The 144,179-nt window shown below is 44.3% G+C and overlaps 1 protein-coding gene across 2 annotated transcripts; it reads right to left on the bottom strand.

The window, feature by feature from the left end:
• Positions 1-28,305: 28,305 nt before the first annotated feature.
• Positions 28,306-130,554, bottom strand: LOC144680745 (adhesion G protein-coupled receptor F4-like). Of its 2 annotated transcripts, XM_078542079.1 has the most exons (14): positions 130,442-130,554; positions 124,276-124,342; positions 117,414-117,575; positions 102,104-102,547; positions 97,025-97,131; positions 94,209-94,267; positions 77,034-77,149; positions 52,623-52,795; positions 43,740-43,907; positions 37,269-38,654; positions 35,210-35,251; positions 35,064-35,120; positions 33,235-33,301; positions 28,306-30,184 (listed from the first exon to the last, which is right to left on the bottom strand). In XM_078542079.1, exons 1-14 carry the CDS (start codon positions 130,547-130,549, stop codon positions 30,111-30,113), a joined length of 3,030 nt encoding a protein of 1,009 aa, XP_078398205.1. In that variant the 5' UTR covers positions 130,550-130,554; the 3' UTR covers positions 28,306-30,110. The 2 variants fall into 2 exon arrangements, with proteins under 2 accessions (XP_078398205.1, XP_078398206.1); XM_078542080.1 differs by lacking the exon at positions 117,414-117,575.
• Positions 130,555-144,179: the final 13,625 nt, after the last annotated feature.

The raw sequence follows: 144,179 nt of genomic DNA, 5'->3' as shown, positions 1-144,179 counted from the left end.
TTCACGTGACACCACGACTTCATGGAGAACGTGGCATATGTTATGTACCAGAGCTTGGGACAAAAGCAGAATGCACGACATTGCCTCTCACTCATTTGTAAATAGGAGACTCTTGGACGATAAACCCTAGGTCTGGTGAGTCACCCCCATTGCCTGGGTCTCCTCCTAACCCTCCTGTTCATGCTCTGGCTCCACTTGACCATGTTCCTCCTGCTGGAGCTGCGCGCAGAGTTACCTCTCCCTTCTTTGCCTCCTCCATTGCATTAGGACCCTGACAAAGGCAGCATTGAGCCCTGGATCCATATCTGCTTTTGCCTTCTCTCTGAAAGGAAACATTGAAAACAGTACTGATTCAAGGGGCAAGGAAGTGAAGCTCAGAAGATGACACGTTTGGAGACTGTAAGGGTCCATAGTTTTTCCTGCCCTACTGGCATGGTGGCTGATGCTGCCTTGATCCTGAGACACTAGCTCACACATCGAGATGACCAAGATGACATCGCAGATAGGTAACATCTTGAGCCCTGCGTGGGATGCTAAAGTTTCAGCAAGATGAGTGACCCAACCTAGCTCTGTGCTCCAATCTCTGATGTGGCATATTAATGACCAATCAGTTGCTCATTGTCAATGAATGGGTGCCCTTTGGTCCATTAGGAGTGTCACATGTGGTGAATATGTGCCAGGCCTTCATTGATGGAATGTCATATATGATACAGCTGTGCCTCCTTCACTATTGCTTGCATTCACAAATTCTAAACTCCTATGTGTTACTCTTGAAATGTAGTGACTGTGAAGTGAAGCCACTGAGTTCCCACTGACACCCTGACTGTCCCCTGATCTCCCCCTCGACTGTCCCCCCCCACCCACCTCACTAACCCCTGGCACAACTATTCCACTGACCAGCCCCCAGCCCCCAGCCACCTGACTGCCTGTGATATGACCTGGCTATCCCCAACCACGTAACTCCCCCCAACCGGACACGACTACCCCTCAGACCACCTGACTAGCACTCCGATCCTGCCCGACATCCCCCCACAACCCGACTCGACTACCTCCCAACCTGACCACCCCACTACCCTGCCGGCCCAGCATGACAGCCCCAGGCCTATCCACCCCCCAATAAGCTGATTACCCCCACCGACCTGACCTGACCTGACTACCACCCAACCACCTGACAAGCCTCCGAACCCGATCACACCCCCAACCATCTGACTACCCCTCACCATGACTACTTACTCACCCGCCTACCCACCAAAGCGCCCCGACCACTCACCCACCTACCCACCCCAACCACTCACCCACCTACCCATCCAGTCACTCACCCATTCACTCACCCATTTAGTAACTTACAAAGACTGGACCTTTAAACTTACCACACTAGCACTATAAAGGTCCTGTCTTCCCCCAACTCTAATCTGCCCAGACAGGGTTCCTCAAGGGACACTGCACTGCACATTCCCTTGACAGCTGGGGTTGGAAAATTCCGGAAGAAATGTGCAGCAGTGTCGGGTTGGGAGAATCTTCAAATGTAGCGGCAATCCGCTTATCATTGCCGCTGCTCAGAAGATTCGGGCGTATAATTCTGAAACTGCTAAAACTGAATGAGATGAATTGTTTCTTTGACTCCAGTTCATTTCTTAACTGCACATCATTGTGTTCCAGGCAATAATGAGGTAAAGTTTCTCATTTTAATAAAAGAACTTACCAGAAGATGTTAATAGGTGGCAATTAAAAAATGACTACAGGCAAATATTTCAATAATGAAAAACACACCGGAGGTTGGTCAGCACCTGAACAAAAAAGTCAGGTGAATATTTTGGGTATGGATCCAAATTCACAAGAATTGGTTCTCACTCATGCAAAAATTAAGAGGCTTTGTTTGCAATTTTTATAAATGATCTACTGGAGTATAAATTATATAATGGATGGAGACTCGTAACATCTTATCGTCACCCAGCAGCTCATGCCATGCAATTTAGGTAGGGTCGATGAGGTGGCATAAATTCCCACTCGGGGCATTTCATGACTCATGAGTGACATCCTGAGGACTCTAGCGTCTTTTCCTTTTAAGTCATGTTTATTGGGACAGAAATTGGCATTTCAAGGCTCAATGGATGATGCCAGGGAGTAAATTTAAAGGACCAAAGAAGAAACTTAATTTTGCTTCATTGACATTTTTACTGGCCTGTTTTCCTTTGATCGCTGTGCCTTGTTTCCCCCTCTTCAGCTTTAGTTTGATTTTGCAGCACCAATGGAGTATTTAATGTGTTTCCAAATGGGAATCCTCCATCCTGAGGTGCCTGAAAGAAGAGAAACACCCTGAAAGAATGGCAGACATGTTGCAAGAGAGGTGCTCCGTGCCCACCTACTGTTATTCATACTCTGGGCTGCTTTTTACAGGGAATGGTTGACGGTTCGCACCACCCACCAGAAGGAAAGTTGGCTAGAAGCCGACTCACTCCATGCAAGCTATAATACGCTGCGGGTGGGCTAGACTGTCTCACAGTGGCACATCTGCCCCTCACTGGGGATGGAGCCCTGCCCTCAGGAGCTGACGGCCAATCCAATTGGCTGACATCTCCACAGTCCCAACAGTGCTAAGAGCTCAGTAATGGGCGCTGCCAGGACTGCAACCAGCCCCAAGAAGAAGGCCCAATGGATCCCAGAGTGACAGAAATCCGGGGTATTGGGCGGAGAGGGTTTGGCCAGCTTAGGAAGGGGGCCAGAGGGAGTGGTGGGGGTGGGGTGTAGGTTTTGGAGAGCAGGCAGGTCAGGTTAAAGGGGGGATAGTACCTTAGGGTGGCTGCTGCTGATGTGCAAAGGGCACCAGCAAAGGTAGTACTTCTACCTTCCTTCTCTCCCTTTGAAGTAGCAGGCTGCCCACTCCCGCCCGCCTGCCTTTGCCAACTGTATTATGGCACGGGCACCGTATTATCCGGATCAATTGGCTTGTTAGCAAGCTCAATTGGCCCTTAATTATTTACTTACATATGATGGGCAGACTGCCAATTTTGGCACCCGCCCACCTACTGTGTTATGGGGGTGAGCTTGGGGATGGGTAGGAAGGGCTAGATGATGCCCTATTTTATGCTCCGCCTCCCCTCACCATCACCGAAAACATGCCTGGCAGGGGTGCGCAAAATCCAGCCCTTTGTAACTGAGCCATGGGTAGCTTTGTTATATGTTCAGTACAGTCAAAGACCACAAGATAGATTGTGGCCACTTGTCTAGTTGCACAGATAAATATGAGCCATGACTAACCATTGTGCTAGATAGCTCCTCAGATGTGGCCTTAGACTTTCATGTTCTACAACTATAAACAAGTTGCAAAGCCAAATTCCTGACAACATTTTTATGTATGTTTCTAGGTATGTTCCTCAGGTGCGGCCTTAGACTTTCATGTTCTATGACTATAAACAAGTTGCAAAGCCAAATTCCTGACAACATTTTTATGTATGTTCCTAGGTATGTTCCTCAGATGTGGCCTTAGACTTTCATGTTCTACGACTATAAACAAGTTGCAAAGCCAAATTCCTGACAACATTTTTGTGTATGTTCCTAGGTATGTTTTAACACATGAGCATATGAAGTATGTAGCTCTTTCCAGAGTGAGAAGTTTTGATTCTGTTAAAGGCTTTGGTGAAAGAATAACTGCAAATCCTGTATTTAAAAAAAAACAGATACAATGATGATTGTAATTTGACTGCAAATGTCTTGCAAGTCCCTACTAGTTTTCAAATAATTGCTTTTCCCTCCAAGGTAAGTATTGAATTAAGGTACCTGCAGCTTATTGTCATTACCCCGAGCATCACAGAATCAGTCATTTCTTTACTGATGCACATTTCCTAATGATCCTTAAGCATGTTTCATCAATTTTGAACTTGAGCAATGTAGGAAAGGGTGCCTTCTGTTTGAACAGTGGTTATATGTTAATACACTACCTCATTTTTTTTGAACAAATACTGGATAGGATCCAAAAAAATACCAAGTATAGGGGTATTCTTACAGAAATGGTTTCACAATACTAGTTTCAATGGTGCTTCAGAACATTTAATGAATGTTTATCAGGAACAGATAGAAAATCTTGTCCATACGGAGGAATGTTTGTTCTCACAATTCTGTGAAGAATTGCCCTTCATTGAAATAAAATGGCATGAAACACTTGTTATTTAAAAGAGTATAAGCCCTTCATTGATACAATTGTACAAAGTCTGGATCATTTTTCTGAAGTGTGAATTGGCTCTGATGATATCAAATACTGCAACTGTTGTAAATATCTAATAGAACTTTAATGACAAAGAAAGAATACAACATATTTCTGACAGATATTTCAGATCTGTATTTGTCAGTTGGATGGTTCAAAGTCATTTGCCCTGAGAAAAAGGATACAGTGGATAATGAACTTGAGGAAAGGGGGGAAAATGGAGAAGCTAATATCTGGAACCAAAGGCATGGTCAAAGAGGAAGGTTTGGAGGTTGCTAAAATCAGGTGATAAGAAGGAGGTAGAGAGTTGCAGAGGGCAGGAGCGGTTAAATGAGTGTATTGTTAGTCAACAAATACATAGTTGCAACTGACCGACTGTAGCTCTTCAAGTTACAAGGAGACCCGGAAAAAGAGCCTTATGAACTTGTGCGTTGCAGACCAGCTCTCTTGGTAAAACACTGCAGTTGACCGGCCCATGTGGAGGCAAACACTGACATTTGGTTGAGTGTGTTTTGAGGACCACCTGTGCCAAACTCACAATGTCCAACGTGGCCAGAGCAAAGCCAGAGGTAACATAGCCGAATAAACTACCCCAATTACCAAACTGACAGATCTGTGGACGTCCATGCCAGTCTCGCATCGACCCTTCAGCCATGAGACAGCTCACAGAAGACAATGAAGTCCTTGCAGCTTGGACATGATGGAATAAAAAGGAGTCTATCACCGTTCAAGGGGAAGTAAAATAATCAGCTTTACTTCTGTTTCACTCCATTTGGCAAGCACAGTGCCTGTTTACTTCTTACTTCATTATATTTTATGGAGATTTGTCTCTATACTGTTGGAGGAAATAATGTTTTTTTTAATTCATTCAAAGGATGAGGGCTTTGCTGGCTGGGCCAGCATTTATTGTCCATTCCTAGTTGCCCTTGAGAAGGTAGTGGTGAGCTGCCTTCTTGAACCGCTGCAGTCCGTGTGGTGTAGGTACATCCACAGTGCTGTTAGGAATGGAGTCCCAGGATTTTGACCCAACGACAGTGAAGGAACAGCGATATATTTCCAAGTCAGGATGGTGAGTGGCCTGGAGGAGAACTTTCAAGTGGTGGTGTTCCCATGTATCTGATGCCCTTGTTCTTCTAGATGGTAGTGGTTGTGGGTTTGGAAGGTGCTATCTAAGGATCCTTGGCAAATTCCTGCAAAGCATCTTATAGATAGTATACACTGCTGCTACCGTGTGTCTGCGGTAGATGGAGTGAATGTTTGTGGATGTGGTGCCAATCAAGTGGGTGCTTTGTCCTCAATGGTGTTGAGCTTCTTGAGTGTTGTTGGAGCTGCACTCATCCAGGCAAGTGGTGAGAATTCCCATCATACTACTGACTTGTGCCTTGTAGATGGTGGACAGGCTTTGGGGAGTCAGGAGGTGAGTTACTCGTTGCAGGATTCCTAACCTCTGACCTGCTGTTGTAGCCACAGTTTTTATATGGCTAGTCCTGTTCAGTTTTTGGTCAATGGTAAACCCCAGGATGTTGATAGTGGGGGATTCAGTGAATCTAATGTCATTGACTGTCAAGGGACGGCAGTCTCCAACTCTTGTTGGAGATGGTCATTGCCTGGCACTTGTGTGGCATGAATGTTACTTGCCACTGGTCAGCCCAAGCCTGGATATTGTCCAGGTCAGCCCAAGCCTGGATATTGTCCAGGTCTTGCTGCATTTGGACATTGTCTGCTTCAGTATCTGTTGCAAATTGCTGAACATTGTGCAATCATCAGTGAATATCTCCACTCCTGACCTTACGATGGAAGGAAGGTCATTAATGAAGCAGCTGAAGATGGTTAGGCCTGGGAAACTGCCTTGGGGAACTCCTGCAGTGATGTCCTGGAGCTGAGATGACTGACCTCCAACAACCACAACCTCCTTCCTTTGTGCTAAGTGTGACTTCAACCATTGGAGAGTTTTCCCCCTGATTCCCATTGACTCCAGTTTTGCTGGGGCTCCTTGATGCCACACTCGGTCAAATGTGGCATTGATGTCAAGGGCAGTCACTCTCACCTCACTCCTGGAGTTCAGCTTTTTTGTCCAAGTTTGAATCAAGGTTTCAATGAGGTTAGGAGCTGAACGGTCCTGGCAGAACCCAAACTGACCATCAGTGAGCGGTTATTTCTAAGCAAGTGCCGCTTGATAGCACTGTTGATGACCCCTTCCATCACTTTACTGATAATCGAGAGTAGGCTGATGGGGCGGTAATTGGCCAGGTTGGATTTGTCCTTTTTGTGTATAGGACATACCTGGGCAATTTTCCATATAGCCAGGTAGATGCCAGTGTTGTAGCTGTACTGGAACAGCCTGGCTAGGGACAAGGCTTGATATCATGTGGAATGAATTGAATTGGCTTAAGATTGGCATTTGAGATGCTGGTGACATCTGGAGAAGGCTGAGCTGGATCATCCACTTGGGGTATTTCTGGCTGAAGATTGTAAGCAAGTCTTTCAGCTTTATCCTTTGCACTGATGTGCTGGGCTCCTCCATCATTAAGGATGGGTTATTTGTGGAACCTCCTCAATGGTGATGGACAATTGTTTAATTGTCCATCACCATTCACGACTGCATGTGGCACATATGCAGAGCATAGATCTGATCCATTGGTCGTGGAATCACTTAATTCTGTCTATCATTTGCTGCTTATGCTGTTTGGCACGCAAGTAGTCCTGTGTTGTATCTTCACCAGGTTGACACCTCATTTTTAGGTATGCCTGGTTCTGCTCCTGGCATGCCCTCCTGCACTTTTCATTGAGCCAGGGTTGATCCCCTGGCTTGATGGTAATGGCAAAGTGAGGGATATGCCAGGCCATGAAGTTACAGTTTGTGGTTGCGTACAATTCTGCTGCTGCTGATGGCCCACAGTGCCTCATGGTTGCCCAGCCTTGAGTTGCTAGACCTGTTCAAAATCTATTTAGCATGGTAGTAGTGCCACACGACATGATGGAGGGTATCCTCGATGTGAAAACAGGACTAAATCTCCACAAGGTCTGTGTGGTGGCCACTCCTACCGATACTGTCATGGACAGATGCATCTGCGGCAGACAGGCTGGTGAGGATGAGGTTAAGTATGTTTTTCCCTCTTGTCAGAAGTGGCTACTGAACCGCTCTTGGTGATGGACATTGAAGTCCCCCACCCAGAGTACATTACACGCCCTTGCCACACTCAGTGCTTCCTCCAAGTGGTGTTCAACATGGAGGGCGGTACGTGATAATCAGCAGGAAGTTTCCTTGCCCGTGTTTGACCTGATGCCATGAGACTTCGTGGGGCCCGGAGTCGATGTTGAGGACTCCCAGGGCAACTCCCTCCTGACTGTATACCACTGTGCCACCACCACTGCTGGGCCTGTCCTGCTGGTTGGACAGCACATACCCAGGGATGGTGATGTCTGGGACATTCGGCGGGATTTTCTGCATTTGCCCGCTGCTGCGATCTTTCAGTCCAGCCGCAAATCTTCTGGCTGGGGCACTGCCTCACCACGGCAGGTCCCGCCTGCAATGGGGCCAGAAAATCCCGGCCATTGCCTGTAAGGTGTGATTTCATGAGTATGATTCTGTCAGGCTGTTGCTTGACTAGTTTGTGAGACATCTCTCCCAATTTTGGCGCAGCCCCGAGATGTTAGTAAGGAGGACTTTGCAGGGTTGACAGGGCTGGGTGTGCCATTGTCGATTCCATTGCCTAGGTCAATGCCGGCTGGTCCTTTGTGACTTTTTAGCAGTTTGTTACAGCTGAGTGGCTTGCTAGGCCATTTCAGAGTCAACCACATTGTTGTGGGTCTGGAGTCACATGTAGGCTTTGTCCCCTAAAGGGAATTAGTGAACCAGATGGGTTTTTTTTACCACAATCGACAATGGTCATCATTAGACTTTTAATTTCAGATTTTAATTGAATTCAAATTTCACCATCTGCTGTGGTGGGATTCGAACCTGGAGCATTACCCTGGGTCTCTGGGTTACTGGCGACAATACCATTATATCACCACCGCCTCTCCCCACTAGCATTTAAAGAATCAATAAGTCTTCCAATTAAAGTTGTTACTCATTGAGTCATTTTGTGAGAGAGGTGAGCAGCAAGATAATGGGAGTGAAGTGGATGTTTGGGGAATGAGAGACATTGAACATCTGAGAAGAAGGAGGGGCATAGAAACAGAGAAACATGTGGTAGAATCTCAAAACACCCTACAGGCAGAGGACAGAGGAGAGAAGGGCTGTAACTGGTCCTGTTAAGTAGATATGCATTCCAAACCTGTGGAAAATGTATTATTTGCGGCACCTAACAAAAATTATAAAATAGTTTTAATAAGGGTTGTAAGCTGTGACAAAATTTCCAAGATTATAAAATAAGGGGTGAAAATTTGAAGGGAGTGCAGGAGCAGAAAGATTTGGGTGTATATGTGCATAGATCATTGAATGTGGCAGGACAGGTGGAGAGAGCAGTTAAAAAAGCATATAGTATCCTGGGCTTTATTAATAGGGGCAAAGAGTACAAAAGCAGGGAGGTTATGCTGAATTTATATAAGACACTTGTTAGACCTCAGCTGGAATATTGTGTACAGTTCTGGGCACCATATTATAGGAAGGATGTGAACACATTGGAGAGAGTGCAGAAGAGGCTTACAAGAACAATTCCAGGGATGAGAAACTTCAGCTATGAGGATAGATTGGAATGGTTGGGACAGTTCTCCTTGGAGAGAAGAAGACTGAGAGGAGATTTGATAGAGATGTTCAAAATCATGAGGGGGCTTGACAGTGTAGGTAAGGAGAAGCTACTCCCACTCATAAAAGGATCAGGGATGAGAGGGCACAGACTTAAAGTGATTTGCAAAAGAAACAAGTGTGACTTGAGAATAAACTTTTTCACACAACGAGTGGTTTGGGTCTGGAATGCACTGCCTGGAAATGTGGCGAAGGCAGGTTCAACTGAGGCATTCAAGAGGACATTAGATAATTATTTGAATAGAAACAATGTACAAGGTTACAGGGAAAAGGCAGGGCACTGGCACTAGGTCATAATGCTCATTTGGAGAGCTGGTGCAGACATGATGGACCGAATGGCCTCCTTCTGTGCCATTAAGGTTCTGTGATTCTGTGAAGATAATTCTAATCTTATCACAGATTTCCATGGTATATTTTTAGCACTTCGATTTTTCTAGTTCACATATTTATGTGTGGTATTAAAGAAAATGACAATGATTAAAATTTATTTTAATGTAATAAAACACAAAATTACTTAAAATGTGTATCTGGCCATGTATGTTTAATATTGCATGGGCTCTTACTATGTTGAAGAAATTGATACTAGATGTGTTAGTAATTCCAGTCTGCATGTGCATGGTTTCTGCTTCTAGCAACTCATCCAAATGCTTATCAATGCTGCATTATGCAAAGTTGCTCATGTAGTGCTTCTTTCCATCCTGTTGGTGGTGCTGTGTGTACAGTGTAAATGCTACTGAAAGGACTGCATCTCTGCAGAAACCACTCAAGATCTAAATTTTCTGGAATCATCTGCACAGACGTGCTGCAACATGCTTTTGAAAAAGATGTTGGATTGTTTCTGAAGCTTTCTCAAAAAGCGAAAGGAGTTCTCCTCTAGTCCCAGACGTTGTGATTTTTTTTGTCACAATTAGTCATATCCTTCTCCATCTTTACTCCTTTTAAATATTTTATGTGAGTGCATGATAACAGCTGATAACTTTAACTTGAGTGAGGGCGGGGTGAGCTGGGGGTTGGCATCTCATTTCACAGAACAATTGGCTGCAAGGAATTATGATTAACTCCAACCATCTATTGTTCATTTCAATTTTCCCACTTGATTTTTGTGAATAACTTTGTTTAAATATTGCTCATGATCTCATCTAGGGCCTTCTCACCATTTCAGTTACTACAGAGATGCAAAGGTTGCAGTCACAATAATTAATCAGAGATCCACAGTTAGGGAAGACTACTAACAACAACAAGGATGTAGTCAAGCTGCTGCTGAAGCTGCAGAAAGGTCTAACTGGCCTGGCCAAGGGTGTATGGGAGAATCACAAACAGGGTATAGAGGGTGTTTAGAATATGGAACGGTCCATCACTAACACTTGTTAATGCAGGGTCCATAAATTCTCTTAAAAGTTAACTACTTTTTTGATTGAACAAAAGGCATATTATGAATATGAGAAATGATCATAAGAGCAGGATTAGATTGGGTTGTTCGTGTGGTGAATAATGCTTGGTGCAGATGTGTGGGGCCACGTTGCCTCTTTCTGTGTTATAACATTATTGTATATTAATTCAGTTTACTCAAGCTCAGTAAGCTCATCATATTGAATTAAACAATGCATGATCCTTTCATGAGAGGTGTCAGCACCATTTATAGTACAAGTAAAAATATATAATTTTTTAAAAAAAAAGAGTCTGTAGAAAAGTATAAAAGAATGCAGTCCCGTGTTGTAATACCAATACAGACCTTTTGATCACAGGCCTGATTCTCAGTCTGTGCTGAGTTAGCTGATTTCAGCAGGGTAGCAATTGGGATGTTATAGCTGGTCTCAGAATCCTTGGGTAAGAGGGAGGGGACAGGAACGAACGTAAGCTTGGTTTTCATGTTAACCTCTGATCCTTATTGGAAAGTTTGTGCCAAGTGGATATGAGATGAGAATCAGGCTCTACGGGATTGCACTCTGTGCTTGAACAGTCTAAACATTGGCCAATAATCGAGCGCAGCAACATGGACAAAGTGTAAAACTTGTGCATGGTGAACTGGGTTCCAGCTGTAGTCAGTGCTTTATAGAAATGGATCATTTGTGTGAAAGAAGTTTGCTCTGGAATAAACATGATAACTAGGGCTGGAATCCTATGAACTTTCAGAAGTTTTATGCCTCAGGTTAGAGAAGGCAAGACTGGAGATAGGAACTCTTTGCTGCTCTGTAATCACCATTTCTTTGTCTCTTCCCTTTCCTCCATAAAGATTTAATTTCCTTTTATGTACAATTTCACAAACATCAGGCTCTGGTGCATCACCCGACTATCAATTTTCATTTAAGTTTAGGGTGGAACAAACCCAGGGTGTCCAAACAAAACAGCAGGTTGTCGATAAAGAGAAATTTAACATGAAAGAGCACAAAAAGTGAATCAGATGAAGACAACCAATTGCCACAAACAAAAAAGGCCTGTCCAAGGCAACCCAGCCCACCAGTCCTCCAAATGTGACAAGAACAAGACCTGGAAGAAGAGTCAAGCCTCCAGACCATCCGAATTTATGAAGTCAGAGACTTGGGGAGGCGGAAGAAGGGGTAGCACGTTAAAAAAGATTGTATTGTAAATATGTTCAGTAAAGAATTGGGGGGGAGGCATAGTAATGGTCTGTAGACATGAAGTAGTCTGCGCTCTGGTGCGCTTTAAATATGGTGCCAGGAGTGAGGAAGCGCTGAAGTCACAGTGTGGTGGGCAGATCCGAGCCCGCCCCCCAGTGATCCGGTGTGTTTCCCGTGAATGCATAATTAATGAGGTAGGACACACCGGGAAGGGGATGATACGGTGCAAAAACCCGCCATTATGGCCGGCAGGTAAAACATATTTTTTCACACCCGCTACCGCACTTAATGCCTGTGGTGTGTATTGCAAAGCCCCTCCTGACTGGTCAAGGCAGTGAAAGTGCATTTTAAGAAGCCCAATGATGTACTCAATGATGACTGGTGGCTGTGTGAGCTTGATTGTAGCACCCCTCTGCCTCACTCTGGGGGTTTTACACTGGAGGAATCACCAATGTATGCAGAGGTTAGCCCTTGAACCGAGGATCCATCTGTCAACCTGGCCTGGGGCTTCAGAAAGTCCTGGGAGCTGGGAGTTGTGTAAGATGTATGTATCATGACAGCTCCCTGGGAAACAAGCACAGGCCTGCATTATTCTTCTCCTGTGGTCACACACCAGTTGTACATTCAAGGAGTGAAATCCTTTACAATTGACAAATGCGGCAGGCTATTCCCAGGGGGATTTATGATCACATGAGTACATATAGCGAGACCACAACCAGGTCAACCATGAGCTTATGGAATGGTGTAGCAGGTTTGATGGGCCAAATGGCCTACTCCTGCCCCGATGTTCCTAGGTTCCTATGTAAGTCTGCCCTCTTTACATGTGCAATTACTGCAATAACTGTGGGTCTCATTCATACGATTTCCCTGCAGCCTCGGGAGCAGAAGGAGAGGATGCGAAGGAGAGCTCTTGCTGTCCAACAGCGTAGGCCTCAAAGCCAACAGCAGGCAACACCAGAGGGGGAGGCTACTCCAGGTGCAGACATCCAGTGACCACGGGGTTGGAGGATGAAGGGGGTGGGGTTTGAGGGCTGGGGGGGGTTTGGTTTACCTCGGGAGGAGGGGTTGTGGGTTTGTAGGTCGAGTGTGGGTCATGGGGTAGAGGTTGAGGGTGGGGGTTGGGTGGGAGGTCAGGGGTGTGGGGAGGTTCAGAGGTCCTGTGGGGTGGGTGGGGTCAGGTGTCAGGAGTATTCAGTCTGGCCTGCGGGGATTTGGGGGGGGTCAGAGGATCAGAAGTTGAGGTGGGTCAAGGGGTAAGGTTGGAGGTGGGTGGGGGGGGGCTGGGTAAGGCCTGCAGGGAGTGGTCAGATTGGGTAAGGGAGGACTCAGGTTGGGTCAGGAGTGTGTCAGAGGGGTTGGGTCGGGTCAAGTTGGTGGAGGATTGGGTTGGGGGTTGGGGACTGAGAGTCAGGCCCACGGGGAAGGAGGAGTCTGGTGTGGGTGGAGCGAATCCTATGGGGATTCTGGGGGATGGGGTATACCATGGGAGCTGGTTAGTCAGGGGGTGGGGAGTGCCCTGGGAGAGTCAGAGTGTGTGGGGAGTCTCGTGGCATGGGGGGGGTGGTCAGTCTGGGCCTTTACAATAGTTGCCCAGAAGTTAGAAGAGGTTTTAATTCTTCTAACTTTTTCTGAGTTATTGGTGTAACCCTGTCAGAACCATCCGAAGTTTGCAATTTAAATTCCATTTTTGGATGGTTCCAGTGCAGGGCAATTGCCCAGAGGAAGTTTGTGTTTCTGGACAATTGCCATGCAAACCTTTACCTGTGAAGTTCCGAAAGGGATTCCCCAGCGCATCTTTGGGGTACCCCCTAATCCGACACTGGGAAGCTCACAAATTACGGCCCCCTGTCTCATTGCACATTACCAGGTCTAGGATAGCCTGCTCTCTGGCTGGCTCTAAAATTTACTGTTCTAAGAAATTGCCCTTAAAACTCTCTATGAACTCATTTTCCAGGCTATTTTTGCCAATCTGATTTTTCCAATCTACATCTAGGTTAAGGGCACCCTTGAGTATTGTGGTATATTTCCTCCACACCCATTTCTTTCTTCCTGTACGCTCTTGTGCTACAATGTAGCTACTTTTAGGGGGCCTATAAACTACCCTCGCAAGTGACCTTTTACTTTTACTATTTCTTATCTCTACCCAAACTGATTCTACATCTTGCTCTGTCAAGCTAAGGTCTTCTCTCAGTACTGAACTAATGCCATCCTTAATTAACAGAGCCCGCTACCTTTTCTTAACTTCCCGTTGTTCCGATATGTCAAATACCCTTCAACATTCAGATCCCAACTTTGTTCACCTTTCAAACATGTCTCTGTAATGCTTATTAGGCCATACATATTTATCTCTATCTGTGCCAACAATTCATCCCTTTTGTTACAAATGCTACCTGCATTCAGATACAGGGCCTTAAACACTTCTTTAAACTATTTTTGGCTATGTTCTGTCCCTTCCTGTTGCACTCATTATCCAAATTACTGCACTGCTCTATTACCTTGTTGTTTCCCTTTACTTTAATATATCTCCTCTCACATGATCCCTTCCCCCCGCTATTTAGTTTAAAGCTCTCTCTACCACCCTAGTTACACAATTCGCTAAAACTCTGGTCCCAGCATGGTTCAGATGAAGACCGATCCAATGGTACAGCTCCCACTTTCCCCAGTACTAGTGCCAGTGCCCCATGTATTGAAACCCATTTCTCTCATACCAATCTTTGAGCCATACATTCATTTGTCTAATCTTATTTACCCTACGGCAATTTGCTGGTGGTTTAGGTAGTAATCCAGAAATATTTAACCTTGAGGTTCTGCTCTTTAAATTAGCCCCGAGCTGCTCATACTCCCTATGCAGAACTTCTTTCCTAGTCCTACCTTTGTCATTGGTGCCTACATGGGCCAGGACCATTGAACCCTCCTGCTCCCACAACAAGTTCCTCTCCAGCCCTGAGCAGATGTCCTTAGCCCTGGCACTAGTTAGGCAACACAGCCACCTGGACTCACGCTCTCGACTGCAGAAAACAGTATCTATCCCCCTGACTATACTGTCTCCTATCACTACCACATTCCTCTTCGCTACCCCCACCTGAATGGCATCCTTCATCATGGTGCCATAGTCAGTCCGTTCATCCACCTTGCAGTCCTTCTCCTCATCCACAAAGGCAGCATGCGCCACATACCTGTTGGACAAAGTAAGGGGCTGAGGCTCCTCCATCACTATATGCTGGTTCCCCTTACCTGCCTGACTCGCAGTCACACCCTCCTGTCCCTGACCACTGACCAACCCTAAGTTTCTGCCTAACATAAGGGGTGTGACTGCTTCCTGGAACAAAATGTCCAGGTAACTCTCCACCTCCCTGAGGCCCTGCAAAATCCAAAACTCAGACTCCAGCTCAACAGTTTGGAGCCGAATTTGCCTAAACTGCAGATACTTTCTGCAAATATGGTTGTCTGGGATTGCAGTGCAATCTACAGGTTCCCACATGCAGTATGCTTGTCTATGGTTCAAACTAATTGTTAGGGGGTCCCTTTAATCAGCCAGTTGAACTCAACATTAACTCCACGCACCCAAAACTATCCCACCCTTTAGACCCATCATCCATTTTTCAATTTCCTGCTTGACCTACCCACCCCCAGCCCCTTATAGGACACTAGACCCTTTCCTCCACTACACCTCCCTGCACCAGAACACCACCCTCTGTCCACCCTCCCTTCCCTCCACTGCACCTCAACACCAAATTTTCAACATCCACCACCTTGCGCCACAGAGTACAACATGGTCAACTACTCACCTTGGTCACAACTGCACAAAGCCGACTGGTGCATGCCATCTTTAAATGATTGTGAACCGAGATTCTCGTGTGCTACTGAATTTATCCCAAGGGTAGGGCTTTACTGAAAACTGTTTCAGGTTAATGTGTATTTATGACATGCAAATATATTACAAGTCCAAACCCGCCACAGGCTGGCGTGATTTTCAACCTGGCACAAATGTGTCACTGGCTTTTTAGCTGCATCTCAAGCCACCGTCAGGAAATTAAAATTTTGCACCCTGCCTAATTAAGTCACATTTCCCACTCTGGTGGGCTCCATAAAATTCCCCCAAAGCATGGTGCCAGAATTGAACACAATACTCCAGTTGAGGCCAAACCATTATATTGTAAATGTTCACATAATCTCCTTGCTTTTGTGCTCAATGCCTCTTTTATAAAACCAAGGATCATGTATGCCGTTTTCTCAAGCAGCCCTGCAACCTTCAATGATTTGTGAACATATACCCCCAGGGCCCTCTGCTTCTGGACCCCTTTAGAATTGTATCCTTTATTTGATACTGCCTCTCCTCATTCTTCCTCCCAAAATGTATCACTTCACACTTCTCTGCATTAAATTACATTTGACACGTGTCCACCGTTTAGACAAGCTTGCCGATGTGCAGTGCCATAAATAACAATTTTCTGTTGCTTCATTGTGATGAGAGCATTGCTGGCAAGGGCAGCATTTATTGCCCACTCGTAATTGCCCTGGAGAAGGCAGCTAACCGCCAGCTTTACATGTTTATGCAGGTGCCCTCTGAAATATGCTACTCTACTGATGCAGGTCAGTACAAATGTTTGAATTGTGTGCAATGAGTAAAAATGAAACAAAGTTATATTTATTCCAATCTAGGATAGTAGGCAGAACATCAACTTACTGAAAAGTTTGAAGAAGGACAAATCGAATGTGCAGTTTAGGAACTTGAATCCTTCATGACAGAGGTATGAAGTTTAAGCATGGGGCCTGCTCCTCTAGCAAAAGCAATGGTCCTCTTGTGAAATGATTAAACCTGAATGTTGTCACTAGTCTTCATTAATGAAGTCTGTTCAATTAAAGTATAAAATAAAGCATATTGAAATTTTGAATACCTATATACTCCCGCACAGGTAATTATTTACCAAAATCTTCCATCAATTATTCCTTTCAAAACTAGAAAGTAACGCTTCTTAATTTTGCATTGTTGTAGAAGCTGTGAGCAGGAAAGTTTCTCTTCAAATTTAGTAAATCATAAAGCTCAAACAAATTAAAGAACCACAGAATCATAGCGATTATAGCACAGAAGTCCAATTAGCTTGGTGCTGGTGCTTACCCTCTGACTGGAGTTATCTAAGCATCATATCAATTTATATTCTTCCATTTCAGGTGGTTATACAATTATATTCAACCTCCGCCTCAATAGCCACCTGTAGTAAACCATTCTATGGGTGGAATTTTCCAAGCCCGCTGGCGGTGGGCGTGAAAAATATGGCAGGACTCACTTCACGACGGCACGAAGGCAGGTCGCAATCTTCCGCTCAGCCCACCAACAGCGTTTTCTGCCATCGGTCAGCGGGGAGCTAATTGTAATACATTAACATATAATTAAAAGGCCATCCCGCCAGGCTCTTGGAACCCCGCCATATTGTCCGTCCACGTCGTCGGGAAAGCACGCCAATGTGTTTCACAACAGCACGCAGGAGACGTGCACTTTGTGGCCTTTACTTTGGGGGAACTGAGGTGAGTGAGTAGCAGCATTCTCCACAGTTCACCCATTGTTTACAGGCCTCAGGGAGGACAGGAGTGGGGGCGGGGGAAACTGATGCCTGGCCCCGCAAGCTGCTGCTGAAGGGTGGGGGGGGGGGGGGGGGGGGGGCGGGTGTGTGGTGTCTGGGGCAAGTGCTGGCCAGCCTCGGAGGTGACTGCTGAGGGCAGGGGGTGAGAGTCAAGTGCTGCCCTGGCGCTACATCCAACGCACAGGTGGGGGGGGTGCAGGGTAGGCGAGGGAAGTGGCCACGCATTAGGGACATCTGTATAAACTGACCATTCCTCTGCAACTGAGACAGATCAGACACAGCCACAGTGATATGATTGGGGTCAGGCTCCTAGCCTGCCCACCCATGGAAGTACCATAGAGATACCAAAAGGCCACACAGTGCTTCATACCTCACCGCCACCCATTACTCAGAATAAGAGATTGTAGTGGAAGAATTTTGGTTCAAGCTGGTTTATTTTCAAGACAACTTCTCAGTGCTACTGATTTCCAAGTAGCTTCCACATAAAGTGTTACAGCTGTATCTTTTTATTTTATTTAGATGGGATAATCAATGCCCATCACCTGTTTAACTAGCAATTGTCTTTAACAAGGTGATTGCCACATTGACAGATTCCCCTTTTCTTTTTAAATTAAAACTAAAAAAAACTTATAGAACATTTTTTTTAAACAAACAGAAGGAAATAACGTCACATACTTTCAAATCTATAATTCCTGTATTTCTTTTACCAAATATATATGTAAACAATTATAAAACAGAACTTTTTTTTTCATTGCACCATTATAACATAAGACACCCTTCTTCCAATACATTTAATAATTTCTTAGAGCAGGCACTTCTTTTTGTAAAACAGTCTGATAGTTGGTGACTTGTGTTGACCCATTTTATCTTAGAGATCTCTCTTCTCTCTAACATTTCTTTATGCTGGCGAGGTCTATTCTTAGCCTTTCTCAGTGACACTTTTTGTGCAATGAACGTTGTCCCAAAGAGACCGGTTATCAACATAACATTCTGTGGGCAAACTTTTCTCATGTTGCCCCTTATATAATATTTCTGTCAATGTATTGGATAAGTAAACCCCCATATCCGATGCCTCTGCCAAGGCCACCATTTCATCAGCTAAGGTGCTTTTCACTACCCTTTTTATTTTCTTGGTCTCCCAAGCCAGTAGGGAACACTTATCACTCTATCCCACCAAGAATATGATAAACCCTGTTGTGCTAGAGTATTCATCTGGAAGATTGGCAAGTGAAGCATCACTAAAAATGACCAACCTCATATATTCTGGATCACTCAAGGCTGGAAATTTGAGCACACATCTCTCAGAATTTAATTTTTTAAAGTGTTTTATTTGCTCTCAGCATTTGCTCAACTGTAGCATGTTTCATCATGGTACTCAATTCCAACACATCATAACTAGCGTCAGGCATAGTCTGAGTGCACAAACAGTTCAACTGCCCAATCAAACTTCTCAACTGTTCTATTTCTTCCTTGGTAGCAGGATCCTCTTTGTGAGGATCTACCATGAGTTATTGGGATATGATTAACATTTTCTAGATAAGGTTGTTGATTCAATGTCACTCGTAACTTGCTCTGCTTAATGTCTAAACCTATGTATTTAAAGGCTCCTGAAGCCTGACTTCTGACCTGGAACTCCTACTTTATCTTCTCCATTATCCATTGCTCAAATTCTACAGACCCTCCCCACAGGAAATCATCAACATGCATGATAAAGATTCCAGTTAGTTTCTCCTTATAGTAGCAGTAGAACATCGCGGGGTCTGCCTTTAACTGAATGCAACCTGTTTTCAACAGGACAGACCTCATGGAAAAATATCAAACTCTTGACGCAACATTCAATCCATAAACATACTTGTTCAATTTCCACAGCTTTCCTTCTATATCCCTGGCTTCTTTGGGCAATTTCAAAAGAGGTTCCCTTTGAAACTTCTCCCCCTGTAAAAACACAGCCTTTATTTCAATCGATTTGCACTCCCAGGAATAAGATGCCAAAATAGCTAAAAAACATCTTCAAACTCACTTTCCCTGCAGTAGGTGAGTCCACTCTGACATCCTGATCCCCTAGTCTCTCTTCAAAGCCTCGGGCTACTAATCTCGCTTTGGCCTTATATGTGCCATCTGGGAGTACGTTTTCTCTACAGATCCATCTGTGAGATAAAGCTGGGTGTCCTCTGTCAGGTATTTCAGAATATACCCCAAATTCCTTCCAACTTTCTAACTCTTTCCATTTGGCTTCCTTTATCAGCTTATTTTCCAAATTATTAGCAGCTATTAGAATCTCTCAATCATAAGGACTTCTACTCCTATTGAGATTTCTAACTTGCTTTCTAGTCCTCCTTGTTAAGCACAGCCTCACTCACATTCCTCTCCTTTTCTGGACTGTTACTATATGATCTTTCTCCCATGTGAACAGAACCCCGTTCACAAGTCCGTGATCTCTTTCTAGGGTCACAACCACTTTCTGGTCCCCTGTCAGAACTCATACTGCACTTTCTGGGTTTCTACATCTTTACCTCCATTTGCCAATCGATAGGTCTTGTCTCCTGTCCTTCATCCTGTACATTTAGTTAATGTTTGTATTTACCAGTGGCCTTTCCTGCTCTCCCTGTGATATCCCTCCACACGCTGGTCCTTTCAGGCATGTATGTTAACTTTGTTCCTATTTTGGGTAGTTCCCCTTTTGGATGAATAGCGTTATCCTGTACCTCAGTGTTACTTTATTCATAGTCAGCCAGCCCTGTATCTGCCGTCGCCTGCTCCTCATAACTACCCAATGTGTGTGTATGTGCATGGTGCCTCCTCACATTCTATATCCTGTTCAGAACCTGTAAAGATATAGTCAGTACTGATTAGCCGTGAAGAATGTACCCTAACAGTTTGATTGTTGCGTTGCACAATTATTACTTTCCCATCACTCCCTATTACCTTGCCATGTCCCTTCCACTCTTTCTGGCCTTCCCTTTTATAATATACCATGGCTCCTTGTCTAAACTGTATTCCTGATGGTCTTATGCGGTGCCAAAGGGCTCACTGAATTTTCTCCGAAACCTCAGCTTTAATGAACGCTTTTCTGCCTGCATGCAAAGCGTTCAGATGAGCAGAAAAGGTGGAGCTAATGCTAGTCCCTTCTAGAGCAGGGGGAGCATCTAATAACACCTATGGCAACTTCGGATTTCTTCCATACACTAACTGGTAGGGGCAGTACCCTCCAACCATTTGCAGAGAGTTCTTTACGTGAGCCACCCATGCTAGCGCCATTTGCAATTTACAATCTGGTTGATCAGCCAATATTTTGTGTAACATGTCATCTATTACCGCATGGTTTCTTTTGCAAAGACCATTACTAAACGGGCTATCAGCTGTAGTGTGCATAACTATGATGTTTAAATTTTCGCACATATCTCGAAATTCATCATTGGCGAATTCCCCACCATTATCTGTGAGGAACTTCGTTTGTGTTCCTAATCCTGTTCCTACCCATTTCTCCATGATCTTATCAACAATGGTCCTTTTGTCTTTACTACGTATCACAGTGGATAGGTTAAGTCTGGTTGCCATATCTATGAAGTGTAGTAAACATATACCCCTATCATTGTCCCAAACTTTCAAGTCCATTGCCACTGCATCGTTAAACTCCCTGGCTAGTGGCAAGCTCACAACAGGATGCAGTGGTGTTTTGCGATATTTAAGGCAAATTTCACACTGAGCAGTGATTTGTTCAATAAGGTCATCAAATCCTTTATTGACCACTCCCGCATCTTAAAGTAGAGTCTTCAGTTTCTGTGGCACCAGATGTGCAAACTATCCATGTAATTTCTAAATGATCGTCTTTTTGCCCACCAAATACTTATTCTCAGGAGTTAACAAAGCTTCATGGACTTTTTGATGAGAAATCTCTGCCTTCCTTAATGGGAAGCAGTAATGGCCTGACTGGGTAAAATGTAGATCCACATTTTTTTCCAAACATGACTGCTCTATCGTTCTTCATATCTAGCATCATCTGAGCCTTCTTCATCGCAGATCGACTCAACAATAGTGGTATTTCGCTAACGCCACATCAGTACTGATAAACAGATTGATCCCTGCTATCTTACATGGGAGGACCACCTGTTTGGAGGATGTTAATGTATCGTCATCTCTGAACCTGAAGCAGGTAGAGCTTTCATACTCCTCGACTTTCTGCTGGTCTCCCTCATCGAGAGACTCCAGATAGCACTCAAGCCAGTCCATGCCACACACCGTAGAAGTGCATCCACTGTCCAGAACTGCACAGTTGAAGGAATCTACCATCAAGATACTTATCACCGGTTTCAAACTCTCAGTGATTAATACAATTCCATCGTGGCAGTCACCATCATCGTTTTCAGTTTCAGATGAATCCATCTCGTGGGTCACTTCAAAAATGCCATTCCTTCACTGTGGGCAGTACATTGCATAATGATACTGGGAATCACACTGAAAGCGCTGATTAACCATTCCTCGTACATTTTTTGGGTTTAAACGCCTACGGTTACCTTCCCAAACACACTTTTTGTCCCAATTCTCAAATTAGCTAGGGTTATGACAGTTTTCAGACCTCTTGTCATTAACCCCATCTTTGTATTGGAATCTTCGTCTAATATTTGGTCGACCTGGAAATTCAGCCATCATTGAATCCTCTATCCTTTGTTTTACAGCATAGTTGTTCACATTTGCTAAGAAAGTGGCAAGGAACGACTGTTTCCCCAGAAATTTTTTAGGGCAGCAGCCATTTGATCTAAGAGAGATTCTTTCCCCCAGAACTGAACCCCTGTTAGTACTAAAAGACTATCAATGTGAGAAATGCGAGCACAGTCCAGTAATTTAAATGCCAATACTGATTCGGGATTTTAAATTCAAATCTCCTGTACCGTTTATCAAAATCCATGATATATTCTTCCATGGACTGATCATCTGATTTCCTAAACCTATCAAAGATCGCCCAAACTTCATACGCTTCCAATAACTTACCCTTTTTGTAAAACGTATCCAAAAATTGTAACAGAAGGTTTCGTCCTTCTTCATCATCCAAATCATCCACTTTCTTACTTCTTATCTTACTTTTGGCTGGTAATGATAACGCCAAAGCCATACCTTGCTTCTTCTGGGGTATGGATGTAACCTGGGTCCACATTTCAACTTCAGCCTTCCATTGATGATAAGGTTCAGAGTCAGAAAAAATTGGTGGATAGTCAAAGCTTGCGATTTAGCACCATCCTTCCACCATTCCGTAACTTAAATTGTCAGCAACAGTACACTTCTTTCCCCTCAGAGGATTGAGACAGAAATCTTCATATTCAGCACTCAATCAACAAAGCTTTAAGTTCATCCTCTGCCACCATGTTACTCACAATAAGAGGTTGTGGTGGAAGAATTAATCCAGGCTGGTCTTTTGGTTCAAGCTGGTTTATTTTCAAGACAACTCCTCAGTGCTTGATTTCCAAGTAGCTTCCGCACAAAGTGTTCCAGCTGTATCTTTTTATTCTGTTTAGATGGGATAATCAATGCCCATCACCTGTTTAGCTGGGAATTGTCTTTTACAAGGTGGTTGCCACATTAACATCTCTGCTGCCCCAAACTCCCCTGGCACAGACTTCAAGTCCGTCACTACTTTATTGGACCATGGAGCAGTTGGACTGCACACGTTGTACAATCTCCTCGCCAACACTGGCCATGTAACAGTCACTGCTGGAGGTGCTCACAGCCCCTTGCAATCTCAGTATCCCGGTTTGGACCAGTGTCCCCCATGTCACAGGTTGACAGGGCAGCCATGCAGTGCACTCATTTCTGGCCATCCGAGGGGTGACCAGCACTCTCCGGGAAGCATTAAGGGGCGGTCACACAGGGCCAGGAAAGGTGCTAAGTACAGCCATGATAACCACGTCTCTCTCTCTCTTCCATGCTACAAGGGGACCACATCAGGATCATGGATCCTGGTGACCTAGCTGTATGCCTGATGGGTTACAGAGACCATAGAAGATGGAGGAGAGAGTGACTGAGACTCCTGGCTGCACAAAGACAGGAGCAGCAACCTCATGAAGAAGCGGCAGCAGGGGCTCCCGCACACGCTGCCCAGGAGCAACAGCGAGTTGTGGCTGGTCGGTGCTGAGAAACACCCAGGGTCTATAGACGCCACCTGCCATTCCTGCAGGTGACTGACAACCAGTGTCGCCGACGACTGCACATGTCTAAGGACCTGGTGGCTCACATCTGCTACTTACTGCAGGACTTGGCGCCAAGGGGACATGGAGGGCATCCACTGCCAGTGGCTGTGAAAGTGACCGAGGCGCTCAATTTCTATGCCAGTGGCTCCTTTCAGGGCTCCACAGGTGACCTCTGTGGGATTTCACAATCTGCCACCCACAAATGCATCCATGAGGTCACAGATGCCATCTTCTCCATGGCACACAACTTTGTGCATTTCACTCAGGACCAGGCAGCCAGGATGCAAGAGCGATTGGATTCGCCCTGATCTCGGGATTCCCACAGGTGCAGGGTGCGATTGACTGTACTCATGTGGCGCTCAGGTCTCCATCGCTACACTCGATGGACTTCATCAATCACAAGAGCTTCCACTCACTGAATATGCAGCTGGTATGTGACCACCAGAAACGCATCCTGCAGATGTGTGCACGGATTCCAGGGAATGTGCACGACGCCTATATCCTGAGTTACTCACTGATCCCTGCTGTCTTCTAGAGCCCAAAGAGGCTGCAGGGTTGGCTCCTCGGGGTCAAGGGCTACCTGCAGAGGCCATGGCTGAGGACACCTGTGTGGCAGCCTCAGACTGCAGCAGAGCGACACTATAATGAGGCTTATGCAGCAACTCGAAACTTGGTGGAGCAGACCATCAGGATGCTGAAGATGCGGTTCCGGTGCCTGGACCGGTCTGGGGGAGCCCTGCAATACAGTCCACAGAGAGTGTCATGCATCATCGTCATCTGTTGCGCCCTTTACAACCCGGCGCTGCAATGGGGTGAGGAGCTGACTGAGGAGGAGATGGAGGAGCAGCATGTCTCCTCCAATGAGGAGGACGCTGACGGGGTTGAGGGTGAGGGAGTCCTTGGTGGTGACGATAACGGAGATGAGGCTCTCGCACTGGCTAGACAATGCAGGTGCACTCGGAAGGCCCTCATAGCTGCCAGATTTATGGAGGATGATGACAACATGCAATGAGGTGTCGCCATAGATCCTCACATTGCAGTTGTGAATGTTTGACTCCAGTCTGGCTTATTGCAGCGCTAATACCCTCTGTGAGAATGCACCTGTCATGGAGATGCAGTGGAGGCCCTAATAGTCACTTGATTGCAGGAGGATGATGGCAACATGCAGTGAGGACACTCCATAGATCTTCACATCACCTCTGAGAATGTCTGACTCCTGTCTGGCCGAGGGCAGCTCGCTTGCGCTCCATGATCAGGGCCATCTCAGAGACTCAGCTATGAAACTTTAGGCGCATCTGATGCTGTGTCCGCCTTCAGCACCTCAGCCCTTCAGGAGCTGGTGCACAGCATTATTGATCACAGATGCTGGTGTGATGGGGGCCAGCCCCACCTTAAAGGTGCTGAGAGCACACAGAGAGAATGAGAGAACTCTGTGACACCTGCCCACTACATCCTGGCAGCAATGACCAGCACCGTCGAGGTGCAAGCATCAGTAATGTTTCCAGGGAGTGTGAGGCTGGACCATCACTGTGGTCTGAAGGCTGCAAAGAGCACAGGGAAGAGGCACTGGACTGAGAGACCTGCCTTTTATCTTGTGCAGAGAGGTTTCACATCTGAGTGAAAAGAGCACTGCTCATCAGAACAAGGAGCCAAAGGCAGGGAGGCATTTTTGGGGGTTTATTGACAATCGTGAACATTATGTACAAGTAATTAACACCCATGCTCAGGCTGTGCAACTCATTATCTTTCACTTTTCTAACCCTGCTGCTGTGTCTTTGTGCTCTCCAAACATCCACAGCGGAGGTGGATGCAGCCTGCTGACTGTGACATCCTGTCTGTGATGACTTTGGCGGGCGTCCTCTGCAGGGCTGAGATTGGTGGGCTCCCGCCTGCTTTCAGGGCCCTGCTGTGTGGCAGTGACACCCTCCTCGACCTGTGAAGCTGTATTTGCGGAAGTCACAGGAAGGGGGGAGTCAGATTGGCCGGTCACTCCCAGAGTCACCTGGGTGGTTGGCCCCGGAGTGTGCACCTGCTGATCCTCCTCCCTATGGGAGCCTGAGGGCCCCTGGCTGACTCTGTGAGCGGAAGGGGTAGCTGGAGTGAGATCAAGCTGCCCAGCACCCCTCTTATGTACACACTGTTGGAGGCCAACTATGGCATCAGCGATGGAGTTAAGCCCGCACAGCAGTGCAGGAGTGACATCCTGGACCAAGGTCTCCATGGCGACCGCCATCCTGCCAGCGTTGACCTTGGTGCATTGCAATGCCAGCGCTATCACCTCAGGGTGAAGGCGGATGGACTCCTTTATCATGTCCTGCAATCTGAGGAGTGCAGCAGACATCCCTTCCTGATGGTCCCGAGCTTGCCTTTGCAGCTCCAGCAACTGTGACATGACCGAGTCCAGAAGCTCCTCATCTGACTTGGACTCAGCAACGTTCTGGCCTCCAGCAGTCCTCCGAGTGTCGGGGACCTGGGAAGTCCCTGCCGCTGCCTACTGTGGATCAGACAGTGTGATGTGCTCACCAGATTATGATCCCGAGGCTACTCTAAAGCTAGGTCCCACTGAGGTGTGTGTCTCTGCGCTGGTGGAGAGTGTGGGTGAGCGCTGTGATGGGACTTCAATGAGGGAGCCTCCAAATTCTTCTTGAGAGGTTTCTTCGGAGCTTGATTGGAGGCCCTGGGTCATGGACTCTGTCGGCTGTTTGGCAGATGTGCCTGTGAATGCAAGGGGAGATAATTAGTGCATGGCAGTGGCCTGTGAAAGAGGACACATCACTCATAGCATGGTTGTCTGATGGATGTTGCACTGCCGGATCCTCACTTGGTAGAGCAGCGCCGACCTCATCATCAACACAGGACTGGTCCCGGTCATCACCGGCCAGCTGGATGGCTCGGGTTTCCAACTCTGTCAGAACTTTGATTTCCGGCGTCCTTCCACCTGCCTGCGACCTTTCCCTCCTGTTGCGTGCCTGTTTGTTTTGCATGGATGGAGATGGGGAGAGTGTATCAGGACGCCTGCTCGCCTTCTGGACTGAATATTGAGTTCAACAATTTTAGATCATGAACTCTCTCCTCCATCCCCACCCCCTTTCCGATCCCCCTTTTTCCAATAATTTATATATATTTTTCTTTTCCCACCTATTTCCATTATTTTTAAATGTATTTCTATCTAATGTTTTATCTCTACCTTTTAGCCTATTTTGATCCCTTCCCCCCAGCTCATCCCCACTAGGGCTATCTGTACCTTGCCCGTCCTGCTTTCTACCCTTAATGTCACCTATTAGCACATTCCTTAGATAATATCACCACCTTCAACACCTCTTTGTTCTTTTGTCTATGACATCTTTTAGCAATCTCCACCTATCACTGGCCCTCTATCCAGCTCTACCTGTCCCACCCCCCCCCCTTAAACCAGTTTATATTTCACCTCTTTTCTATTTTTCCTTAGTTCTGTTGAAGAGTCATACGGACTCGAAACGTTACCTGTATTCGTCTCCGCAGATGCTGTCAGACCTGCTGAGTTTTTCCAGGTATTTTTGTTTTTGTTTTGCTGACATTGCTGCCCATCTTGTGGCCAGAGCGGGGGTAGAGCACATCCCAGTGGGCCTCCAAGGCATCCAGCAGTTGCTCAAGGGACCCATCGCTGAAACGGGGGGCTGCAGTCTTTTTCCCTTTGCAGGCCATGTCTCCCAGGCAGCGGTGGTGAGCTGATGGCGATGAGCGTTTGCTGGCGGCTACCTTTTAAAGATGGCGGCCGGCGTGATGTAACGAGTGGGCGAATGAGAGCCCGCCCACCATGGAAACGGTGCATCTCGTAGGAGTGAATATAGAATGAGGCATGCTCGGGAAGGTACAGCATGAAAATCTGCCATTTTCATCAGCGGTTAGGGCTCCATTTTACCCACCCGCTACCGCACTTAGTGCAATTCTGGAAAATTTCAGACTGAGTTTTAACAACTTTCTTCTAACTTCTCTCTGTGACCTTCTGGTGATAATCCCAAATCTATGCCTATAGGCAGGATTTTCAGGTCGCCGGATGGGTGCAGTGGGCGGGCCTGGGAGCGGCCAGGAAACAGTCCGCTGCCCACGATCGACCCCCTACTGCCACTGTGGCTGGCGCACTGAACGGCTGCCTCAAGGAACTTCAGAATTTTAAAAGCAAAAATAAAGATTAGGGAATTCTGAAAAAAAATCCCCACATAGGACTCCCTCACGTGAATATACACATAATAAAAATTATGTTAAAACATTTTTATTCTTTTAAAATTAATATTGGAAATCCCATCCGCCCGTGGATGAGGTTTCCTCAAAAATGCAAAGGCCGCCTGGCCGATTTGCCCGCCTGCCAACTGCAAGGTTGGACGGGCAGCGAAAAATCACTCTTCTTTTAATGGCCTTAATAGGCCTCTTAATTGTCGGCGGGTGCACTTCCAACTTTCGCGCGTGTCCGCCAACTGAAATATCACGCGAGCGCGCAATGACGTCGGGACGCTCCGCCAGCATCATCAGGTTCTATTTCATGGCCCATCGGGTCAGGCATGCGCCCGCACAATCAGCGCAAAGTTCTACTCTATGTTACCAATTCAGCCATCAGCGGGAACAATCTTTTACTGTTTATCTTCTCCAAATAATTTTTTTAATTTTGAAAACTTTGATTGGATTCTACCTTAATCTCCTCTATGCCACTGAGGTTTAAAAAAAAAGAAACAAAGCACGCTTATTCCTTGTGTCATTCCAGTGAATCTTCACGATACCCTTTCCTTGGCTTCAATAACCGCTCTATAATAGATGCTCAGAACTGTAATAACCAGTGAACTAACTGAAGTCTTGCACAATTTCAGTGTCAATATTTTACTCATATATTCAAGCACATTTCTTCTTCTCTTCTACATAATCACTACCTTTGAAATTCCCTCTCATCTGTTTTCCAAACTGTCCTCAGGCTCACAGCAACAGATTAGAGAGTTGCCATTCCATCCCTGCTCCTATCCAATTTAATGAAGGACAAATTGAAATTTATTACTTTATTGCTGTAATTTAAAACATCACCATCAGAATACAATAATTATAGAAATAAGAGGAAAAAATACAGAAACATGTATAAATCTGCATACTCCATAACCGTGTAACTTAAATCACACATATAAAAAATTGTGAACATTACATTGAATCATTATTTATTGCAGTAAATGCAGTTTTTGTTTATTCATTTGTGTCGCTCCTTTAATCAACAAACTGTGTTCACACATGTCACAACAGGTTGTATTTTGCAATCACAAATTTCATAAAAATATACAGAGCAAAAATTTCATGTCATGTTAAAACGAAACCATGAATAGGAACAACGCACATTCACAGTTTCCCTTTAACTTAACTTCTAAATACCAATTATACACAAACAACTTACATTCTACTCATTGTAATATGTTCCCAGTCTGAAAGCCAAAATCACTTCTCAAAGATATATCATTTTCCCAATGTTTAAAATATTATTTGATATAAATTTAAAATATTCAAGTAACAAACAATATAACAAAATATTCAAGTAACAACATTTTAACATTAATCCAACAGGTGATTTTTTTACAGCAAAAAGCATCACATTAATCCCATTAATAACTTCTTACATTGTAACAATTGTAATTGTAATATTTAACATAATCATTTGTAACATTTAGTTCACTGTAAACAAAATTTAAATTCCTTTCTAAAGTGTTTTCTTTCATAAAATATTTCACTCAACATTCCCCAATGATTTAGAGCTCACCAAGCATTTTCTACTGAACCACAGATCCTGTAACATTCATTCCATTGAGGATGAGTGAGACAATTTTTCTCCTTTCCTATTTTCTCTCTTTGCTGGTGGAAGGTGTTTATCTATGGGTCCAAGTATGCAAGGACTGCCCCACAACTATGCAATCATGGGGAGGAGGTGTGGCGTGTGTGGGTTTGGAGGTGGGTAGGGGGGGAGCGGATGGTGGTGGGGATTGGGATACCTAAGCATTACTCCACAGCCTGACAAGCATCTTTTGCTGCAGAGGTCAGTAAATGATGATCAAAAGTGGGAACTCTGGTAATTTTTCCCCTTCCATGCCCAGAGATACTAAGGTTACTCCTATTAATAATCCGTCTGAGAAGGACTCTGCTCCATGCCAACATGAGTTATTGAAGGAAGGCAGCCCAGCACATTAGTTTCTTGAGGAAAATTTCTGCAAAATTCTCCATACTTTCACTAGAAAATCAATTTCAGCATCCTAGTCCAATCTTACATTGCTGTCAACATTTCAAGCCCACAAATTTGAGAGACTCTGAGCAGGCTGAAAACAAGATTTGGGGGAATACACCTGGGGGTGTGGGGGAAGAGGGAAAGAATACGATATGTTCACCCTCAAAGATTAAACATGACAGAAAACACACATCTAACATTAACCACAACGTCATCTGCAAAACCAGATTATCTGGTTTACTTATACAAGTGAAGAATCTATGATGATGAATAGTTCCACTAATATTACCACAATTTTATAATGAATAATATGACACTGCAGGCAATTGTCAGCTTACACCAAAATGTTCTTACGTGTGTCTTTTTATTGATATGAATTATTGCCACAGTGCACAATACAAAATGTTGCTAACCCCATCAAATAACATATGCTAATGAGATGCCCAAAGCCACAAACTTTTATACATTCTTAACAAAAGTAATTATTTCTTCTTGAATAGCTTCTAAAATTTCTCATGGCATAAATTGATCATTTTTATTATTTCTTCTGCATCTGAAGAGGGTCAGTTGAATTTATTGAGCGCCATCAGTTAGTTCAGACTAGAATAGTTTAGAGATGGATTGTTATCGCTTGAATGTAATTGATGAGTTAAATTGTAGCTTTCTGTAAGATTGGAGCAGGAAAAAGATCAGCAAGAGTTGGAATCACATAGCAACACTGTACATTTACATTCCTGTTCAGCTCTTTTTAATCACCACATAGGTTAGACATCTACAACAATAATTTATACTTGTGCGATGCCTTTAGAGGTAATAAAAGCATTTTCTACTGTTTGATAATTGGATACTAGCAGTGATGGATGAAAGGCCAGGTAAGATGGTTGAAGAAGTGGTCATAAAAGTAGATTATGAGGGTGAGAAGGCACTGTGGAGAGTGGCAAAAATGTAGAGCTAAGAAAGCTGAAAGCTTAGATAAGAACCTAATGGAGTGAAAAGGGGGATATGATGGAAGAGCAGAGAGTACATCCTGAAATATAGGACTGGAGAGACTATAGCAGAGGTACAAAGGGTTGAAGCGGTGCAGGGCAAACATTTTGAGTTCAATGTATTGAGGACACTATTGAAGTTGATAAGGGCAAGGATGGTAAAGGATCAGGATTCTTGGTGCAGGGTATGTGGCAGAGTTTTGAATGAGTTTCAGTTTACATAGGGTGAAATTTAGATGGTTGACATGAGATCACTGCAGTAATCAGGCTTGAAAATGAGCAAATCTTGAATAAAGATTTCAGCAGTGATGGGAGAGAGATAAAGTGGAGACAGCAAACACCACCAAGGTCAAACAGACAGTCTTAGTGGTGGAGAGCGTATTGGGTTGGAAATGCAATTCTGGGTCAAACAGAACATTAAAGATGTGCACAGTCTGGCTCAGATTGATGCCAAGAAGGTGGACAAAATGGAGTGCAGACTTTGTTGTAGTTGAACAGTGAGGTCTTGCTGAAAATCTTCCTGATATTTATCCCCAACTTGATATTGAACAAGGAGTAGGACAACCTGGGAAAGTGGCAGCCTGGGAAAGTGGCAACGTAGAGCCTTGAGCTCTGGCACTACAGCATGTAATACCAACAAACACTTTATCAACTCAACAATATGTTTCTTCTCTCCGAATACTTGAGGATGACATTTGTGAGGCTTTACTTCCAGCTTGGTGTTTTGCTAGGTGGCAATGTGAGTTGGAAATGGGGCTAGTCAACACCACATTCTGTGCTTCTGTACAGTTAGATCCTCACTGGGAACTTCACCTTAAAATTGACCCACTCCTTTCAAGTGAAGCAGTGCTTCACTTACACTTCCCTCAATTTAGTCTACTGCATTTGCTGCTCCTAATGCGGTCTCCTCTACATTGGAGAGACCAAACGCAGACTGGGTGACCACTTTGCAGAACACCTTTGGTCTGTCCGCAAGCATGACTGAGACCTTCCTGTCGCTTGTCATTTCAACACACCAGCCTGCTCTCATGCCCACATATCCGTCCTTGGCCTGCTGTAATGTTCCAGGGAAGCTCAATGCAAACTGGAGGAACAGCACCTTATTTTCCGACTAGGCACTTTACAGGCTGCCGGACTGAATATTGAATTCAACAACTTCAGATCATGAACTCTCTCCTCCATCCTCACCCCTTTTTGAACCCCTTTTTTCAAATATTTATTTTTAAATTTTTATATTTTTTTCCCCCACCTTTTACTATTATTATTTTTTTTTAAAAATCCATTCATTGTTTTATCCCCACCTTTTAGCCTATTTTGATCTTTTCTCCCACACCATCCCATCCCCCCACCCTGCCCCCGCTAGGGCCATCTGTCATTTGCTCATCCTGCTTTCTACTCTTAATGTCACCATTAGCACCTCCTTTAACCAGTATCATCACCGTCAACACCCCTTCAACCTTTTTTCTATGACATCTTTTGCAATCTCTCCTTTGCCTCCACCTATCACTAGCCTTCTATCCAGCTTCACCTGTCCCACCCCCCTTAGACAGTATATATTTCACCATATTTCTACGTCTCTTTAGGTCTGATGAAGAGTCATACGGACTCAAAATGTTAACTCTGTCTTTCTCTCCACAGATGCTGTCAGACCTGCTGAGTTTTCCCAGCAATTTTTGTTTTTGTTTCAGATTTCCAGCATCCGCAGTATTTTGCTTTTTCCTTTACTTAGCAAACCTTGGCTTTTTCAGCCGCCACCAACTGTTGTGCTTTCATCAAAAGAATTTCATTATACATTTACTATACTCCTAAATTTTTAATTAAAAAAGAACATTCTATTATTCCCCACATCCAGTGCACATCATACCGTTTGGTACTTTTTAGTACACTGTCAATGTGTTTTTAAATGCATTGGATCCATCAACATTTTTTAATGCATTTAATAACTATACAAAGTACATTGTCTGTAGATTGCTTTATCCCAGTTTGACCCAGCAAAGACCAGGCGGGTGGGCAATTAGCAATGAACAGATTATTTACCCACTCGGATTTCCATCGTTTCTGATTTTGAAAGTAAATAAAATGCTTGCTTAAAGCAGGCAGAAGCCTAATAAATTTATGCAATTTGATGTTCTGTCATGTCAATAGGATCTGACAGTGGTTTGAACCAGATTTTGATTGACAATTGAAGCAGGGAAGTAGAATCTGCTCTCCGCTCGGCAGAAACAGCATTTAAGATAGAAAGGCCCTGACAGGCAAGTCTAAAAACTTTCCTTTTTGATGGTCAGTAGTAGCAGGTGTGTTGCAGACTCATGACCATAACTCCCAAATGCTTCTCAATTGCAAGAGCCTCCAGGAGACAGCCCTGAGGGCCAATCATGCCATCTACTTGGCGTCAGCAGGCAACCCTTGAGCTGCATGATTTTAAGCTGCTTCCTGCTGACTTCCACCCAGAAAATAAATGAATGTTTAAACCAGGCTCCACCATTAAAATTTTCCAGGCTTTATTCTGGTGCAGGTGGGCAGGAAATTAACTTGCAAGTGCAGTTTGCCCCTGGAAATCCACAAGCATTTAAAATCCAGGCCCAATTTGATCACTTATTGAATAGAACACAAATCTTTTCACTTCAATAATAGCCATTAAATTACAGCTATTCATAAAAAAATTTTTTGGAGTAACTTTTATCATGGGACTGGGTCTATTATTGTTCAGTTTCATGGTTATACTCACTCTTTTTAGAATGAAAACGATGGTTCGACTTTGAGGAAGGGTTTGTAGTAGAAGTGCTCTGTACATACTGAAAAAAATAAATGAATCATGAATGTTAACGTATGAAGCAGCCTTAGTTTATTCACTTTTGACTTTTTTCCTGCTCTCCCCATCTCCCTGTTCTCTGCACAGAGTGATTTGATAAGGCTCAGTGCTCACTGGGAGCACACCTCAGGAAATTACCAGCACATAGCCCAGAATTTCATGAAATTTGCTCTCTATAAACACTGCTGCTTGCTGGGAATTCAAGATTGTAGTGATTATTTTTTAAATGCATACAATTCCTAAGGTGAGCCATCAGCAGACAACTTGCTTCGTGTCATTTTATGTCCAGTCACCTGGAGTTTGAGAATGGCAGGGATGATTCAATTGCCCTTGAATTTTCCTCACCCCGAGGTTGGGGCATAGTCAGGGCTGTAGCCGGGGGTTTGGTCTGGTCCAGAGAGCGGTCAGGTCGGGAGGATAGTTAGTTGGGGAGGGTAGTTAGGTGGTTTGGGGGTAGTCCGAGGGTCCAGAGAGTAGTTAGAACAGCATAGGTGGGTTAAGTTGGGTTGGGAGGTAGTTGGGGGTAGTTTGGGGCGTGGTAGTCGGCTGGTTGGGGGGTCAGTAGGGGGTTGGGGGGGGGTGTGATTGGGGCCCTGTTGTATAGTTGCCCAGGAGTTAAACTAGGTATTGCTCTGTCTAACATTTCCTGGGTAACTATTTGGGCATGTACCGTAGAATTGTCGCAAGTCTCCGACATGAACAGGCATGCATTGGAATAGTCATGTCTAGATGTACCAAAGGCATGAATGAGGGTTTCAGCAAAAGATGAAATAGGCTGTCTTAGCAATGGAGTGAATATAAGGAAGCTCATCTCAGGGGTTGCGAATAATTTGTTTCAGCCTCAGATAGCTGCCAGGGAGAGAAATGGAGTCAGTAGCTAGGGAATGGAATTTGTAGTGGGGTGCAATAGGTTTAATCTTCCCAGTAGTTAATTTGAGGAAAGTTTTGCACATCCAGGACTGGATGTTGGACATGAAGCCTGACAAGTTAGACAGTGTAGATGGATAAGAGGGGTGGTATTGAGGTACTGTTAGCATAAATCTGGAAAATGACACAGTTTTTGGGTGATGGCGCTACGGTCAGTAATATCTCCAACTTGGTGTGGTTAAGTCTGTATCTGGTAAATCATTGTGCATCCCAGCTTTTCTTCACACCCCTCTGCGGCCTAACTGCTCCTTAACTCTGGAACCTTTTCCCATCTTGTGTACCTTCCGCCATCCTTCAGTTTCCTGGTCTCCCTTTGTTTATCTCCTCTCCCTTTTCCCTTTCATTTGTGGAACAGCTTCTTGTTGGCTGAACCCGATCATCATGAATTCCATTCTCAGATTCTCAGATTGAAGGGTCATTCGGACTCGAAACGTTAACTGTTCTCCTCTCCGCAGATGCTGCCAGACCTGCTGAGTTTTTCCAGGTATTTTTGTTTTTGTCTCAGGTTCCTCCATCTCTTTACCCCTCCAGCTTCCTTTAAAAACCTAAACAAACCCGATTCTTTAGACCTAGCATTTAACCACCATTACTCTTGTTAAATCTCTGAACTACACCAAGGGACGTTGTGTTAAATTATATCTAAGTATATAGTGCAAGTTGTTATTGTCCTTCCATTCCCATTGTTTTGTTCACTCTCACAATAGCCAATCAATTCCACCTTACATTAGTGCTGAGAAAAAGCCTCTACCTAAAGCATTAATATATCTTTTCTGTTTTAGATGCTAATTATCTGCCATGCTTATTTTTCATAACCTCACCTTTGTTCGGGAAGAAAATCCTGACAACGAAAATGTTTTCATCAGGGCTTCTCGTACCTAAGTTAATAGCAAAAGAAAGCATTTTATTAGGTGAAGTAAAAATAAACAATGCTGGAAAACTGGTGGAAATGGCGTCTGTAGCTCACCTTATTATCCATGAATGTTCCAAAGACCAAAATAAAGAATCCCTAAAAAGATGCAAGATATTCTTAAGCAGTTGACCTTTAACTAATTGCAAACACTTTTTTTTAGCATTGCATTAACTATTACAAAATTACCATTTGTTAATAGTTTAATCAGTTTAAAATAGACTTCAAAAGCAGAGGTTTCCTTTAACCAGTGATATTCAATACTTTTATCAGAGCTTAAATCGCTAGCTGGTCCCAAGAACTATTTTCCTCCCCCTTCCACAAGGCTAAACAAGTTGACTGCTGGTTTTACGTCCAGGTACCCTACCCAATCAAACCCAGTTCCCTGTCGAAACCTGTAATTTTCTACTGTAGAGGATGGTCAGGATGATTAAAATTCCCATCCTTGTTTTCAGATCTCTTCCTCGCCTCGTCACATCCTATCTCTGCCCGATAATCTTTTGAAATCTCCCTGTACCTTCAATTATGTCCTTTGTGCATTCCTAATTATAATCACCACTGGCAGCCTGGCCTCTTCAGTTGTCTAATTGGCCCTAAGATTTGGATTTATCTCCCTCAACATCTCCTAGCATAACATCCTTGCTTTTGCACTTCAGTTTCTCGGTTTCGGTGAGGTGGGTGGGAAGAGGAGACTGTCAGCGACTGGGAAATATGGGAAAGGTGGAGAGTTTAATACTCAGTTTCCTGCAATGGCAGCTGGCCAAATTGAAAGGCTGGCTGCCATGTGGGAAAGCTTGCTGTACAAGGCTGCAACTGGAGAGGACATTGGAGATCTACAGGTCCTGGAGGGAGAAATCAATGTGGAAATCGTGGTGAGGGGTTGTGAAGGTCACAGTTCAGTCTGGAGATCACAGGGGAAAGATTGAAGGGACAGTGTCTGGAACTTGTGTGTAGAGGTTCTGGATATGGCAACAGGAAAGCTTGGGGTGGGGTAGTTTTGGAGATTGTGGGGTGGAGATCTGGAGATCACACAAAGGAGGGTCCAGAGATCGCCAGGGGAGAGCTCTACAGATATCGTGAGGAGGTGGGAGTTCCAGAGATCACATGGGGTGGAGGCGTAGGGGGGATGGAGATTGTATGGAGGGGATTCCAGAGATCATGAGGGGAAAGATCACATGGAGTGGGGTCTGGAGATCTCAGGAAGAAGGCGGTCCAGAGATCACAGGGCTGGTGGATTCTGGAAATCATGGGCAGTGAGGATCACAAAGAAAAGGCTCCCAGCGAGGGGGTCCAGCGAAAGGAGGAGGAGAGCATCTGGAGATAGTCAGGTGGATGGGACTGGAGATAGTGAGGAGGACGGGTTCTGGAAATTACAGGACAGAGGGGTTCATAGGAAGCACCCCCGCTTCACTTTGCCCACAATGTGCTGAAAAAGCAATTAACCAATGCTTCCTTATTTCCCTTTGGCTGCCAGCATTCCTGAGCCCAGAAATCCCAAAAGCCACTTAAAATTTGAGATAGCAGTCTCATTATCATATTGTAATCACTGGCCCATCCCTCGAGAGCTGGTTCTTGCCTGGCCCCTCCAAACCCACCCAGTTAAATCTTTATGCAGTTTGAAAGTTTAACTCAGTGAGCAAACGCTTTCTCTGTGACCTAACTCTGACTAAATTATATGCCCCAAAAGTTCAAGATTTTGTCACACAAAAAAAATCTTGTGATCCATGTAAGATTAGAATAACTTCTTTTGCCTACATTGCAATGATTGCATTTCAAAAATTGACTTTGAAGCACTTTGGGATGTTCTGACAATGTGATAGATGCTACACAAACAAATCTCAAATGAAATAGTGATACTCCAGCTCATCTACTTATCATGGAGAATCACTGCGAAGAAAACTGCTATGCTTCTCCTATTGAGCTGATCTTAAGCTGGACTTTACCTAGTTCCAGATTAATTTAAATATGTACATGTTAAGGATTGATCCATGTATTGAACCTATAGAACATGTTTAACTGGTTTAGATAACAATTGCTTTCTATGAATTTGGCTGCATAAATATGAGTTAACTAAACAGTTAGAAATCAAAAATAATAAAACATAGATAATAAATACCTGTAAAGCATTGAGGATTGTAAATATATAATGGAAAGCCTTTGGGGAACCCTTTTGAAAGGTTGGTATTCCAAATGCCCAGGTGAGACCGAGGATTGGGGTTAGCACAGCAATGCTTCTCACAACTTGTTTGAATGTTTCTCTCTCGTGATTATTGCCTTTGGATCTGGCTCCAATTGTCGGTCGTAACAGTTTAAATATGACTACAATCAGGATAATGAGGTTGATTGCGACTATAGCCAGTACAGGTATAACAAATGCAAGTAGAGGGTACTCTTTCTCCCAGCCAAGCCAACAGGCATCTTCTCTTGTGTAACTGTCCCTTGGATAGGTAACTCCGATTGTGATGACAGAAATTATCAATGGAGGCAGGTAACCAATACCAAATGATATTCCCATCATAACTGACTTACTGAGATCATGGAAAAGGTAAACCAAACGATAGACAAGTAGTAGGCCCAGGGTTAACATCCAAAAAAATAAGGCAAGATAGAAAAAATGAATGAAGAAAGTAGCAGCTGTGCAAGCCCCTGTTTCTGGTTTTACAGCTGAAGCCACAATGAACCATATATCAGCTACCAACAGATTTACTGCAATGTTCAAAATTCCAACATGGCGAATATATGAGGTTTTATTTTTGGTCACATGCTTCCACACTATGGACTCTATAATAATAGCGATAAATAAGCTTCCCATTGATATGGCAACTCCAATTATGGTTATATAACCCAAAGCTGGGTCATCTATGAAATCAGGGGACATTAGAATAGAAAAGGATGTCAAGTGCTCACACATACATGTGATATTTTCTCCATTAATTTCAGGCTTACAGCCAGCATTATTCCATGCACCGGTGCCATTAAAATCCCAAAACACGCACGTGGCCGTGTTGAGATTAAGCGTGCGATTTCTTGGTGAGAATGTCATGTTGATGTTAACAGGTTTATTAATGTTTTTTAATGTTGTTGTCACAACAAGACCATTAATCAAAAAGTTTCCACCAAAGGTTGTGGTATTGGGTAAAATATCAATCCATGTTGGATATGCAATAGTGATAACTGTGGCATTTGGTGTATCTTCAAATTCTTCAGTGGGAATGAATACACTGGCACTTAAACTGGAATATTCCTCGATGGGGAAATTAGCAAAGCTAACATTAATAGAGGAGTTGTTCTGATGAACAATCCTAACAGCTTGAAGCTCAAGATTCTCCTTTTTGATGGTTAAACTGTTATTCTGCAAATTGAGGCGACTATTAAAATTTTCCACTGACTGTAATAATTGAGAACTAGAGCTAGGTTTATTTTCAGTTGTTGTGTTTGTGAGAATTCTCCATGTATCTATTGATGCAGACGAGATAACTGTATTTATAGTTTCCAAGAAATTCTGAAAAGCACAAAAAAAACTTTATTAATCAAACATTCAATTTCAAATTTAAAAAAAAATCAATGCTTTTGGCAGCAAAAAATGGCCAAAGATACAGGCTTGAACTTATGAGCATACAAAAATGGTATGCAGCGAAAGAGGAGTTGGTGTTCATGAGTGTTGTCCCACACTCATAAACCCTGGAGAAACATTACCAACTCCACCTTCCCTGCGTAGCCATATAAACCTCCTGAAAAGTCAGAAGAAAACAGACACAATAAAGTAAAATCAAATTTGGAAAGCTCTCTTCAAGCTCCTCAGGTGATCAAAACCAGCCCAGCTGGTCACATTGACTATATGTAGGTTAACTGTAAATCCACTGATTTTTTTATACAATACAGTTTCTGCCCTGGTCAAGAAACAGTGCAGCTCCCTTTTGAAGGCTTGTAGAGAGTTAGCACACACTTCACAAGCCAGCAATTCATTCCAGATGCTCAGTACTCCCTGGGGAAAGAATCACCTAATGTCTAGACTATTCTTACTGCTGTGTAGTTTAAATGCATGTCTCCATGTCCTCCCCAATCTGTCAAACTATGAAAGTCTATCAAAAGGCACACAATCTAACTCTTTTATTGTTTTATATACTTTTACATAAGAAATAAGAGCTGGAGTAGACCATTTGTCCTCTGAGCCTGCTGCTCCATGGCTGGTCTTCTATCTCAACTCCATCTTCTTGCACTATCCCCACATTTTCGAATTTCCTTAATGCACAAAAATCCATCAAACTCTGTCTTAAATATATTCAATGACTAAACAACCACATCCCTCTGGGTTGGAGAATTCCAAAGATTCACAACCCTCTGAGTGAAGACATTTCTCCTCACCTCAGTCCAAAATGATTATCCCTTATTCTGAGACTGTGACCCTCATGTTCTAGATTCTCCAGTCAGGGAAACATTTCTCAGCATCTATTCTATCTTAAGAATTTTATATGTTTCAATTAAATCACCTGTTATTCTTCCAAACTCCAGGGAATATAGGCCCAATCTATTGAATCTCTCCTCATAGGATAATCCCCTCATCCCAGGGACCAGTCTACTGAACTTTTGTTGCACTCCCTCTAGGTTAAATAAGTACTTCCATGATAAGGAGGCCAAATCTGTGTGCAGTGCTTCAGCATGGCCTCACCAATGCCCTGTATAATTCTCATGTTTCCTTTAAGTCTGGGCAGTTCTAAAGTAAAGAGACCCAGATCTTTAAGATAACTTGAGTAATTAAGGTTTATTAAGCTAGTGATCATTCTTAAAAGCCATTATATTACCAACAATGTGGGGGGACTAAAACTACGTGGAATATTCCCCAAGGGATCTAATCAATATCTTGTATAATGGTAGATAGATGTAATTTGCTATTTACTGAATTGTTGTATTAATACAACCCAGTACTCTTTTTGTTTTGGCTATGGCTTCTATGCTTTGATCTTGAACTTTGCTTTGTGCACCTAAATCCTTTTCAACAGCTTTCAACACCTTCCAGTCTTGTTCCTTGTAAATACCAGATAATGCATCACACTACATTTAACCTGTTCAATGCCATTGTCATTGTTTGACCCATTGTTCCAGTGCATTCAGAGCTTTTTGCAGAAGACTGCACTCTATGCTCTTGATACCAACACGGCAATGAGCTGCATCCAGGTTGATCCACAACCGTTGACTACAGAATTTGAGCCAATTTGTAACCCAGTGCATCAAATTCCCAGGTTTATCCCAGTCTTATGTTATGTACTGCCATCTCACCAACGGTAATGACTTGCATGCACATGTTAAAATCTCTTCCTGCACTGAAACCTTGTGATACAAGGAATGCTGGAATATAAACTGCTTTTTCTTGGGGTGTTCAGGTTTGACTAATGCTATTAAACTTGTCAGCGCTCTGACTGTGGAAACATAGTTCCAGGCTGGCTTCCAGTAGAATGCTGACAACTGGAGTAAACTTGTTTGAGATGGCCATTCCTCAGACTAGCTGGCTGGCATTTGGCCTTCATCCTGAGAGCACCATGCCAGAGGATTGTACAAGCTGGCATCAGCCTGCCTATGTACAAGTGCTGGACATACAGTTAACAGTGGCTCCCTCTTAGGAGCAAGTTACCCATGAAAGGAGAATCACTAAATTTAGAAAGTGAATAGTTCATTGATTCTCAGGGTGCACAAGAAAGTGGTTGGTGTGTGTTGTATGGATGTTGTATGTACCTGCATGCCATTGTAATGTAAAGGTGCTTGGCAGAGCAAGAGTTAACGTGGGACTGGAGAATAGCACTGACCATGGTATGATGTATGGAGTCACATGGTAATAGACTTGTAGAGCAGTCTAGAAGCAGTCTACATGGAGACAGCAGCACTGGGCATGATATTAACTAGGATCTATACATAATTCAAGATTAACAAAAAATGGTTCAAGTTTAAACATACAAGTCTTACGATCTCATCATTGAGACATCAAACGGACCCATAAATAATATGGTGATCAGTGTGTTTCCCTGCCTCTTCTTTCCAGGTCATTATACTTCTTATGGCAATGGGTTGCAGTCTTGGCTTGAGTGGTTTGGCACAGAGTGCCAGCCAGAGCCATCTCCTTCCATATGGCATGAGACACTTTTTTGCAGCTTGTTCCCATGGAAACCCCAAAATCTCTCCTTCCTTTATTGAACTTCACTTGGGGAGGGTGTGGAGGTTGGGTTCACTGAAATTAGGTACTCCGTCACCCCAACACTCTTCTCCCTTCTGGCTGTCTCTGTCAGATCCTTCAGTGGGAGATATTCTTGAGGAGTGGCACAAAATTTCACATGAGCCATCCTGACAGTCAACTCGGTGAGCCCCGTCCTTTATCATTTTCCTTTTACTGCAGCGTTCAGGCAGAGTTGACCTTTTAAAGGCTGCCCTCTCATTCCCAAGCAACCCCTGTTTGACATGGGACTTACAGTCCAGAACTGCTACAGAATCACAGGATTGTTAGGGTGCAAAAGGAGGCCATTTGGCCTATCGTGTCTGTACTGGTTCTCTGAATGAGTAACTCATCTAGTGCCATTTCCCACCTCCCCATAACCCTGCACATTCTTCCTTTTCAGATAACACTTACGGATATTTAAGTGAGCTGAAGGTTATCAGTTTGTGCAAGTCCTGGATCAGTGGGACAAAACTCACATAAACAGCCCAGTGGAATTTTGGGCCCACTACCCCTTGAAATATAATTATAATTCAGTGACCTTTGTGCATTATCACGGTGAAATGAGAATTAAGATCTGAGAATTAAGAACAAAACAGAAAACTATTTCTATGAGATGGGAAGGTGAGCAGAGGTAGAAAGAAAACAGTTGTATCTACCAATCTTGCTATTTATTATTTTTTCAGGTAGTTGCAGAAAAATGGGACAGTTTGATGGAAAATCTGAAATGTCAGACAATCACACGCCCCATTGAGGCTGTGTTGCTCATTCCTCCCCATTTCCTCTTGTCTGCAAGAACAACAATTCAAACTGGTGTATGGGGGTAAATTCATCACTTTTCTGCTCCTAGTGGGAGCTTTATTTAAAAGCCGCATTTGTTGGAGAATTGGAATTTGAGTATTGTAGCTGTATGCCTGCACTATGGTCCCCTTAAGCCTGACTTCCTATTGATTGTGTGGGATCAGTGAAATTACACTATAATTTTATGGGGCACAGCAACCCTCAGGAACCTTTACCAGTTATGGTTCTTTATATTCTAGCTGGAAATGGAGCTTCAATGAGCTATTTGTTAATTTGATTCCTCACAACTGAACCCTAATGATCAATTGTGGTTCAAATCATTTAGGATAGAAAGGTGTTGAGAGCTGAGACAACTATCCCAACCAAACATAAAGACTGCAGTAGTGGAAGTAAACTAATCACCTTGACACTAGCTAATGACCTAATGCCGGCATGAGTTAATTAGTGCCAGCAAATTCCACATCCTATCAACGCTCTGTACAAAGTAGTTTCTCCCGAATTTCTTATCAAATTTATTGGTGACCCTCTTAAATTTATTGCCCTGATTTTAGTCTCCCCAACAAGTGGAAACATCTTCTCTATACTTATACTATCAAACCCTTTCATAATCTTAAAGACCGTAATGAGGTTATTCCTCAGCCTCCTCTTTTCTAATAAAAAACCCCAGTTAGTTCCAACTTTCCTGAAGCATTCGCGACACCCAGACTTCACTCCCCACCCTTCACAGGCATCTAATTGCTTGACTTGTGTCCAGAGCCAAAGTCTTTTCCCTGGTTCTATACAGTACAGCAGAATGAAACACAACCAGTGAATCAGTCATGAGGTGTTTTTGGAAAATTGTTTCTGACTTGTATCTGATTCAATGTTGTTGAGATTGAAGCGTTTCCTATTGAACTGGGTCCTATGTACTAGGATGAACCAAGTTTGGACATTCAGAAACCAAGACTTCTTTTCAGCAATTTAGGCAATTTACAAACCTAATAGTTAATCTTCAGTAAACCATCTGCAGAAAAATATTGATGAGAAGCAAGAGTCCGTAGGAAGAGATCATGGGTGTTGGCAGGGCAAATAAATCCAATTTTAGCTGACGTCCCACACACACCTCCACTGTACTATTGTGCTTTTACAGTTTCTCTTATTTGTGTATCAATTGTAAAAGACAATCCTCCCAGTCTAGCTATTGTAAAAGACAATATATGCAACAGCCATCCAAACCTCAAAAGAGTACTCCAATGGGTCCATTGTGAAGCCTATTCAATTTTCTATACAAGTGTTCTATGTAAGTGATATAGTGGAAGCCCTATGAGAGATGTTCATCTCAATTCATTGTCACATCCTGCTGTGGGAAAATAGGTGCTATAAACTAGGCTAAGGCCTAGCAAACTCATTTCCTTATACCCAACAATCTGAGGATTTAAACCAGATTATGAAGGTGAAGGACTAACTCCATTACCTAGCGTGTTGTTATACAAAAAATAGTGATCCTGTAAGCAACACAATCGATATTCCCTTGCTAAAAGAGACACAGTGCAGAAAAGTGTTATATTAGGCTTAAGACTGTTTTTGCCAGATGTTGGTTCTTACCTGCATGTCTGTATCATTAACAGTGGTATTTACATTTGAAATTTGTGTCAGAATATCAACCACAGCTTGGACATTGCCCGGGGCAGTTGTGGTAGCCTCATCTGTGACATTGGATAATTGTTGAAGAAGGTTGGAAAAAGTATTTTCCAAATTGGTGGTATTTACCGCCTGAAGAATTAAATTGGAAATGATTACAGCAACATATGAAATTCATGGACTAGAAAAGGTAAAACAGGTAAATCATGCATATTCCATGCAGTCATACTGTAACTGACCATCACGATTGCAGTGCACCCTCCATTCTCACCCCATCAATAGTCACAGGGCGGAATTTTCCGTGCCCGTTGGCAGTGGGCATGTTTGCCGGCGTGAGCAGGCAATATGCTGAGAAGGCCAAAAATCAGTTTCACAACTTCGTGAAACCAGTTTGCAATCGTCCTCTCTGCTCATTAATGGTGGGCTGCGTTTCCTGCCGTCAGATGTTGGGAACTACTTTGTAATACATCTACATATCATTATAAGCCCAGCTCGCTGGAATCATCTCCCCACTTTGGCTCTTCCAGGCATCCACTGACGTGTTTCACAACCATACATAAGTGACGTTCACCTGGTGATCTGCACTTCGCTCTGGGCTTCAAGGTTTGTTTGCCGACCTTGCTTCGGTCAGCACTCGCAGTCAGCAGTGCCAGGCTTCATAGACAGCACCACATCACTTTTAGGGGGGCTCACGGACAGGTCTCTACCTACTAGACCAGCCATAAGGTGGGGGTGGCTTTTCAATGGTTGCAGGGCTAGGGTTTGTTTGGGGAAGGGGGAGAAGTGGCCTCAGGCAAGGGAAGAGGCTGCAGGGCGAGAGCTGTACTGGGGAAGGGGGGTATCCCAGGGTTTGTATGGGGGCACATGTCGATCTGTGCAAGTGGTCTCAAGATGGTGAGGACTGAGGAGACAGTCTCCAGAGGAGATCAGGCCAGATGGAGATGTGAAGGTGTGTGTGAGAGAGTGAGTGGTGATGTCCCTTGAACTGGCAGTGAGTGGGATGCCAAGGAATGTGTGATGAGCTTGAGTGTGTGTGTGTGTGTGTGTGTTTATAGTGATGAAATGGTTGCCATACCCTGGTGGCACGGATGAGATCATTCATCCTCTATCTGCACTGGGTGGCCAACCTCTTCTGTGCAGCAATGGCACTGATCACCACTGCCATAGCGTGCCATGCCAGAATGGTAATGTTGCTGCCCCTCCTGCAGCCAGGGGAGGGGTAGAGGACATAATGATGGGCCTCCACGGTGTCCAAAAGATGCTCAAGGGATGGGTTGTGGGGGGGGACCTGCAGTCTTCTTGCCTTTCTGGGCCATGTCTTATTTGCAGCAGTCCTGGGCTGGAAGTACTCAGAGGTGTGCGTGCAGCTGCACTTTGAATGTGGTGCCCTGCGCGATGAAGCATTGAGGCGGGCGAATCGAAGCCCACCCACCACTGAAACAGCGTTTTTCCCAGGAATACATGATTAATGAGGCAGGATTGGGATGATACAATGTGAAAAGCCACCACTGTGGCCGGCGGATAAAATGTCCTTTTTCTCACCCGCTACCGCATTTAGTGCGAATCTGGGACAATTCTGCCCATAATGTCCTGGGAAAGGCATAAAGATAATAGCTGGTTTAAAATTTAAATGCGGGGTATTTTCGTAGTTTAGAGTATAAGTTGCCTACTGAAATAGTATTTAGTCAATGTTGATTTTAGTTTGTTTATTAGAGTAAAAGTCTGAAAACTTGAAACCTTGTCGTTTGATCCTTCCAGTCAGCCACTAGAAATTTGAATATTTGGCTAAAAGTTATTGGTCTCTACAGGGTTAGTAACAGATTCTATGGCTGGAATTTTCCAGCCCCCCACGGTAGCTTCCCCATTCACATCGGTGGGAAGATCCCACTGGCAAGAGGGGCTGGAAAGTTGGCCATCCAGCATGAAATCGCTGTCGGGGTCCCATTTCCCGACTGCTCCCGGGCCCCCCGATCGCGCGTGCCCACCAACTCAGGCCTTAAGATTTGTTACAGAAGTGTGAGGAAGTTTGCAAGATTATTATGTTTTTGGGATTGTCCCTTAATATAGGGGAAAATGGAGGAATGAAGGGGTGCCTGTGACCTGTCCTCAATTCTGTTTGACAACAAGCTCCGATAAAAGCAAAATACTGCAGATGCTGGAAACCTGAAACAAAAACAAAAATAGCTGGAAAGTCTCCTGGAAAAGCTGGAAAAGCTTCGATGGTTGGTTGTTAGAAGTTAAAGGGAGATCCAGGATGTTTTAGTAGGAAGAAGGGGCAAGAAATTCACACCTGTAAACAATGACCAGGGCAGCTATGCTGGTGGTGGATAGACTGTTTTTCTCCAAGGCACAGGGAGAGATTAAAAATGGCAGGTTTTGTAAATGGTTTTTCTTTTACCTGTCTATTTAATTTCAAGATAGAGGGTCTAAAGAAAAGCTAATTAGCATTTCTACCTGGCTGCAAGGCCCATACGTGATTCACACTGCCTTGAGGAAACCACTGTAGGATTGGCTTGTAGGTTTCCCAAAATATCATTGAACCTCACCGAGAGGTCAGTCTGCAAGAATATGGGGGAGGGAGAGAGAGAGAGCAGAAAGATAGAGACAGCTAGTCCTGTACCTTAAGCACAGAAAATGCTGGCCCTGTCAGTCAACATGCAAAACACAGATGGGAGATCAAGCACAGATTGAAGAGACCAAGTTCATGAGGATTTAAACGAGTTTGGAAAATTCACCTTACTTGGCCATATGGAAGAATCTGCAATTCGTCCCTCACTATGAATGTTAGCTTAGGGATGAGAAGTTATCCGGCTGAAATATAAAAAAAGAAGCAAGCCATCGGAAGCTGTGAATAGCTTTGGATTGGCCGCTGGAGAATGAAGTGTTCACCTAAGGGACAGAGTAAATTTTAACCATGGGGGGAGATTTTCTGCTGGTTTAAAAGTTAAATGGGGGGTATTTTCGTAGTTTAGAGTATAAGTTGCCTACTGAAATAGTATTTAGTCAATGTTGATTTTAGTTTGTTTATTAGAGTAAAAGTCTGAAAACTTGAAACCTTGTCGTTTGATCCTTCCAGTCAGCCAGTAGAAATTTGAATATTTGGCTAAAAGTTATTGGTCTCTACAGGGTTAGAAACAGATTCTATGGCTGGAATTTTCCAGCCCCCCACGGCAGCTTCCTCATTCACATCGGTGGGAAGATCCCACTGGCGAGAGGGGCTGGAAAATTCTGGCCTATGATTCTAAGTGTCAATCTAATGGCTCTACTGTGAAACTCTGCTCATACCATTATATCACCAAAACTGAACATAATATTCTAGATAAGGCCTAGCCAATGTCCTTTAAAGGGCAGTATACTGATTTTTTTGTTTTATATTAGATCCTTCTAGCAATGCATCCTAATACTCCATTTGCATTTGCTACAGTCTAGCTTCATCACTTGTGAACTTATCGTAACGCATATGCTTAGAGTACCTAGGTCACATGGTACACTTCTGCTTGGTATTAGTCCTACTTAGATTATCTTAAATTCCCCTAAGCCTTTATCCAGATTATTAAAATAGATTGTGAAGACCAATGGTCTTCACCTGGAACTACTATCATTAACAATAATCTTTTGCCTAAAGGAATGCAGCCAATTCCTCAAACAACCGAAGGACAGCCTGCCAATTCCATAGGATTCTGTAGTATTTCTCAGTTTGTGTTTTTCTCTCTCTTCCTCTTTCCCTCCTCATTTTGTGTTGCTCTCTCTCTTCCTCTTTTCGTTTCCACCCCCCTCCCCCTGGTTTCTGTTTCTCCATGTTTCTCCACCCCAGTTTGCTCCTCTTCTCTCTCTTCCTATCCCCAAGTTTGTGAGTGGAATTTTCCCAGATTTGCACTAAGTACGGTAGCGGAAGTGTAAAATGATGTTTTACCCGCCGGCCACATTGGTGGGTTTTCATGCCGTATCATCCCAAACCCACCACATTATTTATGCACTCCTGGGAAACACGCCGTTTTCATGGCAAATGGGCTGTCATTCACCTGCCCGCCATCACCCCATCGCTGCATCACGCCAGGCGCCATGTTTAAAGTCCAACCACAAGCACACATCTCAGTGCTTCCAGACCACCACTGCTGCACAGAAGACATGGTCCTGAAACTGAAGAAGACTGCAGCCCCCAGGTTCAGTGACGTGTCCGTCGAGCGCCATTTGGATGCCGTGGAGGCCCGCTGGAATGTCCTCTGGCCGCAGGATGGGCAACAACAGCACTAACCCAGCTTGAGAGGCAGTGGCAGCGGTGGTCAGCACCAACACCCTTCAATAAAGGACAGCCACCCAGTGCCACAAGAGGTAAGGCCTGTTTAACAGGCCACTGCCATGCATTAATTATCTCCCCTTGCTTCCGCAGCATATCTGGGAAACAGACGATTGAGTCCATGACCCAGGGCCTCCAATCCAGCCTAGAAAGAACCTCTGACGAGGAACCTGGAGGAACCCTTCTTGAAGTCCCATCACAGTGCTCACCCACACCCTCCACCAGCGCACAGACACACATCTCGGTGGAACTAGCTTTAGAATAGCCCGGGGATCACAGTCTGGCGAGCACAACACGCTGTCTAATCCACAGCAGGTGGTGGCAGGGACCGCCCTGGCATCCGACACTCGCAGGACTACTGGAGGCCAGAATTTGCTGAGTCTGAGTCAGATGACGAGCCTCTGGTCTCGGTTATGTCTCAGTTGCTGCAGCTACAAAGGCAAGCTCGGGAACATCGGGAAGGGATGTCCGCAGCACTCCTCAGACTGCAAGGCACGATGGAAGAGCCCATCCGTCTTCAGTCTGAGGTGATAGCATCGGAATTGCAATGCACCAAGGTCAACACTGGTAGGATGGCAGTTGCCATGAAGACGTCAAAGTCTCTTTCGCACTGCTGCGCGGGCTCCACTCCATCGCTGATGCCATACTTGTCCTCCAACAGTGTGTACACGAGAGGCATGCTGGGCAGCTCGATCTCACTCCAGCTACCCCTGCTCCTCAAGGAGTCAGCCTGGGGCCCCCAGGCACCCATAGGGAGTTGATTAGCAGGTACGTACTCCGGGCCCATTGATCCAGGTGACTCCGAGTGTCTGGCCCATGTGACACTCCTCTTCCTGTGACCTCAGGAGCTTCAGCTCCACAGGCCGAGGAGGGTGCCACTGCCACACAGCAGGATCCTGAAAACAGGCTGGTGCCCTCCAGGTCTCAGCCCTTCAGAGGTTGCCCGCCAAGATCATCACAGACAGGGTATCACAGTCAGCAGGCTGCCTCCACCTCTGCTGTGGATGTCTGGGGAGCACCAAGACAGGGTTAGGAAAATTAAGAAGAATGAGTTGCACAGCCTGGGCACAGGTTTTAATCACTTGTTCATACTATTCACTATTGTCAATAAACTCCCAAGAATGTCTCCCTGCCTGTGGCTCCTTGTTCTGATGAGCAGTGTTCGTGTCACTCAGATGTGAAACCTTTCTGCACAAGATAAAGGCAGGTGTCTCAGTCCAGGGCCTCTTCCCTGTGCTTTGTGCAGCCTTCAGACCAAAGTGATGGTCCAGCCTCACACTCTCTGGACACATTACTGATGCCTGCACCTCGACGATGCTTGTCATTGCTGCCAGAACGTCATGGACAGGAGTCACAGAGTTCCATCATTCTCTCTGTGTGCTCTCAGCACCTTTAAGGTGGGGCTGACCCCCAACTCTTCAGCATCTGAGACCAGTGACACTGTGCTCCTGAAGGGCTCAGGTGCTGAAACTCTTTCGAGTTATCAACAGTCACAGATTGCAACTCTTTTGAGTACAATGACAGCTCTTGGTTTCCGGGAGTGGGACATGAACTCACAACCCTCTGATTCAAAGGCGAGGGTACTATGAACTGAGCCACAGCTGACACCTCAAAGGCGGACAATGGATCAGAGCTTCTAAAGCTCCATGGTTGTGTCTCTATGATATGACCCTGAATTCAGAGCGCAAGCGAGCTGCCCTTGGCCAGACAGGAGTCAGACATCTTCAGAGGCTATGTGAAGATCTATGGCGTGTCGTCATTGCATGTCATCATCATCCTCCTGCAATTGAGTGACCATTAGGGTCTCCACTGCATCTCCATGGTAGGAGCATTCGCACAGAAGGCATTCGAGCTGTCATAAGCCAGACTGGCATCAAACAGTTGCAGATGCAATGTGAGGATCTTTGGGGACACCTCACCTCATCATCATCCCCCACAAATCTAGCAGCTATGAGGGCCTCCCGAGCGCGCCTACCTTGTCTAGCCAGTGCGAGGGCCTCATTCCCGTCATCATCACCTCCGAAGACCTCCTCACCCTCATCTCCATTGGCGCCCCCCTCATCCGAAGAAACCTCCAGCTCCTCCACAGCCAGCTCATCTCACCATTGCAATGCCAGGTGTCAAGGGCACAGCAGATGACAACAATGCATTTCACCCTTTGCGGACTGTATTGCAGGGCTCCACCAGACCCGTCCAGGCACTGGAACCTCATCTTCAGCATCTCGATGGTTTGCTCCACCAAGTTGTGAGCTGCAGCATGAGCCTCATTAAAGCGTCGCTCTGCTGCAGTCTGAGGCCGCCGCACGGGTGTCATCAGCCACTGCCTCTGTGGGAACCCTTGTTCCTGAGGAGCCATCCCTGCAGCTTCTGCGGAGCCTGGAAGGCTCCAGGGATCTGTGACCAACTAAGGATGTAGGCATTGTGCATACTCCCTGGAAGCTGTGCGCACACCTGCAGGATGCGTTTCTGGTGGTCGCACATTCAGCGAATGGAACCCCTTGTGGTTATGTAGTCTACCGTCTGTTGCGACGGAGATATGAGTGCCACATGAGTGCAGTCAGTCGCACCCTGCACCTGTGGGAAACCCAAGAGCTGGGCGAATCCAATGGCCCTTGCATCCTGGCTGTCTTGGACCCAGGTAAAATGCACAAAGCTGTATGCCCTTGTAAAGATGGCATCCGTGACCTCATGGATGCATGGTGAGATCCCACAGAGGTCACCTGTGGAGCCATGAAAGAAGTCACTGGCATAGAAATTGAGTGCCACCGTCACTTTCACAGCCACTGGCAGTGGATGCCCTCCCTGTCCCCATGGTGCCAAAACCTGCAGCAGCTGGCAGATGTGACTGATAAGTTCCCTAGGCATGTGCAGCCTCCAGCGACACCGGTTCTCGGTCACCTGCATGAACGAAAGGCGGCATCTATAGACCTTGTGTGTCGCTATGCGCCAGCCTGCGACGGCTCGCTGTGGCTCTTGGGCAGCGTGTGCGAAAGCCCCAGCCAGCCCTTGTTCCTGAGGTTGCTGCTCCTGCCTTTGCGCAGCCAGAAGCCTCAGTCACTCTCTCCTCTGGTGTCTTCACGCTCAGTGGGCCATCAGGCATACAGCTAGTTCACCAGGCTCCATAATCCTGATATACTCCTCCTGCAGGATTAAAGAGAGAGACACGCGGTTAGCATGAGTGTACTAAGAGCCTGTCCTGGTTAAGTGTGTAGGCCCCTTAACACTTCCTGGAGACTGCTTGGATGGCCAGAGATTAGTGTGATGCATGGCCGCCCGAAACCCCACCCACCTCCGCCCCAGTCTTCTCGACCAATTGGCGGCAGCTTTGCCCACTGGACTGCATGCTGTGCTCTCAGCTCAGGTGCAGGCATTCTCCTAACCCGTGCTGCAAGGCTGCACTGTTAGCCTCAACCATGGAGGAGATTGATCCAAACCGGGATGCTGACATTGCAAGGGGCTGTGGGTGCCTCCACCAGTGACTGCTCCATGGCCAGCTTTAGCAAGGAGATTGTACAACATGTGCAGTCGTCCAATCGTTCTGCAGTCCATTATAATATTCATGAAATTGTAGTCTGTGCCTGGGGACGGGGGAGGGGAGGGGGGTGCCAGTGGAGGAATGAAAAGCTTTCGAGTACTTGGTGGCACTTTGAGGCCTCTGCGTTGCTTGAGTGAGCAGATAAACTAGAAGCCCAACACCCATCATGGCTGTGCCTGAATTGTCTGAGTTGCTGAGGAATGGTCACTTTATGCAGGTTTCCCTAATGCATTGCCACTTCCCTCACCCACCCCACCCCCCATCCCAAATGCTTGTGTGTCATATTCAACTGCAGACCCTTAGCCTCCCCCTCCACAAGTCACCTCAGCAGCAGGGCTGCGCTTGCCCCCCTGCCCCCACAAGTCGCCTCAATGGCAGGGTTGTCCTTAACCCGACCCCTCAGTGCCCCTCAATCAAGCCTGAAGTCCAACAGGCGACCCTGGCGAGTGCTGCACAACGTTACTGTGTACTCACCTCCGAGTTCCCCTCAAAGTGCAGCCCGCCAAGTGCTCACCTTTTATGTGCTGTTGTGAAACACGTTGGCTTTCCCGCTGACGTGGGCAGATGATCCTGCAGGGATGGGGGGTGGGGGTTCGAATCTGGCAGGCTGGTTTGATAATAATATGCAGATGTATGACAATGATGTTCCCGATGTCCGGTGGCAGGACACGCGGCCTGCCGTCGGTGGGCTAAGCAGACGATCACGAACTGGCTTCACACCGCTGTGAAACCGATCACGCCATACTGTCCGCTCACACCCGATGCCAGTAGGCACGGAAAATTCCGTCCTCTGTGTCTCTCTCTCTCTCTCTCTTTTCTTCTGATTTGTGTTTTTCCCTTCCTTTCTCCCTGCTGAAAAGATTAGTGGTAGGCCAGACGAATATAAATTGTGATCCTTAGCAAAATTGCTTTGAACAAGCTAAGAGCTGTGTTAAAATAAACCAATGAAGAATTTGGTGCGAGCACATTTTACTTGAACAGCACTTATTGTAGTTTCTACTCTTACAATTTATACCTGAAGGATATTGTTGATTTCCTCTGATATACAGAAATCCAATTCCTCTTCATAGTTTCCATTCTTTCCACATCTCCTCTTCATGACCCCTGCTCGATTTTTACAGGGGATTTCTGCGATGGAATTATAATTTGTTGTGCCATATATTTCATTCTTACATGGTATCTCATCATCTGTTTAAAGAAAGCAATGTTCATACAGCTTTCCAAAAGCTACATCACTTTGTTCTTACTGTTCTTTTAAATTTATCACTGGTTCCATACTCATTTGTTCTGTGGATATTTGACCATTGACATGTGAATATATGCCACATTGCTTAGAAGTGTGATGGAGAACAATTATCAACTGCCAATTATTTCTATCCACAGGTGTTATACAAACATCAAGTGGTTCATTTGGAACTGGAATATGCTGATGTTCTAAAAAACAAAATGAATGAAAGAAAAAAAAGACAATGGGAGCAATTTTGAGTGATCAATTCCACCAGGCAGGAATCAGGTGGAACAACTGAGTCTCCATCTAATTTAAGCAGTCAGGGACATTTTTGTGTCTGGGACTCATTTCACAGAGTCAAAGAATTGTTACGGTATAGAAGGAGGCCATTCGACCCATCATGTCTGCACCAGCTCTCTGAGCATTTTAATTTAGTGCCAATCTCCTGCCTTTTCATAGTAACCCTACACATTGTTTCTATTTAAATAACCATCCAATGCTCTCTTGGATGCCTCAATTGAACCTGCCTCCACCACACTTTCAGGCAGTGCATTCCAGACCCTAACCACTCACTGTGTGAACAATATATTTCTCACTTCGCATTTGCTTCTTTTGCAAAACATTCTGGTTCTCTGGTTCTCAGTCCACTTAGGAGCAGGAACAGTTTCTCTCTATCTACTCTGTCCAGACCCTCATGATTTTGAAAACTTCTATAAAGTCTCCTCTTAGCCTTCTCCTCACCAAGGAGAACAGTCCCAACTTCTCCATTCTTTCCTCATAGCTGAAGTGTTTCACCCCTGGAATCATTCTCGTAAACATCTTCTGCACTCTCTCCAATGCATTCACATCCTTCCTATAGTGTGGCACCCAGAACTGTACACAATACTCCCGCTGTGGTGTAACCAGTGTTTTATATAAGTTCATCATAACCTCCCTGCTCTTGTACTCTGTGCCATAATTAATGAAGCTTAGAATACTGTATGCTTTAGAAACAGCTCTCTCTACCTGTTCTGCCACCTTTAATGACTTATGTAGATATACATCCAGGTCTCTCTGCTCCTGCATACCCTTTAGAATAGTACCCTTTATTTTATACTGTCTCTCCATGTTCTTTGTACCAAAGTGTATCATCTCACACTTCTCCACATGTGGCAGCATGGTTTTGTGAAGGGGAGGTTGTGTCTCACTAACTTGATCGAGTTTTTCAAGGGAGTGACAAAGATGATCAATGATGGAAGGGCAGTGGATGTTATATACACGGATTTCAGTAAGGCCTTTGACAAGCTCCCTCGTGACAGATTGGTACAGAAGGTAAAGTTGCACGGGATCAGAGGTGAGCTGGCAAGATGGATACAGAATTGGCTTGGTCATAGAAGACAGAGGGTAGCAGTGGAAGGGTGCTTTTCTGAATGGAGAGCTGTGACTAGCGGAGTTCCGCAGGGATCAGTGCTGGGACCTTTGCTGTTTGTAGTATACATAAATGATTTGGAGGAAAATGTAACTGGGCTAATTAGTAAGTTTGAAGACGACACTAAGGTTGGAGGAGTTGCAGATAGTGAAGGGGATTGTCAAAGGATACAACGGGATATAGATCGGTTGGAGGCTTGGGCGGAGAAATGGTAGATGGAGTTTAATCTGGACAAATGCGAGGTAATGCATTTTTGAAGGTCTAATACAGGCAGGAATTATATAGTAAATGGCAGAACCCTTAAGTGCATTGACGGGCAGAGGGATCTGGGTGTACAGGTCCACAGGTCACTGAAAGTGGCAATGCAGGTGGATAAGGTAGTCAGGAAGGCATATGGCATGCTTGCCTTCATTGGCAGGGGTATTGAGTATAAAAGCTGGGAAGTCATGCTGCAGCTGTATAGAACCTTGGTTAGGCCACACTTGGAATATTGCGTGCAATTCTGGTCGCCACATTACCAGAAGGATATGGAGGCATTGGAGAGGGTGCAGAGGAGGTTTACCAGGATGCTGCCTGGTCTGGAGGTTATTAGCTATGAGGAGAGGTTGGAGAAACTCGGATTGTTCTCACTAGAGCGACAGAGATTGAGGGGCGACTTGATAGAAGTTTACAAAATTATGCGTGGCATGGACAGAGCAGATAGTCAGAAGCTTTTTCCCAGGGTGGAAGAGTCAATTACTAGGGGACATAGATTTAAGGTGAGAAGAGAAAACTATAGAGGAGATGTGCGGGGCAAGTTTTTTACGCAGAGGGTAGTGAGTGTCTGGAGTTTGCTGCCAGAGGAGGTGATGGAAGCAGGTACGATAGTGGTGTTTAAGAGGCAGCTTGACAAATACATGAATAGGTTGGGAATAGAGGGATACGGACCCCGGAAGTGCAAAATGTTTTAGTTGATGGGCAATATGATCGGCGAAGGCTTGGAGGGCCGAAGGGCCTGTTCCTGTGCTGTACTTTTCTTTGTTGAACTTCATCTGCCACCTATCTGCCCACTCCACCAATGTGTCAATGTCCTTTTGAAGTTCTACACTGTCCTCCTCACAGTTTACAATCCTCCCAAGTTTTGTGTCATCCACAAACTTTGAAATTGTCCCCTGCACACCAAGATCTAGATCATTAACATGTATCAGGAAAAGCAAGAGTCCCAATACCGGCCTCTGGGCATTCCATTACAAATCGTCTTCCAGCCCGAAAAATACCCATTAACCATTACTCTCTGTTTCCCATCCCTCAGCTAATTTAGTATCCACGTTGCTACTGTCTCTTTTATTCCATGACCTATAACTTTCCTCACAAGTCTGTTATGTGGCACTGTATCGAATGTCTTTTGGAAGTCCATATACACCACATCAACAGCCTTGCCCTCATCAACCATTTCTGTTACCTCTTCAAAAAACTCTAGCAAGTTAGTTAGACATGATTTTCCTTTAACAAATCCATGCTGAATCTTGTGAATGAATCCACATTTTTCCATGTGACTATTAATTCTATCCTGAATAATTGTTTCTAGAAGTTACTCCACCACTGAAGTTAAACTGACTGGTCTGTAATTGCAGGACAGGTCTTTACAACCTTTTTTGAACAAGGGCGTAATGTTTGCAATTCTCCAGTCCTCTGGCACCTCCCCTAAATCCAGGGAACATTGAAAGATTATTGCCAGTGCCTCTGCAATTTCCACTCTCGCTTCCTTCAATATTCTTGGATGCATCTCATCTGGTCCTGGTTCTGGTCCTTATCAACTTTAACGACCAACAAATTATCCAATACATTCTCCCTATCAATTTTCAACCCTTCTAGTTAGTGAGTTTCCTCCTCTGTCACCATGGCCTGGGCAGCATCTGCCTCGTAGGTAAAGACAGATGCAAAGTATTCATTTAACACCTCAGCCATGCCTCTTGCCTCTATTTGTAAATCCCCTTTTTGGTTCCTAATCAGCCCTACTTCTCCTTTTGCCACACTTTTACTATTGATGTGCTTATAGAATACTTTGGGATTTCCTTTTGTGTTAGCTGCCAGTCTTTTCTCATAATCCCTTTTTGCTTCTTATATTTGCTTTTTCACATCCCTTCTGAACCTTCTGTATTCAGTTTGATTCTCAATTGTATTTGCTACCTGACACCTGTCATAAGCACACCTTTTCTTCTTTAACTTAATTTCTATCTCCTTTGTCAGCCAGGGAGCTCTGGATTTGTTTGTCCTACCTTTTCCTTTTGAGGGAACATACCTTGACTATGCCCAAACCACCTCCTCTTTGAAGGTAGCCCATTGGTCAGCCCATTGTCCCACCAACCTCTTGTTCCAGTCTATCCGGCCCAGCTCCGTTCTTGCCCCATTGAAGTCTCTCTGCCAGTTGATTATTCTAACTCTGGATTGATCCACTGTCATACTAAACCTGATGATATAATGATCACTGTCCCCTAAATGTTCCCTCACTGTCACTTGATCACCAGATTCCCAAGAACCAGGTCTAGCAGTGCCTCCTTTCTTGTTGGACTAGACACATACTGCTGTAGGAAATTCTCCTGAACACAATCTAGGAACATTTGTCCCTCACGGCCCCTTACACTACCATTATCCCAGTTTATATACAGGTAATTAAAGTCCCCATAATAACTACTCCATGATGTTTATACCTCCCTGTAATTTCCTAATTTCCTCTATATCCTTCGCACTAGCTGATGGTCTATATATTACACCAAGCAATGTAATTGCATCCTTCTTATTACTTAGCTCCAGCCAAATCGATTCTGTCCTTGAATTTCTTTTATTCATTCATGGGATGTGGGTTTCACTGGCTGGGCCAGCATTTATTGCCCAGCCCTAGTTGCTCTTGAGAAGGTGGTGATGAGCTGCCTTCTTGAACCACTGCAGTCCATGTTGTGTGGGTACACCCACAGTGCTGTTAGGGAGTTCCAGGATTTTGACCCAGCAACAGTGAAGGAACGGTGATATATTTCCAAGTCAGGATGGCCAATGACTTGGAGGGAACTTCCAGGTGGTGGTTTTCCAATCTATCTGCTGCTCTTGCCCTTCTAGATGGTAGTGGTCATGAGTTTGGAAGGGGCTGTTGAAGGAGCCTTGGTGAATCCTCTGATACATCCTCTTTCTCCTGTGCTGCAATGCTCTCCTTAACCAAAAACGCCACCCCTCCTTTTTTCCCTTTCCTATCTTTTCTGAACACCTTGCAACCAGGAATATTTAACAATCAAATCTGCCCTTCCTTTAGCCAGGTCTCCATTATCGCCACAAAATCATAATCCCACAAGGCAATCTGTGCCTGTAACTCCCTAATTTTATTACCTATACTCCATGCACATGCAGTGTACCCTGATTTACTTGCTCCCGTACTCCAACCCCATCTATTAACTTACTATTTTCTATTTTAGTGCTATCTGTCTCTCCCAGCATCCCGTGCACCCTGGTATTACTTTCTAATATTCTCTCCTGGTTCACTCACCCCTGCTGGGTTAGTTGAAACCCTCCTCAACAGCACTAGCAAAACAACCCACATCTGTTCAGATGCAACCTGTCCAGCTTGTGCAGGTGCCATCTCCCCCAGAGCCAGTCCCACGGTCCCAGAAATATAAAGTCCTCCCTCCTGCACCATATTTCCAGCCATGCATTCATCTGTCTTATCCTTCTATTTCTGCACTCACATTTAAATATAATTGGCGGCTGCTCGCACACTTGAAGCAGCTACACTGATTGAGGAGCGATGAGGAGATACATAGAGATCAATTGATGATACAAATATAAATAAAAGGATATGATATCCATTGCAGGATGTGGTTGCAAGGTGACCAAGGCTGGGAATTGAATATTCACGGGTAATTAACTTTTTGGGAGGGTAGGAAGAATGGAAATGGAGAATGAGTAGCTCTGTTAATAAAGAATGAATTCAGTACAGCAGTGAGAAATTATCTTGGCTCGGAGGATCAAGATGTAGAATCAAGTTGGGTGGAGATAAGAAATAGCAAGAGAAGAAGTCACAGGTGGAAGTAATTACTGGCCCCCGTAACAATAGCTACACAGTAGGACAGAAACTAAATCAGAAAATAATGGGACATGTAAAAATGGTACTGCAATAATCAAAGACAATTTTAATCTTCATATTGGTTGGCTAAATCAAATTGGCAAAAGTAACCTTGAGGATGAGTTCGTAGAGTGTATTCAGAACAGTTTCTTGGAACAATAGAGTGTGGAACTAACCAGGGAGCAGGCTACTTTAGACTTAATAATGCATAATGAGACAAGATTAAATAATGATCTCATAATAAAGGGAAGAGTGATGATAACATAGTGGACTTTCACATTGAGTTCGAGGGTCAGAAACCTGAATCTGAAACAAATATTTTAAACTTAAATAAAGGCAACTACAAAAGTATGAAAACAGGGTCAGAACTGTAAAATAGGTTAAAAGCAAGATGGTAGATAAGCAGTGGCAGACATTTAAGGAGATATTTGATAATGCTCAATAAAGATATATTCCATTGAGAAAAAAAGGCTATATAAGAAAGATGTACCATTACAGGTTAACCATGGAAGTTAAAGTTGGTATCAGATTGAAAGAAAAGGGGAACAATGCTGAAAAGATTAGTGGTGGGCCAAAAGATTGGGAAATTTTAGAAACCAACAAAGAAAAAGGGAGAAATTGGAATATGAGAGTAATTTAACAAGAAATATTAAATAGACACTAAGAGCTTCTAACTGTATACAAAGAAAGAGAGTAGACCCGATGGCCTGCATCATAGGGTCTTAAAGGAATTGGCTGCAGAGATAGTGGATGCATTGGTTATAATCTTCTAAAATTCCATAGCTCCTTGAAAAGACCCAGTGGATTGGAAAATTGCAAAAGTAACACTCCCATGTAAGAAAGGCATGAGACAGAAAGCAAGAAATTATAGGTCAGTTAGCCAACACCTGCCATTGGTAAAACACTGAAATCCATTATTGAGGAGATAGTAGCAGAGCATTTAGAAAATCATAATACAATCAGGCAGAGTCAACATGGTTTTGTGAAAGGGAAACCATGTTTGGCTAATTTATTAGAGTTTTTTGAGGATGTAATAAGCAGGGTAGATAAAGGAGAACCAGTAGGTGTGGTGTATTTGGTATTCAATAAGATGCCTCATAAAAGGATACTGCACAAGGTAAGAGTTCATGATGTTGGTCGTTATATATTAGCATGGAAAGAGGACTGGCTAATGAGCAGGAAATAGAGAGTTGGGATAAATGGGTCATTTTAAGGTTGACAAACTGTAACAAGTAAAGTTCCCCAGGGATCGATGCAGGGACCTTAACTATTTACAATCTATATTAATGACTTAGATGAAGGAACAGAGTGCATTGTTGTGAATTACTGATGATACAAAAATTAGTGGGAAAGCAAATTATGAGGAGGACCCAAAGGGCCGAATTTACAAATGCAAGCGGGGTCAGGATTCAGGCCGTTTGTGATTTAAAAATTGTGGTGCCAGAAGTCGCTTCAAGATCCCAACAGCTCCAGGACAGTCTACAATTTTCAAATTGCTGGTATGGAGAGAAAATGGGAAAACCACTCGCCTCTTATTAATGGCCTATTTAGTTCATTTAGGAGATTGTTAATAGGGATGTCGGCACTGTAATTTTTAATAACAATAATGAACAGTTTGGCAGATGTTAGTGCACAGCTGTTAAGTTTGCTGCAAGGTGAAAGAAATGTTTTTCATTTCACATTGAAAATAACCAGGCCCACGGGTAATCAGTGCTGGAACGTGTGCAGTACTCCAGTTTGGGCGACCTGCCCTGCATTTATCCTGTGGGCGTTCTGAGGTGCTGCCTGCTCTCTTCGGCAAAGCAGCGTTAGGCTGCTGGTGCCAGATAGACAGCTCCTGCCTCCTGGAGGCACTTAGCATCACTAATTAGGTAACAAGTTTGTCTCCTATCCAATCAGGGCCTTAGCATTTAAAATAGTGTTGCGTGAGCAATGCACTTAGTGCATGGATATCGAATTCATCTGGGTGTCGGGTTCCTGGCCTCACTTTATTAATCTGACCAAAAGATTCTCCAAAGAGATAGAGATAGGTTAGATCATGGGGCAAAAAATTGACAAATTGAGTATAATGTGGAAAAATGTAAGGAAGAATAGAAAAGCAAAATATTACAGAATCACAGAATCTTTACAGTGCAGGAGGCCATTCGGCCCATCGAGTCTGCACTGGCTCTCTGAAAGAGCATTACACCAAGCCCTACTCTCCTGCCTTATCCCTGTAACCTGACACATTATTTCTTTTCAGGTAACAATCCAACTCCTTTTGAACCACCCTCCACCATTCTTTCAGGAAATTCGTTCCAGACTCCAGCCACCCTCTAGGTGAAAAAATTTTCCTCACATCACATTTACTCCTTTTGCCAATTATTTTGAATCTGTGCCCTCTAGTTCTTGATGCCCTCGAGTGGGAAGTTTCTCACTATTTACCCTGTCCATACCCCTCAGGATCTTGAATACCTCTATCAAGTCTCCTCTTAGCCTTCTTTTCTCCAAGGAAAAGAGTCCCAACCTCTCTAATCTATCCTCATAGCTTAAGTTTTTTTTCACTGGAACCATTCTTGTGAATCTCCTCTGTACTCTTTCCAACGCCTTCACATCCTTCCTCAAGTGTGGTGCCCAGAACTGGGGGCAGTACTCCAGATGAGGCCTAACTCGTATTTTATGCTAGTTCAACATGATTTCCTTACACTTGTACTCAATGCCCCTATTAATAAAGCCTAAGTTGCTATTTGCTTTATTAGCTGCTCTCTCAACACGCCCTGCCATTTTCAATGACCTATGTACATATATACTGAAGACCCTCTGTTCCTATAGAATAAGGGACCTCCTTTAGAGTGTCTCCCTTTATTTTATATTGTCTCACCATATATTTCCTGCCAGAATGAATCACCTCACACTTATCTGCATTGAAATTCACCTTCCACTTGTCCGCCCAATCCACCAACATGTCTATGCTCTTTTGAAGTTTAAGACTATCCCCATCACAGTTGACAACATTTCCAATCTTCATATCATCTGTAAATTTTTAAATCATGCCCTGCACACCACAGTCTAGGTCATTAAAATATATCAGGAAGAGCAAGGGTCCAACGCTGACCACTGGGGAGCTCCACTACAAACCTTCCTCCAATCTGAAAAACAACTATATATCACCACTCTCTCTTTCCTGTCACTCAGCCAATTTCTTATCCAAGTGCCTACTTTCCCTTTTATTTCATGGCCTAGAATTTTGCCCACAAGTCTGTTGTGTGGCACTGTATCAAATGCCTTTTGAAAATCCATATGCATCACACCAACAGTGTTTCCTTTATCAACCTTCTCTCATGCCTCCTCAAAAATCTCCAGCAAGTTAGTTAAACATGATTTTTCCTTAATGAATCCATGCTGGCTTTCCGTAATTATCCTGCACCGGTCCAAGTGACTATTCATTTTATCCTGAACTATAGTTTCCAGAAGTTTCCCTGCCACTGAGATCAAACTGACTGGTCTGTAGTTGCCAACTTTATCCTAGCACCCCTTTTTGAACAAGGGTGCAACAATTGCAATTCTCCAGTCGTCTGGCACATACCCAGTGTCTAAGGAGGACTGGAAGATTATCACTAGTGCATCTGCAATTTCCACTCTCATTTCTCTCGGTACCCTTGTATGCATCTCATCCAGTCCTGGTAACTTATAAATTTTAAGTAAAGGTAGCCGTTCTAACACCTCCTCCTTCTTAACTGTAAATTTCTCTAGTATGCCAGTTACCTCCTCTTTCGCCTCGGCATGGGTAGCATCTTCTTCCTTTGTAAAGGCAGATGCAAAGTACTCACTGAATACCTCTGCTATTTCTCCAGCCTCCATATCCAAGTCCCCTTTTTGATCCTAATTGGCCCTACCCTTTCTTTTACCATCCTTTTATTATTTACATGCTTATAGAAGTCCTTGGGATTGCCTTTTATGTTAGCCGCCAGCCTCTTTTCATGCTCTCTCCTTGCTTTTCTTATTAGTGTCTTCACTTTCCCTTTGGTCCTTCTATATTCAGCCTGACTCTCCATTGTATTTTCTGCCTGACATCTGCCGTACGCGCATTTCTTCCTTCCAATCTTCACCTCTATCTCTCTCGTCATCCAAGGCACCCTAGATTTATTTGTCCTACCTTTCCCCTTCAAGGGAATATACCTTGACATTTCCAGCAATACTTTTTATTTGAAGGTGGCCCATTGTTCAGCCATCATCTTTCCTGCCAACATTTGATTCCAACTCACTTGACTCAGATGCATTCTCATCCCATTGAAGTTGGCTTTTCCCCAATTAATTATCTCTGCTCTGGATTGTTCTCTTCCATTTTCCATGATTAACCTAAATCTTATGATACAATGGTCACTGTCCCCTAGAGACTCTCCCACTGATATTTGATCCGCTTGGGCTAACTCATTCCCCAGAACCAGGTCCAAATGTCACGTCCTCTCTTTGGACTCGAAACATACTGCTGCAGAAAATTATCTTGAACACATTCCATAAGCTTTCGCCCCTCTTGTCCCTTTGTACGATTCCTGCCCCAGTCTATATTTGGATAAAATTGAAGCCCCTCATTATGATTACTCTATAATTCTTTCCCCTCTCTGTAATTTCTTTGCAAATCTGTTTCTCCACATCCTCTCCACTAGTTGGTGGCCTATATGCTACACCAATCAATGTTATTGCACCTTTTTCATTCCTTACATCCAGACAGAGAGATTCCATCCTTGATCCCTCTGGAACATCCTCTCTCTCCAGTACTGTAATACTATCTTTAATCAGTATTGCCACTCCCCACCCCCCCCACTTTTCTTCCTTTTCTGTTTTTCCTAAACACCTTCTACCCAGGAATATTCAACACCCAATCCTGCCCTTCTTTGATCCAGGTCTCTGTTATAGCAATAATATCATAATTCCATTTGTCAACCTGTGTCTGCAGTTCATCAATCTTATTAACCAGACTCCGTGCATTCACATACATGCACATTAATTCTGATTTAGGCTTTTTTACTTTCTCCCTTATTCTGACCCCATCTAATGACTTAATATTGTCTACTCTAATTCTTTCAAACTCTCCAAGTTTTCTATCTACTTTGATACTACTCTCTGATATGTCCTCGTTATCAGTTGATACTTTACTTCGCACTGCCAGTTTTTCTTCTCCCCACTCTAAATTTTTCCTCAGGTTCCCAACCCCCTGCCAATCTAGTTTCAACTCTTCCCAAGAGCTCTAGCAAACCTCCCCATGAGGACACTAGTCCCAGTCCTGTTAAGGTGTAACCCGTCCTCCTTGTACACGTCCCAGGACTGGTCCCAATGCCTCAGAAATCTAAAGCCCTCCCCCTACTCCATTTCTCCAACCACGTGTTGAACTGTTCAATCTTCCTATTCTTATGCTCACTAGCATGTGGCACTGGGAGTAATCCTGAGTTTACTGCTCTTGAGGTCCTGCTTTTTAACTCCCTTCCTAGCTCCCTAAAATAATGAAGAGGGGCTGCAGGATATTGTGCTATGAAATGACTTGACCGGGTATAAGGTATTGGCATCTCCAGTGGTATCGGGAAAGGCCGCTGAAGCTGCTGCTGAAACAGGTTTTACAGGAAAAGTTACTGACTTAAAGGAACAGATTACTTTTCCTCAATCTGCTGTTCTTACTAAAGATGTGTCCGAAGAATTAGAAACTTGGTTTGCTAGTTTAAAAATTACATTACAGTGTCAAGTTAAGGAGGGAACAATAATGGCAGTTGGAGAGGCCTTAAAGTAACTTCAACTAAATCTGCTGACAATGGATGAATAAGATGTCACAAAGCAGATAGCAATGGTACTCAAAGCCAATGGAAGAAACTTGCTTTAAAAGAAATTGAGAAAGCAGGGTCCAGTGTTAACACTATACAGCTACTGGGAAAAAATGTATGTTCGTGGACACAAATCCAGCCTGTACAGGTCCCATCTCCCTCAGAGCTGACCCCAATGTTTCAAGAGTCTAAAGCTCTCCCTCCTGCACCATCTTTCCAGCCACGCATTCATCTACTTTATCATCATATGCGAGTGATACTGGGAGTAAACCCGAGATTTTGAGATCCCGCATGTTACTTTCCTACCAAGCTCTTTAACTTCTGACTGCAGGACCACATCCCTCTTTCTGCCTATGTCCTTTGTGCCAATATGGACCATGACTGCTGACTGTTCACCCTCCCCCCTCAGGATGTTCCGCAGCCAATCAGTGACACCTTTGATCCTGGCACCAGCAAGACAACATAGCATCCTGGATTCACATCTGTGTCTGCAGAAACACCTAGCTATTCCCCTAACTATCAAACCCATATCACTACTGCTCTTCCACACTTGTACCCCTGTATATCTGAGCCATCCATGTTGCAATGGACTTGGCTCTGGCTACATCCCAGATTCACCATAACTCTCATCAGTATTCAGAACTGAATACTGGCTGCAGAGGAGGATGCGCTCAGGGACTCCTGCCCTACCAGCCTGTTTCAACTTGCCTGTCTGATGGTCACCCATTCCCTCTCCTCCTGCATACTCTTAAGCTGCGGGGTGACCATATTTATAAATGTGCTATCCATGAAGCTCCCAACCTCACGGTTGTACTGCAGTGACACTAGCTGCTGCTCAAGTTCCGAAAACTGGAGCTCAAGCTGCTGCAACTGATGACACTTCCTGCACAAATAGTTATCCAAGGCACAGGAAGCGTCTGGGACTTCCCACAGTGCATCTGATGTGTACTCTCGAGGTTGGAGCAGCCCTGCCATTTCTCTGTTAATAAACCTTGCAACTATTAATAAACATTACTAATATTAATAAACCTTACTAATACTGTTAAAGTTTACTAATACTTAATACACTTTACTAGAAATAATCAGTCTTACTTTAAAAAATAAGACAAGACTCACCTAGTTTACTCCCTAGTGTAGATAAAATAAATAGGAAATACTCACCAGCCATTACCTACCTCCTTTCCTATGATGTGACACCTTGTTTTTTCTTTCTGAAAGTGGGCTCTGACTGGAAACTGGCAGTGGCAGCTGGTAGCGGCTCCGAATGAACTCTCACCTTCTCCGCGCTGATTCTATCCTCACTCAGGTCTCACGATGTCTTGCTGCTCGCCGACTCTGGTTAGGCTGCCTGATCAATCTGTGAGGCCTATCTTTGTTGCATCTGCTAGTTAACATGCAACTTGTAAGATATGTGTCAGCCTACATTTGTCTGTTACCTTATATTTAATTTATGTTGCTTTTTTGGTTTTATTGTTAATGTAAAAGTTATAAAGTTGAAATCTTGCCCATTTTGTTTTTCACTGAAATCGTTCAGTAAATTTGGTGCATTTAGTTTGTTGGTCATGAGAGGATCACGACAAGGGATCTACTTGCATTGGAGACAGTTCAGAGAACGTTCGTTAGACTGTCTCCTGGGATGAAGGGGTTGTTTTATGAGGAAAGGTTGAGCAGGTTGAGTCTATAACATTGGAGTTTAGAAAAATGAGATGCAATCTTATTGAAATGTAAGATTCAGAGAGGACTTGACAGAGTAGATGATGAGAGGAATCTAGAGCTCGGGGATACAGTTTAAGAATAAGGTGTCTCCCATTTAAGATGGAGGTGAGGAAGAATTCCTTCTTTTAGAGGGTCGTTAATCTTTGGAATTCTCTACCCCAGAGAGCAGTAGGGACTGAGTCATTGAATATATTCAAGGTTGAGTTAGACTGATTTTTCATCTACAAGGGAGTTAAGCGTTATGTCAGGGGGAGTGGGGGGTGGGCTGCCAGCAGGAAAGTGGAGTTGGAGCCACAATCAGATCAGCCATGATAATATTGAATGGCAGGTCAGGCCTGAGGGGCCAAATGGCCGACTCTTCCTCTTATTTCTTATCTTCCTATTGATGGGGGTGGGAAATCCAGCAACCCTTCTGTGGAAATAAGCTGCTGCAGGTAAGTAAAAGCAATGTGGGAGAAAGCTCATTCCATTATAGGCCCCAAAGCGTCAGGAATTTGGAAGCAGTCAATTTTTATAGAGCCACAGCGAGCATTAATGCCCTTACTGTCAACACAGCTTTTGTGCTGATTCCTCTAAAGAGTGCTGGGAGGTCACTCTATAGGTGACGTTTGTATGACTCCTCCACAGGTATTGCAAAACTGCATCTTGATGGAGGCAGGAGGTCATGTGATGAAATCTCCAAGAATACGTCCAACCACAGTTTGAAAACCAAGGTTAAAATCAAAACTTTTCTTTCTGGCTAAGATGAATACCATTCTGGAAATTTGCATCAGATATTACATGAGAGAAAGGTTCTACTATGCTTGCCTTTTAAAAAGCTACAATGTGGCTCTTGCCACATTTCTCAGGGATTATTAGCTGTATTCGGCTTTTCACAATCAAGGGACAATTTAAGTTGAATGATTCAGCTTTCCATATTTCAAATTCTAGCATGTAATACCATAGTTTGAGTGTTTGGTGGGTAATCATGAAGCCCATATTTAAACTGGTACTAACGTTCATGTTCTGTTATGCTCTAAGCAACATTCTAGGAAGACCACAATGGAAACCACCAATCCCATTTCACACATTCTGATGTAACTATAGATTGGTGGGTTGTATGTTATGCTGGAAAACTAAAAGCGCCAATTGAGCTCATGGACAGAATCAAAAGAAGAGGAAATTGGGGCAGTCGCTATTGTGTCAGATCTATTCACTCAACAATGCCCTGACATTTCCTGCTAGATTTTCATTTGGTCTTGGGATGTGGGCATCTTTGGCTGAGCCAGCATTTATTGCCCATCCCTAATTGCCCATGAGGAGGAGACGGTGGACCACCTTCTTGAACTGCTGCGGTCCATGGACTGGTAGGACGGGAGTTACAGGATTTTGACCCATCGACAGTGAATGTGCTGTGATATAGTTCCAAGTCAGGATGCTGTGTAGCTTGGAGGGCGACTTGTCCTTCTAGGTGGTAGAGGCTGTGTGTTTGGAAGGTGCTATTGAAGGAGCCTTGGTGAGTTGCTGCCACTGTACATTGGTGATGGAGGGAGTGAATGTTTAAGGTAGTGGATGCGGTGCCGGTGAAATGGGCTGCTTTGTCCTGAATGGTGTTGAGCTTCTTGATGTGTTGTTGCAGCTGCACTTATCCAGGCAAATGGAGAGTTTTCAATCACACTCCTCACTTGTGGCTTGTAGATGGTGGACAGGCTTTGGGGAGTTAGGACACAAGTTATTCGTCTCAGAATTTCCAGCTCTGACCTGCTCTCATAGCCACAGTATTTACATGGCTGGTTCAGTTAAGCTACAGGTCAATGGTTAACTATAGGATGTTGATGTTGAGGGATTCAGTGATGGTAATGCCGTTGAATGCCACGGGAGAATGTTAGATTATCTTTCTTATTGGAGATGGTCATTGCTTGGCATTTTTGCAGAACGAACGATATTTGTCACTAACCAGCCCAAGCCTGAATGTTATCCAGTTCTTGCTGCATGTGGGCAGGGACTGCTTCAGTATCTAAGGTGTTGCAAATGGAACTGAACCTTGCGTAATCATTAGTGAACATGCCCACTTCTGACCTTATGTTGAGGGTGGGTGGGTCATTGATGAAGCAGCTGAAAACAGTTGATTTAGGGCATTACCCTGAGGAAATCTTATTGTGTTGTCCTGGGCCTGAGATAATAAGACAATTTTCATATTGCTTGGGCAGCTACATGTGGTAGGCTAGAAATTAAGGCTACATGAGAAACAATGGGCAGAATTGGCCCAGATTTGCACTAAGTGCGGGGGCAGGGGGGTAAAATGACGTCTTACATGCCAGCCGCAATGGCGGCATTTCACGCCGTATCATCCCAAACCCGCTGCATTAATTATGCATTCCCGGGAAACATGCCACTTCCATGGAGGATGAGCTCTCATTCATCCGCCACACCATCACCTCACCGCTTCATCATTGTGGGCACCGCGTTTAAAGTGCAGCCGCGTGCACACCTCTCAGTGCTTCCAGCCCACAACTGCTGCAGGGAAGGCGTCCACGAAAGGAAAAAAGACTGCAGCACCCAGGTTTAATGACGTGTCTCTTGAGCGCCTTTTGGATGCTGAGGAGGCCTACTGCAATGTCCTCTACCCATGCTCTGTCCGCAGGATCGGCCAAACAGGCTTGGGAGGCAGTGGCAACGGTGCTCAGCGCCAATGCCCTTCAGAAGAGAACACCCATCCAGTGCTGCAAGAGGATGAATGATCTCATCTGTTCTGCCAGGGTAAGTCACTCTTCTCATCACTCTCAACTCACATGCTCACAAACCCATCACACATCCACAGGGCACTCACTCACTGCCTGTTCAGGGACACTACCATTCACTCTCTCACACACACTTTCATTGTCCTCATCCCATCCATGGGACCACTCACCACCCATACAGGCCTTATCATCAGGCCTGGCAGGCATCCTGCTCACACTCTCTCCATCTCTATTCATGCAGGACAAGCTGGCACACAACAAGAGAGAGAGGTCGCAGACTGGTGGAGGAATGCCTCAAATCAAGGTCCTCGTGGACTTGGAAATCAAAGCCATCCATCAGGCCAGTGACAATCTAGACTGGTCCTGTGCTGACTATGAGGTCAGCGCTGCTCTACCAAGTGAGGATCCAGCAGTGCAACATCCATCAGACAACCATGCTATGAGTGATGTGTCCTGTTTCATAGGCTACTGCCATGCACTAATTATCTCCCCTTGCTTTCGCAGGCACATCTGGGAAACAGCCCATGGAGTCCATGACCCAGGGCCTCCAATCAAGCTCCGAAGAAACCTCTCAAGAAGAATCTGGAGGCTCCCTCATTGAAGTCCTATCACAGCGCTCACCCACACTCTCCACCAGCGCAGAGACACACACCTCGGCAGGACCTAGCTTTATAGTAGCCTCGGGATCACAATCTGGTGAGCGCATCACACTTTCTGACCCACAGCAGGCGATGGCAGAGACTTCCCAGGTATCCGACACTCGGAGGATTACTGGAGGCCAGAAATTTGCTGAGTCCAAGTCAGGTGACGAGCCTCTGGACTCGGTCATGTCACAGTTGCTGGAGCTGCAAAGGCAAGCTCGGGAACATCAGGAAGTGATGTCCACTGCACTCCTCAGATTGCAACGCACGATGGAGGAGTCGGTCCACCTTCAGGCTGAGCTGATAGCGCTGCCATGCCAATGCACCAAGATCAACACAGATAGGATGTCGGCCGCCATGGAGACCTTGTCCAGGATGTCGCTCCTGCACTGCTGCATGGGCTCAACTCCATCACTGACACCACAGTTGGCCTCTAATAGTATGTACGCGAGAGGGGTGTGGAGCAGCTTGATCTCGCTCCAGCTAACCCTTCTCCTCATGGAGTCAGCCTTGGGCCCTCGGGCATCCATAGGGAGGAAAATCAGCAGGTGCACCCCCCAGGGCCAATTATCCAGGTGACTCAGGGAGTGTCCAGCCCATCCGAATCCCCCCTTCCTGTGAGCTCAACAGCTCCAGTTGCACAGGCCAAGGAGGACGCCACTGCCACACAGCAGGACCCGAAAGCAGGCCGGGGCCCTCCAGGTCTCGGCCCTCCAGAGGACACCTGCCAAGGTCATCACAGACGGGGTGTCGCAGTCAGCAGGCTGCCTCCACCACCTCTGTGGATCTCTGGGGAGCAACAAGGCATAGCAGCAGGGTTAGGGAAACTAAGGAGAATGAGTTGCACAGCCTGGGCACGGGTGTTAATCACTTGCACATACTGTTCATTATTGTCAATAAACTCTTAAGATTGTCTCCCTGCCTGTGGCTCCTTGTTCTGATGAGCAGTGCTTGTGTCATTTGGATGTGAAATTTTTCTGCACAAGATAAAAGGCAGGTGTCTCAGTCTAGGGCCTCTTCCCTGTGCCATGTGCAGCCTTCAGACCAAAGTAATGGTCCGGCCTCACACTCCCTGGACACATTACTGATGCCTGCACCTTGGCAGTGCTGGTCATTGCTGCCAGAATGTAGTGGGCAGGCGTCACAGAGTTCCGTCATTCTCTCTGTGTGCTCTCAACACCTTTAAGGTGATGCTGGCCCCCATCTCTTCAGCATCTGTGACCAGTGACGCTGTGCTCCTGAAGGGGTCAGGTGCTGAAGGCGGACAAAGGATCAGATGCTTTTTAAGTTTCTTGGCTGCGTTTCTATGATATGACCCTGATCACAGAGTGCAACAAGCTGCCCTCGGCCAGACAGGAGCCATGCATTCACAGAGGCTATGTGAAGATCTATGGAGTGTCTTCACTGCATGTTGTCATCATCCTCCTGCAATCGAGCAGCTATTAGGGCTTCCACTGTATCTCCATGATAAGAGCATGATCACAGAGGGTATGTGCGTCGCCATAAGCCAGACTGGAGTCAAACTTTCACAGATGCAATGTGAGGATCTATGGTGTCACCTCACTGCATGTCATCATCATCCTCCACAAATCTAACAGCTATGAGGGCCTTCCGAGTGCCCCTGCCTCATCTGGGTAGTGTGAGGGCCTCGTCCCTGTCACCATTGTCTACGAGGACCTCCTCACTCTCAACCCCGTGGCATCCTCCTCATCAGAGGAGTCCTCCAGCTCCTCAACCTCCTCCTCAGCCAGCTCCTCTCCTCTTAGCAGGGCCAGGTTGTAAAGGACACAGCAGACGATGATGATGCATGGCACCCTCTGTAGACTGTATTGCAGGGCTCCACCAGACCAGTCCAGACACTGGAACCTCATCTTCAGCATCCCATTGGTTTGCTCCATCAAGTTGCGAGTTATAGCGTCACTCTGCTGCAGCCTGAGGCCGCCGCATGGGTGTCATCAGCCACGGCCTCTGCGGGTAGCCCTTGTCCCAAAGAGCCACCCCTGCAGCTTCTGTGGATCCTGGAAGACTGCAGGGATCTGCGAGCAACTCAGGATGTACGCGTCATGCACACACCCTGGAGACTGTGCACAGACCTGCAGGATGTATTTGTGGTAGTCTCATACCAGCTGCACATTCAGCAAGTGGAACCCCTTGCGGTTGATTTAGTTGACTGTGTGTTGTGACAGAGATCTGAGTGCCATGTGAGTGCAGTTGATTGCACCCTGCACCTATGGGAAAACCGAGATCTCAGAAAATCCAATCGCTCTTGCATCCTGGCTGTCCTGGTCCCGGGCGAAATGCACAATGCTGTGTGCCCTCGTGAAAATGACATCCGTGACCTCATGGATGCATTTGTGGGCGGAGGCTTGTTATATCCCACAGAGGTCACCTGTGGAACCCTGAAAGGAGCCTCTGGTGTAGAAATTGAGCACCATGGTCACTCTCACAGCCACTGGCAGTGGATGCACTCCATGACCCAGTGGCTCCAAATCCTGCAGCAGGTGGCAGATGTGATCAACCAGTTCCCTAGACATGCGCAGTCTTCAGCAACACTGGATCTCGGTCATCTGCAGTAATGGAAGACTGTGTCTTTGGACTCTGGGTCTAGCTAGGCACCGAGCATCGGCTGCTCGCTGTGACTCTTTGAAGGGGTGTGCAGGAGCCCCAGCCGCCCTTCTTCCAGAGGGTGCTGCTCTTCTCTCTGCACAACCAGGTGAGGAGCCTCAGTCGCTCTCTTCTCCATCGTCTTCGCTCTCTGTAACCCACAAGGCATATAGCTAGTTCACCAGGCTCCATGATCCTGATGTACTCCTCCTGCAGGATGAAAGAGAGAGACGCATAGGTTAGCATTGTTATACTAAGAACCTGTCCTGGTTAAGTCTGAAGGTTCCTTAATGCATCTCTGGCCACCACTTGCATGCCCAGAGATTAGTGTGCTGCATGGTCACCCGAAACCCCACCAATCTCTTCCCCACTCCACGTGACCGCTTGGCTGCAGCTTTGCCCATTGGACTGTATCCTGTGCTCTCAGCTCAGGCACAGACATTCTCCTAACCCACACTGCAAGGCTGCACTGTTAGCTTGAACCATGAGGGAGACTGGTCCAAACTGGAAAGCTAACATTACAAGGGGCTGTGAGCACCTCCACCAGTGACTGCTCCATGGCCAGCTGTAGCAAGGAGATTGTACAACCTGCCCAGTCATGCAGCTGTTCTGCAGCCTGCTAAAATAATCATCACTTTGTGGTCTGTGCTCGAGGGATGAAAAGCTCTGGAGCACTTGGTGGCACTTTGATGCCTCTGCATTGCTTGAGTGGGCAGAGAAGCTAGAAGCCCAACTCCACACATGTCAATGTGGCTTTGCCTGAATGTCTCGGCTGCAGAGGAATGGTCGCTTTATTATGGGGAGGTGATGGCATAGTGGTATTGTGGCTTGACCAGTAATCCAGAGACCCAGGGTAATGCTCTGTGGACCTGGGTTCGAATCCCTGGCAGATGGCGGAACTTGAATTCAATGACAATCTGGAATTAAAAGCCTAAGATGACCATGAAACCATTGTCGATTATTGTAAAAACTCATCCGGTTCACTAATGTCCTTTAGGGAAGGAAATCTGTCATCCTTACCTGGCCTGGCCTGGCCTGTATGTGACTCCACAGCAATGTGGTTGACTATTAAATGCCCTCTGAAATGGCTGAGCAAGCCATTCAGTTGTAACAAACTGCTACAAAGTCACAAAAAGGAAATTAAACCGGACAGATCACCCGGCATCGACCTGGGCACTGGAAACGACAACGGCACTCTCAGCCCTGCCCACCCTGCAAAGTCCTCCTTACTAACATCTCGGGGCTAGTGTCAAAATTGGGAGAGTCATCTCACAAACTAGTCAAGCAACAGCCTGGCTTGATGGTAATGGTAGAGTGGGGGATCAGTCATCCACACGGGAACTTACCTTAATGTCCCAGACGCCACCATCACCATCCCTGGGTATATCCTGTCCCATTGGCAGGACAGGCCCAGCAGAGGTGGTGGCACAGTGGTAAACAGTTGGGAAGGAATTGCCCTGGGAGTCCTCAACATCGATTCTGGACCCCATGAAGTCTCATGGCATCAAGTCAAACATAGGGCAAGGAAACCTCCTGCTGATTACCACGTACTGCCCTCCCTCAGCTGATGAATCAGTACTCCTCCATGTTGAACATCACTTGGAGGAAGCACTGAGGGTGGCAAGGGCACAGAATGTACTCTGGGTGGTGGGCTTCAATGTCCACCACCAAGAGTGGCTCGGTAGCACCACTACTGACCGTGATGGCCGAGTCCTAAATGACATAGCTGCAAGACTGGGTCTGCGGCAGGTGGTGGGGGAACCAACAAAGGGAAAAACATACTTGGACTCATCCTCACCACCTGCCTACCGCCATGGAAGTATACTGTCCATGGAAGTATTGGTAGGAGTGACCATCGCACAGCCATTGTGGAGGCGAAGTCCCGTCTTCACATTGAGCATGTTCTCCATCATGTGTGGCAAGACCACCGTGCTAAATGGGATAGATTTCAAACAGATCTAGCAATTCAAGACTGGGCATCCATGAGGCGCTGTGGGCCATTTGCAGCAGAAGAATTGTACTTGAACACTACCTGTAAACTCATGGCCCAGCATACCCCCACTCTACCATTACCATCAAGCCAGGGAATCAACCCTGGTTCAATGAAGAGTGCAGGAGGGCATGCCAGGAGCAGCACCAGGAATACTTAAAAATGAGGTGTCAACCTGGTGAAGCTATAAAGCAGAACTATTTGTGTGCCAAACAGCATAAGCAACAAGTGACAGACAGAGCTAAGTGATCCCACAACCAACGGATCAGGTTTAAGCTCTGCAGTCCTGCCACATCCACTCATGAATGGTGGTGGACAATTAAACAACTCACTGGAGGAGGAGCAGTCTCCACAAATATCCCCATCCTCAGTGATAGAGGATCCCAGCACATCAGTGCAAAAGATAAGGCATTTGCTACAATCTTCAGCCAGAAGTGCCGAGTGGATGATCCATCCCGGCCTCCTCCGGAGGTCCCCAGCATCACAGATGCCAGTCTTCAGCCAATTCGATTCACTCCACTTGATATCAAGAAGCAGCTGAAGGCATTGAATACTGCAAAGGCTATGGGCCCTGACAATATTCCGGCAATAGTACTGAAGACTTATGCTCCAGAACTTGCCGCGCCTCTAGCTAAGCTGTTCCAGTACAGCTACAACACTGGCATCTACCCAGCTTTATGGAAAATTGCCCAGGTATGTCCTATACACAAAAAGCAGGACAAATCCAACCCAGCCAATCAGTCTACTCTCCATCATCAGGAAAGTAATGGAAGGGTTCATCAACAGTGCTATCAAGAGGCACTTGCATAGCAATAAACTGCTCACGTTTGGGTTCCGCCCAGTTTGGGTTCCGCCAGGGCCACTCAGCTCCTGACCTCATTACAGCCTTGGTTCAAACCTGAACAAAAGAGCTGAACTCCAGAGGTGAGTTGAGAGTGACTGCCCTTGACATCAAGGCCGTATTTGACCAAGTGTGGTATGAAGTGTAGCAAAACTAGAGTCAATGGGAATCAGAGGGAAAACTCTCCACTGGTCCTGGAAAATGGCAAGTAGCATTCGCTCCACACAAGTGTCAGGCAATGACCATCTCCAACAAGAGAGAATCCAACCATTGTCCCTTGCTGTTCAATGGCATTACCATCACTGAATCCCCCGCTATCAACATCCTGGGGGTTACCATTGACCAGAAGCTGAACTGGACTAGCCATATAAATACTGTGGCTACAAGAGCAGGTCAGAGGCTAGGAATCATGCAATGAGTAACCCACATCCTGACTCCCCAAAGCCTGTCCACCATCTACAAGTCACAAGTCAGGAGTGTGAAGGAATTCTCCCCACTTGCCTGGATGTGTGCAGCTCCCATAACACTCAAGAAGCTTGACACCATCCAGGACAAAGCAGCCCACTTGATTGGAACCACATCCACAAACATTCACTCCCTCCACCACCAACACACAGTGGCAGCAGTGTGTAGCATCTACAAGGTGCACTGCAGGAATTCACCAAGGCTCCTTCAACAGCACCTTCCAAACCCACGACCACTACCATCTAGAAGGACAAGGGCAACAAATAGATGGGAACATCACCACCTGAAAGTTCCCGTCCAAGACACTCACCATCCTGACTTGGAAATATATCCCCATTCCTTCACTGTCGCTGGGTCAAAATCCTGGAACTCCTTTCCTAACAGCACCGTGGGTGTACCTACACCATATGGACTGCAGCGGTTCAAGAAGGCAGCTCACCACCACCTTCTCAAGGGCAATTAGGGCTGGGCAATAAATGCTGTCCCAGCCTGCAAAGCCCACATCCCATGAATGAATAAAAAAAATACAAGGTGTCCCTAATGCGTGACCACTTCCCTCACCCACCAATCCCCCCACCCCGCACATGCTTGTGCGCTACCTTCAAGTGCAGAGCACCCCTTGCTCCCCCTGCCTCTAAGTCTCCACGACCACAGGGTAGCCCTTGCCCCTCACCCCTCTCCAAGTCGTCTCAACCGCAGGGCAGCCCTTACCCCTCACCTCTAAGTTGCCTCAAATGCAGGCAGCCCTTGCCCCCCATTCCCCCACCAACACGCCTCAACCTTGAAGTCCAAGAGGCGACCCAGGTGAGTTCTCCGCAACATTACTGTGTACTCACCACCGAGTTCCCCTCCAATTGCAGCCCGCCAAGTGCATGCCTTTCATATGTTGTTGTGAAACACGTTTGCTGACTTAGGCTGATGATCCAGTAGGAGGGGACGATTCCAGTGGGCTGGCCTTATAATGATATGCTGATGCCTTACGATGAGGTTCCCGATGTCTGATGGCGGGAAACATGGCCCACCATCAGTGGGCAGAGCGGACGATTGCAAACTGGTTTCGTGACATCCTTTAACCGATTTTTGGTCTTCTCGCCATATTGTCTGCTCACGCCACCGAACACGCCCGACACCAGTAGGCACGGAAAATCCCGGCCAATATCAATAGCCAATATTAAAGCTGTATGCCTCTCAGGCCTGCAGCTATGTTCTCATTTCCACTCCTAACCAATGGTTTCACAGAAAGTCTGGTCTGGGTGGACCTGGTGCTCGGTGAGTACTAGAGTCAAGCAAATTGGTTCGGGAAATTTAAACATGTGCGACACATATCGGATATACTGTACCTGACTTCCACGCATAAGAGAACCCAAGAGGAAAATCAGCCCTCATAAGATAACGAACATTGAGAACTGGATCATCAACAGCTCAAACTGTGCTGCCTTTAGTCAAGGAAACCTGCATGTTTTAGTCCCTGGACCTTCCCGACACCAAAACAGAACACAGGTACAACCGAGTACACAAACATACCAGTTAGCGAGTAAGTGGCAGTATTGGGTATAAATCACCTAAGAGTGCTTGTACCAAATTGTCCAAAACTACAAAACTTGAGAAATGATGAAAGTCTGGTTTAATTTCTTATTTGTGCTAAATTGTCCAGCCATCTGAGTTCCCAAAATTTTTAGAGAATAGGAGTCCTGATTTCTCAGATATTCAACACTGAGATGAGCACATCTTAGCATTAATGACTCAGGCTATGCAGCATCCTCTGTAAATGAATGTACTTAAACAATTACATAATTGCCTAAAGTGTTTCAACATCAAACAATGCAAATACAGACACCTTATTTAGTTAGGCGATAAGTACTTCATTTCTGTAATTTATAACTTCAAATGCTCTCTAGCAAAGTTATTTTATTAGTTAAACAACTACTTACCGGGTATAGTCTCAATTATGTAATTTTCAGGAAGACCTTGGAGACTGTTAGTGATTTCGTCATTAGTTACAGGCTTGTTCGAGGTTACTTGATAGAGTACAATTACACTCCCATTGCTAAATTAGTAAAGACAAGAAAAGGGAATTATTACAGCCATTTTCTTCGATAAAGGAATTCAAACTAAGAACCTAATGAAGCTGTGAATGAGTGGGAAGTTCAGCCTTTATCTTATTTAGTTTGGAGTAATTAGGGTTAAAATAAATGCTGTGTTCTCTTCAAAAAGGTTCAAAATGTAAAATTGGAGACTCACCAGACTGAACCTTCCACCGAAGGGCCAGTGGATCTTTAGTGTAAGTTCAACAGCTCATTTGCCACTTCCAGAATTCCCTGACAGAAGTGACAGGGGATGTGCTATATACCTGTCCGTACGTACAAATGATAAGAATATGACCTTTGATGCCATTTTCACAATTTTTATCTCAGCTGAATGCTAAGGCTCGGCATCCTGACATCCAGCTCAGATGGAATGGCAGAATTTTTAAAAAAAAATTAAGTGCAGCTTTCACCTAAGTAATTGCAGGGTGATCTTGTAAAAAATGTTGACGGTTTTACACTTAGGGGCCACAAAGACCAAGGGCCACCTGCACTGTGGCTGATGCCCAACAATCTAGTGCCACACTGAGGCAGTTAGCCATCCTGCCTGTGATGCTGAATATGCTGCTGCCACACTGAGGGAGAGGGTCACCCGCATTGTGATAAATGTATAATGTTTGAAAATAGAGAAAGTTTAAGTAAGTTATACTGGTATTTGTAGGTGTTAGGAATGAGTTTTAGCTTTAACGTTGAAGTTTGATTTGTATTTTTGCATTTTGGTGTTAAGAAAGGTCAAATTGAGTTTTACTTTAACTTTAAAAGGTGCCTGCATTTCTAAGTAGAGTTTTACGATTGTCAGCTAAGTTAAGCAAACAGGAGTGGAAAAAAACATTGCTGTTGACCAGCCACAGGTTCAGAGAGGCAGGTCTCTACCACAGACACACACCGAAGAAGAGAAATAGCAGTCTGATTTTGGAAGATGTTTGAATTCAGTTGGTTTTGAAAGTAGCTGCCACGAGAGACTGGAGCAAAGGGGACAGATAGCCAGTGCCAACCTACAGAAAAGGCCCCAAAATCCAGGGGGATGGAACAGGGGAAAGTCCCAAGAAGACTTTCTGGTCAAAGGATGGATACGAACCTGGAGAAGGTCCTCTTAAGTGAAGTTAAGAATGAAGAGCAGAGAGAAAATCTCCAAGCTTCAGATTTAAAGAGACAAAAGCGGCAGTAAGCAGATTTAAAGAGAGAACAGCTTGCAAGAGGCAACAAGGTCCAAAGAGATAACTGAAGATCTGTAACTCTTTGCTATGGGCATGTGAAGCAGTGGTATTTTTGATGGCTGAGTGAGTGAAAATGTTTGGAAGGCAGTTTGAATGCATGTGGTGACCCAGGGGAGAGGAACATCGGAAGGAGAGTTCGTAACCCTGGAGGTGAACCCTTGCGGAAAGTGTCTGAGAGAAAGCGTCGGTTTGGGAGAAGATTCAAAAGCAAGGTCTTGGAGAGTGTAGATTGGAAAACCCCATGTGAGAAACGGAGTACAGTGAATCCCATTGGCTCATGGTGTGACAAGCCTCTGGGGAAGTTGAGGAGAGATTCATAGTATCTGTCTGAGGTGGCATTTGTCACTTGATTTCAGAGTGTGGGGTGTCTGACCACAGGTCACCATAGGTTTACATAGACTGTGTACTTACTGTGGACATTAGGGTATAAGATAGCTTTTGTAATTTGTGTTATCCTTACAAATCTGTATATATATGTAAAGGTATAGTTGTGGGTGAAGGAATATTGTAATGTAGTAGATCCTTTCTTCATTAATAAATGTTTTATGCTTTTGTTAAGAGTTCATCAGCTGACTCCTGTGATTCTGTTCAGTAGCTACTCTCCACGCATCTAAACAAACAAATAAAAGTTAGGATCTATCAAGCTGTGTTCCACCCTGGGATCAGGCTTGTCCAGAAGTAACCTCAGATAACAATAACAACCCTCTAGCACCATTCCCTGCATAGTTAAATATGCAAATCACACTGGAGACAGGGTCAGAAGCACACTGTCTAATAATATAATAGTATAATTCCTGTCATATTCAACAAAGCCACATGTCTTGACCACTATCTGCAGGAGGAGGGGAAAACTTTTGATCAGGAAATGAAAAATGGCAAATTTTCTTTCATTGCACTTGGTAATGAAGAGATTAATGTCTATAATGTTATTGGAAATTATTTTTTTTAAATTGAGTTTAATGGTGTCGGTGTGTGTCTTAATTGGATTAAAGCCAGCTAGTCTGGGTGCTTTGATGTAAAGAAAGAAGTAGGTTTGAAATGGTAATTAGATAAACATGGGGAAGTTTAGAAACATAGGTGTCAAGGGGGCAATTTGTATTTTTAGGTAAACTATTCAAAAGAATGGGTGAAATCTTGCACCTAGCTAGAAGACGCCAAGCAATGTGCTTATTTTTTTCAGCTTACAAGTTAAATTGGTGGAATGAAAAGATATTATTGTTAGAAGATGTAACGTTTAAAGCCTAGTGATACAATGGAAAATTTACATTCAAAGGAAAAGCTAGATATAAACAGAAAGGAGTTTGTGTGTGTAAGGCAGAGGCATTTATGATCGAACCAGCATGTCTGTCTCCAACTGTGGCTGCAAGGAACCAACTTGAAATGAACGTCATTTTGAATTTGTAAGGTTAAATGTGCTTTGCCTGGTGTCTTTTAAATCTGTGAATTTTACTGTTGTCTTAATGGGGATGTAACTGAGAGTCAGATTAATTAGGGCATTTTTGTAGTTATTATAGTAGTAATTTTGTAGACATATGTGTGTGCTTACAATTTACTTGTATTAATAAATGTTTAATTTAGCTTTATAAAAAACCTCTTGAAACTCGGTGGTCTTATTACTACTGAATTCAAAGCCTGCATCTTGAAACATACAAATTGCAAAAATAGGTAATGACAGTTATTTCAAGTTTTCCTCTGGGGTTTGAGTAACTCAGCCTTTACCATTGGCTGTGTCATAATAATTGTGGGCTCTTGGCAGGATATATTTGAAATTCCTTGATTTTTTTGGAATTGGTGAAGCTTAAGGCCACGAGAATGAGAAGCACTTTTAATTCAGGAGTGGGTGTGATGTAATTTTGAAGTGGTGAGACGACTGAATTGGAAGAAAAGGAAAGAGACATGGCATCCCAAAGGGGACAGGCAGAAAGGCAGAAGAGAGAAAGAAATCAGGAAAGGGAGTGAGAAGTTGTGAAGGTAGAGAAGGAAGAAAGAGAGAGAGAATTCCAACTAAAAATGTTGGCAGTTAAAAAAAAGATGCCAGGAGGTGAGGAAGGATTTATCTCTAGAATAGAACCCAGTGGGGAGATGTTTAAATTTGTACAAGCTCTTCCAAAGTTTGAGGAAAAAGATATTGAAGAATTCTTTATTTCATTTGAGGAGATAGCTAAGCAGATGAAATGGCCACAGGAAAACTGGATATCATTGTTGCAGTCTAAGTTGGTGGGTAGAGCGCATGAGGCATATGCTTCGCTATCTGATGAGATATCAGTGAGTTATAATATGGTAAGAAAAAGGCTATTTTGAGTGCAAATGAGTCGGTTCCTGAAGCCATAGGAAGAAATTTATGAATATGAGGAAACAGCCTGAGCAAACGTATATTGGGTGGAATTTTCCGAGCCCGCTGGTGGAGCTCAGTGGTGTGCGTGGAAAATATGGCGGGACCCACTTCACGACAGCGAGAAGCTTGAAGAATGATCTTCCGCTCAGCCCGCCAATGGCGGGCTGCATTTCTCGCCATCGGTCAGTGGAGTGCTAATTGTAATAAATTGACATATAATTAAAAGGCCATCCCTCTAGGCTCTTGGAACCCCGACGTAGTGGCTGTCCATGTCGGTGGGATAGCACCTGACATCTTTCACAACAGCACACAGGTGACGTGCACTTGGTGGCCTTCACTTTGGGGAAACTGAGGTAAGTGAGCAGCAACATTCTCCACAGCTTGCCCATTGTTCACAGGCCTCAGGGGCACAGGGGGCGGGTGGAAACTGATGCATAGCCCCTGAGGCGACTGCTAAGGGGTGGGGGTTGTTCGGGGCAAGTACTGGCCTGCTTCGGAGGCGACTGCTTGGGTGGGGGGGGGGGGGTTTACTTCAAGTGCTGCCCTGGCGCTGCGTCCCGTGCTCAGTCAATTGAGGTGAGCTCAGGGTAAGTGAGGGAAATGGCCGGGCATTAGGCACACCTGTATAAACTGACCATGCCTCTCCAACTAAGACAGATCAGGCGCAACTACAATGATATGTTTGAGGTCAGGCTCCTAGCCTGCCCGCACATGCAAGCATTGTAGAGGCACCAAAGGGCCACCAAGCGCTCCATACCTTATCCCACTGCCCCCTGCATCCCAGCACAGACTTCGAGTCGGCACCACATTATTGGACCGTGGAGCAGTTGAACTGCACACGTTGTACAATTTCCTCGTCAATGATGGCCATGTAGCAGTCACTGCTGGAGGCGCTCACAGCCCCTTACAATCTCAGCACCCTGGTTTGGTGTCCTCCATGTCCCAGGTGCACACATCTCTGATGATCTGAGGGGTGACCAACACTCTCCAGGAAGCATTAAGGGGCGGTCACACAGGCCCAGGAAAGTTACTAAGTGCAGCTATGATAACCACGTCTCTCTCTCTTTCATGCTGCAGGAGGACCACGTCAGGATCATGGACCCTGGTGACCAAGCTATATGCCTGATGGCCCACAGAGACCATAGAAGAGGGAGGAGAGAGCGACTGAGGCTCCTGGATGCGCAATGGCAGGAGCAGCAACCTCATGAAGAAGGGGCAGCAGGGGCTCCCGCACATGTTACCCGGGAGTGACAGCGAGTCTTGGCTGGTAAGCACCTAGCGACACCCAGGATCTACAGATGCCACCTGACTGAGAACCAGTGTCGCTGACGACTGCACATGTCTAGGGACCTGGTGGCTCACGTCTGCCACTTACTGCAGGACTTGGCGTCAAGGGGACATGGAGGGCATCCACTGCCAGTGACTGTGAAAGTGACTGCGGCGCTCAATTTCTATGCCATTGGATTCGCCCTGATCCCGGGATTCCCACAGTTGCACGGTGCGATTGACTGTACTCATGTGGCACTCAGGTCTCCATTGCTACACTTGATGGATTCATCAAATGCAATGGCTTCCAGTGCAACTGGTATGCGACCACCAGAAACACATCCTGCAGGTGTGTGCACAGTTTACAGGGAGTGTGCATGATGCCTACATCCTGAGTGGCTCGCAGATCCCTGCAGTCTTCCAGGGTCCACAGAGGCTGCAGGGTTGGCTCCTTGGGGATAAGGGCTACCCGCAGAAGCCGTGGCTGATGACACCCGTGCGGTGGCCTCAGACTGCAGCAGAGCGACGCTATAATGAGGCTTATGCAGCAGCTCACAACTTGGTGGAGCAGAACATTGGGATGCTGATGATGCGGTTCTGGAGCAGGAACCGGTCTGGTGGAGCCCTGCAACATAGTCCACAGAGGGTGTCACGCATCGTCGTCGTCTGCTGCACCCTTTACAACCTGGCGCTGCAACAGGGAGAGGAGCTGGCTGAGGAGGAGATGAAGGAGATGCATGTCTCCTCCGATGAGGAGGATGCTGACGGTGTTGAGGGTGAGGGGGTCCTCGGTGGTGATGACAACAGGGTGAGGCTCTTGCACTGGTTAGACAAGGCAGGCACACTCTGGAGGCCCTCATAGCTGCCAGATTTGTGAAGGATGATGATGACATGCGGTGATATGTCCCTGTAGATCCTCACATCATAGTTGTGAACGTTTGACTCCAGCCTGGCTTATCTCAACGCCAATACCCTCTGAGAGAATGCACCTGTCATGGAGATGCAGTGGGGGCCCTAATAGTCACTTGATTGCAGGAGGATGATGACAACATGCAGTGAGGACACTCCATAAATCTTCACATAGCCTCTGAGAATGTCTGACTCCTGTCTGGCCGAGGGCAGCTCGCTTGCGCTCTGTGATCAGGGCGATCTCAGAGATACAGCCATGAAACTTTAGATGCATCTGATGCCGCGTCCGCCTTCAGCACCTCAGTCCTTCAGGAGCTGGTGCATAGCAGCACTGGTCGCAGATGCTGGTGTGATGGGGGCCAGCCCTACCTTAAAGATGCTCAGAGCACACAGAGTGTATGAGAGTACTCTATGTCGCCTGCCCACTACATTCTGGCAGCAATGACCAGCACTGCTGAGGTGCAGCCATCAGTAATTTGGGGCTGGACCATCACTGGTCTGAAGGCCGCGCAGAGCACAGGGAAGAGGCCCTGGACTGAGACACCTACCTTTTATCTTGTGCAGAAAGGTTTCACATCTGAGTGACAAGAGCACTGCTCATCAGAACAAGGAGCCATAGGCAGGGAGACATTCTTGGGAGTTTATTGACAATAGTGAACAGTATGTACAAGTGATTAACACCCATGCCAGGCTGTACAACTAATTCTCCTTAACTGTCCTAACCCTGCCGCTACATCTAGGTACTCCCCGGACATCCACAGCGGAGGTGGAGGCAGCCTGCTGACTGTGACACCCTGTCTGCGATGACTTTGGCAGGCATCCTCTGGAGGGCCAAGACTTGGAGGGCCCTGGCCTGCATTTGGGGTCCTGCTGCGTAGCAGAGCCGCCGTCCTCGGCCTGTGAAGCTGGATCTGTGGAGGTCACAGGAAGAGAGGATTCGAATGGGCCAGTCACTCCCAGTGTCACCTGGGTGGATGGCCCCGGAGCGTGCACCTACTGATCCACCTCTCTATAGGTGCACGAGGGCCCCTGGCTGACTCCGTGAGTGGAAAGGGTAGCTGGAGTGAGATCGAGCTGCCCAGCACCCCTCTCGCGTACACGCTGTTGGAGACCAGTTGTGGCACTGGGTGGCTGTCCTCTTCTGAAGGATGTTGACGCTGACCACCGCTGCCACTGCCTCCCAAGCCAGGTTGATGACATCGTTACCCATCCTGTGGCCAGAGTGAGGGGTAGAGCACATCCCCACGGGCCTCGATGGCATCCAACAGTTGCCCGAGTGTCCCATCATAGAAGCGTGGAGCTGCAGTCTTTTTTGCCTTTGCTGGCCATGTCTCCCAGGCAGCGGTGGTGAGCTGGTGGTGATGAGCACTTTGCTGGCGGCTACCTTTTAAAGATGGCAGCCGGCATGATGCAACAGCAGGGTGATGGCAAGTGGGCAAATGAGAGCCCGCCCGCCATGAAAATGGCGTATTTCGTGGGAGTGAATATATAATGAGGTGGGCTCGGGAAGATACGGCACGAAAACCCGCCATTTTCATCAGCAGGTAGGACTCCATTTTAGCTGCCCGCTACCGCACTTAGTGCAATTCTGGGAAAATTCAGCCCATTGAGTTTGAAAGAGTAAACAAAGTAATTTTGACCAGTGGATATGGGCAATAAAAATAGAGATAACATATGCAGCTCTTAGAGAAGTAATTCTTTTGGAAGAATTTAAAGGTTCAATTCCTTTATGAGACCTCTTGTGGAGGAACAGAGGGTTGATTCTGTAAGACAAGCAACAGAGATAGCTGATGATTATGAGTTAGTTCATAGAGCTAAACCTTTTTTTTTGTCACCCTTTCAAATCGGAAAAGGATAGAAAGTGGAAAGGAAGGTAGGTAGTCAGGGACAAGGCATAGCTGGGAATTCCGAGGAAGTTTTTTCAGAATAAAAAGAAGGTTTTGAGGGTAGAAGTGACATTTGAAAGTTGAGGTGTTTTCATTGTAATAAAGTGGGGCATACGAAGTCAGTGTGTTGGAAATTGTAGGGAAAATCTGTTGGAATTATTGGGGCACAGAAACGCTCTGGAAGTAAAAGTACTGTGGGTTCTGAGATTCAGGCACAGGAAAAACCAGTGGTTTTGTACATGTAAAACAGGGAGAAACCGTGATAGGTAAAGAAGTGGGAATGTGTTCATAGTTTACCCAAGAGAATTCCGAGGAGCAGGTTGCAGAAATGCTTAAAGATATTGTGTGTGAAGGGAAAGTCTTTCCATGTGTACAGGGTGGAGTAGGTAAAGATGTTAAAATTTTAAGAGGCACGGGGCTAGTCAATCTTTAATGTTGTGGGATAGTGATATTTGTTGTTCAGAGAGAACATTTCAGGAGCAGGTAATAATAAGTGGGGTTCATAGAGATGCTAAATCTATTCCATTGAGGAAGGTAAATTTAAAGAGTAAGTGGAAACCGGCGAAGTAACTGTTGTGGTGGTGCAAATATTGCCCATTGCAGGGGTTCAATTTATTCTGGGTAATGATACAGCTGGAACACAAATGTGGGTGATGCCTATGATAGTTGAGCAGCCTGTAGATGTGTTTTCAACAGAGGTGTTACAAGAGGAGCTTCCTGGATTGTTTACAGCTTGTGTGGTAACAAGATCACAGGCTAATAGGTTGAAACAAAAACAACAAGAAGGACAGGAAGTTCAAAGGCAGGAAGAAGGTATTGAAATCCAATTAACAGGCACTGTGTTTGATAACATTGTTCAGAAAGAGGCAGGAGAGGACCATTCAGCTGAAGTGTTTAACTCAAGGCAGTTAACTGAGTTGCAGCAAAAGAATTTGCAATTAAGACAGTTACATCAGAAAGCTTACTCGGAAAGAGAAGCAAAATATATTCCAGAATGTTATTACCTTAAGGGTGACGTTTTAATGAGAAAATGGAGGCCAGGTCATGTCTCAGCAAATGAAAACTGGTGGGAGGTACATCAGATTGTTATACCATTAGGGTATGGAAATGAGATTCTGAGGATTGCTCATGAAATTCCAATGGGGGACATTTAGGAATTAGAAAGACACAGGCAAAATTACAGAAACATTTTATTGGCCAGGATTACAAAGGGATGTAGTCAAATTCTGTAGAACATGTTACACATGTCAAGTGACAGGGAAGCCACCAGTGATTAAGCCGACACATTTAATCCCAATAGCAGCTTTTGAAGAACCTTTTACTAGGGTCATAATTGATTGTGTAGGACCCCTCCCTAAGACTAAAAGTGAAAATCAGTACTTACTGACAATAATGGATGTGCCTACCAGGTTTCCTGAAGTGATACCTTTAAGAAATATTACAACTAAGAAGATTGTGGAAAGGTTAACTAAATGTTTTACAATACATGGTTTACCTAATTGCAGGGAAAATCTGTTGGAATTATTGGGGTGCAGAGAAGGTCTGGAAATAAAATTATTGGGGTTCTGAGGTTCAGGCACAGGAAAAACCAGTGGTTTGTGTACAAGTAAAACGGGGGGGAAATCAGTCATAGGTAAAGAAGTGGGATAATGAATTGGATAATGAGGGGGTACTTAAAAACTTAAATGTAAAATTGAGTTACCTTCCAGACAAGTGTCAAAGTAATTTGGAAACACTATTGCTGTCAAACAAGCTTATTTGTGGGAATAAGTTGGGAAAGACAGATTTAGCTTTACATGATGTCTCTGTAACAGTTTCATCTTTGATAAGGCAACACCCTTATAGATTAAATCTGGCAAAGTTATCACAAGTACAGAAAGAAATTGATTTCATGCTTCAAAATGATAATCAGATCATGGTTCAAATTTTATGTCACAAATGTTTAAGCAAGTAATGAGCAGGTTGGGGATAAAACAATTTAAGCCAACAATTTATCATCCGGAGTCACAAGGGGCTTTGGAAAGATGGCATCAACCTTTAAAAGCTATGATGACGGTGTACTGTCAGGATTATCCACAGGATTGGGATGGGGAATTCCATTCTTGTTATTGGCTATTAGGAACGCTCCTAATGCATCGACTGGTTTTAGTCCTTTTGAACTAGTTTATGGTAATGAGGTGAGAGGACCACTGAAATTGATTCATGAGAAATTGATGGGTCAAAATTCAGAAACTACTCTCCTAGATTATGTACCAAACATCAAATAGAGATTAGACAGAGCATATGAGTTGGCTAGGGAACATTTAAGGATATCACAGCAAGTGATGAAAGTGAAGGTAGATCAGAAAACTAAAACTCACAGTTTTATTGCTGGAGAGAAAGTGCTAGTTCTGTTACCAGTACTAGGGAACTCATTAAAGGCAAGGTTTAATGGGCCTTATAGGATTGAAAAGAAATTGAGTGAAGTAAATTATTTAATAAATACTCCAGATAGAAGAAAGAAGCAGAGGGTGTGTCATGTAAATATGCTTAAAAAGTACTTTGATAGGGAAGAGGAACAAAAAGAGATATTAGTGGTGGTAGATAATAAGAGGTAGAAATGCAGGACTCTGAATTGATTTTCCTCCAATCAAATTGGATAATGAGGGGGTAATAACTGAAAACTTAAATGTAATATTGAGTTACCTTCCAGCCAAGTGTCAAAGTAATTTGAAAAGCTATTGCAGTCACACAAGCCTATTTGTGGGAATAAATTGGGGAGGACAGATTTAGCTATACATGATGTCTCTGTAACAGTTTCATCTTCAATAAGGCAACATCCTTAGAGATTAAATCTAACAAAGTTATCACAAGTACAGTAACAAATTGATTTCATGCTTCAAAATGATATCAGTGAGTCTAGTTACAGTGACTGGGATTCACCTATTGTGCTGGTACCGAAACTGGATGGAACACAAAGGCTGTATGTGGACTATCAAAAGGTGAATGTGGTGACAAAAGCGGATTCTTATCCTATACCACAGTTGGAGAATTGTATTGAGAAAGCAGGACAATCAAAATTTATCATAAAAATTGACTTGCTAAAAGGGTACTGGGCAAGTACAGTTATCGGAGAGAGCAAAGGAGATATCGGCTTTTATGACGTTAAATGGACTATATCAGTTTAGAGTCATGCCATTTGGTATGAAACATGGACCTGCAACATTTCAAAGACTAACAAACAAAGTAATTGCAGGTTTGAGCAACTGTGCTGCTTATATTGATGGCTTAAGAGTTTTCAGTCAGATATGGGAGAAGCATTTACAGCATCTGGAAGAATTATTTACTCGATGACAAGAAGCTAATTTGGTGATGAACTTGGCTAAAAGTGAATTTGCAAAAGCACAAGTTACGTATCTAGCCTATACCATTGGACATGGTAAAGTGGCTCCAAGTGATGTGAAAGTCAAAGCTATCGTAGATTTCCCAGTACCTATAACAAAACGACAAGTTTTGGGATTTCTGGGCATGAGTGAGTTTTACTGGAAATTTGTACCAAATTTTAGCAGTGTGGTTGCTCCATTGACTGAACTATTAAAAAAGAATAAGAAGTTTCAATGGACGCTGGAGTGTCAGAAGGCATTTGATAGTTTGAAAACTGTTAACTAGGACATCAGCTGTGGCAGTACCCAATTATGCGAAGCAATTTAGGTTGGCCATTGACGCAAGAGATATGGGCATTGGCGCTGTACTGTTTCAAGCAGATAACACTGGAACTGAAAAACTGATAGGGTATTTTTCACAGAAGTTAAATGCACAACACAGAAGATATTCAACGATTGAAAAAGAGATGTTAGGTTTGCTGTTAGCATTGCAGCATTTTGAAATCTATGTGGCAAATAATTCATCAGAAACAATATACAGACCACAATCCTTTAAAGTTTCTGGACAAATTTCAAGACAGAAGTGCAAGGCTATTCAGATGGAGTTTATTACTGCAACCATTTAATCTATAGATAATACATATCACTGGATGAGAGAATCTGATTGCAGATGCATTATCAAGAGTTTGAAGCTTAAAGGGGAAATAGGACATTTTAAAATCTGGACACTGAACTGGAATGATTTCTGCTGATACCAAGGATTTGTATATATATTATGTTAATACATGCATTTGGTAGCGTAAATATATGGTTAAGTATAGAGGATAGTGTAAGATGGGTTAATAAAAAAAATGAAGCCATCTTTTAGAATTATGACGGTTCATTTACCAATGAGGAGGGGAATGTCATGAAGAGATTAATGTCTATAATGTTATTGGAAATTATTTTTTTTAAATTGAGTTTAGTGGTGTCTGTGTGTGTCTTAATTGGATTAATGCCAGCTAGTCTGGGTGTGTTGATGTATAGAAAGAAGTAGGTTTGAAATGATAATTAGATAAACAAGGGGAATTTTAGAAACATAGGTGTAATGGGGACAATTTGCAGTTTTAGATAAACCATTCAAAAGAAGGGGTGAAATCTTGTACCCAGCTAGTAGATGCCAAGCAATGTGTTTATTTTTTTCAGCTTAATAATGAATTGGTGGATGAAAGGATATTATTGTTAGAAGATATAATGTTTAAAGCCTAGCGATACACTGGAAAATTTACATTCAAAGGAAAATCTAGGTATAAACAGAAAGGAGTTTGTGTGTGTAAGGCAGAGGCATTTAAGATCTAACCAGCCTGTATGCCTCCAACTGCGTCTGCAAGGAACCAACTTGCAAGGAACCTCATTTTGAATTTGTACGGTCAAATGTGCTTTGCCTGGGGTCTTTTTAAACCTATGAGTTTTACTGTTTCCTTAATGTAACTGAGAGTCAGATTAATTAGGGGATTTTTGTAGTTATTATAGTAGTAATTTTGTAGGCACATGTACATGCTTACAATTTTTCTTATATTAATAAATGTTTAATTTAATTTTATAAAATACTTCTTGAGAATCAGTGGTCTTATTACTATTGAATTCAAAGCTTGCATTTCAAAACATACAAATTGCAAAAATGGGATATGACAGTTGTTTCAAATTTTCCCCTGGGATTTGAGCAACTCAGCCTTTACCATCGGCTGTGGCATAATACCTGGCACAGTGGATAAAGGGAGATTAGGCCATCAGGATTGCAGGCCATAACAAAATGTGTCTAATTTAAAATGAATGCAGGGGAATCTGGCATCTCCATTTCAGATATGCTATCTTTCTTGTCCAACTTCCTCAATGTATGGTGTCCAGATGATCTTTTACAGCAAGACAAGAAACTAAATAATTCTAGGCAATTTTAGGTCAAGCAATATTAGGAAATCAGGTAGAGGTGCGTAAAATTATATTCCTAAATATACAAGCATCAGTTTTTGACTTCTGTCAGAAGTGACAGGAGGAGGAGACAGCTACCCAAATAGAGGTGCATGAATTACATTTACAATCAAATAGCATCAGAGATGTCAAACTTCCTGGTTTTATTTCTGTCCAAAATTAATTATGCTGGAATAAAACAAGAGCCTCATATTTCTAGGCAGCAAGGTAGATGCAGAAATATTGTACTGACAAAGAAGTATATAATTTGCATTTTCTAAACCTTTTCCTAGTTTTTTTTTAGAAGGAGTGGGTGGTGTGGAATCCTGATCACAACTGCATCAACATCTAGATTCCTGGATTCTCCTTTGGAGCTCCCATTGTTGCCTATCCCCATTCAATATAGAAGCGGAATCAAAAGAAAAACCAAAAGTATGCAATCAGGCTATGTTGAAGCGGCGGCCACTGGAGATCTTTTTCTTATCAATGTTAATTCAAGAAGGAGGACAAGGAATAACATAGGAAGTTGAGGCATCAATGACAGCACTCTGATATTCCCACCCCAGAATATACAGACCCAGGGCCGCCTACTGGCACCTGACCCAGAGCAGGGCTCATGGTGGCTGCATTCAACACAAGAGACCTTCAATGGCTTATACAACATGTTACAACCTGATCAGGAAGCCACTAGCAGCACAGGTTCTGCACTGGCAGTGTTTATGAAGGTCAACAATGACTAAATATTTTTGTAACAATGTCATCTCAGGCTGCCTCAGTCACATTATACAATTGGCTTTGCAGAAATGCATGATGCAAATTAAGATGCTTGAACAAACCAGTTTATCACCTTCCCCATATGGGTAACCAACAGCAACACATAGGATCCTGAAATTTTACTAAGGAGCTGCATAGCTACAGGCAGCCAAACAGCAGCATGAAAAGGATGCAGACAACAATTAACTACTGGCTGCAAGAGACACTTACACCATCTAGTGGGCTTGCATGGCTACCAGGTCTGTTCACCACATGAACAGCCCTATCAGTAATTTCCTTCCTCCCGTCCACTTTTAAAAAAAATATTAGTGAAAATCCATTCTTCATGTATGGGAACTTTTTTTCGAAGACTGTAGCAACACTGATATCAGTTTTGTACTTATATTCTCCAGAACCATAGAAAAGTTACAGTTCAGAAAGAGGTCATTCAGCCCATCGTGTCTGCTCTTGAGATATAATATTGAACCAGAATGCAGGGAAGAGAGGCAGCCATTTTTGACCACACCTCAATTTAGGCAGCCAGGAAAACAAGCAGAAGACCCATTATCCAATGAACACCAAAGTTCCCTGACATTATTAAAGCCCCTATTGGTGCAGTGACTCATTGCCCACTGAATGTTGGACCTACATATTACATAGAGTAGGAAGTGACCTACAAGACATTGCTGAAAGAAGGTCTTCAAACAATAAAATAATCATTTATTTACCATTTTTAGGGCGAAGGATAAGCGTAATTATTCTCTCAGCACCTTATTGCTAGCCCTCCACCCCTATTAAAATGCATTCAATTGCCCATTTGCCCATCAGTTCAGCCTTTCCATTTGATCCAAAGCTGATGTAGAGCAGTGCTCTCTGAATGGCCTGCTGAATTTCCTGCCTCCCCATAAACAAGCGAGCTGCCCTTCAGTGCTTGGATCAGGCTGCTCAATCACCAGCTGAATGCAAGTGAAGCCTGCCCAAAATGACTCAGCCCTTACATTGACAATATTGGGTATATTTGGTGATTACTCTGCTCAACGCCAATCCAGTGTACACTGAAGATGGACATCAGTCACTGCACCTCACAGCACCCAGCTCTCTCTCATTAAAATTTACAAATGGCAGCACAAATACACACCTATCTCTACCAGGGGCTAAATAATAAGGAGTGGGGGGAATGGTGGGTTTAAGGCTACGGGTGGGTGGATAGAAAGGAGGGGGTTTGATCTTAGAAGGCAAAGGCTACCCCCAAAAATCGAAACGCCCCCTTCCTTCCTGCCCTTTGAGGAACTTTGTTAAAAAAATCATGCTGCCTGCTCCCTGCTGACTGCCTACGCCAAAGATTTTATGATGTGGGCAATGTATTATCAGGATCAATTGGCTCGATAACAAGCCTAATTGATGCTTGATTACTTAATTAAATATGATGAGTGGGCTGCTGATTTTAGCGCCCTCCCACCCCACCTTATGGGGGTGAGCTAGTAGTGTGTTTGGTGGTGGGGAGGGAATTGAATTGGGTGGGAGGGTGGTGGAGCACCCCGCTGCCTCCCTGCCTCCACCATGACTATGTCCGGGTCAGGAAGGCCCATGGTTCGCATTCTCACCACACACAAATTAAAGCCCTTAAATGGAAAATGAATGACCTTTAATGAATTAATTAATGGCCCTTGCTGCCAACCCCCTCCAACCCACCTACCCTGCGAACCCCACCACACAAGGCTCCCCCGCTATTACTTACCTCAAGCCTGGGTCACTCCACAATCCTGGCCTCCGGTGGCTGTCATTCCGACAGCACCCACTGCATCCCCGAAAATGCAGCTGAGTAAATGAGTTGCCAGCTTCTGACTGACCGGCATCTCTCAGCAAGTGAGACCTCTGCTCGCTGAATCTCCAGATGGCAGATGAGACCCCTGTTGCCTCTATATGATTGCTTTTTAAAAATTTGTTCATGGGACGTAGGCTTTCTGGCTAGGCCAGCATTTATTGTCCATCCCTAATTACCGTTGAGAAGGTGGTGATGAGATGCCATCTTGAACCGCTGCAGTCCGCGTAGTATAGGAACACCCACAGTGCTGTTAGGGAGTGAGTTCCAGGTTTTTGACCCAGCAACCCTCAAAGAAAGGCGATATAGTTCCAAGTCAGGGCGGTGTGTGGCTTGGAGGAGAACTTGCAGGCGGTGGTGTTCCCATGCATTTGCTTCCTTTGTCCTTCGAGGTGGTAGATGTTGCGGGCTTGGAAGATGATGCCAAAGAAGCCTTGGTGAGTTGCTGCAGTGCATCATGTAGATGGTACACCCTGCTGCCACTGTGCATCAATGTTGGAGGGAGTGAATGTTGAAGGTGGTGGATGGGGTGCCAATCAACTCAAGAACCATCCAGGACAAAGCAACCCACTTGACTGGCACCCATTCGCCACCTTAAACATTTCCACCCTTCATCACCAAGACACAGCAGTGTGTACCACATACAAGGTGCACTGCAGCAACTTACCAAGCATCCTTTGACAGCATTTTTCAAAGCCAAGGCTTCTACCATATAGAAGAACAAGTGCAGCCGATGCATGGGAACACCACCACCTGCAAGCTCCCCTCTTAAGACACCTTCCTGACTTGGAACTATAATTGTCGTTCCTTTGCTTTAGCTGAATCAAAATCCTGGAACTCCCCTTCCAACAGCACTGTGGGTGTACCAATAACAAATGGCTGCAGTGGTTCAAGAAGGCAGCTCACCCACCTTCTCAAGGGCAATTAGGGATGGGCAACAATTGCTGGCCTTGCCAGCGACACTCGCATCTACTGAAAGAATTTTTAGAAGCCCTCTGTTCAAGACTGCTAAATCATAATCTACTGCAGACTGTGGCCATGTTGATCTGCAGGGAAGCACACTTCACCATAAGTGACAAGGTGCAGCCATCTTGGATCTTGGTCACTGCCCCCTTCCTCCCCACCCTCAAATTTGTGGGATTTGAGGAGCTTTTATGATTTGCATGTTCATGGAGTGAGGAAGTCAAAAACACTGCTAAAACAACCCCGGTTATGGGTTGGTGGGGAGAGAATGTGTCCCCCTCCTAGAAGTAGCATCAAAGTGCTCCTGTTGATTTCTACAAAGTGAGCCACCTTAAGATTGTGTTCTGTTAATTGCAGAGCAGATATTTGGGCCCAGGAAATGGCAATAATAAGGAAAACTTATTATCATGTGTCCAAAATAAAATATATCCGCATATGTTTCTATTCCTTCATGTGTTCACTTTCCAACTTCTATTTATCTATCAGATTCCCTATGTTTTGACATTAGACCTTAAGAATAAAATGCAACTGTGAAAGTCTCTCCTCAAAATGTCTTACTTACGTGAATCCTAGAATGTTTACTTTAGCGTCAGGTTGCACACTTTTTAAGGATTCTTCCAACTAGAGAAATGGGTAGAAGTAGATTAAAAGATTATATTCTAAAAATAAATGTTAAATAGCAAAAGAGTGACAAACAATTTTAATTCTAAAGGAATATATGTTTAGAAATTAAATACTTTGATGTCATTACTCTACAATATAGTGACACAGTTAGCTAGATTTGCCTTTCATATTTAGGTTTCTAAAAGTTGCTGACAATATGATTGGCTAACAGCTCAGTGAGGGAAATCAGGCATCTGCAACATGAGTGAAAATAAAACATCAGATTTTAAAAATCTCACTAACAATTAAAACCGAAAGTAATAAGACTCCTCACGCATAATGGTTAATTTTCTGGAGGTAACTCTTTCGAGTACATTCACAGTTCTTGGTTTTCCGGGAGTGGGACATGAACCCACAACCTTCTAATTCAAAGGCGAGGGTGCTATGAACTGAGCCACAGCTGACACCTCGTTAATTTTCAGTGCCAGAAATGTTGATTGGCAGTAATTAAGGCCTATCACATTGTTAAAAGGCTAATTAGACTGGAACAGACAATACTTATCCTTCTGTGGTGAGATTGGTTTGTATCACAATTGGAACTTCACCCTATTCAAAGCATGTCAATGATGAGATAGACAGTGAGTTGCTGTTTTTGTGAAGTTTACAGTGTGGCAGCAGATCTCGGACAACAACTTTTAGATATTTGAGCTTAATCACCCAACTGCCCCTGTGTGAATTTGCTGTACCATTTACACATAATTAACAGTGAGTGTTACTAGCCTCACCACTATTTTGACAGCAAATTATGGTCGGTTAAATTTACTATGGATGGCACACATTCCTTATCACCACTCACCATTCAGTGATATCACCATGCTGTTGTGCCTCTCAATAGCATCTCAATAAGATTTAGCATTTTCAAGCTGCCTATCATAGAGACACAACCTGCAGCAGCTCATTTCTATCATTGGATGGAACTTCATAAACTTTACAAGCTCTTCTGACCTATAACTACAACATCATTAATGGACTCTGAGAATCCACCAATTTATACATTTTGAGCTAATTTCAGACTCATAGATATAAAACTTTGCCTGATAAGTACACATTATTCACAGTAAAGTAACAGCCAAGAAGAAATCCATTTTCTTTTAGAAACACACTCAAGTTACTGAATTATTACTTACAGCCTAGAAGGAGCTTACCAGGTGGTTAAACATTATCTCTTGAAACAATATTGGCATGGCGATGGTTTACTGCCAATTTCTATTTATTCACTCACAGGGTGTGTGCATCGCTGGCAAGGTCAGCATTTATTACCTGTTCTTAATTGTCCCTGAGAAGGACTTCTTGAATACACCTAATGGTTTGCTAAGCCACTTCAAAGGGCAGTTACGAGTCAACTATACTGCTGTGGGTCTGGAGCCAGATGTCAGCCAGATGAGGCAAGGGCAGTGATTTCCTTCACTAAAGGACATGATAAACCAGATGGGATTTTGTAACAATCCAATAGTTTCACAGTCGCCATTATCGATACCAGCTTTTTAACTCCAAATTTTCATTTAATTAACTGAATTTAAATTCCCCAGCAGTCACAGTGCAGTTTGAACTCATGTCGCCTGATCATTGGTTAATTGTCCAGTAATATAATAACTTTGCTGCTGTGCTCCCTTACAATTACAATGAAAACATCCATTGAATAACCAGGAATACAACCACAGAAGGAATCATGCAGGAACAATTTTCTACCAATTATGAAAAAAAAGTTCTGGATTGCAGAAGGTTCTCTAACATGACTCAATTATCTACCAAATTGTTGACAGAATCAAACTGGACAACATACAATGGGTAAATAAATCCAGCAAGATCCAGACAGTATCTCTGCTTAAAGCTAAAGTTGCACAGCATTTAATACAAACATCCTGTAGTAGTGATAGTGGCATAGTGGTAGTGTTCTGGCCATGAAGCTCAAGGTTCAAGTCCTGCCTTGTCAAGATTTAATGGTCATGCAAGGTGCTTTCATAATGTGGCCAAACAGGTTGATTATCAGCCTGTAAAGGCCAGAAGAAAGGGAGAGTTTCCTGGTTAGCTATGCTGCAGAAGGCAATGGCAAATGACTGCAGTACTTTGCCAAACATAGTCATGGACCAATCCAAAGAAAGTCCATAGTTGCCAATGCCTTCTTAAGGCATGGTACCTGAAGGAGGAGGAGTCCATAGCAGCAAGTCAGATTAATTTTGATGGTCAAAAAATAATATTTTAATATATTAAAAAATAATATTTATATATTATTTAAAAATATCTGTAAATCTGTATTTTGTGTGCTTTGTGCCAATTAGATCACTTATTGTAACATTTTTCATGGTAACATTTAAAATAGGAAGGCATAAGGAAACTTTTGCATTGGGAAAATAATATGAAAGGATTTATTGGCATGTTAAGTTATTGAACAAGCAAATCTCTCAAAATGCTTTGTTCAAAAAACATTTCACACAGTTACTGATACTTTGTGTCCAAGGTGAGATATTAAACTAATTTTTACTTAAAATCAAAAAGATTATATACTGCACAGTGACAGGATTACATTTTCCTATTTAGTTGCCTTTTGAAACTTTTAAGATCTCAATTAATAGTTTTACTTTAATACATTAGCGAGGCCTTAGAACAGAATTTCTGTTATACACTCCTGAAAGGCAAGATTCACCAACAATAGCATACAGTTGGGAAAAAAAAAACACTTTTTGAGTTTGTAATGTTATTCATTTAGTTACATACCGACATCTGAAATGTCTTTGAGAGATTTTTATATAAGGTTGAGGAAGTGTTTTTTAGTTCAGCTGTATAGGTCAGTCCTGTAACTCTGAATGCATAGTTCTTCCTTACTGCAAAAAAAAAATATTATTTCAAATATAGAGGATGTTCAATTGTTTACTTTAAGGCACTTTGTGTTACTAATGAATTATGGTTTTTCTATAATCCAATATCCCACAAAGAATTATGGGTAGAATTTTTCAGAGAAGAGATGCAACTTTTCACAGATTAACAAAAATAGAATGATCAACATATTAATTTAAAAGAATCAACCTAGTTTATAACACCTGCTTGGTGTGAAATTGGGATCATTTGCACTGAGCTTTTGGGTGCTACCAGTGCCCCTAGATCTCCAAAATGGTATTTGCAGCTTGTGCGCACACTTTCGGGGTGAGTTATGCCAGGCACCATATTGGTGAGGGCATTAGCACGTTTGCAGTAAACGGCCACTGGAAGGAGCAGGCAGGCTGTGAATGTGTACCTGCTTGGCTTCCCACCCTGGTTTGGATAGAGGACATCTTTCCTCCTTTCCACTCCCTCCACCAAAACCTCTAGGGCAGCCTCTCAAAACCTTGGATTCCATTTGATCCCATTATGTGCCATTACTCAATGTTTCACAGGTTAGATGCACTTCCTACATGGAGCATCTGCTCCAGCCACAATATCCCTCTCCTTTAATCAGTGCATGTTAGCTTTAACTGGTTCTAGCCACTCTGAATGCTGACCTCCTGCTGAACAGTCTAGCTATAAACAAATACGGCAAATTTTCTTGCCTGCACCTCCATGAACAAGGCTTCTGAGGCTTTATAGGTAAAGGGAGAAATTATACCAGCAAGTTTGGAATTGTGTCACTTCGTACTCTGCTTCAGCTTAAAGCTGCTCTCCAAACCATCCATATCCTGTCCCACACAATGTGCAAATACACCTTTGACCCAGTCTCTTTGCTCATCACACTGATTCATTCCTACCCCAGGAATTCCCCTAATGGATCAGGCAAAGTGCATTGGGAGCACAGCACCCAGATGTTGATGCTGCACAAAATTTGGCATGACCTCCACCATTACCCAACCCCTCCCAGTGCGCTGTGATGTAAAAGGCACCTGTAGTATTCTGCACACTCAGGCCTGAAATTGGGCTGTTGGCTTTTCTCATGCCCCTCAAGTTTGTCAGGGTTGGGATGCATATCCATTCAAATTAAGTTGGAACTTTGCGATTTGCTTTTCCTGCTTTCCTACATCCTAGGGTTCTAAAAGATATAGCTGCCAAGATAGTGGATGTGCTAGCTATGATTTTCCAAAATTCCATGGATTCAGGAACAGCCCCAGCAGATTGGAAGTTAGCAAATATAATACTGTTATTCAAGAAAGGAGGGAGAGAGAAAACAGGGAACTACAGGCCAGTTATCATTAGCTGTTGGGAAATCTTAATGATGCACTTAGAAAATCAGAGTATGATCAGACAAATTCAACATGGTTTTACAAAAGGAAAATCGTGTTTGACAAATTTATTACAGTTTTTTGAGGATTTAATTAGTAGGGTGGATAAAGGGGAACAAGTGGATGTAGCATACAGGGATTTCCAAGTAGCATCCAGTAAGGTGCCAGCAAAAGATTAAGACACAAGATAAGGGGTCATAGAGTTGGGAGTAAAATATTAGTATAAATAGGGGAATGGTTAACATACAAGGAGTAGAAAAAAGGCATAAATGGGGAATTCACAAGTTGGCAGGCTGTGACTAGTGGAGTGCTGCAAGGATCAGTGCTGGGAAGTGCATCACCTATTTACAATCTGTATTAATGACTTAAATAGAGAGACAGAGAGTAATGTATATAGTTTGCTGACAGCACAAAGTTAGATGGAAATATAAGCTGTGAGGAGGTCACAAAAGCTGTAAAGAGATATCAACAGGTTAAGTGAATCGGCAACAAGATGGCAGATGGAGTATAATGTGGGGAAGTGTGAGGTCAATTTGGTCATCAGAATAGAAACGCAAAACATTTTTCAAAAGTCATCTAGTTTTTAAATATTGATGTTCAGAGAAACTTGAGTACGCTCATACAAGGAACAAAGTTAGCATGCAGGTACAGCAAGCAATTAGGAAGGCAAATTGCAAGGGTATTGGAATATAGGAATAAAGAAGTCTTACTACAGTTGCACAATTCTGAGACCACACCAGGAATATTATTGTGCAATTTTGTTCTCCATGGTTAAGGAAGGATTGACTTGCACTAGAGGCAGTACAGAAAAGGCTTCACTTGATTGGTTCCTGGGATCAGAGGGTTGTCCTATGATGAGAGGCTGTAAATTGGGCCTATATTCTCCGGAATTTAGAAGAACGAGAGGTGATCTCATTGAAAAGAAAGATTTTGAAGGGGCTTGATAGGGTAGACACTGAGAGGATATTTCCCTGGCTGAGGCAGGGAGAGGGGTGCAGACGGCACAGTCTCAGGATAAATGCTCAATCATTTAGGGCTGAGATAAGGAAAAAATTCTTCTCACAAAGGGTTGTGAATCTTTGCACTTCTCTAGTTCAGAGGGTTGTGGATGCTCAATTGTTGAATATATTTAAAGCTGAGATAGGCCTGTCTTATTGCAATGACGGATAGCCTCTCCATCATTGTGAAGTGGCAGTCAAGCCCAAAAATCTGAAGTCCTGTCCCTGAACATAGTACCTACCATTTTCACGGGGGCGGGAATGGGGTCGGATCACATTTCGCACATATGCTTTTTGCAAAGGCAGCTACCCATGGAAATTAACAGCTGCCTCCACAGCTCAACAGCTGCGATTTTTGTGAAGCAGGTGTCTTAAAACCTGACATGTGCAGATTGGACCTGGTAGGAGCAGGTCTGAACATTTTGGGATTTGTTTAGATAGCCAAGGTACCCTTTTGGAGAGGTAAGTTACCCCCTTGGGTATGGTCCAGGGACACCTTTGAGAAAGGTCAACTGTCCATTGGGAGAGGTCAGGTTCCCTTTGGGAATTCTAAAGGTAGGCATGAATGTGTGTAAAAAGTACGTAAACTCATTGGAACTGTGAAACTCATTGGAGCTGTCAAAATATTATCAGAAGTGTCAAGATGAACTATCAATGGGAGCTATCAAAGCATTTAAAACACTTGCCCTTTAATTCTTTGAAGAAACCATCTGATGTATTAAAAAAAATGATCACTTTCTATTTCTCTCTGACTGTTGACATAAGTCTTAGGGTTACCATTACTGGATTAGTGCTGCATGACTGATTTCACAACCATCCATTATCACACTAGGGCATCTGCCATTTCACAGTTTTATTGACAGCTCCAAGTGGTTATGGACTCTTTGAAGTGGGACCCTTTTTTTACAAGGGATTATGCAAATGAATGAAATATGTATTGTTATAAGGGATAACGTAGTTGAAGGATGTAAATACAGTAAATGTGTTTTTATGAATGCAAGTGTTCTTTTTGTAAAAATGAAGGCTGCAATAGACCCTTGGAATTTTATTTTATTTTATCTCAGCATGGATCTTGAGGTCTGCCTATTGTAGACACTGGGTGAGATGGCATAGTAGATACAAGAGGAATGGGTGGTGGCTGGGGGCAATGGGTTGGCATGAGTTGCAGTAAGTTGGCATAACAGCTATAAAGGGCCATGGGGTATGATGGGAGCATAGGCTGGCATGGAGGACATAAAGGCCATGGGGGTGGGCCAAGGGGAATAGGTTGGTATCCAGGGAATGAGGAGTCATGGGGTGGACAGAGGGGCATAGATTGGCATGGAGGGTACGAGGGACCATACAGGAAGGGTGGGGCCATAGGTTGCCATGGATGGGGCATGGGGAGTTTGTAGGAGCATGAGGGGTGAGGGTTGGAACATTATTTATGTTCTTCTGTTGTTTTTTTTTAAAAAAACTTCGATACAGTGCCAGTTCACTGAGGCAGCCCTTCTTCCCAGCCCACCTCTGCACCTGGCATCCACCACACTCATTCCGGGGTCACCAGCCCAACTACAAAAGAACCCTACCACCCCTGAATGAAAATCTGACCTTCTGGTCCACTTTCTCTCAGGTCAGGTTTGCAGAGCTAGGAAATGTGGGAGTGAAAAACTAGGCCATAGATTTTTGGTCTCTCAGGGAATCAAAGGATATGAGGAGCAGGCATGAAAGTGGAGTTGAAGTCCAAGATCAGCCATGTTTGTATTGAATGGGAGAGCAGGCTTGATGGACCATATAGTCTACTCCTGTTGTGTTCTTGTGTTTCCATGTTATAATCCCTGACTGAATTTAGCTTTGCAATCAATTAACCATTTTATGAGAATTGTTATTTTTAAAAAGTCAACCTTCTGGTCTAAACCTCCAACTTCACAAAGCGTTACTTATTGAAGGTATCCTTAGCCAATTTTCAATTTGTTACTTTAGTCCTAGAAACTGATCTTTAATATTCCCTTACAGAAAGTCCCATCACCCGTTAGCGAAATACATAATCAAAATCAAACATCTATTGAAACTACAAGCACAGATTTTTTTCAACAAACAGACATAGGCAGCCTGTTTATTTTAAAAATTTAAAGGGCAGCAATTTAAATAAATTGCCAGCTCCTCTGACATTATTCACCCTTTACAAGCATTTACATCGACTCTAAAAAGTCGTAACTCACACACTGCGGATAAGGCCCTCGCTCCAATGAAAATGGGGTCAGATGGAACTCAACAATGAGTTTAAATGGTGCTGCTATGTTTGTGTTTCCCCCATGTGTCAGTCATACCCCAACCCCGTTCCTCCACCAGGGAATATTGGAACTGTCAGTAATGGAGACAGGGCTCCCAGATCCAGATTCCCAGCATCATTTTGGATGAGCCATTGAGTCTCCAAGAATCTGTGAAAATCTATGCCAAAATGTCAGGTTTCAATAATTTTTCTGCAAGTAGACTATGAATTTAGATTTTTTTACACAGATCATTAGTGTTACTGTTATTTCTTTAAAATAATCCAAGCTAGATAGCAGTCAGTTCAGATCTACAAGTGTACTTTAATGTAGAGAAAGAATAAACATTGTTCAATATACCTAAGTTATCTTGTATGATCGGTGCTGTTGTTGACACAGTTGAGGGTGTTGTTGACACAGTTGAGGGTGTTGTTGACACAGTTGTGGGTGTTGTTGACACAGTTGAGGGTGTTGTTGACACAGTTGTGGGTGTTGTTGACACAGTTGAGGGTGTTGTTGACACAGTTGTGGGTGTTGTTGACACAGTTGAGGGTGTTGTTGACACTGTCGTGGGAGTTGTGGTATATCTTGGTGTAGTTGTGGATACAGTACTTTGTGTTGGGGTTGTTGTTACAGATGCCAGCTCACAGTATGTCCCTTCTGTTGGCTCACTCCTGATGCAGTCACAGGTCTGGTCTCCTGTATTATTCACACTGCAAGACTTGTATTTACTACAAAATGCTGAGTTCCAAGTAAATCCACCATTACACGTGCACTGAGTTTCATTGTTCACATATCGACAAACTAGGTGAAAAAATAAATGCAAATATAATTAAAACACTGCCATTATGCTGCAGGGGAGAAATTAGTATGCGCAGTGCCGCTTCGTGTGTGCTACACAGTGTATGTTAAATTTTTGGCAGCAGACAGCCTCTCTCATGGGTTTCTTCATTGATTTCAATGAGGAAATCGGTGTGGGCCATGCTGGTAGCATCATGGGGTGCTGCTTGCCCTCAGAGAAGCAGCACTGCATGAACAAATTTCTCCCCCATGGTTTCCATGTACATAGAAAAAAATTATTTTCCCTACAACTTGTGATGGATTCAACATATATTTAACAAAGCTAATGAATCAATGGCAATAACTTTCCTTGTGGCATCTGTGAAATGTAGAGATTTGTAAATTCAATTTAGCGATTAAAGTACTTGCAAAATGGAAAAACCACTTACAAACAAAAAATAATCGCTTCATTAAAGCTGTAAGTGTAACTTTCACTTAATTAAAGGGGACAGGATCAGTAATTGTCTGATAAGGGATATACTTTATCAAAGTAAAATCCCAATTTAAGCTTGAAATAAGTTATTTCATTTCATTTGCCCTCATTATAATGAAGGGAACGAGCAAAAAGATGTTGATTAATTCTTAACTTTTATTCACTGGGCTCTTTTATATAATAGGAAATGACGTACATGATTCCTGTTATATTTAATATACATAATGTATAATGGTCCAGATTTTGTGGTTGTAATGACAGTGAAACTGTTTAGCTTTTACCATTGTTACAATGACAGGAACATAGGAACAGGAATTGGCAATTTAGCCCATCGAGTCTGTTCCACCATTCAATGACATCATGGCTGATTTGTAACCAAACTCCACATACCTATTCTTGCTACAAATCCTTTAATATCCTGAGAGACCACAAATCAATTAATCTCAGATTTAAAATTAACAGTCGATCAGTTGTCATTTGCAGAAGAGAGTTCCAATGTACTACCACTCTGCGTGTGTAGAAATGTTTCCTAATTTCATTTTTGAAAATTCTTGGTCTAACTTTTCGAATATGCCTCCGAAACTCCGTATCACTGAAAATAGTTTCTTTCTATCTACCCAGTCTATCTTTCTTAATATGTTGCAATCATTAATCAAATCATCCTTTTACCTTCTAAATTCCATGGACTATTACATTAGTTTGTGTAACATTTCTTTGTAACTTAACCCTTGGAATCCAGGTATCATTCCAATAAATCCACATTGCACTCTCTCCAAGGCCAATATATCATTCCTGAGGTGCAGTGCCCTGAACAGCTCACAGTATTTCAAATGTGGTCTGATCAGGGCTTTGTATAGCTCAAGAAAATTTCATTTATATTCTTGTCCTCCAGCATAAAGGCCAGCATCCCATCAGCTTTTTGAATATTTTCTGTATCTATTCATGACATTTTAATGATCTATGTACCTTGATGGCCACATCTCTTTTCATCTACATCATTTTTAGCTTTTCCCCATTTAGAAAGTACCCTGTTCTATCCTTCTTAGTGTCAGCAATGACTCAATTGGTTGCTCTCTTGCCTCTGAGTCAGAGTTGGGGGTTCAAGTCCCGCTCCAGGACTTGAGCACAGAAACAATGTTCACACTTTAGTGCAGTACTGAGGGAGTGTTATTCTATCTTTTGGATGAGACATTAAACTGAGGTTCCAGCTACCCTCTTAGGTGCATGCAAAAGATCCCATGGCACAATTTTGAAGAAGAACAGTGGAGTTATTTCCATTGTCCTGGTCAATATTTATCCCTCAATCAACTTGCAAACCTCAATACTTTATTGGCCCAATGTGGGCAATACAGCTGAATTCCAGAGTTGATGTGAGAGTGACAGCACTTGACATCAAAGCACCATTTGACTGAGTTTGGTATCTTAGCAAATTGAAGTCAATGGGAATCAGGGGAGAAAGCTCTCCACTGGTTGGAGTTATACCACAAAGAAAGACAGTTGTTGTTGGAGGCCATTCAGCTCAGCCCCAGGACATCACTGCAGGAATTCCTCAAGATAATGTACCAAACTTCAGCTGCTTCATCAATGACCACCTCAACAACATAAGGTCAGAAGTGGGGATGTTCGCTGATGATTGCACAATATTTGGCACCATTTGCAACTCCTCAAATATTGAAGCGATCCATGATCACATGCAGCAAGACTTGACAACATTCGAGCTTGGGTTCATAAGTGGCAAGTAATATTCATGTCACACAAGTGCAAGTCAATGACCATCTCCAACAAGGGAGAATCTGACCATCTCCTGTTAACATTTAACAGCATTACTGCATCTGAAGACCCCATCAACATTCTCATGGCGACCATGGACCAGAAACTGAACAAGTCATTGAAATACTATGGCTAAAAGAGCAGGTCAGAGGCTAGGAATTCTGTAGAAAGTAACTCACCTCCTGACTCCCAAAGTTTGTCCATCATCTAAAAGTCACAAGTCAGGAATGTGATGGAATACTCTCCACTTGCCTAAAGCAGATCAACACTATCTAGGACAAAGCAGCACGATTGATCGGCACCCCATCCACCACCTTAAGCACTCATTCAAACCACCACTGGCAAACTGTGGCAGCAGTGTGTACCATCTCCAAGATCCGCAGCAGAATCTCATCGAGCCTCCTTCAACAGCAACTTCCAAACCCATGATCTCTACCACCTAGTACAAAGGCAGCAGACGCATGGGAAAACCACCACCTGCAAGTTTCCTCCACGTCTTACAGACTTGGAACTATATTGCTACTCCTTTACAGCCAGTGTGAATCATGCGCTGCAGCGCTTAGCACTGCAGAGATGGCAGCGGCAGGAGCGCGAGCACAGAGCTGCCTCAGGGAGCTGAAGATTTTTATCAATATAAATAAAGAATTTTAAAATAATGAAAACACGTTCCCTCATGTGATTGCCACACAAACAGGGAGATGTAAAATATGATTGCAAAAAGTTGGTTTTTTTTTAAAAATCACTGGATGAAACCTCATACGACCCGTGGATGAAGTTTTGCCAAAAATGCAAAGGCCACTTGGCTTTTTCGCCTGCCCGCCAACCAAACGGTTAGACGGGCAGCGAAAAATTCAAGTCAGCTAGTTTCTTAAGGGCCCTAATAGGCCGTTTAATGGTCGGTGGGTGCGCTGCTGACTGCTGCATGCGCCCGCCGACCAAAATATCGCACGAGTGCGCAATGATGTTGGGACGTTCGCCCAATGTCATCGCGCATCATTTTATGCTCGTTCGGGTCAGGCACGCGCCCCCTTGACGAGAGAAAAATTCTACCCATTATTATGTTTGTTGCAGAATTTCAGAACCAGCTTTAGTTGGTTGGACTGAACAGATTTAATTTATTTTCTAATTTTGTGGGAAACCCCGCCATCCAAAAATCCCTGCCAGAGCTTATTAGCGTTGTAATGGATTGTTCATTTTTTTGATTGATGAATTTTTAAGTGAATTTTTAAGATGGTACATTGTGTGAAGGTGCAAGAGGATCTGCTGCTGGAATTAAGGTTTCTCACAAACAATAAAACAAAGAAATATTTCTGCTCTAAAGATATGAGATTGCATCCCAATGGAATACTAAATGGGATTATTAGATATTAATAAAATAAATCATTAATGTATGATTATGGAAAGAACCTCAACCAGATGGTTGAGCGAGTGCTTTGCATGAGAAGTTATTTCTCATTTATTATTTAGAGCTGGACTTGCTGACTCTGAGGAGTGTGCAGCTATAATAATTAAGTGTGTGGCACTTGATGGCTTGTTGCACAGTTGCGCAGCTTAGAGGGAGATTGGATGGCGGGTGGGCACTATCACCCCACAACCTCACAACCCCCAAGGTGGTACCCCGACAGTCCAATTAATCTGCTGGAGGACAGATTGCTGGATTGCTGTGAATAAAATTGTTAAATATGGTTTCCCTTTCACAAATCCATGTTGATTCTGCCTGATTATGTTATGATTTTTCTAAACGTTTGCTAGGAGGTCTTGTGGCATAGTGGTTGCATCCTTGCCTCAAAGTCAGAAACTCTGGGTTCAAGTCCTACTCCAGAAACTTGATGCCAAAGAAGGTGAGTTCTTAATGTGGCAAAACAAGTTGAGTATCAACTTGTAAATCCTTCCAACATATGCCAAGGGCTGGTGGCAAAAAACAGGAGAGATTCCTGTCAGTCATGTGATGGAAAAAATATTGGAGCCACTATCATCACTATCCACAGCTCCAGGCTACAACATGCATGTAAAAGTTTATGTTTCCACAGCAGCTCAGACTCCCTGGGGGCTGGCTGGTTGGCTGGTCTAGATCAGATTGGCACCAAAAGCATGGGGTTTGATGCCTGTTCTGGCTGGGGTGGATGTGGGACCTGCCTCCTTGCCCTATCTGTAGTGGAGATTGTGGTATTGTGGGTTGGACCTGCCGTCAAGCAGGAAATGAAGGAGAAGATCCTAGGATGCAGGCGAGATCAGGTCTAGGGGACTTGCCAGCCTTTAGTTCCATTAGTTCCTCTCTTTTGCCCCCTGCTTTTCTACTATTCTTAGGATGCTTTTTGCTTCCTCTATTTTGATGACAGATACAAAATATTTCTTCAAAGTCTCTGCTATTTCCTTGTTTCCCAATATTAATTCCACAGTTTCACCCTCTATCAGATTAACACGCATTTCAACTTTTTTTCACTTGTAGAAGCTTTTGCTGCCTGCTTTTATATTTCTTGCTATTTTTCTAACTTACTCCAATTTCACCCTCTATTTTTTTAGTCACCTTTCTAAAGTTTTCCCAATCTTCTGGCCTACTGATCTTTTCAGCATTGCACGTCTTTACTTTCAGTTTTTGTTGAGAGTGATGAAATATCTCCTTAAATGCCTGCCACTGCTTCTCTACCATCTTATCTTTGAACCTATTTTCCCATGTATTTTCCATATTAACCACCTCTGTCTTCATATCTTTGAAATTGCCATTATTTAAGTTTAAGTCTTCTATCATGTTATGATTACTCTTACCTTGAGGATCCTTTAGTATGATGTAATTAATCAATCCTCATTACCCATTACCAGATCTAAAATAGCGAGTTCCCTGATGGTTCCAGGATTCTTATTCTAAGAAATTATCCTGAATACACTCTATGATCTTATCCTCCAGGTGACCATTGCCAATTTTATTTGTCCGATCTATATGAAAATTAAAATCTCCCATAATTATTGCAGTACATTTATTACTATCCCCCATTATTTCTTGATATATATACTTTGTCCTACTGTGTAGCTACTGTCAGAGGGCTTATAAACTACCCCTACCAGTGACTTCTTTCCTTTGCTATTTCTTATTTCCACCAAAAATCAGTCGACATTTTGTTCCTCCAAACCAAGATAATTTCTCACTACCGATCTCATCCTTTGGTAACAAAGATACCCCACCTTCTTTTCCTTTCTTCCTGTCCTTCCAAAATCTTAAACACTAATGAATATTCAGGTCCCAGCTGTAGTTCTTTGAAACCATGTCTCTGTCTATCATATTGCAGCAAACTAATTTCTTTTTATTTGAACTATGAATTCATCCATTTTGGTACAAATGCTTTCAGATAAAGAGCCTTCAATTCTAGGTTTTTACCATTTTCCATAATCTGATCTTATTTGCTGGTACACTTTTATGTTTGTAAGCTCTGTCCCTTCCTGTCACATTCTGGTTATTGTTAGCCACATTATTACTAAGCACTATTGCCTTGACCTTTCTCTTTAACTTTCCAAATCTCCCATCACATGAACCTCCCCCCAACTATTTATTTGAAAGCCCTCTCCACAGCCCTGGTTATACGATCTGCCAGGACACTAGTCCCAGGCAGTTCAGGTGAAGGCTAACCCAATGGTAAAGCTCTGCTTTTCCCAGTACTGGTGCCAGTGCTCCAGGGTCACTGATGATGGTGAGTACCATTGCTTCAAAAGCTGTTAAGATGTACAACTGTGCCCTTTCCCTGCTGGTTATGTGCTTCTACCTCCAGTTGTGCACCACCTTGTCCTTCAAGAGGCCAGTAAGCGTGTCTGTGAGTGTGATGCAATCTGTTTGGGTGATATACCTGTCATGAGGCTGGCAATGTATGCAATCTGTGTGATGTGGGTGTGCAGCTTGCAGCAGAGCCAAGAGTAGGAGGGTGAATTAAAGCTATGAATGTGAATTCTGAGTCAAGATTGATAGCGATTGTTGATGGTTGAGTGATGGGGAGGGGCGGGGGGGGAGGAGGGGTGGTAAATTAAGCAGTGTTTGAGGCTAGTGGTCCAGCTCCAGTTGTAAGGATATGGGATTTGAAGATGCATTCACTGACTTTGACCACTTGTGTGAGGTCACTGAACTTCTTGTGGCACTGCTTCCAGGTCTTCAGCACTACACTGTTGGTATTGACTGCAAGGGCTATCTTCTCCCACTGCCTTTATAATGTCTGTCTAGAGCACCTCCTGGTTCTGGGTTGATAGAGAACCTCTCTTCTCCTGCCAGCCTCATGCATGAAGGCCTCCAATGGTGCATTAATGAACCTTGGAGCATGCTCCCTGCCCTACTGAGCCGTTATTCAGTGTTCTTCCTGCTCAGACTCTCTTCCAGCAACTGTTCCACCCACCACACTCCACCCCTTTAAAAGGTGCACATTAGCTTTAACTGGTGCTAGCCTCGCATGAATTTGGGTCCTTGCTAAGACGTAAAGCACTCAAAAGCATGTTTATTGCTGGTTGCACATTACAATCATAGTAATCAGCAGACAGCACAAAGTTTGTGTCTCGCCTGCAGTGGAAGGAATTGGTGTGGGTTAATCATACATCTTCAATCCCTGTGCCAACTTTTGTCCTCAAAATTCTGCAGTTGCTCCACCTAATAGGAATCAGCAGGAGCAAGAGAGACCTAAGTCAAGGGCATTTTGTTAGGAGTCCATCTTGGTCTGGATGAGGAATGGAAGAAGGACATGGCAGAGCAACAGCAGCTGCTGCAGGAGAGGGGGTTTGGAGAGACAGAGAGGCAGGGTGGACTGCTATAGGCATAGGATATCTCTCCTCCTCTGGTCCTCCAGCACCAGGTTCCCCCAGTGCTGCCTGGCTACCTGCACACCCTCTCACTCAGTCCCTGATCCATCCTGAAACCTGCTGCTGTGTGTCAGCCAGAACATTCCACAACTTCAATGGAAGCCTGGGCAATTGGCCCACATTAACTCCATGAAAATTGCATCTTTCTTTGATATGTATGGGATGTGGGCATCACTGGCTGGTCCAGTATTTATTGCCCATCCCGAGTTGCCCTTGAGAAGGTGGTGGTGAGCTGCCTTCTTGAACTGCTGCAGTCCATGTGCTGTAGGTACACCCACAGTGCAGTTAGGAAGGGAGTTCCAGGATTTTGACCCAGTGACAGTGAACAGAGATCTCGCTCCAAGTCAGGATGGTGTGTTGCTTGCAGGGGAACTTGCAGGTAGGGGTTCCCATGCATCTGTTGCTCTTGTCATTCTAGGTGATAGAAATTGTGGGTTTGAAAGGTGCTGTCAAAGGAAAATCTAATCAGCAGTTGAGTACTAAAACTGCAGGTGGTAAAAATTTGTCTTGGGTGGTGCTGCAGAGTGGATGGTATTGGGGTGTTATGGGGTACATTGGTATTGCGCATGTTATACACAGCACCGGATATTCAGACAATGGAATTAAATGTCGGGTGCTGCATATAATGCACAGCTGAGTCAATACCGAGCATTACTGGCTCGGTAGTAACCGGCACCCGAGATGAATTTCTATCCCTACGTGTCTGCCTCCAGGCACATTCAAGTTATTATAATCAGCAATTAGGATCAAAATTGTGTGGTAAAACCAGGCTTTCAAACAGACATGCCTTAAGCACCTCACTCATTGAGCTCCTGTTTTCACCTTTTGGTCAAAGTAACCCCTAGAAATTTCCAATGTAATAGTATCATAAATAAAAACATAAAACGTTAGAAATACTCAGCAGCTCTGGCAGCAGAGAGAGAAACAGATTTCAGGTTAGCATTAGCGTTTCAGGTTTGTGGCCCTTAATCAGAACTGGAAAAAGTTAGAAATGGGGCTTCACCTGTCACTTTGCCCACTTACCATCACCTGTAATAGGATTTCAGCAAATGACAGTGGGAGGGTGGGAAAAATAACAAGTGTGAAAGTTTGTGATAGGGTGGAGGGCAGGGAGATTAAATGATAAAGGATATCATGGTGCGAGCCCAAAGTGAGTGGCAAGGAACAAGTAAGAAAACAAAATATTTGTCTAGAGAAGGTGTAAATGGTAGGATCTTAAATAGCTGCTGTCTGAAAGTAAAGGAAATAAGAGAGAAACAAAAGAGAGAAAAAAAAACAGTAGAGAAAGAAGAAACAAAAGCTTATGATCTCAAATTGTTGAGATCAATGTTGAGTCCAGAAAGCTGTAAAGTGCCCATTTAAAAGATGAGGTGCTGTTCCTCAAGCTTACACTGAGCTTTATTAGAACATTGTAGCAGGCCAAGAACAGAAAGGTCCGAGTGGGAACATGGTGGAGAATTAAAATGACAGGCGACAGGAAGCTCATTGCCATTCTTGCAGACTGAATGGAGGTGTTCCATCAAGTGGTCTCCAGTCTGTGTTTGTTCTCCCCAAAGTTGAGGAGACTATATGGTGAGCAGTGAACATGGTACATCGAATTGTAAGTACAAGTGAATCACTCTTTCACCTGGGAAGAGAGTTTGGAGCCTTGGACAGGGAGAAGGAAGGAGGTAAAAGGGCAGGTGTTGCATTTCCTGCACTTGTATGAAAAACTGCCGCAAGAAAAAGAAAGACTGGGGTGACTGAGAAGTGGACCAGGGTGTCATGGAAGGAACAGTCCCTCAGAATGCTGAAAGGGGTCGGGAAGCTGCATTTGCTGTTGGCAGCACCATGCAGGAAGTGGCAGAAATGGCAGAGAATGATCCATTAAATATGGAGGCTGGTGAAGTGGCAAGTGAGAGCAGACATGCGTGAAATAGAACAACCACAGTTGAGGGTCATATCAACCATAGTAGGATGGAATCCTCAGCTGAGGGAAAAAGAAGGCATATTGGAAGCATTATTATAGAAGGTTGCATCATCCAAACTGATGCAACAGAGACAGAGAAACTTGGAGAATGAGATGGAATATGTACAGGAAGTGGTGTGTGAGGTAGTGTATCCAAGGTAGCTGTGACAGTCAGTGAGTATGAGCTAATAGCCTAGGAATTGAGACACAAAAGGCAATGCAGGGAAGGGCTAAAGCAAGCAAAGGCTCAAAATAGGATGCAAAGTTGATGACATTTCCCAAATCAGAGCACAAGGGCAGGCACCATTACAGCCATTAATTTATGGGGAAAAGAGGTGATGAAGTGGGGCTTGCGAAGGATTGTAACAAGGAACATTTCACATATCCCACAAAAAGGCAAGCATAGTTAGCGCCATGAAGACACACATGACAGCACCATTCATTCGGAGGACGTAAGTGGAGCTGAAGAAGTTGTTCAATGTGAGAACAAGTTCAACCTAGCAGAGGAGGGCGGTGGTAGATGGGGTCTGGTTGGGCCTCCCTTCAAGGAAAAAGCAGAGAGCTCTCAGACTGTCCTGGTGGGGGATAGAGGTGTAAAGGCATTGACATTCATGGTGAAATGGAAATGGTTAGGGCCTGGAAAATGGAGCCCATTAAAATGATGGAGTATAGACAGGAATAGACAATGGACAACGGGAAAAAGTAGAGTTGAGATAGGAAGAAAATCAGTTCAGTGGGACAGGAATAAGCTGAAATGAGGAGTCTACCAGCACAGACCTGATTGTGGATTTTGAGAACAAGTTTAAAGCGGGCTGTTTGGGCTTGGGTCACCATGGGCAGAATTTTCTGCCTGTCGGGTGGGCCATGTGGGAGCAGGCATGGGTGGGCACGGACCTGATCGCCGCCTACAACCGAGTCCGTGCCACCATTTTACGCAGGCGGGCCAATTAAGGCCTGCCCAGTGTGAAACGCGGCTCCCGAGGACAGTGGGAGTGGGCGGGTGGCGGCGGGACTGCTATGATTGCCGGGTCCAATGCCGACCCGGCGGCCTGCTTAATAGAGCTTGCAAAGGCTGCGAATCATGGCCAATGGAAGGGCTCCCCAGAGCGCTGCTGGTGAGCAGGCCAGACAGGAGGGTAGGGCAGGTGGGCACTGTGTCCCTCGTTTCTCAGACAATTGCCTTGCTGCCCTCCTCGAGGAGGTGGCAGCACGGCGGGAGGTCCTCGTTCCCAGGGACAGGAGGTGGAGGCTCCCCCCAAATGACCAAACGAGCCTGGGAGGAGATGGCGGAGGTGGTGAGCTCCCACGACGTGGTGCGACGCACCTGGATCCAGTGCTGCAAACGTTTCAATGACCTCTTGCGCTCTGGAAGGGTGAGTACTATGTTGGCATTGGTCATTAACCCAGCAGGTAGGCTTTCCCCCACTGGCTGCCACTCCCCCAAGTCTGAGTGTAGTAACTGCATTGAATCATTGTCGGCCTGTGTCTTTCGCTGGGTGGGCCAGCAGATATTGCCCATGCTGAGGTCACCCTGAGAGGGTGGTGATGAGAGGGGTTCTGCACCCGCAGCATGTGGTACAGTGACAGTGTTTTGGGGGCAACCTGGAGGATCTGCACCTAGGTACAGTGCTGGAACTGCAAAACATGTCAGAGTCAGGGTGTTGACATACTGGGAGGGGAGCTCCCAGGTGGCGGGGCACCCATCCATCTGCTGGCCTTTGCGTTCCACGTGCTTGCACTTCCTTGTTTTGCAAGGTTGGACTGTGTGGTGCCAAATGTGCTGTAGGCTGCATTTGGCCAAGGTGAGGGGGAGGGGAACAGGCTTGACATCTTTGTGTGAGTTTGTGGCAGCTGCGGGGTGAGGAGGCACTGGAGCCCTGCAATGTCCCACTCTGGAACGGCAGCGAAGAGATTCCAGGTACAAGTTGCACTAATCAACGCTCTTCTCTCCTTTTCAGGAGAAGAATGCTCATAATGCCGCCAAGCAGGTGAGGACTGGCGGAGGGCCAGCCCAGTTGGCCATCATTACCAGGCTCGAGCAGAAGGCCCTTGATCTGGAGAGGCACCATGCGCCCAGGTCCACCGGTGTCGGTGAGGCTGGGGTGCCACGGGCAGGTATGTTAGCCCAGCACTGAGGTCACCATCAGTGTCCCAGCAGCCATGGCACTGCTGAATGTTCAGTGATTGAAGTTTGCAACATGGGTTGACCAGTGCTTATGGAAGGATGAGCGCATAATGATCTGGGGGACAGGAACGCACTTTGTTATTGTCTCCACGTTAATTAACCAAATGTCCTTGTTCTTCCTTTCAGCATCAGCAGAACAGGGCTGGGAGGAGGAGGCACAGGGGGCCCCCTCTCACACCTGAGGGCCCAGATGTCTCTGACCCACCAGAGTCACACCAGCTCTGCCAAGCAGGCACCACTGCAGATACTAGCACCTCGGTGGGAATTTTTTCATTGGCTAGTGTCCCAGGGCACAGCCGTGAGGGCACTTCACAGTCACTGGAGGAGCTGGCGGTGATAGAGAGTGCCCATGGCGCCAGCAGTCGGAGGACTGCAGGGGGCCAGGAACATGCTCAGTCGGTGGCTAATGATGTGCTTCTGGAGTCGTCCCTGAGGCAGCAAATGCTGGAAGTCCAGCAGGGTGTGCGAGAGGATCTAGCAGAGATACATGAGGCTGTGCTTGGCTTGGTGTCCGTGGTGGAGGAGTCCATGGGGACCATCGCTGATGCAATAAGCCTCATGGCCGAGCGCCATGCGTCCTCCATGGAGAGAGTAGTGACTCTCGTGGAGAGGCTCCTCTAGGAGACCAATCAGGGCTTCCTGGGGATGCGCTCGGATCAGCAAGCCCTCACATTGGCATTGACCTCAGCTGGTCAGTGCCAGTGTGGGAGATGGTCTGTGCACCCAGTTTCCCAGCTAGGTGCCCATCCATCTACGGTGAGCAGGGAAGTCCAAAGTGACCTCACGTCGGCGCAGCAGCTGCCTGTCATCTCTGCTGGCTTCTCTCAGGGCACTCCGGATGAGGGCACCAGCTTCTCCGCCCCTCTGCCAGTGACCATTGCATCCGATGAGGTTGCGACGACTGGGGAGATGCCAGCTGCAGAAATGGCTGCTCCCTCCCAGACGGGCCCAGCACAGTCTCCATGGGCCAGAGGCTGGCCGCCAAGGTCATCGAGGGCAACAGGACAGCAGAGTCAGCAGGCTGTCTCAGATGTCAGTGCCAGTGAGGGGAAAGCACCTAGATTTGGCACCCGAAAGCGTAAATTTAAGGCACCTTAGGCACACCACGGGTTTCTCACTGGTGCTTTTGTGTTGCCTCGCAATAAGATCATAATTAGTTGGTGTGCTGTTTAACACCTTTGTCATTTTGTTTCCTTAAGTTCATTTTGTTATATCATTAAATTTAGGCACGTGACCATGGCTGAGCGTGTCTCTTTTCCTCTGCAGGTGGATGGTTACCCATGATGTTATGAGTGGGCTGTGTCACATTGAGCTTTATTGACAAGGCCTTAGTTAATGTTCCTATCCAGGCAGATTTAGCACTCAGGTATTGAGTATCAAGCCTGCAACATAGGCTTTTGTTGGAGGTCCATCTGTGGTGTTCTAGCTGAAGGTTCATTGGAATAAAGCCTCCCGGGTGTCCCTGCCTCCCTGGAGTATGCCCGGGTCAGCGCCTACCCCCTCAGCATTTCCCTGTGCGTGCTCATCCTCGGACTCACTGCTGGACTCATCGTGTGCATCTGCAGCCAATGTGTCTACGTCTTCATTGTCCACAGCGTCCCCCCTTTCCAGCGCAAGATTGTGGAGAGCGCAGCATGCAATCACTATCAGCGACACACCATCTGAGGGGGACTGGAGTGCGCCCCCTGAGCGGTCCAGGCATCAGAAGCGCATCTTGAGAAGACCGATGGTTCTCTCCACCACAGCCCTTGTGGTGCCCTGGCCCCTATTGTACCACTGCTCAGCTTCTGTTCTTGGATGATGGAGAGGCGTCATGAGCCACCTTTTGAGAAGATAGCCCTTGCCACCCAGCAGTCATTCATCCAGCCGGAGCACTGAAGAGCCTCAGAACCTGGGAGTGTCTAAGGATGTAAGCATCGTGGGAGCTGCCTGGGTACCTTGCACTAACTTGTAGAATCAGCATCCTGTGATCACACACTATCTGCACGTTCATGGAGTGGAAGCCCTTCCTGTTGATGAAGGCACCGGGCTCACCTGCTGGCGCCTTGATGGCCACATGTGTACAGTCTATAGCACCCTGGATGTGGGGGAAGCCAACAATGGCTGCGAAGCCTCTGGCTCAATGTGCCTGGCTTGCCTGGTCCCAACGGTAAGGGATGAAGATCCGTGCACACCTGAACAGAGCATCTGTCACCTGCTTGACACAAGTGTGGACAGCTGATTGGGAGACACCGCAAAGATCGCCCACTGAGTTCTGGAAAGAGCCAGAGGCATAGAAGTTGAGGGCAGCTGTGACCTTCAACGCCACTGGCATGGGTTGTCCACCCACACAGTTCAAGGAGATCTCAGGGCCTATCATCTGACAGATAGAGTTGACTGTCCCCCTTGAGAGTCAGAGCCTCCTTCGGCACTGCACCTCAGACATATTGAGGTAGCTGCTTCGACACCTGTAAACCCTGACAGCAGGATAGTGGCGTCTTCTGCAGCCCTTTCCGCCTTGGACTTCCTGTTGGCCCTGCACCCCTTGTGCCTGTGCCTCTCCTCCCAAAGTTGGCTCCCCTGGAGGCTGAATGTGCAGTCTTGGTCTCCTCCCCCTTCTAGCCCTCCCTTCCTCCTCAGAGAAGGTGCCTCCAGTGGAGAGTTCAGCTCCCATTCCCAGGCTAAGGGAAGGCTTCCTGAAACCTGCAGGCCCCAAAAAGGATCTTCACTGCAGAGTGCTGACATGAAGGTTGTGTGTCCAGACCAAGCAGCTGATATGAGTTTTGAAGTATTGCAGATCACACAGGCAAGTATCAGTAACTTTCCAAATTAAATATCTGACTGAGCACATTCGTAACCCCACTGACCCCTCTTATCCCACCCGTGGATGAGGTTTATACAAATGTGTCCTACCCGCCAGCCCGTTGCGCCCGTGCGACGACCTGAAGGTTGCACGGCCCCAAAAAATCGCCATCAATTGTTGCCTCAAGGGCCTTAATTGGCCCGTTAATTAATGGCGGGCGCACATCGGAGATCATCACGCCGAAATATCGCGATGGTGCGTCATGACGCCGGGACACTCACCCGACGTCACCGCGCGTCATTTTATGCATCGCCATGCAGGGCCCAACCCCACACGCCAACGGGAAAATTCTGCCCTATGAGTTTGGAGGCCTTGGAGGGAAGATCTCCAGAGGAGATGAGCTCAGTGACAGTCCTGGAAACAATAGTTAGATGTTTAGTGGTGGGATCATAGTCCAGGGGAGGTGGGAGCAAGTGATGAGTTGGCATTCAGCCTCTGCTAGGTAGAAGTGGTACACTTGTCACCAACAGCATCACCCTTATCACCAGGCTTGATGATGATAGTTATAAAATCACATTGGTGGTGACTTTACCAAGTAAGGCAGCAGATGAACTTGGTAAACCAAATCAGATGTCTTCAGGTGAGGATTCACCAAATGCCGCCTTCTTACCGTTATATTTATGAACCATGCTTACAGGAGACTTTTCAGCTGAACTGATATTTCAGGTAAAATTCAATTGTCATGTGAAAAGGAACCACATTAAAAGTATTGGTTAATTTTTACCATGTCACAGTTAGTCACAGGCCAATGATATGAAATCTACTTTCTTTACATACACTTTGTATTGCATAAGGTTTTTGGTCTATTTCATCCGCACTCACCTGTTGTCAGGGTGATGTCAGTAACATGAAATGTGTCATTTTCAAAAGCCACTTGAATGGGATACGATGATCCCTCCAGAAATAATTTCAGTTCACTGTCAGACAGGTCATTTTCTGTTATATTTAGTGCAATATCCAGCTCATATTCATGTTGTGGATTGACTGTAACATTTAACAAAGAGTTAGTTCAATGCTAAAATAATTAATGATAATATTTAACAGCAAAACAGTCAAACTTGGTGAATATCATCATCAAAAACAAAACATCAGTGGGAATGTAATTGGTAACAATCTGGTGTTCATGCTTAAACAGGGGACAAAACAAATACCAGCAACTGTAGATTGACTAGTCTTACTGCCATTTCATGTTATTAATGGAATTACCTGCAGTAAACATGGAGATTATCTATACAATAATAACCTAGTAAACAACAATCAGCACAGATTCAGATGATAAAGCTCCTGACTAATTAATCACCTCAAATTATTTCAGGAATATACAACCTAAGTGCACTGTTGAAGCTCTGCTGCATGATGTCGCTGGACTTTCAAAAGGCATTTGATAAAGTTCCACATTAAAGACTGTGTCGGGGATTTTAACACCCAGCCCCTCAATGCACCTTATGAAGGGTGGGAGAGATTGGGGAGGGGTGGGTTAAATCTCCACATATAGGAAAAATGACCTAAACCTGCTGTGAACATAACTATGTCCATCTTTACTGTAGTGGATTTGGATACACCTGAGTAGCCCATTCTAGAGAAGCAGGTATCTTTTTTTATCCTTTCATGGTGCGAGGGTGTTGCTGGCTAGGCCAGCATTTTGCTTCCTCTCCTTATTTGCCCTTGAGAAGGCGGTGATGAGCCGCCTTCTTGAAATGCTGCAGTCCATGTGGTGCTGTTAAGAACAGAGCTCCAGGATTTTGACCCCAGTGACAGTGAAGGAATGCCGATAGAGTTCCAAGTCAGTGTGGCTTGGAGGGAAACTTGCAGGTTGTGGTGTCCCCATGTATCTGCAGACCTTGTCTGTCTAGGTGGGTTTGGAAGGTGCTGTCAAAGGAGTCTTGGTGAGTTGCTGCAGTGCATCTTGTAGACGGTACACACTGCTGTCGCTGGTGAACATTTGCTTATTATCACTGATGATTACAGCAGATTTCCAGTCATGGAAATAGTCGCATCAGCATCAAAAGGAAGCAATGAGCCAAAAGCTTGACCAGATTTTTGCCTTGTTTGGAATCTCTCAAATGGTGAGAAGCGACAATAGACCTCGATTCAACAGCATTGAGTTCAGTAACTTTGCAAGCTATCTAGGATTCACTCATCGGAATATCCATCCTGTTGGCCAGGAGCTGATGGAGAAGTTGAAAGATTTATGCACGCTTTATAAAAAGTACAGCTACAACTGAGAGCAAGTCCTGGAAGCAAGAGCTGTATCATTTTCTTCACAATTACAGAACAATTCCTCACTTGACTACTGGGGAGCTTCCAGCTACACTCATATTTACATACCTTATGCACACACATCTTCCTGAGCTACGCTGCAAAGCTAATGGTCAACATGTGCGTGAACGTGATTAAAAGCTGATGGATCGAATGAGAGTAAATGCAGAGCGAAATATGAAATTTAGAGCTTTACTTTAAAAGCCAGGAGATAAAGTGCTTTTCAGCTAATTCAAATTGCAAGTACGCATTTGACAGATCTTACTGAACACCTTCCCATTGGCTAAATTAGAAATCAAATCTTCACTGACAGGCAGTGGGTAAATATCATTCTTGATCACCTTATTTACCGTTTGCTTATAATCTCCACAAATCTGAATGAACCCATCTGGTTTTTGAACTACAGCAGCCAATTCACTACTATTCACTTTCTTAATTGACCCTATTCTTTCTAATCTTTCCAACTCTTCATTTACTGCTTCAAATTAGGCTTGAGGCATTGGCCTAGCCTTGTAAACCGTTGATTGTACATTGTGCTTTATTGTGGCTTCAGCCTTGTGACACCAAATTTTATCATTTCATCCTCCTTGCTCAGAGGTCACTTTATACTCTCCTAGCACTTTCTCAATCTCAGATGCTCTTACTGATCGCTGAGATAAATAACTTAGCCCAATTTAACTTTATCTTCTTAAGCTGATTCCTTCCCATCAGGGACACTTTGTTCCCTCCAACTACTACCAATGGCAAGTATAGGATCATCATCATACTCCACCCCAACACTAATTGGCCTTCAGCCCTATAACTGCTCACTCAAGATTCAAATGCTGTTTCTCTTGCTCTCTGATTGAGTACAACTCCATCTTCCCGCTCGATAACATCAACTTCTGTTTCCACATCAATCATATGTACATTCGAGGACATCCATGCTCCTGAGCTAGCTTTAGATCTACCACAGTCTTGACCTGGTGCTTTTTATTTTGATTCGTTCATAGGATGTGGGCACTGCTAGCTAGGCCAGCATTTACTATCCATCCCTAATTGCCATTGAGAAGGTGGTGGTGAGCTGCCTTCTCTTGAACCGCTGCAGTCCATGTGTTGTAGGGACACCCACAGTGCTGTTAGGAAGGGAGTTCCAGAATTTTGACCCAGCGACAGTGAAGGAATGGCGATACATTTCCAAGTCAGGATGGTGAGTGGCTTGGAGGGGAACTTCCAGGCGGTGGTGTTCCCATGCATCTGCTGCCCTTGTCCTTCTAGATGGTAGAGGTCACGAGTTTGGAAAGTGCTGTTGAAGGCGCCTTGTTGAGCTGCTGTAGTGCATCTTGTAGATGGTACATCCTGCTGCCACTGTGTGTTGGTGGTGGAGGATGTTAATGTTAAGGTGGTGGATGGGGTGCCAATCACGTGGGCTGCTTTGTCCTGGTTGGTGTTGAGCTTCTCAAGTGTTGTGGGAGCTACACTCATCCGGGCAAATGGAGAGTATTCCATCACACTCCTGACTTGTGCCTTGTAGATGGTGGACAGGCTTTGGGGAGTCAGGGGGTGAGTTACTCTCCACAGAATTTGCAGCCTCTTACCTGCTTTTGTAGCCACAGTATTTATATCATAGAACTGTTACGTCACAAAAGAATGGCTGGTCGAGTTCAGTTTCTCCTCAACTGTAAATCCCATGATGTTGATAATGGGGGCTTCAGCAATGGTAATGCCATTGAATGTCAAAGGGAGATGGTTGGGTTCTCTCTTGTTGGAGATGGTCATTACCTGGCACTTGCGTGACACGAATGTTACTTATCAGTCCAAGCCTGCATATGGACACAACTGCTTTGGTATCTGAGGTGTCGCGAATGGTGTTGAACATTGCGCAATCACCTGCAACTATCTCCACTTCTGACCTTATGGTGGAGGGCAGGTTATTGATGAAACAGCTAAAGCTGGTTGTGCCTAGGACACTACTCTGAGGAACTCCTGCAGCGATATCCGCTTGACCGCGAGCTGATGCTTAACTGCTATATGGAGCATTACTGATTCTTCTACTCCTGCATTCCGCCTGGATATGACTGACTTTTCTCAAGGCATAGAATTTGACTGGAAGTGGAAACATTTAGATGATTGATGGCTACCAGCAGAAGGGCAGCATCTAAACTTCTGATTCAGAAACTGTGAACTTGGCTGCTAGGGCCTGGATCCTGCTGAAATCTGGTGGACCTTCCCTGCTTGCTTGGGAAAAGGACTCCCCAGCAATTTGAAATGATTTTTTTCTATCAGTTAATGTCCGTAGCCTCATCATGTCAACTTATTGCCTTTACTCAAAAGCTTGGCCCGCATTTTATTGTTCTTCAGGCCTCCTATGAGTGTCTCAAAATGGATTCCTGCGTTTGCACCATTCTTACAGGCGACGAGAGAGTTTCTTTAACTCGCAAATGTAAACTGCTGCTGCTGTTGTTTGACAATTGTTTCCTTTGTGGAATGCAACTCTCAGTGCAATTGCATTGTTAGTCATGACATAATAGGAGTTCAGAATCTTATTTATTTCAGCATATTCCCTGCACTGGGGTCTCTCAGGCAACACTGGTTGGACACTATGGCCTGGATTTTCCAGCCCTGCCCGTGACGGGAATTGTCACCTAAGGTCTGTTGATTTCGGGCAGGAATTTCCGGTTCAGCCTGAAATCCCAGCCTACATCTAGCCCCAGTTGTGAAGTCTTCATCTGCAACTATTCCAGTCCTCCTTGTTAGAGTTTAGTTCCCCCATTTTTCCCATATATTGCCTTTTGTGCCATTTTTTTCATTCAATTACGAATCGTGCTGACTCACTGAGCTGTTCATGAACACGATACGTGCACACACAGCAATCTTTGAAAGTGTATCACAATGTTCTCTGATCCTTAATTACTCAATTGAAATGTAGAGAAAAGAATCCATCTGGCCTTGTCATCATGTTTCTGTGGCGTATTTGACTGGAAAAGACTCACGTGGGCTCAACTGTGAGCTGTCATGTTGAAGCACACTTTATTTGCCCTCCCCAACAGGGAGGGCAGCAGAGAGGGCAGTTACACAATATGATCAACTCTTAAAATACACTGCATTTAGGATATCTCTGGGTGGACGAATTAAGATTAGCTGACTGGCCTTTCCTGCAGATTTAAATTTATTTCCTCTGATCCTGCTTTGCTGGCTTGTTTTGAAGTCACATATGGAGCTTTTCATACATTCTTTTTTGACTGTACAGCTTAGCCTGCATCCTCTGACTCTAGCCTGTTGTGAATCCCCACTCCCACTGTCCTATTATTGTCAGCCATGCCTTCAATCAACTCAGCCCCATGCTTAGGAATTCCTTCCCAAAGACTTCCTCCTCACTACACTTTTTCTTCCTTTAAGACACTCCTTAAAATCTAAATTTTTCTTGGTTTGGTTATGCCTCTATGAAGTTCTTTGGATCATATTTTCTATGTTAAAGGTGCTACATAATTGCAACTTGTTGCAGAGAAGTTAGCTTTAATATGCCAAATGGATACTGACTTTATAACAAGCTTACTGCTGAGTAAACTGGTTTATCAAAATTCTATTTCTACCTTGTTTGGCATCTCCCATTTTACTAGGAGGCACCACAGTGCCAATGGATCACCCTTCACCATCTCCTCATGTTAATCACGCATTCCTCTTCCAGTCCCACTGTGTTTAAGTCTCTCACCACACCATCTTTTCATCTGGTCTTAGACCTTCCTCTCCTCCTTCTTCCTGGCAGTCTCATCTCCCTCGCTCCCTTCACCACATTTCCTCTCTCTCTGGAACAGATGACCATAGCATTTCAATCTCTTCTCAGCTATTTTTTTTTATGCTTCCACAATCTTCACAGACCTCCTGATATACTGGCTCCAGATTTTGTCCTTTCACGTCACTCCAGGCATCCATCTCAGCATCTGCATCTCATTGGTATCCAATCATGTTCCTCCCTTCGTGGTGTTGCCCAACTTTCTGCACTGTATAACAAGGCCACTGTTACACTGTCTTGTAGGTTCTTCCTTTCAGTTTCAGTGACACTTTTCTATCACATAACACTCCACGGCACTTCTTTCATTTACACCAACCATAGCTAATCCATTGTTTAATTTCCATTTCCATCTTCTGCCACCACTGACTCCAGGTACTTGAAACTGTTCATTTTCTCCAAGTCTTTATAATAACCTTTACACCTTCACGCTGATCCTCTTCCCTAGGTTCAAACAGTCTATAAATTGGGTCTTTGGTCAACAGATCTTCACATCCATGTCTTCAGTGCTTTTCTCCAATTCTCCAGATAGTCAGCTGTGTTATCATAATCCCCACCACATAGTTCAATGTCATCAGCAAACACCACTGACCATGGCACTTCCCATCTCACTTGCTCAGTTAGAACATGCACGAAAATCAGGAAGTGGAAGACGATAAGGCACAGTGCTGATCTTTGGTGTAATCCAACTTTTCCATTACCATTAGTAAATAAACTAATAACTTAGTTTTGGTTTGGTAGCCCTGACTAGCAATGTCTCCCTGTGCCATTACAAATACTAAATTAAGTAGAAATGTTATGTTAGAATTGTGAATTGAAGCGTGCAAAATTAGCCATATATTTAAAGCTCAGCTTTGTTGCATTCAACATGTTACTGGCATAACAATTGTACAATGTTTTGAAAATTAAAAACAACAGACTGGAAATTCCACAGACTCTTGTATGACAGCGGAAGTGCAGTTCAGCAGGACATCCATCTACTGCTTTGTCTAGTTATTGACCCCATTCCAAATTGTTGGGGGGATCTCCTGCAACTTTGAAAATACAACATCAGCAGCCACTCTGGTGAGATGGTGGAAATTAGAGCTCTCCTACAGCATGGGATCCTTAGAAAATTGCATTTTTTCCTGTATCATATTTCCCATAACCTTGGTGTTGTCTAAAGGCTTTGTAAACTGCAGCACCTAATGTTCAACTAATTAATTATTGCTGGCTCCATACTTCCTTAGAATGAATGTCCCTGTGCTATATTATAGATCAGAGGTCTATTCTCAACAGTGTTAGGAAGACTCCATGGGGTGACTTTCACAATCTACACTTGGGTGATAATCTGACAGAGTGGAGTGCCTGTCATTTCTAAATGAAGTTTGAAAACAATTATTCTAGCTTAAAGAATTTCAATGAAAGGTTGACAACAATGATTAAGATATCATTCCTAATACATTGAAATTCAGATTTTAGTTACCCCCAATCAATGTGTTGCTTTCCTCTTGATCATAAAACGAGAATAATGTTGTTATTTCAAAAGTCAATTTGACAATTTTAAACAAATCTTAATCAATAGAGATTAAGTTAGGAAATCATTCATGAATGTCACTTTCATATTTAGGGGCCCTACAGGAAGTCCTAAAATAGTAACATGTGCTAGTCTCTTACCATTTCTTTTCAGTCTGTTGAGATGGATTTGAATATGACCGTCTTCTGTTAAGAAAATGTCTTTTGCCTAAATTATAAGACATTGAAGTTATTTGATTGCACAGTTCAGTGTAAAAAATCTTGCACATTCACAACATTCACTGCTTTTTTAGAAGCAACAGTGAAGATGTTAGAACATTGCCTCAGTTTAGTTCACACACTCAATTTCAGAATGTTTACCATTTTAAACAATGACAAGAATGATCAATAAACTGAGGACAAATTTGACTTCATAACTTCACTTTGAAATAACGTGTTAATAATAAGACTTGCACACTTGGCTGGCACCAACCATTCTTGTGAAGACATCAATGATGTTCACTTCTTTTTCTAATTTTTTCTTTCCCCTTTTCACATCCAATACCAACATTTGTCCACAAAAAGGTGAACATTTGTTAAGATAATTGATGTTTGCAGAACTTTGCTCCAGTGATACCCAGCATATCATCTATAAAGTTGTATAAAAAGTCTTAGTGGGTATCAGTTGTTCCTCTACACTGTAATGATTTCTTCACACCGCCTCTACCTCTACTTCTCCCAGGCCCCATAGAAAATTATGGCATATCTTTTCCGACGGCTGAAGGGATTGGAGTGCTTTTAAATTAATTAAAACTTGGCATGCAAAGCAGAGAAATTATAAAAAAAACTGGAGAGCTTGAATATTCATCAAACAACATGACCAGCTGAATGCATCTACACATATCTAGGAGAAGAGAGTTCCTCTATCTGTAGCATTGCTTTATTGTATCCAATCGGTTACTGACATAATGGGCTGAATTTTCCTGCAAGCACTAGAACAAATCCAAACTTGTTGTCAAGGCATCCGCTGGCTCAAATTTACATGAAGCAAGCTCCTAATTGGCTGCCCCCACGTTCACCATCCAACTGAAGATGGCGGTTGGGTTCCTGAGGTAGGAGGCTTAAAGGCAGGGCCCACATCACTGGCAGACCAGCAGACCCATTGGGAATGCTGCTGAGGAAGAAAGGTGAGCGTGAGCACACCTCAAAATGGAGGTACTTTTAAACAAAACCTATGTAATAATAATGGGGGAATTTAATCTTCATATAGACCAGGATAATCTAACTAGCAAGGATAGTCTAGAAGATGAGTTTGTAGAATGTTTTCATGACAATTTCCTGAAGTAATACATTGAGGAACTGACTCGGGGTAAAGCCTTCTTAGATTTAGTACTGTGTAATGAGGATAGGTTAATTAGTAGCGTCACAGTAAAAGATCCACTGGGAAATAATGATCATAATATGATTAAATTCCATGTTGTTTGAAAATGACATACTCCAATTATAAAGAAGAATTTTAAACTTAAACAAAGCCAATTACATAGGTATCATGTGAGAACTGGCTAAGATTGATTGGGTAAATAGACTAATAGATATGGTGGTAAATAAACAGTGGGAAACACTGAAAGAAACTGTTCAAAATGTTCAACAAAATGCATCCCTTTTAAAACAAAAACTCAGCAAGAAAGACCCATGGCTCACTCAGGAAGTTAAGGATAGCTTTAGATTAAAAGAAGAGGTCTATAAGGTTGCAAAGAATATCAGCAGCAAGTATGAGAATTGGGAATGTTTTAGAAATCAGCAAAGAGCCACCAAAAAGTTGATAAAAATGGAAAAGATGGAATATGAGAGTAAACTGGCCAGAAATATAAAAAAACAACTGTAAGCACTTTTATAACTATATAGAAAGGAAGAGAGTAGCTAAAGAAAACATTGGTCCCTTAGAAGCGGAGACAGGAGTAATTATCATGGGGAATAAGGAAATGGCAGAGTCATTGAACAAATAGTTTGTATTTCTCATCACAGTAGAAGACACAAGTTGCATACCAGAAATATAGGGTAGCCTATAGGCTAAAAAGAGTGAGGAAATTAAGCTAATTAATATCAGTAGAGAAGAAATATTAGAGAAACTAAAGGGACTAAAATCTGAAAAATCCCTAGGAAGTGATGGTCTACACCCTAGGATTCTAAAAGAAATAGCTGTGGAGGTGACCAATGTGCTAGCTATTTTCCAATGTTCCTTAGATTTGGGAAGGGTCCCATCAGATTAGTGGTTGGAAAATGTAACACCTTCATTCAAAGAAAGGAGGGAGAGAGAAAACAGGGAACTACAGGCCAATTAGCCTACCATCAGTCATTGGGAGAATGCTGGAATCTATTATTAAGGAAGTCTTAACAATGCACTTAGAAAAGTCTTGCATGATTGGAACAAGGCAACATGGTTTTATAAAAGGGAAATACTGTTTGAAAAATCCATTTTTCTTAAGAATTGAGTTTTCTTTTCTTGAGTTATTTTCTTGAGTTTCTTGAGAATGTAACTAGTAGGGTAGATCAAGGGGAACCAGTAGATGTAATATGCCTGTTTTTCCAAAAAGCATTCAATAAGGTGCCACATAAAAGGTTAATACTAAAGATAAGGGCTCATGGAGTTGGGGTAATACATAAGCATGGATAGAGGATTGGTTAACAGACAGGAGAAAGAGAGTGGGAATAACAGGGCATTTTCAAGTTGGCAGGCTGTGACAGATGGAGTGCTGCAAGGATCAGTGCTGGGGCCTCAGCTATTTACAATCTATATCAATGACTTAGTTGAAGAGACAGTGAGTAATATATCTCATTTTGTGGTTGATACAAAGCAAGGTGGAAAGGTAAGCTGTGGGGCAAACACAGGCTGCAATGAGATATAGACTGGTTACGTGAGTAGGCAGATGGAGTATAATGTGGGGGAGTGTGAAGTTATTCACTTTGGCTGTAAAAATAGAAAAGCAGAATTGTTTTTAAAAGGTGTAAATATTGATGTCTGGGCATGCTCATTCATGGAATGCAGAAAGTTAGCATGCAGGTACAGCAGCAATTAAGGTGGCAAAGAAGTCAATTGTACAGGGTTTTAGTGAGACCATACCTGCAACACTGTGTGCAGTTTTGGTCTCCATGTTTAAAGAAGGATATACTTGCATTGAAGGCGGTACAACAAATGTTCACCAGCTTGGTCCCTGAGATGAGAGGATTGGCCTATGATGAAAGGCTGAATAAATTGGGACAATAATCTTTGGAGTTTAGAAGAATGAGAGCCTATCTCATTGAAACTTATTGATCCTTAAGGGCCAAAGGGTAGTTGCTGAGAGATTGTTGCCTTGGTCAGGCAATCTAGAACACTTGGGACACAGTCTCAGTATAAGGGGTTGATCGTTCGGAACTGAGATGAGGAGACATTTCTTTACTCAAAGGTTGTAATTCTTTGGAATTCTCTACCCCAGGTGGTTGCGGATGCTAGGATAGACATATTTTTGGTCTCTCAGAGAAACCAAGGGATATGGGGAGCAGGTGGGAAAGTAGACTTGAAGACCAAGATCAGCCATGATCATATTAAATGGCAGAGTAGACTCAACAGGCTATATGGCCTACATCCAACCCATGGATGAGGTTTCGCAAAAAAAACCCAAAGGCCGCCTTGCCGATTCGCCTGCCCGCCAACTTTAAGGTTGGCTGGGCAGTGAAAAATTTATTTTAATTATGATTTTAATGGCCTTAATAGGCCTGTTAATTGTCGGCGGAGGCACTGCCGAAATCCGCGCACGCCCGCCGACTGAAATATTACGCAAGTGCCAAAGGTTCTGCCTCAGTGATGGAAGGAATTGAACAATGTTGGTACCAAGGTTCAAACAAGCCAAGATTGATGTGATAAAACCTACTCTGTTTTTTGTTTGTGAAGATCCTTTGCGAAATGAGTTTTACCAATCTCAAACAGAAATACTCTTACTTGAACTCGAAATCAGCAACTTAGGTAGGTCAGATGTGATATCTTTTCCTCCAGCGTAAGTATCAAGATTTACGAAATGTGGAAACCTGCCTCAATTCACAGCAATGTAAAATGCCTTCAGCTAATAATTCATGCATTGCATCCATTGCTGAAAGCTCTTCGAGATGAGACTTTGAATAATCGGTAGTGACAGCATGCAGAAATTAAACAGGCATCAATGACACAAGGATGGATTTTTGTATGTAACAGTGTTAGCCAGATTTTAAGAATGGACATTTTAAAAAACAAACACGTCTGTTGTTATCATATGTTGAGTGAACTGTGCAGTAATTTGACTATTTTTTTTAAAGTTCTTCCATTCATGCACAATGTGGAAAATTTTAAATCGATTTGTAGTATTACATAATGCTATAGCTGTGATTGAGTGGTCGCTCCCTCGTGCCCCTGAATTAGAAGCTCGTGGATTCAAGTCCCACTCCACAGAGTTGAGCATAAAATTGAGGCCAACACTCCAATGTGCTACTGTTGAGTTGCCACATTGTCAGAGGAGTATTTTTCAGACAGGCAGGATTCCATGGTACTAGTCAATGAAGAGTACGTGAGTTCTCCCTGCCTTACTAACATTTATCCCTCAACCAGAATCATTGAAACAGGTGATCTGGTCATTATCACATTGCTGTATGTGGGAGCTTGTTGTGAACAAATTGGGTACCTTGTTTCCTACATTGCAACAGTGACTGCACTTCAAAAGTGTTTTGTTGGCTGTAAAACACTTTGGGACTTCTTGAGAACAAGAAAGTTGCTATATAAATGCAAGTTTTTCTTTCACCAATCTCAATCAGTGAATTGACAAACTTTTTTGGCTTGCACAACAGTTTATATTTAAATGACACGCCAGCGTAAATGTTATGAACTCAAACTCTGCTACACAGTCCCATCCACCAGAGATACATTCTGTCCAATTTCAACAGACAGAAAATCCTACCAGGCCTGATGGACAAAACTCTGCTTTAGAAGTTCATTCCATTTGTGGTGCAATTGTATATGAAAGTTGAGTTCCGCTTTGCAACTCCAAATTATGCAGATGAAATTTGTATTATTTGTATACAAAAGTCTGTCAGAGTGAAATCCCTCTGTTAAAACAGTCGTTGATCCATTTAGATGAATAACCAGAACATATGTATTTTTATAAATATGACAGTACAGTTTCATTCTCTGTGACATTCCAACAACATTATGGAATAACAGGCATAGACATTTAATACACTTACCTGAAATTGCTTGATGTATTATTTCAGCTTTACCTTAACAGGTTAGCACCTTCACTCAGATGGCGGTGTGAGGAGTTTCTAACATGCCAAACAATTGCTCACTGTTTTCCAATGAAATAATTTTGTGGTCTAAGTTTTAAGCGGAGGGATTGAGTCTTGTACAGGTTTGGTGCAGTAAATTTGCAGTTGTTGTCAGGTGTGTATTTTAGAAATGGACAGCAGCAGAGCATTCATAGCTCATTCTTAAAAATATCAAATCAAGGTGAGAAGATGGGGTCCACCAATGAGATTCTTTATTTCACATCCCACCAGAGACTTACCTCAAGCCCCAAGCAGAAGGTCAACATAAATAAAAGATTCCAGAAGATGAGGGGGATGTGGTACTGGACCTCCTCTTTTGTGGAATGTGCAAAGATTGGCACCAACATCCCATTTATGAAGAGACCATATTTATACATGTTATCTTTTTGGGAGGGTTTAAGCTACAATCCTGCCCTAGATTTCCACATGGGGTCCAATTCTGCCCTTTTTACTCACAGACATACCACCACCAGTGAAACATTGGGTCTTTCTGAGGCCAGGAATACAGGAACTCCTGCCATAGGGAGTCGCCACCCCTAGCCTTGACCCCTCTTCTCTCTGTGGCCTTGTTCAGGGCAGACAGGGACTCCACTCCTACCAAATCATCCAAGAAACTCTCATGTTATGGCCAGGCCTGATAAGCAGGTCCCATCCTGAATTTTGGTCCTTGCTGAACTTATTGTAGCAATGAGCCAGAAAGGCTGAGAATTTCTAACCCCATAGAGAGTTTAGAGAGAGATGATTGCAAACATCTGGCATAGCATTGTGCATGTTAAGGAATCTCTGTTGTCATGGCTGCTTCCCTAACTGCGAGGTCTTGCCTATGCAGAGGGACAAAGGTACATTTCCTTTATGAAGTACGTATCACATTTCACATTGATTTTTTTAGGTTGGAGTCATCTCCGAGTAAGAGCAGAGAGAAAAAATATGATGTGAAGTAGAATTTTAATTGTTTTGCTTTCTGTGAAACACAGTTTATAGGAAGGTGGCTACTCACCAAAAGAGTAGAATTTGAACTATGTGGCCGACCAACTTGAACTTCTGCAAGTTGACAGATGAGCAACAGCAACAGGCAGCGTAATATAATCTTATGTTGAGCCATCATTTCAAATGTCTAAAATCAGAGAAAAATTGATAAAACTGGAAAAAGAAATATAAATATGTGATTAGAAAACAGCAGCATAGAGTCACAAAGGTAAACTACTGAAGATGCTGGAGATCTGAAATAAAAACAGAAAACGTTGGAAATACTCAGCAAGTCTGACAGCATCTGTGGAGAGAGAAATAGAGTTAACGTTTCAGATCAAGGACCTTTCTTCATAACAGGCTGTCCAGTTCTGAAGAAAGGTCTTTCACCCAAAATATTAACTCTGTTTTTCTGCCCACAGATGCTGCCAGATCTGTTGAGTATTTCCATCACTTTCTGTTTTTATTAAAGCAGTACATAATCTACTTTGTAAATATATTTAAAATGACGATATGATTCAAAGCCTCCAACAGTGTGCAGTCAGGCTGTAGGGACATACAAACTACATTTAACAGGAGTTTCACATGTGATCATGTTGGGGGAAAATGAGGTGCAGAAGTGCTGTGGTGGGGAAAGACACATGAAATTCAGAGTAATACACCCCATATTCCTTCTCCCCTTCAAATTGCAGCATTTCCCCAGTGTCCCAACTCTCTCTATGTTCCTTTGTTCAATTTCTGATCTCCTTCCTCCGTGAAAGTTTCAGTTTCTCTCCCCATCTGTATTTTAAAATAAAGTGAAAAATGATTTCTTAAGCTCAGCACAAGGTGGTTGATCCTTCTAGTGCCTCTCAATGCGGGGAACATAGCCTGAAAAATGAACTAATATTCTCTCCCAAAATCAGGTACCCCGACAGAGACTTCCTTTTCCATGGTTCAGCTCCCAGAATGTGATCTCACTCGAGCGAAATAAGAATTTCAACACAATTCTGCCACCACACTGCCATCTAGTGGGTTTCCAAGCTGTGAGGAGAACGTCACAAATGTGCTGTTGCTCTGCCTCAGCTACAACACCCACATACTTCAACAAAAGCAAAAGGCTGCAGGATTTGAAATTTTAAAAAACAGAAAATGCTGTCAGCACTCAGCAGGTCAGGCAGCATCCCCCCTCCCACTGCTTTGCTTTCCTCCCCATTCCCCTCCCCTGGCCCTGTAAAATGTTAAATCTCTTCTCGTTCTGATGAAAGGTCATTCACCTGAAACATTGGGCAGAATTTTGCCCTCGGTGGGCGTGTGGGCCCCACCGGCTCGATGGCAGGCGGACTGCCGACCCCTGCCACCGAAACGGGGCCTGCCGCCATTTTGAGCTATGCGCTTCCTGTGCGGGAGGGGGGAGGGAATCCCCAGCTGTCAAAGTGCGCTCTTCTACGCATGCGTGTGCAAGAGCACACTGCTCCCTGAGACTAAGTGCTGTCTCAGGGAGATTACTGACAGTCCAAAAAACTTTAAAAATTGAAAAATTAAAAAATTATTAACATGTCCCCCTCATGTACCAATGTCACAAGATGGGACATGTTAATAAAAAGGACATAAACTTTATTACACTTTTTAAAAACGGACATGCCAGTGGATGGCATTTCATGCATTATCAGGAGCCCGCTGGGGCTCCTGGCCTGTCTGCCAGCCTTAAGGTTGGCCGGGCAGGTCTTTAATTATTTTAATTAGCCTGTCAATGTCCTCAATTGGCCATTGACAGGTCAGCGGGCGGCAGCTGATTTCGCTGTCCGCCCGCCTTCCTAAAAATTTAAAGGGACCGGGATGACGTCGGGGGTTCCTCCCGACGTCATCCCGCATCATTTTCCCATTGGCGAGTGGGCCCCGCCTCCAAATCGCCAACGGGAAAATTCAGGCCATTAACTCTGTTTCTCTCTCCACTGCTTCTGCTCCTATTTTGTACGTTTGTATGTTTGTAAATGCAATAGATGAGTATTTCCAACATTTTATTTCAGATAGCACCATTGTTGATTGGTGTATCTAAATAAGACACCATTACTAAAAGGGTGGCTCTGTTTGAATATTTTGATACAGAAAAGAATAACATAGGCACAATGAAAGAAAGACTGCCAATTACGACAGTAAGTCAATCAGTTGTTATGTTTTCTCGGGTCGCACGTCGCTATCATTCCATATCATTTGGCATTACTCATTACATCATGACATGTACAGTCACTGGACAATTTACATATGAACAGAAAGTAGTTTAATAATGTCAGAAGCCCTCAAATGCTTATCATTAAATGTTAGTTCTTTCAAAAAGAAAATAAATATTCTTCATGTGCCTAAATTGATGCAGTTGCAACATAACACAAGAGGCCCAACAATACCCATGTCAAAGTAAGTTATTTGATTGGCACCCCATCCACTGGCTTAAACATTTGCTCCTTCCATCATCAGCATGCTATGCCTGCAGTGTGGACAGGATGAACTGTAGCAGCTCATCAAAGTTCCTTTCACAACACTTTCAAAACCTGCAAACTATACCACCTAGAAGGACAAGGTTCATAGAATTGCAATCACTTCAAAATCGCACACGATTCTGACTTGATCATGTACCATTGATCCTTCATCATTGCTGAGTCAAATTTCAGGAGCTCATTACCTAACAACTTTGTGGGAATATCTTCATCATGTAGACTGTAGTGAAACAAAAGGGAACAATAAGACAGCTAGTAACAGGCGATATATACCAGCCTTGCCAGTGAAACTCATGTCCCAAAAAATGACAAGAAGTCAGCTATCCTCATGGCTGGCTAGTGAAAATTTGATTCATACTTTTTGGGAAGAAAAAGGCAGTCATTCTCACCTGAGGTGAGAGTGACTGCCCTTGAAATCAAGGCAGCATTTGACTGAATGTGGCATCATACGAGCATACACAATAGGTACAGAAGAGGGCCATTCATCCCTTTGAGCCTGCTCCACCATTCAATAAGGTCATGGCTAATCTGTTTTTGTTTCGCATTCTATATTCCCATCTACCCCTGATAACTTTTGATCCTCTTGCCTAATAAGAATCTATCTACCTCTGCCTTTAACAATTCAGTGACCCTGCTTCCACTGCCTTTTCAGGCAGAGAGTTCAAAAGTTGCACAACACTCTGAGAGAAAAAAAATTCTCCTCATCTCTGTCCTAAAAGGGTGACCCCTAATTTTAAAACAGTGCCCCGTAGTTCTGGACTCACCCACAAGAGGAAACATCCTTTCTATGTCTGCCTTTTCAAGACCATTCAGGACCTTGTTTACTTCAATCAAGTCACGCCTCACTCTTCTAAACTCCAGAAGAAACAAGCCCAGCCTGTCCAATTTATTCTCATAAGACAACCCACTCATTCCAGGTAAATCTAGTAAACCTCCTTTGAACCGCCTCCAACACATTTACATCCTGCCTGAAATAAGGAGACCAAACTACACACAGTATTTCAGATGCGGTCTCACCAATGCCCTGTATAACTGAAGCATAATATCCAGCTTGGAGGGGTGGGAATCCGGGAGAGTATGGTGTAATGGGGGAGAATACGACAACTGAAGAGGCAGGTGTAAAGGGGGAGGAAGGTGTAGGGAAGGAGTTTGGAGGGGGGAAGGAGATCGGAGGGGTGGAAAGAGTCCCGGGGGAGGAAGGGGTTCGTGGTGGGGAGGAAGCAGTCTGAGGAGGAGGGAGTTTGGAGGGGGGAAGGGATCCGGGGGAAGAAGGAGTCCAGGGGAGGAAAGAGTGCAGGGGGAGAAAGGAGTTCAGAGGGGGGAAGCAGTGCAGGAGGAGGAGGGAGTTCGGAGTTGGGAAGAAGTCCAGGGGGAGAAAGGAGTCTGGAGGAAGGAGGGTTTGAAGGTTAGGGGGGAAATGAGCCTGGGGGGAGGGAGGAGTCCAGGGGGAAGAAGGAGTAAGTGTGGAGGAAGGAGTAAGGGGTGAGGGTGGTGAAAGAGGTAAGGGGGGAATGTCCAGGTGAACATACAAGTGAGGGGTCTATGCAGTCGATGACTGCCTCCTGGGGAGTGAAATGAGGGTGGGTGTGGTAGGAGGGAATGGTGAGTATGACAGAGAGTAGAGTGAGCCAGTAGGATGGGAGGATGGTGGTGCGATGGTAGCAGTAGAAGGGACAGCGAAGGTGGTTGGTGGGGCCTTGGAGGCAGACAGGGAACCTGGGGTGGGAAGTAGAAGGTAGGGGAGGTCAATGTGGATGTGAGTCAGATTCTCAGGTAGATAGGTAACGTGCACATTCACCAGGACATCCTTGAAAGAAAAGGGTTCTGGTTGGTAGGTTTTGGTGGTAAGGTGGAAGGTAATGCCAGGGGGGTCACCAGTGATAGGGGAAAGGGCATGAGTGACTGGAGGAGGGGAAAGGACAGGAGAGTTGAAAACATACTTAACAGCCACCATGCTTCTGAATGGTGCCTTGTGTTGGGTGGGCACATTTGTAACATGGGAGTGTGATCAGGGGGTGGGTGGAGATGGAGGTCAACTCAGATGGACAACTGAAAGAGAACCACAGCAGGTAGCATTGAAAATGCTCAGGACATTGAGATGAATGTGATGGAGGAAGGCTCTAAGTGCGTGGGATAATGCTTGCCTGTGGCTCCAAAAGGCCCTGCCACACACACACACCTCTCCCTCCAGAATCACTCGTGGCCTGGCTGCATGCAACTGAACTGCCAGTGGGGGGAGGGGGGGTGCAGGGGGAGGACTCATGAAGCTTGTTAATGAAGCTCAAAGACACCATTACAAACTATTCAGTGAAGGTGAATATATTTTCAGATCATAAACTGATAAAATGTGGGCATCCATGCAACCATTTGTGATCAGAAATTCTTAACTTTTCTAGGCCTACCGCTTCTTCTAGGTGCTGCCCTGACATCCGCAGCAGGGGTGGAGACAGCCTGAGCAATGGTTGGCCCTGTTTCCTCTGATAACTTTGGCATGGATCCTCTGGAGAGCTGAGACCTTAAGGGCCCTGGCTTGCTTTGGCTGTCCTCCTGTGGGCCAGCTGCTCCCTCTGTGATGACAGAGGGCGAGGTTGAGAGGGTCACAGCAAAGGGGACTCAGAGGGAGAGGACAGCCTCTGAGGTTCCTGAGTGGATGACCCAGGGGTGTGCAGCTGCCACTCCTTCTCCTTTCTGGGGCCCAAGGGCCCCAGCCTGATTACTTGAGGGGAAGGAGCATCTGGAGGGATGTTGAGGTGCCCCGTTTCCCTCTCGCGTTGCCACTGCAGAAACTCACCAATGGCTACCGGGATGGAGTGAAGGTTTAAGTGCATCTCTGCATTCTGCTGAACCAGGGTCTCCATGGCGTCCACCATCCTTCCCATGGAGATCTCCATACTCGCACATGTTGTCACCACTTCATCAGAGAGCAGGAGGTCGATCTCCTCCAACACGCGTGCCAATCTATTGACAGCTTCCAACAGCTCTGCGTGATGTTCCTCCGCCTTCTGCTAACTCTCTACGATGAGCTGGAAGGCCAAATACAGAGGCTTGTCATCTGGCTCGGACCTCATGAATGCCTCTTCCCCAGCAGCCCTCCAAATACCAGGGAGCTTGACTCAACCTGCTTCCTCATGCTGCAGACAGGTGTCCGTGCGGTGACCCCCAGATTGTGAACTGGAGCCTGCTCTAGATCTAGGTCCCCCCAAGGTGTGTGTCTCTGCTCTGGTGGAGGGTGTGCATAAGCACTGTGACGGGTCTTCCAGGCTGCTTATTTCCAGCTCTTCAATGGAAGAGACGCCCTCTTCACTGGAGATGCAGATCTGGATGGAGCTGAGGGATTGGCTGGCTGAGGGTTTCAATTGCTTGGCAGAGCTCCCTGTGAACCAATATAGAGATAATTAGTGCATGGCAGCAGAGTCAAAAGCAGGAGAGAGAGCACTCACAGTTGCATTGAGAGAGGGATGATGTGGTACAGCATCCTCAGGTGGGTGTTCGCTGCCGATTCACTGTCACCGTAGGTACAATCCACGTCTTCACCAGTCAGTGTGATGGCACTCTCCTCAAAGTGAGCGAGAGGTCTAATGTGGGCCACTCCGCCCCTGGTCTGGGACCTCTCCCTGCTGTTGTGAGCCAGCTTCTCCTGCATGAAAACAGATGGAGAGAGTGCGAGCAGGACACATGGCACTGCGCGAAATGTTTGTGTGGTGCGCGGAGCCATGACAGGATGAGGACACGAGCTTCAGAGGAAATGAGCCTGATGGAGATGTGAGGGTGTGTGTGAGAGTTAGTGGTGTTGTCCCTTAAGTTGTGAAATCCCTATGGATGTGTGAAGGGTTTGTGAGTTGAGAGTGATGAGAAGAGTGACTTACCCTAGTGGAACGGATGAGATCATTCATCCTGTTTCGGCACTGGGCGGCTGTCCTCTTTTGCAGGGCATTGGCACTGACCGCCATTGGCACCACCTCCCTTGCTGGATTAGTGACCTCGTTTGCTGGTCTTCACCCAGAGCGGGCATACAGGACTTCTTGGCAGGCCTCCACTGCATCCAGTAGGTGCTCGAGGGAGGCATTACTAAATCTGGGGGCAGCATGTTTCCTCTCTTTGGCCACCGTCAGTTCCCAGCAGCTTCCTGTCCCTTGAAGAGTACCCGGTCTGTGCAAGGGCGCCTTTTAAATATGGCACCTGCCTTACTGAAGGCCTGAGGTGACGGCAGGGTAGGCGAATCAGAGGCCGCTTTGCCAGCTACCCGACGTGTTTCCCGGGAATGCATAATTAGTCAGGTGGGAATGGGACGATACAGCATGGAAAGCCACCATTGCAGCCAACGGGTAAAACGTCCTTTTTCCCGCCCACTACTGCACTTAGTGCAAATCTGGGACAATTCTGCCCTGTGGTATTTTAAAAAACAAAGTTAACCCCACCAGTAACACTAAATTGATCTGATAGCCTAACAAGATTTAAAAATCTTCACATCTCATGTTAAAATGCATCGTAATTACAGTGATCTTTCAATATTACACAGAAAACATGTGTTTGTTATCAACTTTTGCTACACTTTATTTATTGTTTCCTGCTTGTGAAGGGACATATGTAAAGAAATATGGTCATAATGAAAGGTTATAAAGGTAAAATAATTATTTTCCTATAAAAACTTTTGAAAGGTTTTAATAGCTACTTATTTTTATAAAAGATAAGTCAAAAACAGTTCAAACAGGTTCAGCTACATATCCTGGACAAGTTAGAGCTTAGCTCTTCTTAACAGCAATAAGGATTCACAAATAAAAATGGACACACACACAAAAAAGATGCGCACAAACACATTTTCCTCTCTAAACCAGGATAACAGCCCGATGTAGGAACTAACAACTAAACTACATTTAGATCAAAATTTTTACAAATTCAGAAACATCTTCTGATCTTATAATACAAACCCCTGATAAAGGAAAAAAATTGACCAAGCATGACTATTCAGCAAGGTTCGCTTTCCTGGGATATGTGCGGCCCTCAACTTAATTGGAATTTGACAGCTACAAATTTCCTAAGAACTAAAGAGGGTTGTCTTTCAGAGAAATTAACAATAACCAAAACCAAATTTGGAGCACAAAAGGAGGGACCTCGTTACAATTAAGAGACCATATGTAAGAAATTAATTATTCAAAGACAAACTTTAAGGCTGGAGCTGCAAACCAGATAAGTCAGATTCGCTTAATCAGCTTTGGCAAGTCTGACTCGCTTGGGGAATTAAGGTAAACCTTAATATTTGATGGGTACCCTACTTAAAATATTTTTACAGTAACAATTAAAATTAAAATTGGATTCACTATTAGAAATAAGGCTGTACCATCTCTCTATTTCCCAGAGCCTATCGACTGTTGGAATTTACTGTTTTTAACAAGATGCTGAATTGCATGTTTGATTCTGAAATAAACTTTTCTATCTTTTAGAATTTATATTGCTTCATATAGTTTTCCATATCACTAACTCGATAACCCAACTCCATGCTCCCTTAGGTGGGGAAGTACACTACCGAGGAGCTTTTACCCAGACCCATATAATATCCAGGAAAATTATAATCTGACTTTAATTTATTAAAAAGGTTATCTGGAGGATGGTAATAATCTCAGCTGGTTCTTTTCCTTTGGACAGAGACTAGAATTATAATACACCAGATGAGGGTGCATAATTCATTTCCCCAACTTTTGGGTGCAAGGTCTGTGATTTGGGATGTACTCATGACATTCAGATCAAGGTGGGTAAGTTACAAAATTAATCTACCCTCCTCATCTGAATGATTTCAGCAGTGGTTGGTGTGCCTCCTGCACTGGTCCCTCCTTCTCTATGCTGATGAGCTTTGCACGCAGCTGGAGGAATCAGTAATGTTGTTGTGGACCACATGGTACAGGCAAGCTGCTCTTTCTTAAAGGGAAGGCTGTCTGTTAAACAACAGCTACACAAAAAGATTGCTGCAATGGAAATTCTTGCAAACTGCTCATTAGGATATGCAGAGAGGTTCAGCCTGACAGATACAGCACTAGAGACATTAGTGGGGGGCAGTGACATAGTGGTATTGTCACTAGACTGGTATTCCAGAGACCCAGAGTAATACTCTAGGGGCCAGGGTTTGAATCCCATCACGGCAATTGGTGAAATTTGAATCCAATAAAAATCTGGAATTAAAAGTCTAATGATGACCACAAAACCATTGGTGATTATTGTGAAAACAATCCTTACCTGGCTGTTCTTACCTTACCTGGTCAGACCCTCTGAACAAGCAATAAATGCTGGCCTAGCCAGCGATGCCCACATCCAATGAATAAAAAAAAGCATTAGTGGTGCAGTTAGGCAGGAGGCAAAATGGCATTGCTCAATTGGGGGTGGTGTTGGGGGGAAGCAGAAGACCTTCAAGGAAGGGGAGTAGGAGCAGATGGCAGCAGTGCCACAAAAGGTCCACATATATGCTCAAGGTCAGCCTCCCATCACTCACCCAGCAGCACTCCCTGGCACTCAAGGTTCACGCCTAACATCAGACACTCCAACTCATACTCACACACATTACAATGCTGCCAGCCTCATATCCATTTCTCACTACTTCCACTATTTAGCTGTGTCAGGCACATCACGCAATCATAGTGCTACAAAACCACTGGCATTTTGCCTTCTCTCTTGTAAAACAAGGTGGCACACAATAAAAGGGAGCAGAACCAGCAGGAGACAAGGACACTTGCACCTCCTGAACCCTACAGAGGAAATGGTTCTCAGCATCATGGGGCTGACTGTGACAGAGCTCACAGCATCTGATGTCACTGAGAACACTAAGGAGAATAGTATCTTCTTGCCTTATATTTCTTTTCAACTCTCAGCTCATCCTCAACCTGCTATATGGCACGGTGAGAAAGTTGTCGATCTCCATAAGCCACTTTTTTCCCAACGAACCCCTTCCCTCATACAAAACTTCCCCTTCTGAGTTCTTGCACTCAGACACCCACAAACTGTCACCAGCCCAGCCAAAGGAGGAAAAAAGTGAACAACAGCACAGCACTGAGAAAGGGGCCCCATCACTTGATTTGACATTCGCTGCCTTCAGCACAGACACTAGCACTGTACATACCTTGGAGGTCAGCATATATTTTTAGAACTTTTTCTATCCAAGTGTCTGAAAGTACTTTTGAAAGTGCTTTTACAGGTGCAATGGGGAGTTCCTGTATTTGCCAGATGGTGTTGCCACACCCTCTCAGGGATGTCAGAAGGATAGGTGACCTGTTTACACAAAGGCTGCAAGAGTTACGAAAGCAGCAGTTACAGTGCCTCAGTACTGGGTGAGTCACCCAGCATGAGAGAGTTGTAACCAGGTCAGGGCGAAAGGATGATTACTTTGCCAGCTCAATGGATGAAGACAATGATTACTGCAGAGGATTCAGATGGGGACCTCTATCTGGCTCTGTACAGGAGAAGGTTGATGGGATTCACACCAAGATACTGGGTGCATTCGCTGTCCTGCTAGACAGCCTCCAGTCACTGACAAGGAACTTAGGGGAGTCCAGCTCCAACTTGACAGAGGATACAACACAGAGCTTGCCCTTTCCACTGCCTCTGCTCTATCTCCCTGTGGTGCTGCAGACCCAGTGGCACGGCAAATGCTGCTCCCATACCTCCTGTAGCCTTTGCTTGAGCTCACCAACACACCTCCAAAAGTACTTTCAAAAGTATCAAAACTTTAACTTACCTGTAATCAGGGTGCCTGGCCTTTTAAATAATGCTACATCTAGCTGTTTAATGCTTTTTTAAAGATTGGACAACACAGACACTGCCAGGATTTACAATGTCCAGATTTGGAATCCTGCTATTGCATCTGCAAGTTGGGTTGTGTGACCTTAGGATAACAGCAATTCAATAGCATGCAGGGGATACAGCTGTGTGTGCCCATGTTTCTGGAGAACACCATGTACGTAGCATGACCACAGAGCTCAAGAATACCAGACATTCTCCAGCCAATCCCCACGCACAAGTGAAAAATGAACATGTTAAGGCCAGGCCTGTGGACGCTCGCCCAGAGGAAGCAGGATCCTGCTTTAAATATACAGATTGAGTCCTCACTGCCATTTTAAGCCAGCCCTACATGAGGAAACTGACCTGCCACTTGTACTAAGCCAACCTGGAGTCAAACAGATCCAGGACCAGAAAGATAGGTTTTATTAGGCTTCCTTGTGGTTACGAGAGCTCCTCCATCCTCACCACTTCTCCTAAAATCCTGCTCTTGACCACTGGCCTGGTACTGCTTCCTGCTGGGATCAGATGTTTCAAAATTAAACTAACCAATATAAAGGCATCCAGTACTGGACAGGATAGAGACCAGCTGAAAACCCGACCGTCCAGTATAAAAGCAGATAGCAGCCAGGGACATTACCTTCCCCCAGGAAATGTAGGTAAGCCATTCTAGAACTGAAGCGGTGTTGGACAATTTAATTCCACATTGAATGTCCAGTCATGGCTAAACATCAAAATTATGGAATCATTATGTCACAGCACTTGTGGTGAAACATTCATGGTTATTGTGATGATTCTCATGGGCAAACATATGGCAAGGCAACAGTAACACATTGAAGACAACTGCATATTTTACATCCAAGGTCATTCCAGTGGTACCAGAACTATAATAAATATCTGTAAGTGGTATAACAGGAATGTGAAGTCTGACAGCTATTAGCAAATATAGATAATTGAAGATTATTATCCAATTTGCCAAAGCTGGCTGCTTTACTTCATTAGGTGATACAGAATAAGGCTGTTCCAGACCCACAAGTCTGAACAGCTGGGAAGAAATATCTATTTGGGTGTGATCGTGCAGGCTAAAGAAAGAACAAACATTCTGGATATCCCAGAGGCCTGAAACAGGCTACAGATGCCAATATCCCAAACAATAATATAATGAAGAGGTATCAAAGGTATTCTGTGCTGCCTTCAGATTTAGCTTCAGGTATTGAGCGGCTGTTCTTATTGGTTAAGAGTTTCAGTCAACACTTTGCAGCTTCTAACAATGCTGACATACTTAACAAATAGATCACCATATGAAGTCAAATTTACAGTTCAATATACAGCACTTGCTTGAGGCCACTGTTGAATAAATGTTTTCCCTATTAAACAGATTTGTACAACTAGAGGAAGTATTAGGTTTGATAATTCACTTCACTTTGACAAAACATTCATCTTAAACATCATAAGCAACAGACAACATAACGCACATTTGTCCTGTGTCCTAAACTTACTGCGTGTGGATTTAACAAGGACCCATGAAGATGACTTCTCCAAGCCTACTCATGCCCCTGGGTCCCAAAGGCAGCAAGGGTCTTTCTTTCTAAGTGAAAAAACGGCGTCTCTCTGATTTTCATTTTCTTTTATAGTTCTCTTCCTGTTGACTGCAACCTATCTGATACTTTATTACATTTCCTTTATTACAATAGTGAAAACACATTAAAGATACTTAATTAGCTGCAAAGCACTTTGGGATAGTCTAAGTTTGTGAAAGACGCTAAAGAAATGCAAGCCTTTCTTTATTCATACCTACCCAATGCTCGAACTGATTGCCAAAAGTGAAAGGCTCCATGCCTTTTCACACCATTGTTACTTCCTTTCATTGCTTCTCCCAAGCCACAGCTTAGCTGTAATATATGCACTTGTAGCATTATATTGCCTACTTTATTAAAGCAATCTCCTGATCCCACATTACCCCCTGTTATGAAAAAAGCCTGCGTTTCAAGAGTTTTTAACATCATTGAGGGAAAAGACAGGTTTTTTTTTGGGAACATCACTTAAATCAATTCTGTCTATATTACTGTTTTGCCTTTTATGGAAAATAATAGCAATATAAAAATGTAACGATATTGTTGGGCTCCTATGGCACAAAAAGAAACCCAGCACTGTATGTTCAAAACTTTATCCTTATTGCTTTTTTAAAATTGACTTTTCTGCTAAACAAAGAAAAGATGGCTGCTACAAGTCACCTGACTACAGGATTAGCCCTTTGTCTGGGAACTATCCCTAGGAGTTTCAAGGACAAAATAATGTTTTTCCTCAGCTTCTTGAATTTCACACTTCATTGTACAAACCCTTGAAATCAATGAAGGGAGAGGAAGCGTAGACGAACTGGCTCCCCCATCCTGAACAATCACAAGAGAGAGATTGAAACTTGTTATACTGGAAAAGATGCTAACAACTACCTTGTCTCTCTCTTAAGGAAGAACAATGGGATTCTGGCCATTCTGGATTGTTAAGCTATAATTAACCAATAATAGGCCATGTCACATGACTCAAGGGAACTTGGACAATTTTAACATAACATGTCTGGGCTCACCGACAGTTTGTTGATTTAACATTCAACTAGCGAGCCAACAAGAAGCAGGCTCCTCCTGACAAAACAACAGCCTGCCACCAAGCCTGACTCTGCTGGAAAGTTTTGTACTATTGCCTACAGAACTGACTCAAACTCTGTGTATCTACTTCAGCTTACACTACCAGCCCCAACTGAAAAGCGAATTCTGCAACTCCAGTCTTCAGCCAGCTGACCTCAAACGCATTATCAGTAACATTGGATCACAAAAAACCAAGGGACTGGGAAAACACACCACCACCTATTTTTAAATAATTAATTCAAAACACCTTCTGCTTACGGACAGGTGGTAAGTGGAAATCAGTGCAGTTTGGCTGTCTCTCCTCTGTCCATAACAACAGGTACAGTGGCACATCGAGCTTTTCCTAGAGTTAACCTTATGTTGGTAAACATAAGCTTATTGGCTCATAGTAATTTGCCAGAAACTCTCATGTGAGGAAGGGGTTGATGGAGCAGGTTGTAAATTAAGTTGTACCCATTCTTAGCTGGGAGTCTTTCTGGTGATGACAAACCACAGATAATGGTGGGGTTGTCCTTTGTTCTAATCTAGGTGAGAAAATTCCCACTGGCAAAATGTGGTATTTAAGACATGGAAATAATTACTGACTACTTCATAACAAAACATCTCAAATGTGAACTGGGTAATTTTAGTGAACCAAACCAAAGTTGGCTAATAATTATGGAAATACAGGAACGTGGCACACAGTGATGATTGATGAACAGACATCTAAGCAGAGGCAAAATAGAACCAGTTAAGTGATTTGAGCATCATTAGGAAATGGGGATGGATTTTCCTTTAATGGGATGAGTAACAACAGCAGGGCTGGACTTCCACCTGCCTTCAGAATCCATTCATCTCTGGCTCAATTATCCACATCGGGGCCACATCGTAGGTATGTTGGGCTCTGGCAGCA

Source organism: Cetorhinus maximus, chromosome 5, assembly GCF_964194155.1.
Source record: "Cetorhinus maximus chromosome 5, sCetMax3.hap1.1, whole genome shotgun sequence".
Taxonomy (NCBI): domain Eukaryota; kingdom Metazoa; phylum Chordata; class Chondrichthyes; order Lamniformes; family Cetorhinidae; genus Cetorhinus; species Cetorhinus maximus.
Note: the sequence above shows the minus strand (reverse complement) of the source record. Positions and strands in the feature narration are given on the sequence as shown.

Bases quoted from the DNA above. Each gene is read 5' to 3' on its own strand.
- LOC144680745 (XM_078542079.1), bottom strand. From the start codon at position 130,549: ATGATGGCTCAACATAAGATTATATTACGCTGCCTGTTGCTGTTGCTC. The intron at 97,132-102,103 runs GTATATTGAACA...TTTTTTTTGCAG, and splicing joins GATCATACAAGATAACTTAG to TAAGGAAGAACTATGCATTC. The intron at 35,121-35,209 runs GTGAGCTACAGA...CTATTAACTTAG, and splicing joins GAACATTCATGGATAATAAG to GTACGAGAAGCCCTGATGAA.